Below are 144,179 nucleotides of genomic sequence, written 5' to 3' on the forward strand. Positions count from 1 at the left end.
ATAGGCAAATGAAAAGATGCTCAACGTCACTAATCATCAGAGACATGCAAATTAAAACCACAATGAACTATCACCTCATACCTGTCAGAATGGCCATCATCAATAAATCAACAAACAACCAGTGTTGGTAAGGACGTGGAGAAAAGGGAACCCTTATGTACTGTTGGTGGGAATGCAGGTTAGTGCAGCCACCGTGGAAAGCAGTATGGAGATACCTCAAAAAATTAAAAATGGAACTGCCTTATGATCCAGTGATTCTACTTCTGGGAAAAAACTCAAAATACTGATTCAAAAGTATATATGTGCCCCTATGTTCATTGCAGCATTATTTACAATAGCCAAGATTTGGAAGTAGCCCTGGTGTCTATCATTAGATGAGTGGGTAAAAAGCAAAGCTTTGGTACCTTTACACAGTGAAATATTACTCAAATGTAATATATATATATTACAACAGCATGGATGGACTTGCAGAGCATTATGCTAAGTGAAATAAGCCAGTCAGAGAAAGACAAGTACCATATGATTTCACTTATATGTGGCATCTAATGAACAAATTGAACTACCAAGCAAAATAGTGCCAAGGCTCATAGAGAGCAGGCTGACAACTTTGGAGGAGGAGGGAGGTGTTGTGAGGATGGAGGGACTCAGCACAAAAAGAGAAAAAGAGTAAGAACTCAAGGACATGGACAAAAGTGTGGTATTGTGGGGGTAGGGGGTGAGAGGAAGGGGAGGAGGGTATAGGAGGGATATATGATGATGGAGGAAATAAAATAATATAAAGGAAAATAACTTAAATCATCATCATATTATTATCTTCTTACCTAGGTATTGTACTTAATATAAGTTTTTTCTAGATGAGTACTATTTGAGACCCACATTGTATGTTTGGGAATAGAAAGAAGTGAAAACTGAATACCTACTTATTGTGTACCTAGCAAAGTAACTGAGGATGTTTTTCCGGATCCTGTGCTGAAGATCAGACATTGAGCATAACCTACTGGTTGCCTGTTCATGTCACTAAAGGAAAGTGACAAATCAACATCTACAACTGTGAAACCTACCAATTCAGAGTTCACTTTCTAGTATAGGAAATTACTCCATTAAGTAGGAGAAAAGAAGAATTTGATGTGCCTACTCAAATTAGCATATGGTTATTTGTGGTCTCCTATACAGGTAGTTTTTAGTGCAGTGTTTCCATGAAATTAGGTCATGGATAAAATCACCTTCACGTCGAATTCAGCTTGTATGGACAGCAGTTCAAAATAAGCATAAACTGTCCAATGAGGGCAAGAAGGCAATGAAGAACGGAAACAGGTCCTTAAAGAGATATCTTTCAAGGGGATGAACAACAGAATTTTTAAAGTGGATTAGTGATGAGAACTGCTCTCTTTCAGATTCTAGAATCTGTTTTATTCATATTAGCTGCTAAAAATAAAATAAAGTTTAAACATTTAAAAAATATATGATTGCTCAATGTATTGTGTTCCCCACATCATTTTAGGGCTATAGTTAATTGTCCCCCTTCTTAAAGGAAACTTCAAACAATCCTAAAGTCAATTTACAGTTGTCTTTGAAATACATTTTATTTGTTTAATGAGATAAATTTTCAGACTGTGCATTAATTAAACTAATGTTAGTTGATGTCATCTGAACCTAAATAGGAGCCCCAATGTGGAATAAAAAACTTGCAATTAGCCGCTGAGGACCCAGGCACCTATAAAAATAATTGATAATAAACCAGTAACCAGTTTTCAAAACAAAATCAACATGCATCTAGATCTAGAAGCAAATGCACAAGTCTGGATGCCTCCATCAAAAAAATAAATAAATAAAGTAGTCAGTGAGCTTTCACTCTTAGAAATATCAAAAAGCATGGGTATTTACTTTTCTTGTTTCTCCTGATGTCTTCTACAAGCCTACGTGTACAAGGAGTTAAGACCGAGCTTGACATAGAAAGCACACAACAAACGCTAATTATCCTTATTATTTCTTCCCAGCGCACATGAATCAAAAATTCAGACTCTGCAAGTACAGGAATTGAGGGAGGCAAAAAGAGAAAGGGGTGGGCAGACATTTAACAATATAGTTATTTGAATACTGGCATGTTATGTTAGCTTTCCAGAAAGTTCAAGGAGAATATTTCATGCTCCTTGATACAAAGAAACACAAGATTTGATTATTCTTATTTTCTTCTCCAATTATAACTATTTCAATAAATGATAGAAAAGAAATACCCTCATAGACACTGCAAGCTTGTGCATTTTTGTTGCTGTTAATGAGAAACACTTTCTTTGGGATAAATTGTTATTTAAAAGAAAAGAACTTGAATTTCACCACAGGTGAACTTCAGCAGCTGAAAAATATTTGCACAATGCATGTAGGTTGCTAAGAAGGAAGCAGCAGACAATTAAATTCTTGACCACTTTCATATTTGCTTGGTTAGTCCCTTTTCTCTCCTAAGGTGGCTATAAAATCCATGCTAATTACTTATCTACCTCACAGGGATGAAACTAGGAGTAAATGGCAAGGAAGCAGCTGGAAACCCCTGAGTACTGCATATTCATGGGGACAGGAGATTGTCTCACTTGATCTGTCAAGGCTGAGCCAAAGCCCTTGACCCATCCTCAAGAGACTGCTAACAGGAGCCCTACAAGGCAGTTTAGAACAAGAGCCCTCCTGGACCAACATGCACAGCAGCAAACAGTAACATCCAGTCTAGTGGGAGGTGCACTCATCCGGGGTCCTCTGCAGACGGCTAAGAGGTAACAAACTTCTTGTGAAAACAGGTAGTTCAGCCACAAATATCTGTCATGTATGGTATTATTTGAGCTTTCTTCCTCCATGTCAGTCATCACAGCTGACATATTGAATGGTTATCATGTAGTAGTCACTTTGCATTCGGTATCTGATTTAATTATCATAACTGAATAACAGTTCTGTGAGATAGCTATTTTTATTATTCCTGTTTATGGATGAAGTAACAGACTGAGAAGCTTAAGTAACTTGTCCAGAGACTTGCAAGGTAGAAAGTAAGTGGAAGAGTCAGAATTAGAATCTTGCAATTCTAGAACTTGCTTTCAATCACAATAGCTCTTACATTTTTCTATGACCTCCTTTTATTTTTTTAAAGTATATTTTATTGGTTTTTTACAGAGAAGAAGAGAGAGGGATAGAGAGTTAGAAACATCGATGAGAGAGAAACATCGATCAGCTGCCTCCTGCACACACCCTACTGGGGATGTGCTGGAAACCAAGGTACATGCCCTTGACCAGAATCAAACCTGGGACCCTTCAGTCCACAGGCCGACACTCTATCCACTGAGCAAAACCGGTTAGGGCTGTGACCTCCTTTTAAATTCCCAATATTTAATATTGTCTTCTTGTCCTTCCTTTTAAGCTACTACCTGCTGGCTGACTGCTATAAGGGTGGACACACACAGCATATGCACGCGCACACAGACACACAGCCTGTGCAACTATTCGCCAGTTCCCACTCCCGGGCTCTGTGGATGCGAGGCAAACATCACAGGAGGACAAGCATTTGCTGTATCTGAACTCGGCAAGGAAAGATGTGAGCCACAGATCTCTCTACCTAACAGTAACCTGAAGAGACATTTCAAGATAAGCTCACTGGAAAAAGAGAGTCTTTTTGAATTTTTCTGAAGGATTTACCGAAATTCCAAATACTTGAATTTATTTGATGATTCTGTTCCAAGAGTATGAAATGCTTTTAAGTCTCTGCTGAATTTTACTCTAATGTAGAACTTGAAAAGCTCCACCTCCTGGAATCACTTGAAAAGCTCACTCAAGCTGTTTACCATGAAGTGAGTTTAAGAAACTAACCTGAAAAGCTCAAGTCCAGCCTGTCTCCCTTCGGAGGTACTGCTGATAGAGCAGGCAGCAGCCCACACAACTTCACAGCAGCTTCTCAAATGGCTTTTACATTTACTTTGCGAACAGAGAGAAAGAGGAAAGGCCACAAAGAATTAAATGGCCTTTACCTGATCTCTCTCATTTCTTTTTTAGCACAGATTTTCATTAGCTTGTTCAGATATCAAAGCAGACAATGTGTGCTAGGTTATACCTTAAAGGATAAAACAAAATAATATGTTGGGGGAGGGGGGGAATCTTTCAGCATATCTATCTCTCCCCTAGTGCTTTTAGCTCTGTTGAAATGCTAGCGTCTTTATAGGCTCACCAAAGAAACATAAAGAAAAATATGTATTCACAGGAATAATAATTTAAGTTCATCTCTATTCAGTCTTTCTTTAAAAAAAGAAGAGAAAAACTTAGGGGGGCTCATAACAGTTGTCAGTCGACGATTACATTAATTGTAGTTTGGACACACAAACCACTCTAGCTGAATGAATTCTTCTTTTTGATACTAATTAAGCCCCCTGCTTCTCTTTCAATCCCCAGTGAAGATGGAAGATAATTGAACACAATCCTTTTCATAATTCCTTTTCAAATGCTTGAAAGCAGTTATGAATCTTCCCCATCCTAATTTTAAAAACCTTCAATATATTGACTCTTTTGGAATCTCTTTTAAAAATGTGCATTACTATATTTCATCTTCTTGACTCTCACTTCTCTAGAAATTTACTAAAACCTAAGGCTGAAAACTACAATTCCCTAATAAAAGTTTGAATAATAATAAATATCCTAGAATAGTTTCTTATAGTTCTCTAATGTCAACTATTTATGATAGCTTTCAAAATCAATATTGTTAATTACTCATTTTGAACTTGATTCTGGTTAAGTGACTTCTTGTTCTATCCAGGCTTTTTTTTTTTTTTTTTACATTTTATATCAGCATAGAAATATCTCTGATATATTAAATCACACTGCTCCTTTAAAAATGAATCTCAATTTGGTGAAACATTTCTTCAATTTGCCATGTAGCACATGGGATTCTATACCTCTTTTCCAAGATATTGTAACCTAATCAAAATAGTGCCACCTATAACTTAATAGGAACAATATTAATCCCATCATTTGTCAAATTATAAAAGCTGAGAGGTGAAATAGCCCTTTAGAGGCAGCCAGGCCCGAATCACCCACTCTGCAAATGCATCAATGGGAGGACAGGAGATGAAATGTCTTGCTCTACTCTTGATAATCCAGGCCTGCACTCCAGGCTCAGTTCTTCCCATGTAGTGTCCCCTCTGCTACACAGCCATTCTCTTTCAGAACACCATGGTAAAGATTCTATGCATGGCCTGTTCTACAGCTCTTTCATGGTATTTCAGATGCAGAAACACCAGGTCTCTTCCCCTGCCTCTCTGTCTTCACCTAGGTTGAAGCATAGTAACCTCAATCTTAGGTAAAAACTGATGTTTAAATTTTAACCCTGCTATTCTGGCTTCTTTAAACATTTTCTTGCTTAAACAATAGGGTAGTTAGCCTAAGTGACTCCATTTTGACCTCCGTTTCCAGCACGAGACCTGGAAACTCACATAAATCACCCCGTTTTGTTGCCAGCCCCATTGTGGTTTTACAACGGCTATTCTTCAGTGCCTGCGAACCAGAACTGCAAAAATTGCTTCCCGTTGACTCAATGGCTCCAGGAATTAAAACTGTAGATGACCTTTAGAGATTATTAACTATGCTCAATTTTGCTTCTGTACAAACTGCTTTTGCAAGATAGTTCCACATTCCAATGTCTAGCAGGTTGTGGTTTTTGCCTTTATAAGCTTGCTACTGTACTCACTCGGGGCTGCAAGATTTGAAGAGCTAATGCCCCCTCATAGTCGCCAGCTTTTGAATAAAGACTCCTTAATTCGACTTCTTGACTGAGGCATCCTCTGTGTGATTTGCAAGGTACATTACAACAAGGTAACCTCGGTTTATTAATTAATTCAGCAACTATTTATTGTCGCTCAATCAATACCAAGAGTATTGTCAAGCCAAAGAATAATACAGTAAATCAATACTGGTATAATTATATGCTAAGGAGTAATCAGACCTTCCCACACTCTTAACAGTGGGATACATTCAGACCCTGACAATCAAGACATACCAGATTCTGATAGGTGGAGCAAGAGGAGAGAAGAGACACAGCCTGAGCAAGATGGGGCTGCTATTAGGGATGAGTGAACACAAGATGCCTGGAGGAAGGCAAGTCAAAGTACAGGAGAGAACTGTAGAGTTTGGTGATGTGGCATGAGAGAGAAGTCTAGACCATTTCATAGTTTCTTATTGCTTCTGTATTTAAAAAAATTTTTTTCAATCTCCCTTCTATTATTTATGTCACATTATAGATCAATTAATACCAAAAATACATGTACATAATAATATAGCTATGAAATAACAATATGGCACACCTGAGGAGCTATCCTTTATTGTATTTTTAATTAAATTTAATTAATTTAATTTTTAATTAAATTAACATTAGTTAATAAAATTATATAGGTTTCAAGTGTACATTTCTATGATACATGATCTGTATGTTGCATTGTGTATCCACCACCCAAAGTCAAATAATCTTCTGTTACTATAACATTGGCCCCCTTTACCCTGTATTACTCACCCACCCCCTTCCCTCTGGTAACCACCATATTTTTCTGTGTGTCAATTAGTTTTTGTTTGTATCTTCATTTGCTATTTTCAGTTTTATATCCCACATATAAGTGAAACTATGGAAAGATGGTTCTTAGCTGTTTTCTGACTGCTTTATTTCATTTAGCATGATATTCTCAAGGTGCATTCATGTTATCACAAATGGCAGTATTTCACCTTTTCTTATGACTGAGTAGCATTCCATTGCACATATGTACTACATATTCTTTATCCAATCAATTATCTATCAAAGGACATTTTGGCTATTTTCATTCTTGGCCACCGTGAATAATGCTACAATGAACATAGGGGTACATATATCTTTGCACATAAATGTTTTCAAAATTTTCAGGTAGATACTCAGAAGTGGGACTGCTGGGTCATATAATAACTCTATTCTTATGAGCAGTCTCCACACTGTTTTCCATAGTGGCTGTACCGGTTTATATTCCAACCAGCAGTCAATGAGGGTTCCTTTTTCTCCACAAGCTCTCCAACACTGCTGTTACTTGTCTTGTTGATAATTGCCATTCTAACAGGTGTGAGGTGGTATCTCATTGTAGTTTTGATTTGCATTTCCCTAATAGCTAATGAAGTTGAGCATCTTTCCATATGTCTTGGGAGAAGTGTCTGATCAGGTCCTCTGCCCATTTTTTAATTGGATTGTTTGTTTGGTGTTGAGTTGTATGATTTCTTTATATATTTTGTATATTGACCCCTTGTCAGAGCTGTTGTGTGCACATATTTTCTCTCAAGGAGTAGCCTATGATCCACCACAGAATTATTAATTTAATAAATATTTATTCAGTGTCTATTTCCTGTGCTAATTTTGTTTCCTTTCAGTATCACATGTGATCATTATGATGATCCAGTACTTTTATTACATCTGTCTCCACATGTGATATTTCCTAACACTGGATTCTTTCTTTCTATGTGTGTAATTTACTCATAGCCACTAACCACCTTACTAAAATCAACAGTCATTAAGGAAAACATTGACTGTCCTTTATTTTATATATATATATATATACATATATATATATATATTATATATATGTATACATATATATACATATATAATATATATATATGCATCTAGAAATACATCAGACAGCTATATGTTCAAGCATCTGAATAATACAGTCATGAAAAACTCAATAAGGTAATTTATTTCTGTTTCTAATGCTATATGACTGAGTTTTATTTCTAATTGTTGTCACTGCTTGGACTAATTCCAATATATTCTTATTTTTCAAATATTATCACATATTTTATCAATCATTACCCAATAGAGGCCATCCTGTCATTTTTATATATTGCTGAAATCTTTTTGTGGTTGCAAGCAACTATGAAACCTGCATTTTCAATTTATCTCTTTGCAAATAATTTTCTGTGTTCGCCTTTTAAATCATGTCAAGAATGAACTGGAATAATGACAGAAAGAGTATACTAAGGAGCCCTCACTCTGTGTCTCTCTATTACAGCTGCTTGATTGAGTGTAGACTCTCCTACAAATAAAATCCTTTAATTACAGATGTAGCCAATACCCACTGTCATTGCCCAGAACCACCACCTGGGTGCCAAATGGGAAATGAGCAGTAATTGGACATTAAAGAGTGGTTAATGATCATGATGTCACTGGCTACAATTCAGTATGCAGTGGCCACCTACTGCATCTCAGGGGCTATGAAAAGTGCCTACAGATATGCATTACCGCAGTTCATCCTTTAACAGACTCCAAAAAGCAAGTGCAAAACAGAAGATTGGCCCATGCTGGTATCCTGATTTCAGCACCACCTGCAAACATGGGACACTCAGGAAAACATCCGTGCTGACCTTAGGCCCAAGTTCTGGCAACCTTGAGTGTAGTGAAATAACATAAACTTTGCTAATTTTCATTCTTCAGAGAAAGAGCTTCCAAGCTCTTTCTATGAAGCTGGCATTACCCTAATTCCAAAACCTGATAAAGACACCACAAAACAGAGAACTACAGGCCAATATTCTTGATGAACACAGATGCTAAAATCCTCAACAAAATTCTAGCAAATTGGAGTCAGCATTACATTAGAAAGATCATACACCATGACCAAGTGGGATTTATTCGGTGGATGCAAGGATTGTAAAATATCCACAAATCAATAAATGTGATACATTACATCAACAAATTGAGAGACAAAAATCACATAATCATATCAATTGATGCAGAAAAAGCATTTGGCAAAATCCAACACCCTTTCTTGATAAAAACTCTCAACAAAGTGGGAATAGAGGGATCATACCTCAACATAATAAAAGCCTTATATGACAAACTTACAGCCAACATCATACTCAATGCGCAAAAACTAAATTCATTTCCCCTGAGAACAGGAACAAGACAGGGATGCCCACTTTCACCACTCCTGTTTGATATAGTACTGGAAGTGATAGCCATAGAGATCAGACATAAAGAAGAAACAAAAGGCATCCAAACTGGAAAAGAAGAAGTAAAACTGTCCTTTATTTGCAGATGACATGATATCATACATAGAAAACCCCAAAGACTCCATCAAAAAACTACTAGACCTAATAAATGAATTTGGCAATGTAGCAGGATACAAAATTGACACCCAGAAATCTATGGCCTTTGTATACACCAATAATGAACTCACAGAAAGTGAAATGAAAAAAAAACTGCCATTTACCATTGCACCCCAAAAAAATTAAGATACCCAGGAATAAACTTAACTAAGGACGTAAAAGACCTGTACTGGGAAAACTTCAGGACATTGAAAAAAGAGAGGACATCCTAAAAAAGGAAGACATAAACAAATGGAATAACATACCATGTTCATGGATTGGTAGAACCCACATCCTTAAAATGTCCATACTACCCAAAGTAATCTATAGATTCAATGTACTCCCCATTAAAATACCAACAGCATATTTCAAAGATCTAGAACAAACTCTCCAAAAATTCATATGGAATAAAAAAAGACCTTGAATAGACACAGAAATTCTGAGAAAAAGAACGAAGTTGGAGGGATCACAATACCAGATATCAATCTATATTACCAAGTCACAGTTCTCAAAACTGCCTCATACTGGCACAAGAACAGACATATAGACCAATGAAAGAGAACAGAGAACCCAGAAATCAACCCAAGCCATTATGCTCAAAAAGAGTAAACAGGCTTCTAAATAGAAGAAATTAATTTCTACCAAACCTAGTTACCACTTAACCAAGGGGAAAGGACTAATCTTTAAAGCTGATCCATTATCCTGGTTTTCTTTTTTGGATTAAGGTGCTAAGCAGATCATTGTACCTGACTGTAATGATCACTTATCACTGCCATTCCCAGCAAACTTGCAGAATGCTTCCAATTGTCCCCTAGAACATCTTCCCGCCCCTTACCCTTCTTTTTTTTTTTTTTTTTTTTTTTTTTTTTTTTTTTTTAAAAAGAAAGAAACCTGGCAGGTTTGGGTGATACCACTATTATGTGAACTCCCAAAGGGATTATGTGAATTCTGGAGAATATTAGGAGAATGTTACCAAGATTCATGATGAAGAGATGGGATGAAGGACAGCATAGCAGCATCTCTGAAGTACTAATTGGTAAAAAGCCTCTTTTTAGTCCCATTATTCCCTGTCCTGCTACACTGCATTTTGCCCTTTGTATTTCTTTAAAGTCTGGACTTTTGACTTGACTTATTTGTATTAAAACATCTCTGGAATATGTGGATTGGGTCAAAGAATCTAGGTTTAACAGCAGAATGCTATTGCTTTATCTTATCACAAGATATTTAGTACTTTCAGGTAAAAACAAACAACCCTCAGTCCTTTTGTGTGTGGTGTTAATTATCTAAATTAATCTAAATATCTCTGACAAAAATAAATACACGAGTCAGTACATTTTAACTTATAGTGGTAGCAGGCAACAAAAGAAGAAAAAGACAGATGTACCTATTAATAGTTTTGTCATAAAAAACCTGAAACTTCAGAATTTTCAAGTTGAATGGGGAGTTTTTGTAATAAAATATGAATATCATGCACATTATTATATTATAAAGATTTGCAGTTATCCTTGATTGCAGCTAAGGGATTACATGTTTTTAATGAAGTGCACATTGTCAGTGTGCAAAGCAATAAAATGAAAAAGTTACAGAACTGAAAATGTAATATATATGATAATAAACATAAATGTATTAGAGGAAAAGAGGCAGAATTAATTATAATTTAGTACCCAGAGGGTGAATAAAAATGGGAAAGAATTACAAAATAAAAAATTAATTTTAATTAGTTTAGCACAATAAAATTAGACAATACATTTTTAAAGGCCCTGATAATATAAAGTATTTCATAAATGGGGAACAAGAAAATTGTTAATTATAAGCAGTACCTAAAATGGGAATTTATCCAATCTAGAAATAATAATTAAATTTATAATTAATTTGTGGTTCCATTTTGAAAACTAATCACAACGATATTTCAAATATTCTAAATATTCAAGTGAAATGCAAAGATATGCTTAAAGTATTTGTGAACTTCAAGGGCTTTTGAATACCAATAATGCTCTCCAAGTCTTTTCTGTGAAAGAAGCATGAAGTCAGACATTTTACTTTTCTCTTTGAGGTCTTTTTACATAATTTTTGGTGTTTGTGATGGGCTACTTGTCTGTGTATGGACTTGGTTCCTTTTAATATATCAGGAAATACACTTAAATTTTTTTTTTACTTATTGTCTAAAGTTTTACATATGCCTCCTTTCCCCCCATTGATCCCCTCTCCCTGCAAGCCATTCCCACCCCAGGCAAGCTTACACTGCCCCAGTGTCTGTGTCCATTGGTTATGCTAATATGCATGTATACAAGTCCTTTGGTTGCTCTCTAAACCCCCCCGCCCCCCCGCATTTGTCTCTGGATCTATTCTTATTCATCAAATTATATTGATCATTATATCCCACACATGAGTGAGATCATGTGATATTTATCTTTCTCCGACTGGCTTATTTCACATAACATAATGCTCTCCAGTTCCATCCATGACGTTGCAAATGGTAAGAGTTCCTTCCTTTTTAGAGCAGCATAGTATTCCATCGTGTAGATGTACCACAGTTTTCTAATCCATTCATCTACTGATGGGCACTTAGGCTGTTTCCAGATCTTAGCTATGGTGAATTGTGCTGCTATGAACATAGGGGTGCATATATCCTGTCTGATTGGTGTTTCTGATTTCTTGGAATATAGTCCTAGAAGTGGGATCACAGGGTCAAATGGGAGTTCCATTTTTAACTTTTTGAGGAAACTCCATACTATTCTCCACAATGGCTGCACCAGTCTGCATTCCCACCAGCAGTGCACAAAGGTTCATTTTTCTCCGCATTCTCCCCAGCACTTGTAGTTTGTTGATTTGTTGATGATAGCCATTCTGACAGGTGTGAGGTGGCATCTCATTGTTTTGATTTGCATCTCTCTGATGATTAGTGACTTTGAGCATGTTTTCATGTGTCTCTTGGCCTTCTGTATATCCTTTTTCAAAAAGTGTTCATTTAGGTCCTTTGCCCATTTTTTTATTGGATCATTTATCTATTCCTTTTGTTAAGTTGTATGAGTTTTCTGTAAATTTTGGAGATTAAACCCTTATTGGAAATACCATTGACAAATATGTTCTCCCATGCAGTGGGCTTTCTTGTTGTTTTGTTGATGGTTTCTTTTGCTGTGCAGAAGCTTTTTATTTTGATGTAGTCCCATTTGTTTATTTTCTCCTTAGTCTCCATTGCCCTAGGAGCTGTGTCTGTAAAGATATTGCTACAACATATGTCTGCTATTTTGCTGTCTATGGAGTCTTGTAGGATATTTATAGTTTCCCATCTTACATTTAAGTCCTTTAGCCATTTTGAGTTTGTTTTTGTGTATAGTGTAAGTTGGTGATCTAGTTTTAATTTTTTGCATGTATCTGACCAAATTTCTCAGCACCATTTTTTGAAGAGACTGTCTTGACTCCATTGTATGCTCTTGCCTCCTTTGTCAACTGTTAAAAGGTCAACTAAAGGGTAAAAAACATTCAAAATTATCAACAACAGAATATTTTCCCTGAGATTAAAAATCAAAATCGCTCCCTAAGAGGTAAACTTTCTCAAGGTCAGAACACCTTTCCTCTCTTAAATATTCTCATCTAAAAGTAAGGCTTTCAAGTAGACACTTCTAACACCATCTTGGGTTTTGACTGCCAACCCTCTTAACCACTTTAGCTCTTTACCACTCTTTCTCTGAACTTACTTGTCTTATCTTTGATGTATAAAAATGTTCTCACTCTTGCTAAGTACAGTACATTAGGACATTAAACTCCTTGGATCTTGAACTATCTATTTATTAAGCTCCACGAAGGCAGAAATCTTGTCTGTTTTTTTGTACCCCCATTGCCTCAGGAATGTAAAATAAATAAACATGTAATGGCCCTATAACCTCCACAATTCCACACATAGTTCTTTTTCACTAAGGATTTTTAACGGCCGTGGGTCGGCAGCTGACACAGCAGGTCCCTGGCTGGAGTGGCTGTAGGATCCCTGTGGTGTCTGAGAGCAGCCTGGGTGGAGGTGAGGCTGGACTCCCAGTCACAACAGCTCTCCCCTTCCTGTGAGGCGGAGCCGGCGCTTTGGGAGAGATTACAGCAGTAGGTAGCAGAGGCTGCCAGTCCCTGAAGGTCCTGCAAAATCTAGCAGTCCCTCACTCAGACACACACACACAGCACACGTCCACACACTCCCCTTTCACTCCCTCACTCACTGACTCGATCCTTCACTGCCGTCCTCCCATCCACCATCTTGGAATCTCCCCCATGGCATCTTAGAACCTCATGTGATTATCTTTTATTCCACCAAGAAATCCTGAGAACAGAACCTCTGTCTTTCACATTTATTTCCTCAATATTTAGTATAGTGCCTGGAGCACAATATAAATTCTATATTTTCCAAATTCGTGAAAAAAAAATACACAGAAGATCTTATGGTATGGTGACAGTGCCCCAGCAAAAATAGTATATAGGAACTTGCTGCAAAAATGAGATTATATATGGAACTGGATCTGCATCTCTGCTTTGCCAGAGAATGCAAAGTGAGAAAGTATGGCAGGAAGAATAATGGTCATGAAACATATTCACACCCCAACCCCCAGAAATTTTGAACATGTTACTTTACATGGCAAAGGAGAAGAATGGAATGTTGCTCTGCTGGTGTGGCTTAATAGTTAAGCGTCCACCTATGAACCAGGAGGTCAGGATTCCATTCCCAGTCTGGGCACATGCCCAAGTTGGGGAATGGATCTTCAGTAGGGGTCATGCAGGAGGCAGCTAATCAATGATTCTCTCATCATTGATGTTTCTCTCTCTCCCTCTCCTTTCTCTCTGAAATCAATAATATATTTATTTATTTTTATTTTTTCTTTAAAGAATGGGATATTAGCCTGAATTATCCAGGTTGGTCCAATCTAATTACATTGTCTTTAAAAATAGAGAATTTTGACCAGCCTGTGTTGCTCAGTAAGGTTGAACATCAACCCATGAATGAGGAGGTCAGGGCTTGGTCCCCAGTAGGGAGCGTGCAGGAGGAAGTCGATTGGTGATTCTCTCTCATCATTGGTGTTTCGAACTCCCTCTACCTCTCCCTTCCTCTCTCTGAAATCAATAAAAACAGATTTTTAAAAAATAGAGACTCCTGTGACAAAGAGATGGAGAAATAGAAGCAGGATCCTAGGGATGCTACATGAGGGCTTTAAAGTTGGAGAAATTTGGGCAGCCTGGAGAAGATGCGAAATGGAATGAAGAAAGGAATGAAGCCCCAAAGATACCAAGGTTTTTGCCCAGTGAGACCATGTAGGACTCTATGGAACTGTAAGATAATAAAGCTGTGCTATTTTAAGCTTCTAAATTTGAAATATGTTGTTATGACAGCAATAGGAAACTAATGCAGAACCTGAGGCTACTCTCTCAGAGGCTACATCCCCAGACACGTCTGGTGTCGCCTATAATAAAATAACTTCAAAAGTTTCTTAATAAAATAACCAAATAAGCACATCAATATAGGTACTGATTCTTTATTTTGGTAAATATCTTGGTACATTAAACAACAAATTCAAATAATGACTAAAGACTTTCCCTCAAAAAAGATATCTTTACCTATATCTGCCCATCCTACTTAATTTATAAAGAGATTTACTCAGCCTGAAAAAAAAATAATTAAATTGTTTTAGCTTGCTCAGAGATTTGTTAGAATACAAAGTATATTGAGCTATTACCTTTCTTTTATAAATGACATGATATTTCTGCAGTTTTTAGTGTGGATAATACATATCATTAATATGCATAAAGAAATATGACTTCTCTACTACCCTATTTCAAATAGGAATTTCTCAGTTTCTCCTCAGCTTGCCTGCTGGATGTGTGCTGATTTAAATAGAGTGTCAATATGGTTTGCAATCTCACCCTACTCATGAAAATTCTGTACTATTATGTCAACTTTATGAATTCATGTAAAAACAATTGTTCTGGTGTCCCAGTAACATCAAGTTTGCAAATAATTTTCTAACATTTTGTTTCATGAGAATAATATTCCATAGAAGTTTGCCTACTAATTACATTCTTCTAATAACTGTCATAAGAAAAACTTGAGCCATATATCCCAAGTTCAATAGAAAAGTGTCAAGTGTTATGTAATTATCTACTCAAATCAAATTAAAAACATTTCTGCTGAAGGAGTTACATGGACAACTGTATGGTGATAGCCAGAGGGAAAGAGGGGTGAAGGAAGGTGGAAGTAGGCAAAGGGGGGAGAAATGGGGATGGAAAGAGACATGATACAGTGTGCAGATGATGTTTTTTCAGTTGACACTTAAACCTGTATAGTTTTATTAACCAGTGTAACCCCAATAAATTTAATTTTTAAAAAATGATACTAGATACTGGGTATCATCATTAGGAAAAAAGTATTTATTTAAAATACTCCCTCATTTATTTCAGAGACTTATGTTAATACGCATGTCACTAATATGATTTCATTTATGTGAAATCTAATGAATTAAAGAAACTAACAAACAAAATAGAAACAAACTCAGAGATATAAAAAACAGACTGACAGCTGTGAGAGGGGAGGGGTGTCAGGGGACTGGGTGGAAATGGTGAAGGGATTAAGCAAAATATTAAAAAAAACACCCACTCATAGACAACAGTATCATTACCAGAGGGAAAGTGGGGAAGAGGTAAAGGAAGGTAGAAACGGATAAAGGGGGAATAATGGTGATGGAAGGAGACTTGACATGGGATGGTGAACACACAATACAATATACAGATGATGTATTATAGAATTGTACACCCGAAACCTATACAATTTTATTAACCAATGTAACCCCAATAAATTCAATTAAAAATACATGACAGCATGGGAGAACATATTTGCCAGTGTTATCTCCTATAAGGGTTTAACCTCCAAAGTTTACAGGGAACTCATACAACTTAACAAAAGGAAGATAATCCAATCAAAAAATGGGCAAAGGACCTAAATAGACACTTTTTGAAAGAGGACATACAGAAGGCCAAGAGACACATGAAAACATGCTCAAAGTCACTAATCATTTGAGAGATGCAAATTAAAATGACAAAGAGGTACCATTTCACACATGTCAGACTGGCTATCATCAACAAATCAACAAACTACAAGTGCTGGCGAGGACCGGGAGAAAAAGGAACCCTTGTGCACTGCCGGTGGGAAGGCAGACTGGTACAGCCACTGTGGAAAACAGTGTGGCATTTCCTCAAAAAATTAAAAATGGAACTGCCATTTGACCCAGGAATATCACTTCTAGGAATATATTTCAAGAAACTAGAAACACCAATCAGATAGGATATATGCACCCCTATGTTCATAGCAGCACAATTTACTATAGCTAAGATTTGGAAACAGCCTAAGTGCCCATCAGCAGATGAATGGATTAGAAAACTGTGGTACATCTACACAATGGAATATTATGCTGCTGTAAAAAAGAAGGAATTCTTACCATTTGCAACAGCATGGATGGAACTGGAGAGCATTATGCTAAGTGAAATAAGCCACTCAGTAAAAGGAAAATACCACATGATCTCACTCATTTGTGGAATACAAAGAACATTATAAACTGATGAAAAAAAATATATACAGAGGCAAAGAAGCATCGAACAGACTGTCAAACTGCAGCAGGAAGGCTGAGGAGGGTTGGCGGGAACGTAAGAGATCAACCGAAGCATATAAGCATAACCAATGGACGCAAGACACTGGAAGGGGGTGGGGGTGCATGTGCCTGGTGGTAGGGGAGGCCGGGGGAAGGTCAATGGGGAAAAAAAGGAGACACATGTACTACTATTTGCAATCCTTTAAACAATAAAATAAAAATTAAAAAATACATGACAAAGGGAACACTTTAGCTAATTTTTTTTCATTTTTGTTTATATGTTAGCCCATATTTGTTACACCATGTAAAACAATTTTCAAATTGTTAAGTGCACAAAATATGATTATTCAGATAAATTGGGAGGGGTACTCCTTATCTTATTCCACTCATGAAGCATTAGAAGGTGAGGATGGAGCCAGGGGATAAGGTCAGTTCCAAAGCTCTGCCTCCCCACACAGCCCAGCAACCACCCCAGAGTCAGAATGTCCAACTCTACCTCAGAGATGGGTAGTTTTCCCTAAATAAATTGGAAGGATCTAAACTTGGGACCTCAAGAACATTTGGCTTGGAGAGGAGTTGAGACTCAAGTTGGAAATCTTGGGATTTAAGAGAAATCTGCATGCTGAGATCTGGGACTCCGACCCCCTTCCCTTGGTCCAACTACAAGAGGCTGGTGTACAGAATTACCCTCTTTAGGCAGGAACCCAAATGACTTCACAAGGGAAACATTCTCCGGATAGTGATACTGAGGGTTGCCAAAGTGAAAATTCCAGCTTGCCAGATGCAATCACCCTATGGTTAAACTCATTTGTCGAAAGGACTTGCTTCCCCACACAAAGCTCCCAGCCAACATTTTTGTCACTCTCTCTTAACAAAAACAAAAGACAAGAGTCACCAGACATTTGTGAAAATCTTCCAAAATAAAAGTAGAGACCAAAACAAATAATTTTTAGTAGTGGCTACCTGCAAAAAAAATCAGAAGGAGGATAAAGAACCTTGCTTTATTCTTCGATATGTAATGCTGTATTCTTTGGCTATATTCTCCGTAAGCATGTTTGTTTAGTTTAATTTTTAAGAAGTGTATAATTGCCTAAAAGAAATCTGATTTTGCTCACTTGTTTGGATGACCACAATCAGATCAAACTTCAGGAAAGAAGTTCTTTCCATATTTCTGTACCCTCTAGCATCTGTCAGAATTTGAGATCTCACAGAAATCCGCTGACTCCAACACCAGCACCATTCAGTCCCTCAGCTATTTCATAACACACCAATTAGTACACCATATTTTCTTTCTTTGCAGCAGATGGTGTCAGAGACAGTTTGCAAGACTTCTGCCTTCCAGAAAGATTTGACTCAGCTTGATTGGCTTCATGAATTGGTTATCTAGGGACAAAATGAAGACAAAAATGATATTATGACTAGACTTTCCAGTTGGTGAACATACAGTAATCAAATTATTCCAGCCAATCATATAATATTTTCTTACATGCACACGGAATATTCCACAGTAGAATAGCCAGATTCCCCATCCCCATGGAGACAGGCAGCCTAGGTTCAATTTATTTATTATGACTTTGAGTTGATTTTTATTAACAACATTGTAATTATAAAGCAAATCATGAATTATTAGAATATCATGCCTGATTTGATTCAGTAAGACTTTTAAAATAATTTATAATTGGAAAGTCAAATTATGTTTCCATCAGTTAAAAATAAGCATCTCTATTTCCTAATTTATATATTCTAAATATTTACAATTCTACCTTTAGATTCCTGTGTTAGTAAAAATAGGCTAATTGTTATAATAAACATATTAAAAATGTATAATATCTCAAGCACAAAATATATTTTTTTCTTGCTCAAACTCCAAGTGGTGACACAAGGATTCAGGGTCTTTCCCTCTTGTGGCTACACAACCTATAATGTGCAGCTTCCAGAGTCACAGGGCTTTTCTGCAATGTGCTGAGGAGGAGATAAGGCCTGAATGTTACACATAGCTATTGCGTCTATAAAATTTGTCAAAACTGGCATAGTTTAGAGAGTAAAAGCGCCAGTAACCAGACTTGACAAGTGTAACCCATGCCTGCCCTAAACACACTAAGATGATGATAATCCTATGCATGAGAGGGTTTATGGACCAGGCCTGCGAGTAGTATACTTCACTCCTCCTCACATCCCAATGTATCACATGACCACCGCCAACTGCAAGGTAGACTGGAGTGTCAGATTGATCAAAGCTTATCAGCCAGCCTGTCTTCTCTGCTCTTGTTTTTACCACACTTAAGTGTTATAGCAAATATTTTACGTAAAAAACATTCATTCATTCTATAATATTGATACAAAGTCTCTGTTCTTATGGAGTTTATATTCTAGTGTGGGAAATAGCTATACACAAATAAACCAATGTATAAAGAGACTTCTGCCTTCCAGAAAGATTTGACTCAGCTTGATTGGCTTCATGAATTGGTTATCTAGGGACAAACTGTCAGGTATCTACACATTCTCTGAGGTAAAAAGTCAGGAGGAGGCTAAAAGTAAGTAGAGTACTTTTTAGATAGAAGGATCAGGGAGAGCCACACTGTGATATAGAGCAGGAACTTGAATGAAGCATGAGAGGGAGCTGTTTGAGGATCTGAAGGATGGACTTTCCAAGCAGAAAAAATGAAAGCAGTAGACAGGGTGGGGCAAAAATAGGTTTATAGTTGTGAGTGTGTGAAACACAGCTTATTCTTGGATTATTATTTATTAACTAGAGGCCCGGTGCATGAAATTCGTGCATGGCGGGGGGGGGGTGTCCCTCAACCCAGCTGCACCCTCTCCAATCTGGGACCCCTCGGGGATGTCCAACTGCCAGTTTAGGCCCAACATCCCTCTCACAATCCAGGACCACTGGCTCCTAACCACTCACCTGCCTGCCTGCCTGATTGCCCCCTAACTGTTCCCCTGTTGGCCTGATTGACACCTAACTGCTCCCCTGCTGGCCTGATCGCCCCCAACTTCCCTCCCCTGCCAGCCTAATCACCCCAAACTTCCTTCCCTTGCCGTGACCCACCTCCTCTTCCAGAACCTGCCTTCTCTGCATGAGACGAAGCGGTGGAGACTCCAGTACCAGCCCCCTCCATGCCACGCAGAGCCGCAGGACCCCCAGGCCTCACCACGCAGAGTGGCCACGGGGCCCTGCCTACACTGTGTGCACGGCAATCTTGTGGCATCCATCTTGTGGCAAACATTTTGTGAGGGCATCGCGCGAGGGTGTCACACGAGGGCATGATACAACCTAGGCTTTTATTATAGGACTAGAGGCCTGTTGCACAAAGAGATTTGTGCAATAGGCCTTCCTTTCCCCTGGCTGCTGGCACCAGTTTTCCTCCGGCACCCGGCACCCGGCACCCAGGCCTTTGCTCTGGCGGGCTCCAGTTGGAGCCGGCCCCGTGGCCATGAGGCTTTCGCTGTCCCACCAGCCCCAGGGCTGTCAGGCTTCGCTCCACCACTTGGAGCCTATGTATGCAAATTAACCGCCATCTTTGTTAGGTTAATTTGCATACTCTCCTGATTGACTGGTTAGCGTAGCGAAGGTACAGTCAATTTTGATGTTTGTCTATTATTAGGTAAGATGATTCTATTATTTTCTATACAAACAACTGTAAGCCTACTTTTTGCCCACCTTGTATTGTTATAAAAGTGACAAAGTACTCAGTCAAGCCTGACCAGTGTTGCTCAGTGGTTTAGCATCGACCTATTAACTGGAAGATCATGGATCAATTACTGGTCATGGCATATGCCCAGATTGTGCGCTCAATCCCCAATAGAGGGCATGCAGGAGGCATCTGATCAATGATTCTCTCTCATCTCTCCATCTCTCTCCCTCTCCCTTCCTCTCTGAAATCAGTAAAAATATATATTTTTTTAAATTATTCAGTCAAAAAATGTTTTCCCTTTATTTTAGATAAGTCTAATAAATACTGAGTAATGACTAGCACTACCTGCTATCATATTTTCAAGAAAACTAAAATAAAAAATACTTTTCAGCCTCTCTGGGAAATTATAACTAAAATTTTTCATACAGTTATTTTTCCCTTCGAGCACAAAATTATTTTATTTTAAAGTCTTATAGTAGAAGCTCATTACAAAAGAGGACACTTTTTTCTGAATTTCTAAAAGAAATAACTGATGACATTTTATGCTCTCTTTATTACTTTAAATTGCAAGTAACAGAAATACAACTTAAACTAGTTCATACAAATGAGGGAGAAGTATTAGCTCACTGGACTATACAAAATTTTGATTCAAAAGATTTTTCTATCTTCAAGACTTCTTCTTCACTCCTCACATTATCAATTATTCAGTTACTAGAGGCCCAGTGCACGAAATTTGTGCACTGGGGGGGGGGGTGTCCTTCAACCCAGCCTACACCCTCTCCAATCTGGGAACCCTTGAGGGATATTCGACTGCCGGTTTAGGCCCAATCCCAGTTTAAGCAGGATCGGGCCTAAACCAGCATTTGGACATCCCTCTCACAATCCAGGCCTGCTGGCTCCCAACCGCTTGCCTGCCTGCCTGCCTGATTACCCCTAACCACTCCCCTGCCAGCCTTATCAATGCCTAACTGCTACCCTGCTGGCCCAGTAACCCACAACTGTCCTCCCCTGGCAGCCTGGTCCCCCCCAACTGCCCTCCCTCTCCTGCTGGCCTGGTTACCCCCAACTGCCCTCCCCTGCTGGCCTGATCACCCACAACTACCCTCCCCTGTCGATGTCTTATGGTGGCCATCTTTGACCACATGGGGGTGGCCATCTTGTGCAAGGATATGATAGTCAATTTGCATATTGCCTCTTTATTATATAGGATTTTTTAGCTTTCAGCTTCCAGCTTCCAGTTTGCATTATCCTACTATGGTAATCCTAAAGGAACTAAAAAACTTCTCACTCCCTTGTACTTAGCAAAAGAAAGATTCCAAATGTCCTTACTTGACTTACCCTTCCCTTGTACTAATCCCTGTGGCTGGGTGGCAACAGTTTCATTAATTGAAGTGGCTGAAAACTCATTTCTCAAGGGGAAAAAAAGTGCTGTTAACAGAAAAATGGGGAAAGTATTTCTGGACAGACCAAAACAACAGATGTCCACTCTAGTCATCATTACAAATGCATATCTTTATAGGAGAGGTACCAAGTATTAAGTACTATGTACTACATATCACAAACATTAGAATCATGTAGACTTGTGTATGAACCAGGGTTCCACAGGTTACTAGTGTGTGACTTTGGGGATGTTGGTAAACTTCTTTAAGCTTAGTTTCTTTTTTTTTAAATATATATTTTATTGATTTTTTACAGAGAGGAAGGGAGAGGGAGAGGGATAGAGAGTTAGAAACATCAATGAGAGAGAAACATCGATTCAGCTGCCTCTTGCATGCCCCCTACTGGGGATGTGCCTGCAACCCAGGTACGTGCCCTTGACCGGAATCGAACCTGGGACCCTTCAGTCCGCCAGCCGATGCTCTATCCGCTGAGCCAAACCAGCTAGGGCTAAGCTTAGTTTCTTTATCTGTTAAATGCTAGTAACAATGGTACTTGTCCCACAGTCGTTGGTATAAATTAAGGGAACATTTGGTTATTGTTCAATAAATTATTGTTTGCATTTTAATTTCATGTGCTTTTCAATGAACTCTCACACTAGTTCTATAAAACAGATATTAATAGTTCTAGTTATAAAGAAATTGAAGCTCGAAGAGGTTCAATGACTCTCCCCAAAGTCACACAGCTGGTAAGTGGCAGGTCTGGAATTGGGTTCAAATCCCATGTCTGCAAGATTTTAAAGCCTATCCTCTTTCCACCATGCTACATTGCCTTACAACTCCTTGTAATTTTCTTCAGAGACACTGAAGTACAGAGTTATTTTCCCCTAAATTAAGTGACATCTCCCTTGTCCTTTTTTATTAGATTCTCATGCCTTCAACCCAGTAATCTGCTAACCCATGAATTGTAATCATGGAGAAAATGAAATAGTTAACAGAGAAACTTTTCTCACTGTAGACAACAAGTGACACCACAAATTCTAATCGAAGGCTCATTAGCTTCAGATTTTTATCTCTGCAAATGTGTCAGATTCTCATAAAACAGCTATTACTGTGGAAAGTCAGAGTTTAGAGACCTGAACTCAATGCCTAGTTTTAGTATGTCTTGGTTTCATCATTCATAAAGTCGAGATGCTGTTTTCTTTACAAGGTTGTAGTGGTGATTAAATGATATGGGGTATGTAAAAGTGTTTGGCAAAGTATAAAATGTTAAATAAATAGCAGGCATATTATTAACAGTAAAGTTAAGAATAAAACATTTTTATCAGTTTTTAAAATCCTGGTGTAAACAATTTTTAGATCCTGCCCTAAGAGTAACTTTTAAAAGAAGAAAGAGCAGAGGTTCTAAAACACTTCAGGCAAGAAAAAGGAAAGTAAACTCTTCAGTAAAAAAAAAAAGGGGGGGGGGAAGCTTGAAGATACCAGAAGACAAGCCATTCTTCATAATTTTGCTATGACCCTGGTGGTACCTACTTCCCTATATACAAAACACAAAACAAAATTATTCAATTTTGCAGGGTTAAGAGAGAAAATTCCACCCCACCACTCTCACACAAGTTTAACTAAACTACAGATACTTTTTAAAATGTGCAAGTTCAGAAATAATTTATAGTTTATATTAAAACATCCATTTTAACAGGTGAACTTTGTGCATTTGCAAATGAAGAAATTAACACCAATAAATTACTTTGGATACAGTACTGTCACTTGTGTGCTATATTAATTTATTGCACTAATTAACTTACTGTCTCACACCAAATCAACATGACCTCTCTGGGATGAACTCATATTAACATGGACCAGATATGACCTGACTTACCTCTTTATAAATGTTCCTCAATATACATACCAGATACTTCCAAGAGTTTATCTACAGTGCAAACATTTTCTTTATTTAAACCATTATTCCAGTGCATATGATAACATTTTGCTTTAATTTTATCGTTTCTAATTTAAATGCCATCAGTTCTGTCCTTGGAACCTTTCTTTGTGTGTGTGTGTGTGTGTGTGTGTGTGTGTGTGTGTGTGTGTGTGTGTGTGTTTGTTGTTTTCTTCTTGGTTACAAGAAACAAAGACATAGTGACCTACTACACAGGTCAAGGAAAGCATAGTAGAAAAACAGAGATCTCACAGAATTGAAGAATCCATACTAACAAAAGCCTAGGTGGTGTCATGCCCTCGTGCATGATGTTGTCGCAAGACAGCCACCACAAAGTTGGCCGCCACAAGATGGCTACATGCACAGCAGAGGCAGGGCCTGGCAGCCGCTCTGCACAGTAAGGCCTGGGGGTCCCACGGCTCCACATGGCATGGAGGAGGCTGGTCCTGGTGTCTCCACTGCCTCGCGCAGAGGAGGTAGGTCCCAGCGGAGGAGGCAGGTCATGGCAGGGGAGGGCAGTTGTGGGTGATTGGGCCAGCAGGCGAGGGCAGTTGGGGAAGATCAGGCTGGCAGGCAGAAGCAGTTAGGGGCAAACAGGCAGGCAGGCTGGCTAGTGGTTAGGAGCCAGCAGTCTTGGATTGTGAGAGGGATGCCTGACTGATGGTTGCAGGATCGGGCCTAAAACAGCAGTTGGACATCCCCCAAGGGGTCCCAGATTGGAGAGGGTGCAGGCCGGACTGAGGGACACCTGCCCACCCCCACCCCCCATGCACGAATTTCGTGCACCAGTGCCTCTATTAAGTAAGACATATTATACCCATGCCTCAGGGGAACGGAAAAGGGACTAGAGATAGGATACTTTTTCTACCTTTTAGAAATCATGGGGTTTCTTTGCTCTCTGCTTCTCTTTTTCATTGCTTCTCCAGTTTTCTCTACACCAGAGATTTTCAACTGCTGTGCCACAAAAATTTTTAAAACATGTAATACCTGACTAGTTAGTTGGGCACTAACCTCTTTTCTCTTAGATTGTCAAATTAAAAAAATGACAGCAGCCAGCACAACAATAGCCATCTGGTGTAAATGAATCAAAATTATACCTAATGAAGACTGGTGCAGACACTGTAGGAAACAGTATGGAGTTTCCTCAAAAAATTAAAAATGGAACTGCCTTTTGACCTAGTGTTCCCACTTCTGGGACTATGTTCTAAGAATCCCGGAACACCAATCAGAAATAATATATGCACCCCTATGTTCATAGCAGTGTTACTTAAAATAGCCAAGATCTGAAAACAGTCCAAGTACCTATCAGTAGATGAATGGATAAAAAAGCTGTGGTACATTTACACAATGGAATACTGCCTGGCAGTGAAAAAGAAGGAACTTTACTTTTTGTGACAGCATGGATGGACCAGAGATTATTATGTTAAGTGAAATATGCCAGTCAGAGAAAGACAAATAACAAATGACCTAATTTGTATTTGGAATCTAATGAACAAAATAAACTGACAAACAAAATAGAACCCGAGGCACGGATACATGGAACAGACTGACAGCTGTCAGAGGGGAGGGTACAGCGAGAACTGGACGAAAGAAGGTAAAGGGATTAGCAAAAATAAAGTATCTATATATAATACATATATATGTATATGTATACATATGTAAGTACACACATATTGCATAGACATAGACAACAGTGTGGTGATAGCCAAAGGGGAAAGGTGGAGGTAGGCAAAGGGAGGAAATGAGGAGGGAAAGAGACTTTGCTTGGAACGATAGGTGCATGACACAGTGTGCAGATGAGTTGTACACTTGAAAACTGTATGGTTTTGTGAACCAATGTCACCCCAATAAATTCATTTAAAAATTATACCTATTTTTTGTCAGATTGGCTAAAAATATAATATATATTTTGATATGCTGCAGAGTTTTAGTAGTTAGTTTATGTGTGCCATGAGATGAAAAACGTTGAAAATCACTGCTCTACACTTACGTTCCATCCTTCTCTTCTCTGAATTTATTTATCTGAATCATAGCCCAGTATGGCTACCTCAGCTGAATCTCTATGATCTTTCAATTTGAACCAAAAAGTCATTGTTCAAATTCTTGGGAAAATCTGATTGGCTCATCTCATTTTTTTAAAATCCTCACCCAAGGATATTTTTTCCATTGATTTTTAGAGGGAATGGAATGGAGCGAGGGAGAAGGGGAAAGAGAGAGACAGACAAACAGACAGAGAGATAGAGAGAAATATCTATTGGTTGCCTCTCACCAGCACCCTGACCCAGCCAGGGATAGAACCTGCAACCATGTACATGCCCTTGACAGGGAATGGAACCTGTGACCCTTCGGTTGGCTGGCCAATGTTGTGACCATTGAGTTACACTGCCCAGAGTAACTCACCTCATTTTAATTGGTTAGTTTGCCTTGGGAAAGGTGTTTGTTCCAGATCCAGCAGTTATGGGCAGGGGAAACCTGGGTTTCCCCTTCATCAGTGGCTGTAAATAATGCCAGTTCACTCATAAGGGACATGAGATCTTTCCAATTTCAAAAGACGGAGTAAATTTAGAACTTCTCTCTTCACCTTGTAGAAGTCACTTAAATGAACAAAAAGAATAGGAAATATAGATGCATATTTATATTGCACAACTAAAATCACAAATCAAAATAGATGAAATCATTATTAAAAGGATTAAAGATCAAATAGGAGTTCCTAAAAATGTGGAGGGAGAATGCATGTTACTGTTGATCTCACAAGAACAAGAAGATTAAAGGCACCTCTTGTCAGATAAAATCTAAAATTCCCTATTTCTAACAGTGGAAAGGGCTGAACAGACTGGCAGTATGAGCTTTTAAGGAACCCATTTGGTTTTGAGAACAAGGAGAGACAGTTCTGGAGAAATCATTTTGTAGCAATTGATCTGTTGCTGAGTCACAAAAGTAAAAAGAAACAGCATTAACAGCCCCACAGCTTCATCTCCTTTGGTTGGGAAGGAGTCAAGGCTAAAAGAACCCACATACAAATCGCTAGGCAACAGAGAAAATTCCTGCTCTCCAGAAACCCAGCTCTGGCTCCTCCCTACAGAAAGAAATATCCTGCAGATATCTGGTCCAGGAAGAACTCTTTTTATTCAATGATGAGCATTAAAAAGGATTCAGAATAATGTATATGCAATGAGAGTACCTGAGAAAAAGAATGGGAGGTGTGCAAAAAATTAATCATGAGGAAAATATTTCCATGGAGCAATTAAAACTATGACCAAACATAGCACTAATATACAAAATCAATAACAACAGCAAACTATGTTTAAGAAACAGGAAAATAAAGAATCACAGAAATGAAGATGATATTACAAGTAACACACACACATACACACAGAAACCATAATCATGCTAAATAACAATGAAGGATATAGATTACCAGTATAACAAAAATATATCTAGATGAAAGGGAGTAGCCATGCATACTGCTGGATACAGCTTGCCAACCAGGAAACCATATGTTCATTGCAGCATTGTCCACAATAGTCAAGATATGAAAGCAACCTAGGTGGTATCCATTTGATAGATGAGTGCATAAAAAAGATGGGATATATATATATTATTCAGATTTAAATAAAATAAAATCTTGCCATTTGCAACAACAGGATGGACCTAGATAGTATTAAGCTAAGTTAAAGAAGTCCAGACAGAGAAAGTCAAATACCATATGATTTCATTTATATGTGAAATCAAAAACAAGACAGAAACAGACTCAAATACAGAGGAAAAAAAGCTGATAGTTGCCAGAGGGAGCGGGAAGAAGAAATGGTAGGAAAATGTGAAGAGGAATAAGAAGTATCAAACTTCCATTTATAGCCCTGGCCATTTGCTCAGTGGTTACAGCGTCTGCTGTGGACTGAAGGCTTGCGGGTTCAATTCCCAGGCAAGGGTATGTACCTAAAATATATAAATGTCAACTCATGTGAAAATAACATTATACATCAACTACACTTTAATAAAAAATAAATTTAAAAAGTAATCTTTGTGCAGTAGTTCTGTTGCCATTTTTAACTTAATTATTTCCTTAGATGTTGGATTTCTTCCTGAACACACAAGTGCAACACTCATTGCTTTGGAAATATCTAAGTCATGTCATCGCTGATGGTCATCTTATATGTACCACACACAAAATAAATCAACAAATTCTTTTACAAAATGTAAAAGTTCATGTGATACGTGAGAAAGGGCAATATAAAATTGAAACTCAATACAGGATTAAAACTCAGAAGCAGTTACAGTAGGGATTAGATATGGCCACATTAATATGAATGTAGCTCTTATCTGAGAGACAAGGCATAATTTAAATGAAAACTCTTCTAGAACTGGGATATAGATAGCTATTTTTATAGTTTAAAAAGGTCTTTTTAAAGGTTTCCTAAATATAAGTGATATTTGTTGAACATAACCTTACTTGCCTAGAATTGTGCAAGTACTTCACAAACATTATCTTTTAAACTTCACAACAATCTAAAAATGATGACAATTATCTCTATTTTACAGATATGAGAGGTAAAGTTCAGGAATATTGCCTGAGAGATTGCATGGTTTATGAATCATAAAGATCGAATTTGAACCTATACATTTAACTCCAAAGTCTGCACTTTCTCCTGTAAACCATGTCAAATTCATGGTTTGTATAATTCAAATATAAAACACAGTTGAGGAAAATAAATCAAATAAAAACAAAGCACACAGAATGTCAAATAAATAATGAACTGCACACCCGTCTTTTCAACCATTTTATCTCCTTGTTCAAAGCCTGGCTCATGGCAGGCATTTGATAATTATTTTTTAATTTATTATACAGGAAGTTGATTTGACTAATTGCTGAGAAAAAAATAAACGTGAACAGGTATAAACGAAGCATACTGAAATATTTAGACAACTTTTTCCATTGGGTAAACTCTTATTTTCCTCATCAAATAATATACATGATCATAATAAAAGTTCTCTCATTAGCATATATATCTAACTGTCTTCCCTCATCATAGCTCTTGAGAAGAAAAATATGAGACACCATTCAGATTCTATTTAAATTTGTTGAGACTATTTTACATCAAGTAATCTTATTGAATCCTCATTACAAAGGAGAAGAGTAAACTGTGCAGGTAATAAGTAAATGTCCTTGAATTACTGCCAGCAATTGTAGATCCAACATTGGAGCCAGGTCCTGAGTGGTCTCCATTACCCCAGTGGCCTCCAAAGTGGGGTCTATGTACCCAAAGAGTACACAAGATCACCTGCTAGCATGGAAAAATATTAACACTATGTATATAAGTTGTACCTATAAATTTATAGTATAAATCCTATACTGTATATAATTTTTAATTATTTTGTTTTATAACATAAAATAGATTAGTATGGTAGAAAAAGCATTACCTTACACATAAATATATATTTGAGGGCATATAAGCAAAAATAATGTACTAATGGCGTCACAATAAAAAATTCTACACTATACCACACTGTCTTTCCATGACATGTTATTCTTTCCTAAACATGCAATACACACACATACACATAGAGAACTAAGAGAAGAAACATTTTAAGATCCTTGTCTATAACTAGTAAATGTTAAAACTTAACATAGACAGTCCTTGATATGCCCCTTCATAAGAGTAAACTAAAAAATTCTCTGCCTGGAAGCTCTAACTCTATTCCTTTCCTCTAGGAACTTTTGGTCATAAACACCTTTAGTCCAGGCCTGACATTCCTTCAACTTAGATTTCTAATTTCTCTATTGATAAGTCAAAGATGGTCCAAAAAGGGCTAGCTGGAACTCCAATATACATGAAATATGATAATAGAATAAAATAAAGTTTAAAGAAATCTAAAGAAACAGGACACTCACCTCATGTATCTTAGAAGTATTTTCAATAAAACTAATTTAACCAAATTCCAAACTAAAAAAAAAAAAAAAAAAGTAGTGAGAGTGACATCAGAGAAATGGCAGTGTGAGAGATCCCCTTGATCTCTCCCCCTGAAATTTCAACAATTTGAACAGCTATAATGCAGCAAAGTATATCCTGCTCAATACACAGGCGTGCCTGAGAGATCAGTGCATTGAAGCATCTAAATATGGGAAGCAGGAACATAGAGGAGGGAAGGGAGGGGGCTCAGACTAGCCACTGACAGAGCCCTGCAGCCTGGGTCTCACAGCAAGGCTCAGCCCAGAGAGGAGCAGAGAGACTCAGGCATGCTTGCAGGAGTGAGCGGTGTGAGCTGCAGCTGAGCGGAGAAACATCTGCAAAGTTGAAATCCATAATAAACATTCCTTCAAATCTGAAATAGCTGAAGAAAGGAGTTACTAACTGATCGGTTTTTACTTGCAAGCCCATGTCAAAGAGTTACCTTGATAATCAGCACTCATTCATTCATCCATCCACCTTCAATAACTACATGTTAATGCATACCATACATCAATTACCTGCAGGTGAAAAAAAAAAAAAGACTGTCCTGGTATTAATTAAGAGATCAAGAGCACCTTTAAAAAGACGTGCTTTTTAAAATCTTTATTACCTATAGAACACAAAACTGGGATGTGAACATAGTTACTACTCAATAAATATCTGTGGGTTTACTATAATTTAATATTTCAACAACAGAAAAATGATCTTGGATCCAAAAATCCTTTCCCTGAATTCCAGATGTGCCACTTTATAGTTATGTGATTTTAGGATAGCCATTCGATAGTCATGTGTCTCTAGTTCTCTAATTACAAAATGGGATGATATTTCCCTACCTACCTAATAAAATTTTTGTGAAATTGTGAGACTGAACTATGTGAGCAAATGCTGGGGTAAGGGTGTCGTAGTGTTGACAATATACACTGACCCTCCTTAAAATGTGGAAGGAAAGATGAAAATGCATGATAATTTCCATGATGGAGGATTCTGTATAGTACAGTGAAACAAAGTGTCTACATCCGCTTTTGGAGTCTGTGAGGGTTCAGAGAAGAAGTACCTTTGAAGTGAAACTTGTAGTAAGAATTTAGCAGATCAAAAGAAAAAGGAGGGTGTTCAGGCAGAGGAATAAAGGAGAGGAAATGTGGTCCAGATCATCTAAAATTGTGATCATGTAAATATCCACATTGATTTAGGAGAATACAATTTTCTCTGTATTGATTTAGATCTCACTGGTTCCAAACTCAATATTTGGGTATGTTTACAAAGTTTTACAAATCAAGATAAAAGCAAGAAATGAGAAAAACAGAACAAAACAAAACAAAAAAACAGCATTTTTTTTTTCTCAGCAGATTTGGATCCCTAGTTATCCCTTGTTTAGTTTAGTATGAAAATGAATTTGCAGTCTGTAAGAACATATAAAATGCAGTCGGCATAATTCTAAGATGCTCACCCCATGACCCCCACCCAGGGTGTACACACCCTGCATAATCTCCTCTTCTTGATTTGGGCTGGACCATGAATGTGATGAATTCTATTCCCTTGATTAAATGACCTACTACCATAAAGATGGAGAGGGTTGTGAAGATGTAATTAAAAACCCAAATTAGGTCATTTGGAGCTAAATAAAAAGGAAATTATCTTAGATGGGCCCGGCCTAATCAGGTGAGCTCCTTTAAGGGACCAAGCCTTCCAGAAGGAAGACATTTACAGAATAAGAAATTCTTTTGCTGGCTTTGAAGTGATAAACTATCAGGTTGTTAAAGGACAATGTGACTAGGACCTAAGAGTATCCTTTCAGTATTAAAAATAATCGCTGGCTAACAACAAGTTAGAAAGTGCGGACTCCATATTACAGCTACAAGGAACTGAATTCAGCCAAGAACCATGTGAGCTTGGAAAAGGGTACATAGAAAAATATACATCTCTAAACTGACATCATCTGAGATTTTAACTGTTTTTCATGTTCATCAATGCAATAAAAAGACAATGCTCAAGATTGAAATTATATGACGCATCAATAGAGGTTAAATATAAACAACTTCAATATTCTTATGGCAAACATTATATCCAGTCACTGTAAGTATTGCTTTTGTTTCTTTCTTGACACTCTAACCCTCAGATTTCTTAGGGAGTAGGTCTCTGTCTTGAGAACTACATGAAGACTAGAACTCAAACCTGCATATTTTTCTTTCCCCTTTTGTACCAAGACTTTATTCACCCTGACTTGTCACAAGTTTGCAAGGACCTGTTTTCTCTGATTTTCTCATACTGCAATGTCTTAGTTTTGGGAATGGGGAAATTTCATGATGATTGGGTAATACGGCCAGAAAAAAAATAGATCCTATTCAGCTTTATATCCCTGGAGCCCATATCTCCCTAAAAACCATGTTTTTTATGTTAAAAAAATATATGAGTAAGAGGTGTTGAGAAATAGCATGTTTTTTTCTACCCTCATTTTTCTTTCCCCCAAGTCCTTTCCCCCTGACATACACACACTCTCATTTAGAATTTTTAAAAACCAGACTGAAGAAATGAATGCAAAATTTTCTAGTAGTATGAGAAACAGATGTATGGTCTGAATTCTGGCCAATACAAAATATTCTATAACTAAAATTTTAAAAGGAGGTAGTTATTCAGCTATAAGCAATCTACTTGTCATTTCAGAAGCTGAAATAGTGAAACTCACCAGATTACAAATGTGAATTGCTGGTGTGAGCACATATAACAAAGAACATCTTGAAGCTATATCATTCACTGAATAAGATTGATCACTAAAAACTAGGATTATTAACAAGTCTAGATTTTACTGGACAATTGATTAGGAAAGCACATAAAAATTGTAGTAGCTCTCTAATTTTTCATTAATAGGTTGGTATATACATCTACGAAAGAATGATTGGGATCAGTATCAAAACAACCTGGAATACTTATTCTAGTACCACAAAGATGAGTGTGTGTGTAACCAAAAAACAGATTTGTCACACTTCAAGAACATTGTAGGGAAGTTCATATACATAAATATATACAGGAGGTCAAAGGTATACATATTTCTTTCCCATATAAAATGTGATTTTTAGCAATGAAGTAATGTGAAAAGCAAACCCGAATTACATCTAAACACCAGATCAAATTTTAAAACATGAACACCAAAAAAATAGGCTAAAAGCACTGTTTTATTTTTTTAATGAGACTATTCATTTTGAAAGGCCTAGTGGGGAAGATGGAAGGAAGGAAGAAAAGGAAGGAAGGGAGGGAGGGAGGGAGGGAGGGAGGGAGGGAGGGAGGGAGGGAGGGAGGGAGGGAGGGAGGGAGGAAAGAAAGACTTCTTACTAGTATATCATGTCAAAATGTCAATTATCAAAAAGTCCACAAGTAACAGGGATGTGGAGAAAAGAGAACCTTCATGCACTGTTGGTATGATTGCAAATTGGTGCAGTCACTACAGAAAACTCTATGGAGACTCCTTAAAAAATTAAAAATAGAACTACCATATGATCCAGCATTTATACTTCTGGGTTTATATCCAAAGAAAACAAAAACAGTAATTCAAAAAACAGTATCCACTCCTATGTTTATTGCAGCATTATTTACAATAGCCAAAATGTAAAAGCAGCCTAAGTGTTCATCAATAGATGAAGATTGACTTTGTGTGGTGAACACACAATACAGTGTACAGGATAATGTGTTATAGAACTGTGCACCTGAAACCTGTATCATTTTGTTAACCAGTGTCACCCCAATAAATTCAATAAAAATGAAATAAGATCTGTATGCTGAAAGCTACAAAACATTGTTGAGAAATACTAAAGAAAACAAGTAAATGGAGATATATGACATCTTAATATAAAAAAATGTCAATTATCTCCAAAATGATCTATAGGTTTATTGCAATCCCAATAAAAATCTGAGCAGGATTTTTTGGTAGAAATTGATAAAAATTGTAGCAAGCAGTTAGTTAGACAGGAGCAGAGCAGGAATAATGGGCCAGGTGCAAAGAGCCCCAGGGCAGAGAGCCCCAGGAGCCTAGCAACGGGCAAAACTACAAGCCCTTGTAGGACCACTGTCTTAAGCATTAACCCATGAAGATGACATGTAGGCCTTAGCTCCAGGCCCAGAAAAGCAGCAAAACCAGGCAGAGTGAGCCCATGACTGCCATCAAGACCAGATGCAATAACTAGTAACCCCCTGGTGTCGACCAATCAATGGAGACCTTAAGGGGGCACACCTGGAAAACTAACCTATTGATGAATAATCTATTGAGATCCTCCCCTGGGACCTCCAGATAAAAGTCCTCTGGTTGGAGAACCCAACACTGCTCTCTCTAGGGAGCAAGCTAGTGCCTTTCCCCACCCCTTCCTTTACCCAGGGTGCTCTCCCCTCCCCCCCTCCTCACCCCCCACACACACTTTCTCTCTCTGGCTCTTGTACTGTAACTTTTTTCCTGAACCCATTTCTTCTACAGCCCACTTCTACCTCTGTGACTTTCTAAATAAACTTTCTCTTACTCATAAACTGAGTCTAGTACGCTCTGAATTCTTCTCTTAGCCAGAACTCAAGACCTGGAGTTGCTGAATCAAGGCTAGTGCCGGTGCTGTTTTTCCCCGCTATCAAGATGGTTTTAAAATATGAAAAAGCAAAGAACTTAGAAGAGCAAAAATAATTTTTAAAGGAAGAACAATGTTAGAAGACTTATACTACCTGATTTTGAAACTTACTACAAAGGTAGTGAATTTCCTATAAAGCTAGTAAATCAAGACAGTATGGTATTGGTAATAGAGACTCCAGAAGTTAACCCACACTTATATAACCAACTGATGTTCCACAGTGTTAGAGTAATTCAATGTGGTAAGATCATGTTTTCAGCGAATAGTACTGGAATAACTGAATACTCATATGGGGGGAAAAAACAAAACTTGACCTTTATGTCACTGATTCACAAAATATAATTCAAAGTAGATTTAAATATAAGAGCTAAACTTTAAAACTTCTAGAAGAAAATATTTTGCTAAGAGAAAATCTTTTTATCTTGGATTAGGTAAAATTTCTTAGGACCAAAAAAACACAAAACACAAGAAAAATAGTATATTTGTCTTCATCATAATTAAGAACTTTTGCTCTTCAAAAGACACTGTTTTGAAAATGAAAAGACAAGCCACAGCTTGGGAGAAAATTTTGCAAACTACATGTTAGAAAACGACTTGTTTCCAGAATAAAGAGCTCACCCTCAAAGATAAGACAAACAACCTAATAAAAAAATGGGCAAAAGAAGATATACAGATAGTAAACAAGCTTAAGATGCTCAACATCATTGTCACTAGAGAAAATGCTCAAGTCACTAGTCATCAGATAGATGCAACTTAAAACTACAAAGAGGTATCACCTCACACCTGCCAGAATGGCTATCATTAATAAATCAACTAACAACAAATGCTGGTGAAGATGTGGGCAAAAAAGAACCCTAGTACACTGTAGGTGGGAATGCAGACTGGTACAACCTCTATGGAAAACAGTGTGGAGTTTCCTCAAAAACTTAAAAATGGAACTTCCATTCGACTCAGTAATACTAGTTTTAGGAATATATGCTAAGTAACCCAAAACACCATTAAGAAAGAATAAAGGCACCCCTATGTTAAAACCAGCACAATTTACAATAGCTAAGGTCTGAAAATAGCCCAAGTGCCCATCAGTAGATAAGTGGTTAAAAATCTGAGGTACATTTATACCATGGAATACTACGCAGCAGTAAAAAAGAAGAATCAGTTATCCTTTGAGACAGCATGGAGGGACCAGGAAAATATTATGCTAAGTGAAATAAGCCAGTCAGAGAAAGAAAAGTATCACATGATCTCACTTATATGTGGAATCTAATGAACAAAATAAACTGATGAGTAAATTAGAATCAGAGACATCGAAGCATGCAACAGACTGATGTATTTCAGAGGGACACAGACAATAGAGTGATGAAGGACTGGGGAAGGGGTTAAAGTGGGGGGAGGGGGGTCAATGGGAGAAAAAGAAGCGGGACATCTGTTATACTTTCAACAGTAAAGACCATTTTTAAAAAAATAAATGAATAAATAAAGTAAAGAAAAAAATCAAGTAAGTAAAAAATTCATAGATCTTGATGATTTTACTTCCTTCATGTTTAGGACTAAAGACTTAATTAACCCCCAAACTTTCAGGGACTTAACGATGTGCTGTGACTACAAGGGTCTATATTTTTAATGCATGGAGGAGTTCACCACAGTTCTTTTTTTAGATCAGAGATCTGTAATAAATTTTTGTGATCACATCAGGCAAGTTGTTTTCTCCAACTTATATATTTGTCAAGACTTTTCATAGACATAAAAAACTATGATGATTATAAAGTTGATCATTATACATAATGACCAAATCTTTAGGTTGAATGGGATAAGTAATAAATTTAACTGGAAAATGTAGAGTCTTGAGAAGAGTAGGAAAGTCATGGTGGAAGTGGGTGTCTCAGTAGGTTGCAATGCAATTGCTGTTATAATTCTGTTATTCCACTATTCTTTTTTTTTTTTTTTTAAATATATTTTATTGATTTTTTACAGAGAAGAAGGGAGAGAGATAGAGAGCCAGAAACATCGATGAGAGAGAAACATCGATCAGCTGCCTCCCGCACATCTCCTACTGGGGATATGCCCGCAACCCAGGTACATGCCCTTGACCGGAATCAAACCTGGGACCTTTCAGTCCGCAGGCCGATGCTCTATCCACTGAGCCAAACCGGTTTTGGCTATTCCACTATTCTGAGTGGATTTAAGATCAAAGGAATTAAATGCCACTACAATGCTTTTCTCATATATTTTCTGTTTGAACAAAAATGCTAGAAGACTCCCAAGAAAGCCAGATATTCAAGATTTATAACTCAATTCCTTTAACTAGAAATGTTTGTGTAAATTGTCAAACTTGTATTTGTTTCTTTGAGACTTTATAATGAAGAACTGTACTGCTTCAGATCAAACATGGTAATAAGCCAATTAAATGATATCACTTCAGATAATTTCCCCAAACTTCTTCCCTATTCAAATAGCCATAATGTAAGTTCATACTCAATTGCAAAAAAGTTTTTGACCATAGTGAATACTGCGAGTAAATATAGCCAGGCAAGGTTGAAAAAATTCTGAGTTGTCATCTTATAGCAATCAATGATAAACAATAAGTGATAATTCCCCTCTTAGAACTAGGACTAAAAAAATTTCTGCTGGTTGCTTATTGATCTTTTTTTATTTTGTTAATTATCTTTAAGTTGTTTTGATTACTGCTAGTGTGGCAACTCATCAGGAGAAGTCTGATATTGTAGTCTGTTGCTTCTGTGTTTCACTAATAGCTCCCTAAATCCATATGGATAAAGTGAAGTAAATAAAGGATAAAAGCAAGTTTTTTCCTAATTTACAGCCCTCTGCTAGCTGAGGCAGAGCTCCATCGATCTTTAATCGCTTGGGAAGAATGCTCAATAAAGGCTTACCCCCTCTTTACTTAAGTAATATCAATTGCTTTAATTAGCAAACATTGTAAATACTCTTGCATTTATTAACCAGATACTCATACCCTCTCTGATTCCCACAAACTTGGCATTGATGAGTAACCTGTGCAATGTTTAAAGATCTTAGTTACTCAAGTAAAAAGGGTCAAATACAAACTCTTCTGCATCTTAATATTTTAAATTTAACAAATATTGTACTAAGAAATACAATTACAGTGTTCTCTACTCTATGTCCCAAACTCCCACTCTGAAAGTGATAACTATTACAAACATTTCCTATCTCTTCTTTAAAGAAATCATGTTTGTTTGTTTTAAAGGCAAAAAAAAATAATTGGGCATTTAAAAAATACTCCAATGAGATGCATTATGTTCTGTGAAAGCTAATATGATATTGTGGGGAAAACACTATCTCATTGACAACTACTCCATCTATGTGCCAATGTACAAGTCACTTATATTCTGTGGGTCTCGTTTCCTGCATTTAATTATCTGCTTAAAGGCAGCAGGGTAGACTAAATGGCATCTTGAGGTGCCATCCTACTCTGGAAGTCCCGGTACGTAAGCCCTGACATTTTATTTCAGGGCCAAGAGAATAGTAAAGTGAACTGTAGACTTGGAGAGTCATTCTTACAGCAGTTATCATTTTCTCTTTATCTCCTTTGAGCCTCACAACCTCCTATATGAAAATGGACTTGTATTATTAGCTACTTCTACCAGGTAACAAAACTGAGTCTCAAAGTGGTTAATGCCTTCACCAAGATCACAGACCTAATAAATTGAGCCAATATGATCAACTCCTGGGTCTTCTGCTCCATGTCTAATGTTCTTTCCACTGTACCACATTATATTTCACACAGGTCTGCTATCCAAATTTCTGAAATTGCATTTTCAAATGCATTCTGTTAGCTTTTGAGAAGGTATACCTTCCGATTTTTCATTTACAAACCTTAACATGAAATTGTACAGTGCAAGAATATGTCCTGAGTTTTTGAGACACATCAAAGTAAAATTTTCTCAGCCTTCATAGATCTCTAAAGACAATCCACAGCACAGATGGTCCTTGTGCAGATAAGTGGAAGTCAGCTGCATGTAGTTGAAATATAAAGTCATGGCTTACAGATCATCTTCTCTTTACTGCCTTTGCTCTTGGTCATCTGGAGAGATGCTTCATGGACATGGCAATTAGTATAAGAAGAGCCAACTGGCAGATTTCAAACCATTTAAGACCAGTGGTTCTCAACCTTGGCTACACATTAGAATCACCTGGGTATCTTTTTAAAATCCTGATTTCTGGGCCTCATCCTCCGGAAATTCTGTCTCTTTGTTACTAATGTTGTGGCCCCACCCCATAACAAAGAAAAAACCTTCCAACCCACCTTCCCCAAATATCCTCTTCCAGGCTTCCCCCTCATCTCATCCACCCCACCTCTTCCAAGGCAGGTCAAGGGCCTGCATGAAGACTCCCCATACACTCCCTCCAGGAGCCCAATCAACATGTGTTGAAATTCTTGCCTCCCCCTCTCAGGTAGGACATGTCTTAGGTTGGTCTCATAGCCTAGGAGCAGCAGGTGACACTAAGGGGGAGAAATCGTGGAGCCACAAGCTGTCCAGAGGATGCTGTGGGTTAGCCCTTCAGCCAGCATCACGTAGGGGCCCACTCCCTCTGATCCCCGTAATGGTGGTGGAGTGGGGGTGAGAGGTTGTGAGAGGACAAGCTTCTGAGACAATGTGCTGTCTCTGAGACAAAACTTTAATAGTGTGTACTCTCTCTAAGACCTTATTACTCTCAGATTGCCTGCCCTAATTGTGAACAACTGGCTTTGGAAACCACCTTCACATTCAAATGTCCACAGCTCCAGTTTGCAAGGTTCTCATTTATCTCCCAGCTACCAGAGACGTCTCCCAATCCTGGTGCTACATGAGGAAGATGTGTTTCTACTATCCCACTTAAAATTTAGAATTATCTTCTCCTGGCAACTTTTAAGTTCTTTACCACCATTAATCCAATTAATTATAAGCATAACTAGCTTTTCCACACTTGATTATTATTGCCACACAATATTTTTTCTGTGAGGAGAAAGCATTTTTATTTTAAAATAATTTTATTTCAAATAATCTTTTTTTAAATATATTTTATTGATTTTTTTACAGAGAGGAAGGGAGAGAGATAGAGAGTTAGAAACATCAATGAGAGAGAAACATCGATCAGCTGCCTCCTGCACACCTCCTACTGGGGATGTGCCCGCAACCCAGGTACATGCCCTTGACCGGAATCGAACCTGGGACCTTTCAGTCCGCAAGCCGATGCTCTATCCACTGAGCCAAACCGGTTTCGGCTCAAATAATCTTAAAATATATCCTATTTATAAATTGGGAGCAATCCATGTTCTGATTTGTACTTTTCATTACATTCAATCTTTCCTAATTACACTGTAACCATTCACTTGGGTGTGAGAGCTACTGCTTTATTTTACTAACTTTCCACAATTCTTATCAAAGTCCTGAGTCTACAGTACATGTCCAAAAAGTGCTCTTGACTTATCAAAAAGCAAAGAAAATCTGCAAATAGAAATAAGGTCACAGGAAAACATAAATTACTAGCCAAAACCATTATTCCAGCATATGTTGAAATTCAAGCTACATAAATATATCAGAGTGTTCTCGTATATATGCTGAGGTCTTGGAGTTATTGTTTTAAGAAAGCAAGCAGAATGACAAAAATGGCACCAAAAGTGGGAAGAGGAGAAAGGAAGATGAGATAGAGAAAAACAAAGGGAGATAGAAAGAGAGAATGAGGCAGAGAATGACACATGTTGGGAAGAGAGAGAGAGTGAAGGAGAAAGAGGGGAGTGCAATCAGAGATCCAGGGACCAAGAAAGAAACAGAAGGAGACGGACAATAAAATAAATGCTATGAATAAAAATTACCCAAAGGTAGACGGTTATTTATTATCTAAGAGAAAATAATAATTTTTCCAGGTTTGTGTTTCTAGACTTTCTAATTTTAGCTTCCACATCAAAGGGAAAGGAAAGGAGAACAAGAAACACAAAACTGATTAAGTCTGTTTAAAGTAGATTTCTGAAAAGAATTGCTATGGGAAAAAACTGAAATAAATTAAGTTGGTGTCTATTTCCTCAACCTTTTAATTAAGTATCCTTTTCACCTTCTTAAATCTGTGCCTGCGTCTGATCTAATCTGATTATTTAATTAAAAATCTACTTTTAGGAAAGGTTCTAAATTGCATTTATGCTAAAATATAACAGACAGTCTAGTGTTCAAGGCAAATTATTAGCAATAATGTGTCCAAATAATTTCTTGTCAAAAAAGAACATTTTTGTCCTGGCCAGTGTGGCTCAGTTGGTTGGAGTGACATCCCATACACTAAAAAGTGAAGGGTTCGATTCCCAGTCAGGGCACATACCCAGGTTGTGGAGAGTTTGATTCCTGATCTGGTCTTTCTCTCTCTGTCTCTCCCTATTCTCTCTAAGATCAATTTTTTTAAAAAGACAAAGATTCAGTTATTTTTATTAAAAAAATAGGAATACTTTTGAGAGAAAGGAGCTACTGTTAATAATTATATCAGAGGATGTATGGTCATTCCTAAGTAGGAGACATAGATCTGGGGGAAAGAGCCCTTTCGTGAGTCTCTGAAGCATGTGGTAAAGTCAGTCTATACCAGAGTCTGCTGCGAATCAAATTACTACACCAAACAATTTTGTCTATTCTTAGGATGTTATAGAACAAGACATACATATATCATTTCAAATTATGATCCTAACACATAGTCATTGTAATATGTTCTGCCTTTCTGAATACCTAATGCAATAATTTACAAGTTTTGGCTTCTAGAGCTACAAATACCTGCCAATTAATTAGCAGTGCAAACGAAAATGCTAACAATGCCTGGTTTGCATTCATATGTGATTTTAGATAATCCAGGTCAAGACCTCCTGTGTTTTTCCCAATTATAGAAAATTCATGTTAGAACTCAAATCACATAGTCTTAAAATAAACCAGACATGTTTCTTGCAAGTAGGATTTATACAATAACATGTATACACACAATAAATTATATATTTGAAGGTTAGATTCATAAACCACAAATCAGCTCGCCAGAACATTTAGTCTGTTGATACTAAAAATTTACAAAACTATATGTGAGAATTAATAATACGATTTTATTGCAAAATGCCTTTTTCATTTAGTGCATGTTTTTCTAAAATTGTCCCACCCCCCATTTCTTTAATGTCCTTCTGACCAGAATCAGCCACACAAAAAAACTGAGGGGTCATAAAACACCCTTTTATTTCTAGTCATTCATAACTGGTGTTTTCTTAATTTATGGAATAGACTGATCTATTTATTGTAGGCTTCCTACAAGCTGTCTCTAAAACAAAACATGAAGGCAATGAATTAAAAATTTGCTAGAAAATATCCTGTTTAATTTTCAATTATTCTGTGGATGTCCCAACTAGATCTAGTCTAAGTGTGAAAAATCAGCAAATTTTATATTTATTAAAAATTTAATAGTGATATAATTAAAACTATTAATTCATTATTTATTCAAAAGTATATGTTGAAAATATACTCAATGCAGATACACTGTTATAAGATCTGGGCATATTAGAATTAACCAGACAAGATCCTTGTCTCATTAGAGTTTACATTGCAACAGAGGAACAGTAAAATGAATCAAGGTTATCATAGTACTGTTTAGATTTCTCTGCTATGCCAATAGAGGAGAATTTATGCCATTCTCAATCTATTTCAATTAAGTGATATCAAATTATTAGCATGCAACACATGCTTATATGGGTAAGTGAAGTTGGACAACTGCTGTGCTACTATTACTACAAAGCCATCTGCTTAGACTCACAAGTGTTAAGAGGGCTCTTCTCCTTCAGATATAAAGAGAAGCCTAGCCTTTTAACACTGAGATCTCAGAACACACCATGATGCAGTTAGAAATATAGTAGTTTTGCCAAGCTTTTCACAAATAATCAAAGCAATATAAACTGTAGAGCATAAATATTTATCAAATAGCATAAAGATGATATCATATGCTATACACATGTCACTCATTGATAAACACATTGTTTAATGCTCTTCACTTTCCCACAATTTCCATTCACACCTATTCCAAAGAATTTATGAAGTAGCACTAAGATGCTCTCTCAAGACATATACTAGTAGTTCTCTTAAGCATTACATGAAAGAGCTGTGTACCGAAATGAGTCTTGAAACGTCATTAGCAGAGTAGATTTTAAGTAGAGAAATAGGATCAGCATTCTCTTTAAGGTTAAAAACTAAGTGGATATCATTATAGAGTTATAATTAAATTTTACTTCATCTCTGAGAGCCAGGACTATGGCCAACAGTTGTGCATTTTGTCTAAAGCACAAAGGGATCTGGCAGAGGGTATAAATGAAACTAAAATTCAATCCATGTTTTCTGCTCACTAAACCCTGCACTCTGGTGTAGGACTCCATCAGCCTTTAAGAAAAGAGTGCCTCTTCCTAATTCATCTTCCTAAAATAGCTTCCTTTTTAATAATTTCCCCAAAGATTATGTGTAGGCTAGCAACCTTGGACAAGTGCTACTAGCACAATAGCAACTAAAGTCAGCAGCAACTACACAGAGAAGTTTCTACAAACCAATCCTTTTTTTCCTGTCAAACATCCAGGGTCAATTTATAAATAAGAGTTGAAATTCAACCAGTTAGTTTTTATAACTATAAGCCTAAAAGAACAACAGCAACAAAAAACTTAAAGGTGAAAATGTTCTTTGTAAGAGGAGATAATGCCACTGAACCCTTTGGTCACATGTTTTAGAGGAGTTTTCCCCAAAGCAGTAATGACTGCACACAGATTCACATGGTGTATCATCAAGTCCCTCTTGTGACCAGTAACATAGGCCTGAAAGTCTATAGAGAATAGTGTTTGACTAAATGGACTGAAAGAATTACGAGTTACCTTGACCTGAGCAAAACTGTGATCTAAACTTTGAACTAATCTAGCACCCATTCCAGCTAGCAATATCCTGTTATTGGGACCCTCTTGAGGGCCTGGGCTCTTAATGACTCCTCTCTGTCCCCAGATCCCAGCACAATACTGGGCATATAGATTCAATAAATGTTGGTTAATAAATAAGAGACATTTAGAAATTGCCATTTAGTGGTTCCTATTATCCTTGTTGTAAAACGAACAGTGAAGGGAATTAAAATCCTATCTTCTGTGATATGTAAGCTCATTTCCTCTTATTAGGCTCTCAGTTCAATTCCATAAATATTTGTTAATTACCTAACAAATGTAAGGTACTACACACCTAAAGCTGTGAGGAATGAAATGACAAATTCATAGAGAGTTGCTGCTTTTAAGGTGATTGTTGTTTCATGAAAGTGATAGAGGTACAAAGTCAGAGTGTATCAACCAGCATGTTGTCATTCTTCACTAATAAGTTGAGAAACCCATAAACAGTGGAATTCATTTTAGAGTCACCTTAGACATTTGGGCTGAGCTGCCATACCATGAACCAAATAAATCAATAGCAAACGTTTTGGCATTAGCCAGGGGGGCAGGGCGGGATTTGTTGAACATTTTCACGTCAGATTTCCCAAGATATCAATGTTCAGTTGTTCTCCCAGAGAAGACAGTAAATGTTGTCTTGGTGCACAAGAGGGGAGTGACAATCCTATCTAATAAAAGAGAAACATGCAAATTAACCATCACTCTGCTACAGCCACAAGCCATGCCCACCAGCCAATCAGGAGTGAGTATGCAAATTAACCCAACCAAGATGGTGGTGGCCACGGAGCTGGAGCAAGAAGGAGGCTTGGGTTGCCCCTGGCAATGGAGGAAACCAAGCTTCCCACCCACCCTGGCAGGCCCTGGCCTCCGCTCAAGGCTACAAAGTTTCAATTATAGAAGATAAATAAATCCCAGATACCTATTTCCAGCCAGCCTCCACTGGGAACTTGGGTGGCTGGGGACCATGGCTAGCCTGCAAACAGCCATCAGATCCTCACCCAGGCTGGCCAGGCACCCCAATGGGGACCCCCACACTGAAGGGGCTGTGGCCAGCCTGAAAACGGCCCTCAGCCCCTTACCCAAGCTGGCCACCCTGATTCCCTCATATATCCCAGGACTATTGCACCCCCATGAGGATTTACAAGTACCTTATGCCCAATAATTTACACTTAACATTCTAAAACTCAAAAGTATGATCCTTGTATATCTTATACATTTTATATCCATTTTAAAAAATTATATAACTACCCAATGGCTTGTCAATCCTATGGCATGTTTTGAGAAAAAAAATGCAATGATTTATTTTGAGTAGGGTTGTTTTTAATTTGCTTCTTGTCCAATTTGAATAATGTCCAATTTGAATACTGTTCATTTAATGAGAACAGTTAATATATATTAGCATATCTAACTATGATCTTGTTTTAATGAGAACATTTTATTGTAAGATTGATGTTGCCTTTGAATTATAGGTTCTTAGTATTCTGCATTTGGGTTATCTAACTCTTTGAACCACAAGTCAGAATGCTGCATAGTCAAACTGTATGAAGCAGTTGTCCAACAATATAGTGTAGACACACACACACAAAAAAACCACAAAATGTTATTGCACTCGACCATCATTCATAAAATGTAATAGGCATTACACAGTCTTGTAGTCTCATTGCAGAAAATGTAATGAAAAAGAAAATATCACATGATTAATCATTTCTCCTGACAAAAGTTTAATAGGAAAGGGAGAATGTTGTATTACCAATGTAAATTAGTCATTATGCCCTTAATGCTATATTTCCATGGTGATCTCACACCACTGTGTTCAAGAAAGCCTGACTCTCCCTTCACCATAGGCATCTGACTGGCTTTGAGATAGCCTTGATAATGTGACAAAGCTCAAGAAACAGCAAAAAGATTTAGAAAAATGACTATTGCAATAAAAAAACACTTTGTTTTTGATGATATCTTCTTTTGTAAAAACAGCCTTTAATAGATTGAAGCACAGCCCAGCTGGCGTGGCTCAGTGGTGAGCATCTACCTATGAACAGGAGGTCACGGGTTTGATTCCTGGTCAGGGATGTGCCTGTGTTGTTGGCTTGATCCCCAGTGGGGGGTGTGCAAGAGGCAGCCGATCAATGATTCTCTCTCATCATTGATGATTCTCTCTCTCTCTCTCTCTCTCTCTCTCTCTCTCTCTCTCTCTCTCTCCCTTCCTCTCTAAAATCAATAAAAGTTATATTTTAAAAAAATAAATTGAAACACAGATGCAAAAATTAACTTTCAAATACCAAGGACAGAGAACACATTTTTTTTCTTTAAAATATGCAATTCTTAGGATTATGCAAATAAATAAAATTTGAAACAACGGGGAGAGAAAAAAAAGGTTCACTATTAAATAAATGGCCCCACTATAGGGTGTGCTCTAAATCCAATAAGCAGAAGATAGTTCTTTCTCACTAATAGGAATTTCCTCTTGAAAGAAAACGATCAGAAAGCTTTGTCAATTTCAGACCCCAAAGTTAATATATCCAGTTTGCATCTAACTGGAAGCAGGATAAAGTTAAAGTGGTGAGCAATTATAAAAAATAATAAAATAGCAGAAAAGATCAAAAATCAAAAAGAGACACTGAGCAAATTTAGGGTGAAAATAAAATTGATTAGAAATTAAAATAAAATTCTAAAAATATACTCCAAAATGTAATCCTATAAATTACTTGGGAATTCCAAAATGCTTCTCAAAAACTGAAAAAGTAAACTGTAATTAATTTGGCTTTCTTCCATTCCACAAATCCAAGAGCGAACATGTGCCTAAGAACCACAAAGGCAAAACACAACTGCTCTTCCCAAAGAGATTCATCCTTGACTTGAAGGAAAAGCTGCAATGGCAGCGAAGGGAGCAGATCTGGTACACAGGTGGGTAGAAATGAGCAGCACTGGGAGGAACAGCCATAAAAAATACTCTCAGAACATTCCAATTGTTTTGACTCCTGAACCAGTCACTTGATTATTTTTTTTAAATGATGATAATCCATACATTTGGGGCCGAAAAGTAAAAATATTATAGAAAATGGAAATCTGTATCCTTAAAAAAGGAAGTTATTGAAAGATTTTAATGACATAAAACTTAACATGTTTGGGAATCAATTAAATAACTGGAAATACTAAACCCATAGAAACAAAAATACCATAAACTATAGGAAGAGAACAGAGAGTTACCCGCCAGGGATTTGCAGCAGCTGAGAGCTGTGTGCTGCGATGTGCGGCAGGGCTGTGGGATTAGACACAGCTCCTAGAGGGCTGCTGTAAATTATAAACCAGCATATGTGCAAGGGGAAGAAGCAGCCCATTAGTAAATCTTTCAAATATAGATGGTCTCCCAAGAGGTTAGTTTGTACATTATTCACAGGAATAACTTTGGCTGCACAAAGATTTGTGGAGCATTTCAATTGCCCTGAGATAATTAAGAATTTGTTCAGTGAACAAAAATGGAAACCTTAAAATCACAGTAGCTGAACAAATTATTCCAAAATGGCATCATTTATTTGATAGTAAAGTTTGGACAAAAATTAATGGAAGATTCTATTGTGGTCACTTCAACTGTCTGAAGGAATACAAAACAAAGAACAGAGGACTACTGAGTTGTTAAGTCCCCTTTCAAAGAAGGATATCGAGCCTCCATTAATAATTATAACTCAACATGTACCATACCTAACTGAAATTCAATATATTTCTTGGCCTGTAACTTATAAAACTTCTCATAATTGATTCCCTATAATCATCGCATTGGTACAATCTGCTAAAATGTTCAATAAGGCAGTTGCCCTTGGGCTCTAAGCGGCATACAATTTTCATTTCTGCCCTGTGATTGAGTGGCTACCTCTGGCAAAAATTTTTCTAATTAAATGTGGCTTTGAATAATAAATTCACTATCCTTTAGAAGAAGAGTGCTGGATGTATGAAATGAAGAGTGGCCTTCACTTAAACCTACTTCCATCTTAACTGTATTACTCCTCCTGTTCTTGTGCGGGAAATATTCTTGATGTAGCTTAGAGAGAAGCTACTTTCATCATATATTTAAAGGAGACATATCAAACTCACACAGCAGAGTATTCTATTATACAAAAGAACAGCTATTCCTTTTGTCAAGAAAAATAATAATTTAAGGAGTGAGGGCAAACATAAAACTAAAAATTAAATGGGATCAGAAAAGGCAGAAAGCAAAGGGTCAGGAGGGAAGTATTTGTGTTCTAATTTTCTAACCACTTTCTTAATTTTTACCTAATATTTTTATCAGTTTTTATTTTTCTTATAGAAGAGGTTTTTAATAATGAATATGCTAACACTATCTAATCAAACCCAAACTTATATTATGCTTACTGGTTATATTAGCAGGTCATTCTTCCTTCCTCACAAGGTTTTTTTCCTAACCAGGTTATATTTAAGGACCCAAATCAAATGTCAGTGGGGAAAATTCCCAGGGTCAGAGAGTTCAGATCATTATTCTTCTTCTGATTCTTTTAGTCTTTTAGTGCCAAGAGTGAATTACTTGATCATTTATAGGAACAGCATAAGAATGGAGAATAACACTGAAACTCAATATCTAAGCCTACACCCATATCTTCTGCTCATTCCTTGATTCTAATAATAAATCATCCATGATATTGATTTTTAAAAGAGCAACTTGATTACATTTCAAAAATTCCAAAAGTCATTTGTTCACTCAAATCTAAGGCTAGAGGTCATTTTGTTAGCATGGTAGGTCATGAGCTTAGCAAAATCATTATGGCTACATTTCAAAAGCTTCTTGTATAATTAGTAAGTTCTTAGAAGGAAAATAGTTAAACAGATCCAGGCTTTTTCTAAAAAGTGCCAATCACAATGATGGAAAAGCAGACTTTCTCCACTTCCTTTCAGCTTATGTTGCCTAAATATTCTGTTTTAAATACTGATAAGACTTAGATCAGTTCAAAAGACCCACATTGATTTCACATAGCTGCAAACATCATCTCTGCTCTTACTACTAAAAAATACACCTGTGTAACCAACCCTGATCTCTCAACTATATTCAAGTCCTATATTTCTGGTTGCCAATTTGACATCACTACTGGCTGTTCCATCTCCTCTAACTCTAGATTCTCTTCCCCAATATTTTAACTTCCCTCTTTGAATTGCATCCACTTCTAAATTAAATAACTATGAAAGTGAATAGAACAGTTTTTGGAAGATTAGCCTGTGCTTTCTCAGGGTTAGCTCCTTTTCTCAAACTCCCTATTTCTATTAGTCCCAAGCTTAATAGTAAACCATTCCATCTGCTCTATTGTCTTTACTAAGTCACTGTCAAGTTATTTTTCTATTCCCACTTCTCTATTCTAGACTATGTTTATTCATATCTGTATTGCATTAGCATTCTATAATTTACCTCTATCTAACTGTATTCACTTATAGTTAATAAGTGGGTGGGTGGGAAAAGATCAATCAAAGAACTCGTGTGCATATATGCCTAACCCATGGAATAGACAATAGGGTGGTGAAGGGCTGAGGTGGGGGCAGGAGAGGCCTAGAAGGGGTCAATGGAGGATAAAGGAGGACATATGTAATATTTTCCTGTTCCCTACTACCTATAACCTGACATTTATAAGTTCTCAAGATTAATCTTTCTAAAGACCTACATTTAGCATATTGGTCCCCTTCACAAAATCTACAGTAGACTCTTATAGCATGGAAAAAGTATTATAATTCTTCTGCAAAAATTAAAGTTTAACAACATAGAAGTATTACCAGTGAGAAAGAATCACTGATATCACGTTGAAAGCAAGACATAACACGCTGACACATGGGGTCCAAGATTAAAGTTTATATTTGCAGGGACTGAGATAAGATCTATGAGGAGAAAAATGTTCATAACCTGTTCAGTCAGTAAGTCTTGTCACTGTTGCCTTGTTGTAAGTGTGTATTCATGGCCTTGTCTACTGGTAATGGTCAATCATTTTTCAATTAAAATAAATATTAATATGTTTACATTCATTACTGTAAACAAAGCCTATGAATGAAATTTCAAGAAATAACAGGTAATGGAAGGAAACGAAGTCCTTAAATTAGCCATTTTGACGTGATTCCCTATAGTGCTCTTAATATTGCTTAGAGATCTAAATGGCACATTATTTGAACACTACTGAATAATGTAGGTTGGCGTTTCCAGTGTTTGAATATTTGCTATAGGCTTTTTTTGGGTAAATACTCTTAAACTAATATTTCCTATTTAATGCACAACTTTAAAAGAAATACATGATATAAAAAATATGAAGTGCTTTAAGAATATCTTAGAAGGAACTCATACAACTTAAAAAAAACAAGACACACAATCCAATTAAAAAATGGGCAAAGGACCTAACTATACACTTCTCCAAAGGGGAAATACAGATGGCCAAGAGATATATGAAGAAATGCTCAAAGTCACTGATCATCAGAGAGATGCAAATTAAAATGGCAATGAGGAATTGTCATTATGAGGAATTTAATTATCATACTGTTATGGAAAACAGTGTGGCGTTTCCTAAAAATATTAAATATGGAACTGCCATTTGACCCAGTGATTCCACTTCTAGGAATATCTAAGAAACCCAAAACACCAATCAGAAAGAATGTATGCACCCCTATGTTCATAGTGGCATAATTACAATAGATAAGATCTGGAAACAGCCCAAGTGTCCATTAGTAAATGAGTGGATAAAAAGAAGCTGTGGTACATTTACACCATGAAATACTATGCAGCAGTAAAAAAGAAGGACCTCTTACCCTTTGAGACAGCAGGGAAGGCTCTGGAAAGTATTATGCTAAGCAAAATAAGTCAGAGAAAGACAAGTATCACATGATCTCATTCATATGTGGAACAAAATAGATCCAGAGACATAGAAACATGAAACAGACTGTTGAATCTCAGAGGGAAGGTGGGAAGGGTGGAAAGAAATCAACCAAAGACCTTGTATGCATATATGCATAACCCATGGACACAGACAATAGAATGGTGAAGGCCTGGGGCAAGAGGCAGGGGTGAACTACAAGGGGTCAATGGGGGAAAAAGGGGACATAAATAATAATAATAATAATAATAATAATAATAATAATAATAATAATAATAATAATAGAGATTTTAAAAACAAAAAATAACAATAATTTAGGACTTTAGGCATTCCCAAGAATTCCTGGGAATTCCAATTTCTCATTCCTGAATCCCAAATATTAACATCTGTCAGGAATTTTGAAACACTAAGAATTACACAGACAGAATTCTAATAAATTGAAATGAAGAAAAAAATAACAAAAATAGGAAAAAAACAACAAGAAGATGGCATTAGAAATTGGTTATAAATACTAAAGTAGAAAAGAGTTCTCTCAATAAAGGGGAATGAGATAGATACAGAAAGAGAGCACACACGATACCACAGCAGCGTAAATACACAGCTTATTTGGAGAGCAGTAAGTCGTCTGGTTTGGTTACTGTTGAGAGTACAAAAAGAGACCAGGATAGACAAGACCAGGGTTGAAAAAATGTTGAGGCTACATTTGTAGGGTGTCGAATGCTTAAAAACCAAGTGTGCCTATTTGAAACTGGTTCAACAAATAGTTGTTGAATATTTCCAATTTTCTCCACACAGACTTGCCCAGTGATTTTTGCACCTCCTTCTTTGAATTTCTATAGAATTTAACACTTTTACTAGACAATTTAACAGCTGTGAGCTTGCAAGATCTCAGAGACAGGTTCAGTGCTACTTGATGGCATTACCACTTGAGACCAAGAACTGCCTGCTTCCTGTCATATCAAACACCTTCTTCCCTGTGGAGTTCCTGGGGGAGCCCTATACATGAAGAAGAGCAGAGTGGAAATCCAAGGACCACTACATTTACAGCTGAGTGCAGAGCACAGAGCCTTCATGTTTAATCGAATCTAACATATATCGTGGGATCTGGAGACAAGTTCAGGATCATTTCAAGAGAGAACAGGAGTGGGCAATAAATTCAGAAGTGGTCCTAGAAAAAAAAATATAGGAAAAATAAAGGAAGATAGTTTTATTTACCCCCAAAGAAATAGGTCCTGCCTCCATCTTTAGTATTGTGACAAAAAAACAAACAAAACAAAAAAAAAACCTACAAGATGGTACATAGAATAGAGTCATGCCTTTAAAGGCATGAAGTTCTACTCACTAGCAAATGTTGGTCCAATGATGATTCTGAACTCTGATTAATTTTGACTCTTCTTTGTGGGGACCAGGAAGCATCTAGTAGAAGATGGCAGGTGGTGGGTGTATCAGTTTGCTATTACCTTCAAATAGGATTTCTTTACAGCAGCACCATTGACAATTTAAGGCCAGACAATTCTTTTTAGTGGGGGGGCTATCCTGTACATTGTAAGATGTCTATCAGCATCCCTGACTTTCACCCACTAGATGCCAGTACCATCCTTCACAGTGTGACAACAAAAAATGTTTTTGAGATATCACCAGATGTCCCTGAAGGAGTGAAATCGCACAATGTTCAGAACCATCAGTTTCTCTCTCACTGTCTCACTCTCCCCCCCTCCTTCTTCCCTTCTACTCTCTCTAAAATTCAATGGAAAAATATCCTCAGGTGAGGAAAATAAATAAATAAATAAATAGCATTACTGTCATATAGCTACCATTTATCCTCACTCATGTGACTGCTGGTCATATGTTGGGAGGTCAGCTGCATCTACTTCAACTTGCAGATTCCACTGGGTTTATTTATTCTGCATAGGTTGGACTCAGATCTGCATCAAGTATGTTCATTCCTGTGCCCATGCTGACAGTACAGCAGCTATCTAAGGGAAATACTTCCTATGACAGTGGCAAAGACACATGAGGTGATGCCCAACCATGCTAGCTCATTTGGAGTCTGCTTGTTTCATGTCTGCTGACATCCTATTAACCAAAGGAAAGCAAAAGGTCAACTCCAAGTTAGGGATGGAAAGCACACTTGGCCAGCAGTGGAACAATTTTTGTTTATGTAGCAAAGGGCATGAATACAGGGAAAGATGAATACAGGGAGAGATCTTTATAACCTCAGGTATGTTAGCAGTTGAAAGTGTCTAAATAAACACATACATGTTTGCATGCTTTCATCCTCAATCTATGTCTCCAAGGGTTATGTCTGATCAGATGTGAAATGATTCAAAAGTAAAACCATGAGCCATTTTAGCTAGTAAGGATACTGAACTGTACAGAGCAGCCAGTGTGGCCCTTTGTTACAACTCAAGTTCTGCTTTGCCTCAGACCCCATTTAGGAAATAACTCTCCTCATCAATAGGAGAGAACACAACCTCTCCAATCACCATAACAGGTATAATTTAGGGCGCAACCTGAAAAGCTCAGAGCATGCAGATATCAAAGAAAGATGAAGAGTTGCAGGGCCACAAACAGAAAAGTTATCTAAGAGCATTTGTACCAATTCTATTAGAGGATCAAACTTCCTTTGGAATATAATCAATTAAGAATCTTTTGGTAAAGACAGATTTTTCTGCAAAAAAGTAAAATTGTAAGAGTTCTCTTGAAAAAAAGAAAAAATAGTAAGAGTTCTCATATAAACAACATCTTAGTTCAGTTCAACACAGGACCTAGAAGACTTGAAACAACAAAATAAAAAGGGAGTTCATACACAGCAAGAACCAACTATTCTCTTCTCCTTTAGAATTTTCTCCATATCTTTAGTGAAAAAAAATTATCAGGCTTTACTCAAGAGCTTTCCACATCACTTATAGTTGACTAGATATAATACCACTTAACTATAGAGCAAATTGCTTCTCAACCCCCCATGCAGTGGATTAAGTTATTCTACATCCATTCTTCTATAATCTTTAAGATCACATTTTATTCAAGACGAATAGCCAGATTAGTCAAGCCCCACATGACTATTTAGGTCAATTGCCCAGTGGTGACTTCTGAATGTCCTACACATTTTAGCTATTCAACATCTCTTCCACAGAAGCCTCTTGCTCCATTCCCTAAAATTATCTGATCCCTGTTCTTATCTATGGAACAAAGAGGTGCTTGAGCACAAAGCGCACAATTGCCAAGATCCATTCAGGCATTTCTGCTTTCACTACAATATTTATGGAGCACCTATTATAAACTAGACACTCCGCTAGATGAAAAGTAGATAGCTCTAACCAGTTTAGCTCAGTGGATAGAGCATCGCCCCCCAGATTAAAGGGCCCCAGGTTCAATTCTGGTCAAGGGCATGTACCTTGGTTGCGGGCTCAATCCCCAGTAGGGGGCGTGCAGGAAGCAGGTGATCAATGTGTGTAGCTCTCTATCCCTCTCCCTTCCTCTCTGTAAAAAATCAATAAAAATATTTTTTTTAAAAGAAAAGTAAATAGTTCCTAGCCTTTAGACAATAGATCTAGAAAGGGATAGTGATAAGTAAACAAATAAATTACAGAGAATGTAAAGAGGTCATCAACAGAGAGAAGCTCCTGTGCCATCTGGGTAAGGAACGATACAGACGAGGGAATGGGTAACATCTTTCCAGCGCAGTGGTTCTCAACCTTCCTAATGCCGCGACCCTTTAATACAGTTCCTCATGTTGTGGTGACCCCCAACCATAAAATTATTTTCATAGCTACTTCATAACTGTAATTTTGCTTCTGTTATGAATCGTAATGTAAATATCTGATATGTAGGATGTATTTTCATTGTTACAAATTGAACATAATTAAAGCATAGTGATTAATCACAAAAAACAATATGTAATTATATATGTGTTTTCCGATGGTCTTTGGCGACCCCTGTGAAAGGGTCATTCGACCCCCAAAGGGGTCACGATCCACAGGTTGAGAACCGCTGTTCTAGAGGCATCAGGAACAACTTCCACAAGATGTAATGAAGTAGACCACATTTCTCCCATCAGGAACCTAAAGAATCAAGGTGACAATATATCTTTATATTTAAGCATGCTTTTCTAGCTCTGCATTTTCCAGTTAGTGAGAAATATATTACAAATGGAAGTATTAAAGTGTTCATGAGTTGTTCTTAACCTTCAAAAAACTCCAAGGATGTGCTGTAGCTAAAACTATAATATCCAAGGATCTCCATCTCCTCACCATATTTTCCAAGTGTTTTTATAAACTATAGATTCTAGAGCAAATGTTACCTATGATTACACTGCATTCCATATTATTGATCTTTGTGACCTCCTGCTTCCTTTGCTAGAGTACTATAATTACCTTATAAAAAGAGAGAGAGAGAGAGAGAGAGAGAGAGAGAGAGAGAGAGAGAGAGAGAAGTAATAGATGATAAAAACATTCACTGAATTTAGCTCTCACCCAGGCTATCATCTGGAATCTGAGTCTCTCAACCTTTTTCTAAAGCTATTAATATTATTGCTGTGTTGACCTTTGCTGCTGTTTGCCATTTTGAAATTTACAGATCAGCAAGCACCAGTAAATCTTGTCAGAATTAATGCAAATGTAAGACACAGTCATTACCAGCTCCTCACAGTAAAGAATAGCTTGCTACAATGTTATTACTGAGACACAATTTATCCTGATTGCCAGAAAGATGAGACACCCTGAATATAAGCAGTAAACTCACTTGGAGAAATAAATCTCACTGGCATTGCCCACACAGAGATTTGCTCACGCAATGAATGCTGTAATTTCAATGAGTGGCAGAGTGATTGATTCACTCCAAGTATCTCCCATCTCCTCCTGCTGGAAAATGAAAGTTAATTTGCTCTCATTCATTCTCTTCACCACACAAGACATTTTTAGGGGTTGAACTCAGCAAGTGAAGACAGGTATATCATGGTCCAAATAAGTCCTTCCCCCCCCCGGGAATGTGCCTTTATATTTTAGCCCTGCACATTTCTTTCATAGGACTTCCTAGGACTAATATACCAATGAATTCCAAGCCTAATAGAAAGTGTTCTTTGCTCTATTGGATGTGCTTATGTTTCTGATATATAAATAAATTGTACCATAAAAGAGTTGGCAATATAGGTAGCAGAATTCCTATTCATGACAATTTCATCTCCAAAATGCATTTTTAAATCTATGAAGAATTCTTGAGATGATGTTTATTGAACAAAGAATTTGAATGTAGTCGTCTTCTTAGAGAAGAAGTGTGAATAAATGAGTAAACCCTGAAAAATAAAGCTAAGGAAGAAATACTTTTATGTTCCAGAAAATAACTAGCTAAAATGTTATCAATCCTTGGAGAAAGAAGGAAATTTTAAAAGAAATCTATTTTAAATACATCGGGGAGGGGGGGCAACTTGGATATATGAACAAAAAGAAACCTGGGCATGAAATGGACTCATCTTCTTTTCCGCTTCCAGACTCAACTGAGGACCTCACACTTCAGAGAACATGAGAAATCACATGTCACAAAATGCTCCAAAATGATTGTGGGAACCACGCCAGAGGCGCCTGATAATCAAGGCCAATCAAAGCACAGAGGCCTTGTCAGTACACCAGGCTGTCCAAGGCCACTCTGTGCCTCGGTTAAGATACCATAAGCAGGTGCAAGGCCATAGTGACCTCATGGTATGCTGTGCCCTTCTGTAGCCAATATGACTGACGTCACTGTTGGCAGCTAGCTTTCTTTGTCTCGGAGTAATATACAGGTGACTGACCAGCTAGTGTGAGAAGCAGAGGCGGTAGACACAGAGAAGGTAGCTCCTGTGTGTGAAGAAGAGAGGCTAGAGAGCTCAGACAGAGCTGAGAGCTGCTGCTGCGATGTAAGACTAAGAGCTCATAGAGAGCTCAGAGGTAGTTACTACGTGAGGCTACAGAGACCAGCCAGAGTGCTGGGCAGGGAAGACAGGAGGAGCTGCTGAGGCAGAGAGCTCAGGTACTACTATGACGTGAGGCGGTGAGTCTAGGGGGCGGCGTGCGGCTGCTCAGATAATAGCTGTGGGTACAGAGACTGATGCTGCTCTGTGGGAAAGATGTATCTGCTCACCAGCTGGTGTTCGGCTGCCTGCCTGTATGGACTTTGCTGTGAAGAGCTGTCTTGTCGGATGGCTACGTGGCCACAGGCTTCTGCAATAAAAACGCATTCTTTTTTTTTAATATACTTTATTGATTCTTTACAAAGAGGAAAGGAGAGGGATAGAGAATTAGAAACATCGATGAGAGAGAAACATCGATCAGCTGCCTCCTGCACACCCGCTACTTGGTATGTGCTCACAACCAAGGTACATGCCCTTGGCCGGAATCGAACCTGGGACCCTTGAGTCCGCAGGCCGACGCTCTGTCCACTGAGCCAAACCGGTTAGGGCAAGACTCATTCTTATACACCCACAACCTCTCATGGCTTCTTCTTCTAAGATCCTGGCTCCTAACTGGTTTGGCTCAGTGGATAGAGTGTCGGCCTGTGGACTGAAGGGTCCCAGGTTTGATTCCAGTCAAGGGCACATGCCTGGGTTGTGGGCTCCATCCCCAGTAGAGGGTGTGCAGGAGGCTGCCAATCAATGATTCTCTCTCATCATTGATGTTTCTATCTCTCTCTCCCCCTCTTCCTTCCTCTCTAAAATCAATAAAAATACATATATGTAAAACAACAGGTATAAATCCTATATTTATAAACAAAAGCACCTATATGGTTTAGAAACTTTAAGACCGATCTTTTGATCCTCTAAATATTTCTGCGCTGCCCATCTATCAAACATTATTCTAAGTGCTGAGGATAAATACAGCCCCCCTTTAAGATCCTTACAATCTAAGAAGGGACACAAATAGTATAGTTGTTAACTTGTGATGAACTGCATATGGTGGAGAAAATATTAAGTGAATCTCCTTTTTAAACAAAAGTCCAGGAAAATGGACGCTACATGCAGATTTACTTTTCTGATAAGAAGGAAACTGAGTCATAAGAAAATTGTTTTCATTAAATTTTTTCAGCTGTCAGAAAAGCTAAAAATCAAATATTAGTTGCCAATGTTAATAATAACCAATCAATCAAAATGAGTATTTACACTGGAGTAAAACCTTCCTAAATTTAACTTTAAAAAATTAAGAGCAGCCCTGGCCACATGGCTCAGCTGGTTAGAGCATCATTCCATACACCAAAAGGTTGCAGGTTTGATTCTCAGTCAGGGCACAAACTTGGTTATGAGTTCGATGCCGAGTTTCGCTCTCTATCTCTCTATCTCTTTCCCTCTTCTCTCTCTAAAATGGAAACATATCCTCAGGTGAGGATTTAAAAAAATTGAAAGCAGAATTTAATTGCTCTTGACCAATAAAGATTATAAAACTTACAATTTAAGAAATGACTTTGTTCCTCCTAATAAGAGCAACTAGTAACTATTGATGGAGGAGACACCACTGAGAAAATTTTAGAGCAAGGGGATGAGGACAAAGCACCTCTCTGTACCACAGAGACCAAGACAGACCACATTTGATGGGGTAAGAGGAGCAGCACACGCTAACTTCATTGTCCCTTCCTTAAGCCAGGCAGCACCTATGGAGAGGTCTCCCCTGAGCCTACATTCTAACATTGGGAGAACAGAGCCCATGGTGGACACCAGCGAGCCCAACATTGTGGGTCACTTCTTGGGAGTTCCCACTGTTTCATCTCATAAGGATTGTGAGGGAATCTGTGAGGCTTGACCATTGGGAATCTGATTTTGGCAGAGAAAGGGTTTGCAATAAAACAACACTAATATCTGAGCAGACCAACTGTTTACCTGCAGCACCCAAGTAGTAACCTGTCTCTCCCCACACCTGCCACATCCCCCCACCATGGTGGTGGTGCCCTGAGATCCAGGAGGCTCAGGCACAGTGGAGGCACCCACCATTCTGGTCATCCAGTCAGCAGCTCTCACAACCACAGCAATGCTAACCTCCACACTGCTCCCCACCTCCCCCCACCCTCCCCCCGCTCCACAGAAACACAGACAGAGGTGGGCACCAGCAATCCTGGAGGTGCAAGTAGCAGGCAAATAAAACAAAAACTTGCACTATACCACCATCTACTGAAAAACAAAAAGAAACGTCTAATTATCAACCTGCTGAATTGTTAAAACCAAAAATGTGCCTAAATGAAAAAAGCATTCATTACTTCAAATGTGCTAAGCAGAACAACACACCCAATGCCATGAATGAGCAAGGTAACATGGTATCACAAAAAGAAAATGACAATTCTCCAGAAATCAAATTCAGAGTCATGGAATATTGTGACCTAAATAATAAACAATTCAAAATAACGATCAAGAAGAAACTTAACTAGATACAAGAAAACTCAGAAGGGCTGTTCTACAAGCTCAGGAATAAAATTAATGAACGGAGGAGTACAATACCAAAAAGATTAAAATTCTAAAAAAAGAACCAAACTAAAATTCTGGAGCTAAAGAACTCAATAAATGAGAAAAAGAATGCATTAAGAAGCATTAAAAATAAAGCAGAGCATATGGAAAAGAGAATTAGCAAACCCAAAGACACAAACCTAGAAATGATTGAAATGGTCTGAAGTACTTCTTCCAGCAGATGGTAGCGCCTTACAAACACAGGAGGTGAAATAAAAGTGTGTTAATTTTAAAACACAGGTGAGTACTGGCAAAAGTTTTCTAAAAGTATATATAGTATATCTTCATTTTCCTTATCTCTAAATAATTACCATAAGAGTATATTCAATTTATTGTTGGAATTTGCCATTCTGCTACAAAAGCAACCCACAAAAGCTTTTCTGACTTGCTGACTTAAAATTTTTTATCTTTTAAAAATATAGTTAATTTCAAGGAAATTCAGAGTAAATCCACTCTTTTCAGGTTCATTTCTTTCCCTCACACAGTATTTTCCAATCTTGTTATGATCATAGACATTTTTGTTAATTGAATGAACATTGCTGTGGATTCTCTCTTCAGAATATATGAACATATGCTTGTATACATAAAATTTTGCAAGTAATTTCCAAGGGTCCATGAACTCATGATTAAGAAACCCTGTTCTAATAAAATCATGCTTAAAACTCACAGTAATTCTTTTAATGACCAATTTATTATTCAACATATTGATACAGAAGTGGTTCACAACCAGGACTATGAGATTTATATGTAAAACATTCATTTGATACGGGTGATACTTTGAGAACCTGTTAAGAAAGTTCATAATCAAAAAGAATTGTCATGATTTTATTTCAGTTTTAAATAAATTAAGTCACACCTTCTGCTATATTTAAATATATTTCTTATTGATTTTGGAGAGAGGAAGGGAGAGGGAGAGAAAGTCAGAAACATCAATGATGAGAGAGAATTATCGATTGGCTGCCTCTGCACTGGGGATTGAGCTCGCAACCTGGGCATGTGCCCTGACCAGGAATCGAACCGTGACCTCCTGGTTAATGGGTGGACACTCAACCACTGAGCAACACCAGCTTGGACTTTCTGCTATATTTAAAAACAATGGTCCAAGAGTGGGAAAAACACGTTATTCAGTGTAGTAACATTAGTTAGTGTACAGATGGATTTGTAGACCCTGAGGAATAACTCCGAGACACATAAACCCCACTCCCAGCACAGTTCCGGAGGCATGAAGCCTGACTGGGAAAATATTTTTAAAGTTTCTAAGAGAAAGTTTTTTATTTAAATACAGAAGGATATCATCTGACAGACTATTAACAAAAATAAGTTTATTATAATATAACCCCTGTAATTATATTGCACTGCTCTTTTAAAATAGCCCTCATTTGTTTCAATAAGCTATTTGCATTTTGTTTCAAAAAGATTTCTTCCCAGCAAATTGTTTCCATTTTCATTTATAACCTGGTGTGACACAAAATGAACCTGATTCTATAAATTACCATGGAAAGTAGTGGGCCAACAATTTGACAGAACAAAGCCTCACGGATATAACAAGCCAGAGGGGAATATGGTGTTTGCAATTGCAGACTAAAATTGAAGAAGAAAAACATTTGAATTGCAAATAGCATAGCAAAAATGGACACTACTCATGACTGCTTTATACAATAGCTTTTTAGGCCTGAGGTGAGAAATGAAAAGTTGGTCACTCTGTTTAGTACCACTGAATACTCAGACTACTCTAGTATTCTCAAGGTCACTGGTGTTGAGTTCTGCACTAGAAGTGAGCCTGAGGTCATTGACCCTTGATTGCTTTAAGGCTAGCAAACAACTGAAGGAGCTTTAAAGCTTTGCTTCACCGAGTCATGACCAGGTAGCTTGATAAAGCCACTTTGTGTGGGACCAGAACCAAGTTTTGCTGTGTTTATGGACATTTTGTCACAGAATTAAAGTTAACATTTTAAAAAATTCTCTTTGCAACAGAGGAACCCAGACATGCTCTATTTGCAAACTGACTGCATGAAACGAAAAGCACGGTAATTCTGAAGCTGTTGGCTTGGATAAAATGAGAATGTGATTAAAAAGAAAAGGGATAGTAAAAGATCGTGCTGGGAATTGAAAATAAAAATCTGAAACGACGCCCCAGCTCGCCCATAAGGTCTTTTCACAGCAGAAAGCTCTACTGTCCCAAGGCCCATGTGCTTTCCCTCCCATTGCCTACTCATAGGCTTTGTATTAACAATCTCCACAAGCAAACAAAATTATTTACATTCAGAATATGCGCTGCATTACTCTAATGCTAATAACCACCTAAAATGATTGGTTTATTTTTATATTGAAGAGAAAAAAAGACTTTTAAAACTCTGTATTTCTTTTCTTTCCAAACTCTGTTGTCACTAGCTCCTTTTCCAACACCAAGCACATTGCCAATCTTTTCAGGAAAATTCCAGACCCATACTTTAAGCTAAATTGTGATTCTTGAGAGTATAAATACACTTGGGGAAAAAGGAATCTTTTTGGCTTTGTTTCTCTATACAGCAATAGTATATAAAACACAGAGGCTTTTTCAAACACGTTTCACAGGATCACTGACTCAGAACAGAAGGGCGGTTTGGGAATCATGTAGTGAATGCTCTCATTTTACACATAAAGAAGCTTCGACTCATATGATTTATGAAGGGTGACCCAGTCAGTGGCAAAACTGGTGCCAGATAGTCCCCAGGTCCATAAGCCACAAGCCCTGGTGATGCTCAGTGTGTATACGGAGGTCAAAATCCTCTCAATTGATAGTAACTTCATTCTTCCATTTCCTATTTCCACTATGACTACCCTGGTTTAGGTTTTAATCTCTATTTTATATGACTTCAAACTCTCATTTTGTCAAGTTAATTGTCTAATACTCCAATGCTACACTAATTTTCCTGAGTCTCCTTTTGTCTACTTTGACAAAGATGGCCATATTTTTCTCTAGGTCTCCCTAGAAAAATATGGCAACCAAAATTCACATCCAATCTGAAGTCTAGGTCCACAATTTTCACCTTTGGGATGAGGTAAAGTCAGCTGCAGTGACTGAGCAATGGAAGACACAAGAGGGAAAGCAGGTTCCACATGGGAAACAAGACAAGTTTGATTTCCGATGCACTTTATCACAGCAATCAAACTTTCAGAAGTAGGATAGACCAGGACATTAGCTTGCCCAAGATTTCCCAAAGAGTGCTCCTAGGAACTCTAGAGGCACAAAACAGTGGTGTTAATAATGTTGTGGCCAGGCAGATTTAGGAAACTGTGCAGTTATTATACAAACTTAAATGGATTTCTTTTCTGTAAAATTCTCAGAACCTTGTAATTGTTAACAAGCCTAGTAACAAACCAAGGCAGGAAAATTTTAGGTAGTATGTCCCAAACCAACTTGACCAAGAAACCCTTTTACAGAGTTTCCCATAGAATGACTGTCAGTGAGGAATACCGCTTGGGGAAATGCTGATCTAGACCAATATGACAAATTGTAACTTAGTGGCAGAGTCAGAACAAGCACCAAATCTCTTTCTTTTCAATCTAATGTTTACTGACAGGACTATTTCTGTTTATCTTAGGCTTTTTTGGCTGTAGAAAACTCCGCCAACCTTTATCAAATAAGAAGAAAATGGTGAGAGGAGCAGAGACAACAGGGAGCTTCATCCGGGTGAGCTGATCACAGGCCTGAAGAGAAGCATGGAGAATGCCGTCTCTGCACAAGACTCAAATTGAAAGGCATAATTTTTAGTTGAATAATAATAAGCAGTAAAAAAAAGTGTGTGCAAAGATAAAGCATTAAAATCATTTAAATTAAACTTGAAACAAACAGAAACTCTCAGGACATATATTAAAGGTACTTTTTAAAAAATGCATTGAAAATTTTCTCAACTCCCACTCTCCAAAAATAAAACATTTTAAGCAATAACAAAAATAGTAACTGCAATTGATTGAAAACTTCATATTATGTTTAAATCAATTGTTTATATGTACATATAAATATGGCATACACAAATATATATTTTTTCAGGACACATTTAGATAATTCTAGGTAAAAGAATCATATATATAATATGTTTCCTATACAAACTAAACCTTAGGTAACCAAATAGTTGATGTGGGGAACCTTCTCTTTACAGAAATTTTCCAAGTAATAAATGAAGAAGAAATGATAGACTTACAGAAATAATGGATCTGAGCAATGATCATTAAGGCCTTTAAATCACAAAAAAAGAGACTTATGGAAAATTTTTCTGCCTCTTGGTGGATCTCCTATAAGGTATTCTTGTCCTAAAATTAAACATGATTTTGATCAATCCTCTATTTGCAAGTACCTTTTGTAGTAAATACAGGATGCAGAAGAGCATATTAAAAGACACCAGTATAGTGCAATGAGCAAAAATTAACAATGTAGGAAAATCTATAGAGCAAACACCTTGGTTTCTTCAACAAATCATGCATGAGGGGAAAAGAGGGCAGGAAAATTATAAATTTGAGATATAGCAGCTAATTTCAAATGCATGTCCTTTATTTGAATCCTGACTTAATTTTTGTGTGTGTGATACTGTTGTTATTTTTTTAAGTAATTAACTTTCAGAGATACATGCAGATACTATAGAAAAGTGGTTCAAAATATTTCATTGTTGGGTGAGATCTTTTTAAAAATGAAACAAGATTGTCTCTAAGATTATAATTGTTGATGATGGGTAATGACTGTATAAAGGGATTATACTATTTTCTCTACTTTTGTATATGTTTGAAGTTATCCTTAATATTCATTGTGAAATCACAATACAATTTTTCATACCACATCATATTAAGTCAAAAGGAGATAATCGATGCTTAATTATGAAATGGTCAAAGTTTATAAAATTAGTCACTTACTCATCCAATATTTTTTCTACCTATAGAATTGTCACTCCATCGCTTTTTCCACTGAAAAACATCATATAATAATGATAACTACCATTTATGAAATACCATTTATTCAGAACTTAGTATAAAAAGCAAGATGTAAAGCTGATTATATAGTTGAAATAATAGTATCCATTTTATATTATTTTGTCATTTATATGTTATTGTGAATCTTTATGACAAAAGTTAAAATCACACATCACAAAATTTAGAAGAAAAATACTTCTCTTTAACTCTTTCCCAGGTTTAACCACATTTCATGATACTTTCCTTTTTGCTGTATTCACTGCACATGAGCGTGCAAAATCTGTAGCTCAATATCACAAACTTAATCTATATTTCACCAACTACTTTATTGAGTGTACTTATTCCCTAATCTATTATATTGTAAATAATCCAATAATTAGGTCCTTATTAATTACTGGGAAAAATCTCTGGGTCTCAATAAATCCAACTAAAACATTAAAAAGTATTGTGTGTTTTTAAAATAACAGTTTTTTTTCAAACAAACGAATCACACATTGATACAGACAACATATTCATGCACTGGTGGGGCCCTTCAGCCTGGCCTGCACCCTCTCGCAATCTGGGACTCCTCAGGGAATGTCAGAGAGCCGGTTTCAGCCCAATCCCCACCGGTGCACGAATCTGTGTGCCAGGCCTCTAGTATATTATAAATCATAACACAGACAAATGGCATTCCCTACAGAGAAGGCTTCAGACCAGAGGTCAGCAAGCTCTTCCTGTAAAAGGGTGGATGGTAAATATTTTATCCTTTGCCAACCATGCAATCTCTGTGCAACTACTCAACCCTGTTGCTGCAGCATGAGAGCAACCTGCACATGTGAATAAATGAGAGTGGCTGTGTCCTAAAAAAACTTTATGACACTGGAATTTTAATTTTATATAATTTTCATGTATTAGGAAATGTTATTTTTATTTTGGTTCTTTTCAACCATTTAAAAATTTAAAAACCGTTCTTAGGTGGCAAACCTTAAGAAACAGACAGTGGGCCAGATTTGGCTGATGAGCTATAATTTTCCAACCCTGTATGCATACTCTTTCCCAAGTCAGTCAATAACCAGAGTTGGTTTTCTTGTTAATAGCAAATAGTATTCTATTTCTTAGACCACTGCAGAAGTAGGCATCTTTATGTATACAGTTTGCACTTAGTGGAAGCATGGTATGTAATTGCAACATCAGATGCAAATGACTACCATGTAAAGGATCTTCAGTATATTTCTGCTTGAAATTTTTGTATAATGCATTCTAAATATTTAAATGAAAAGAACCCTGACACCCTTAAAAGTCTCTGGCAAGATCCAAGTTATAAAACAGTTGGGCAAATGAAAGGTTATTTAAAAGGTAATCTTAAGTGACCTTGTATAATTACTACTTATACCAATGCGGGTGAAGACAGCCAGGGAGAGTAAGTTTAACTTAGGGACTCTAATTGCAAAGGAGGGCTTGGTTAGAAAGAGACTATGAAGGAGAAAAGTTGACAGTCTACTGTGTCAGTGGGATGGGGGTGGTGTATATATTTTTATATTGGGTTCTGGGGTTCAGAATGAAGAAAAGTCAGTAACTTTTCTTGCAATATCTGCAACAGTGCAGAGAAAATCAAAGTGCAACAAAATGCAGTTCTTCCTTCTCAGATGACACACAACCAGTGCACAGATTCTCATCTTCATAATGAGGGTTGAAGAAATAAGTGACTAGGCTCACAGGACTAGAATGAGGCCAGGCAGAAATTTAAACTCAAGCCCTTTCCCTTTTTATAGTGAGCAGTATAAGGCTTGCTTTGGCATCCCAGAGCTGCCCTTCCATGCTCCTGAGTGTGCAAAGTGGCAGTGTACTATAAACAAGCCCACAGCTCTACAGGGACACACACACTGGAGGAGAGCTAGCGCCAGTCTTGAGTCCCAGCTGCCTGCAGATGCCATTGCAAGCCCCTGAGTTCATAGCGGATAATAAGGAGAAATTATACAAATGGCAGTAAAAATCTAGTTAAAAGTTGGGCTTCTGTCCATGATGCATTTCAACACTTTGAATCTCCAAACCATTTCCCTAGAGCAAGTAAAAGAGTAGAGGGATAGATAGTCCAAATCTACATTTTGAGATCTGTGATTTTTATTTACTAATATAGTAAGAGATTTGATTGCTAAGATTTAATTTTCCTTAATGAAAAGAGTGCAAATTCTAAGTCACAAAGGAAAAGCTTGAATTGGACCCTTGATTCCCAAAGACATGAAAAGAAAACTATTTTCCCTGGAGAGCTGCAAACAATTCTCCCAACACCTTTCAACTATTCGTTTAATTAACAGGGATGAAAGACTGCCATTTCTCCTCTCTGTGTTTCCTTACACAACCGGATACCCTGGGGCTCAGGACTCTGAAGTAGGGCAGTGTTAATAGCCTCCTAGGCGGCTGGCTAGGTGAGCAGAGAAATGCTGTCACAAGAACATCTCTACAGGGCCAGGCAGATGGGAGGAACCACCAATGTTCAGAAAATGTGGAAGAAAGTCTGTGCTAAGGGCTCTAACATCCCAGGAAAGTTTTTCTGTCAGAAAAATGACTTAGCATATTAATGAATTGTGGAAAATGACCATGGAAGCTTTACTTAATGTGAGGATAAGTAGGATATTTATTTATCCACCTTCTCTATTTCTTTTTCAGTTTTTTTCTCTATTTCTCTTTCTTTAATTAATCCTATTCCTGCATCCTCTTACTAGTTTTCTACAGAAATATTATAATTTCCTTTTTTAAGAATTTTTCATTCCTGGTTTCCACAGATCCTGCCTTGTACTGCTGCTTTGCTAGAACACTTATTTGAACTTTTGGGGTTTTTTTAATCTTCTGTCTTTCTTGCCTATCATAATGGGAGCTAGAGACTAAATAGACAGGAAAAATGTATTCCCTGAGATAAAAAGTAGCAGACAGGCCCTACTCTCCATTATCTTCCTGCCACCTCACCCCACCCCAGCAAAGTGATTTCTGTTCCCAAGTTCTTCCTAAAATTCTCTCAGGCACTTCGAGACCAGAACAAAGTGCCTGGATTAGAACACATCACCAGGATTAGAACACATCACAACAAAAGCATTTAGGCAGGCTAATTTGCCTGGGGATATTTTAATAGCTGGTAAACTAAGGATCTGGAACTTTAGAGACCCCTGCATACAGCCTGACCAGGTAGCTGGGCCACATCCAACTATACTGAACACAGGTTTTGTCCCCTCAGTTAGTCTTCCTCTCTGCCCAAATGCACTGCCCTGTTATTTATTCAAAAGTTATTGCTCAAAGTAGACGGGCTAAATAACATTGCACAAATGATTCTTATTTTTTTAATATTAAATTCTTTGATTGTTTGAGAATATGGTACACACATGCACAGAGACAGACAGACAGACACCACACACACACACACACACACACACACACACACACACACACACCAAAGAATGCCAGAAAAGAACTGTGAGTGAAATGGTGTTTATTGGATTATGTGGGTTTTGTCTAACTTGGAGATGAGTGGAGCACTAATTCATCAATTTTTTTAAAAAATCTAGTTTTAGATTTAATATCTTCTGAAACTCAAATGAAATCTGGGTAACATGAAAACATTAGAGCATACATGAGAATTTAACAGAAAAGAAATATTTCATTTTTTTGACAAAAGACCAAGTATGTAAAACTGAATAACTTACATCTAATATATGATAAGTGTAGGGAAAGACATTTCTGTAAACTATTTTCTGAGAAACTTTTATTCTGGTTCATTTTCTCTCTCCTTTTCTGGTGTGATTGCTTTAAGAACACAGGGAAACTCACTCCATCACCACCTTCTTGCACTGAGGATAAGATTTGGGGAGAGTAAAAACATTAGTGTGGACTAAAATCTATGCTTCTATTGAATTCTAGTGCACTTCAAATCTCTCTGATACAGTTTCATATAGTTGAAGCTTTGTGTTGTTATCTTAATGTTGTTGAAACTGAATATGTATTGATCAATTTGAGTGGTGGGTTTAAATGTTAGTCATGTAACATCCTCAGTTATTAAAAAGTTATTTAAGCTCAGCTGCTGTGGCTCAGTGGTTGAATGTCGACCTATGAACCAGGAGATCATGGTTCAATTCCAGATCAGGCCACATGCCCAGGTAATGGGCTCAATCCCCAGTAAGGGGCATGCAGGAGGCAGCATCAATGATTCTCATCACTGATGTTTCTATCTCTTCCTCTTCCTTCCTCTCTGAAATCAATAAAATATATACATATATATTTCAAAAGATGCTGATGCCTGCATCCCATGCTCAGAGGTTGTGATATATAGGGCTGGAGTGTAGCCTGGATACTGGCATTTTAAGTAAAAAAATTAAGATAATACAGCTCTTTAGAGATAGACTCCATTCAGTTTCACAGTTTCAGTATTGAACTTCTGAAATTCATATCAAAAATGGAATGGGCCACATACTATAAAGTAGATGATGTCACTATGCCAACTTTGATTGAATAAACTATAACCTAATTAATATTCCCATAGCAATGAGTTTCTCATATAATTTCTAACATACTTTGATTTTAATTCTAAATATGTCCATTATTTTAAAATATCTACTTTATTTTTAAAATTCAGTTAAAATTCCAGATGAATTGTACCCTATGTATTTATATTACTTTTAGAATTCCCATTGAATTGCAAAAGAGTTATGTAAATTACACATTAATTCATTCTATAAAATGATAAAAATCTCATCTTTTTTTTAAAGTTCTTTCCATACAGAAAACAATAATATACTTCTGTGTTTCTATATTTTGTTCTCTCTGTCATGATTTTACTATGAATTATTAAAGAGTAATTTAAATTACAAATATAGTCCACATATTCAGACACAAACTGATTTTTTTTTTTAAAAAGCGAAAAGAATGGGCCATTGAAATAGTTTAATTTGCAAATTGAGTTAATATATTATTAAAAAAAAAACACTACTGGTGCAATGCTCTTTTCCAAGGAATTAAAAAAAAATGTGAACCTTTTTCATTTTCAAAAATTTGATAAGAAATTTTGATTTTTCCAATAATTATCTTTTAATTTCACCTAAATTTATCCCCTACCTTTCAAGGCAAACAGGTTAACCCACTGCTGCATGTCTAGTTCTGTTGAAAAAGTGAAAAGAATTTTATTTAGGGAATGTCATGTTCCCATGTTCTAAAGAATGAATTTATTTTCTATGAAATTAAATAGGGGAGGGAGACTTAACCCTATATGCTAGTATACAATAGTTCACTCCCCATCTCACTTAGAATAAAACACAAAATCCTTATCATGGTCTACAAGGCCTTATGCGATCTGCCCTCACTCCTATCTCAGTACCCAACCTTGTCTCCAACAATCTCCCGGCTTGCTCCTCTTTTCCTGCCAATCATCCTCTGTTTAATTCCTTCTATTCCAAAGAACCTTAGGGCCTTTATACTTGCTATACCCTCTGTGTGAAACGTTCTTGTCGCAGTGAACCACACAGTTCAATTCATCAGTCCATTCAGCTCTCTGCTCAACGTTACTTCAGAGAAATCAGTCATCCTACCTAAAATCGTTCATCTTTTACCCCATCACTCCCTATTCTCTTCTCCTCCACATAGTAGGTGCTAACATATTTTAAATGTTTGAATGAGTGCTGCAATAAAACACTAGTGGCAAAGATTAAACAACGCTTCCCAAGTATCATGGATGCCTGCAGGGCAGCCCTTAGTCTGGGTCTGGGAGGTAAATAGAAACCCACGAGGCATGAAAGAGCACACACTGTGCAAAATGGCCAATGGTTAAAGAAACGGAGTAAAAGGGGGCGAGCAATTGGAGATGTGACTGTCTGACTTGCAAAGGCTCTTAGTCACTGGGGAATAATTGAGGGTTTTTAACCCTGCAGAAAAGCAGAACTTTCAGAAAGATCTTGCAGATAAAAGTATGGAGGACAGATTTGGGTCAGGTAAGAATGGAGTTTAGGAGACAATTTAGTAGCCTAATAGTCTAAGTGAGAGATGATGGGGGTTTGAACTTAGGCTATGTAATATGAGATGTTAAGAAGAGCATAGCTTTTGCTCATAAAAAAAAAAAATCAGCAGTGATGACACTATATAAATAGCACAGTCAAAATAATTTTAGAATAATCTTTCTTTACCTTATGTAATTTGTTGAGCAGATGCAATATGAAAACAGAGAAATAAATACAGAAAAAATATCTAGATCATTGGATAATTTACTACTTTCCCTAAGAGACAGCAGATGAATCATGATGGTCTCAACAGATGCTGCTGCACCTTGAAATGGCAACCACTGAAATACCCACTAATCAATGTTTCCAGAGCTTGTGGGTTCCTATGGGACAAATGCATTTGAAAAGGCTTGTGGTTATACACAGAAAAAAATGTAAGTAGTGTATAGGGAATCTGATGAGTTGGAAAGATTGTTCACAGCAAGATTAATACATGGTATTAAATTAAATCAATAAATTTCTCTCTCGACTCAAGCACTATCTGGTCTTCACTTAGGTGGTAAAACTGAGTGATAAAACAAACCATTCCATCACTTTCTCTGATAATGATACAGAATTATAATCCAAAGATGGAATTTTTTAAATAATCTTGGAAACTTCCGTGCTCAAAATAGCTTCAGATAAAAAAGTATTTTATCCAAATACACTATTTTGTATAGAGAAAAGCAAAAGGATCCATTTTGCCTTATTTTCTAACTAGAGGCTCAGTGCAAAGATTCATGCACTGGTGGGGTCCCTCAGCCTGGCCTGTGGGGATCGGGTCAAAACTGGCTCACCAACATCCCCCGAGGGGTCCTGGATTGTGAGAGGGTGCAGGCGAGGCCAAAGGACCCCACCGGTGCATGATCAGGGCCAGGGAAGGACCGCTGGAGGGCTCCAGGGCACGTCTGGCCCATCTTGTCCAGTCCCAATTAGCCGGACCCCAGCAGCAAGCTAACCTACCAGTCGGAGCATCTGTCCCCTGGTGGTCAGTGTGTGTCACAGTGCCTGGTCAAGCAGTCGAACAAACGGTCAGACACTTATCATATTAGGCTTTTATTATATAGGATACATTAAAACTATAGGTGGTCTCAAACTTATAATGGTCTCATTTAAAGTTTTTTGACTTTACTATGTTGGGAAAGCAATGCATATTTGGTAGAAACTGAACTTCTGGCAATATGCTGTATGATGCTCTATGCTCAGCTCCCAGCCTTGGAGGCCATCACAAGGGTAAACAGCCAATATTTTACAGGGCACTCATTGTTGATGATTCTGCCCAACTGTAGGCAAATGGAAGTGTTCTGAGCACATTTGAGGTAGGCTAGGCTAAGCTGTGTTGTTCAGTTGGTTAAGTCTATTAAATGCATTTTCAACTTACTATATGTTTGTCAGGACATAACTGCATCATAAATCGAGGTCATCTGTATTCTGTTTATGGTTTTAAAGAATACACTGACCCCATTTGCAGGTATTAATATGTTGCCTCCCAAGTCTAAACCCACCTTATTTTCTCTGAACAGACTACATTTCTCCTTTGCCAGTTGGTTTATTGTGAGGCACAGCCATTGAGGAATCCTGGGAGGACATTACCAGGCTAAGGAAGAAAGAAGGGCCTTGCTGGGACGCAGCAGCCATAAAAATCCTGGAAGTTCAGCAGGAGGAACCCATCAGCAAGAGTCGCCACAAGAACAATGGCTCTCAAGTTTCAAGGCACGCAGACCCCACAAGCACTGCAGTCACCGCAGTGGTGAACACCCCTGGGCAACCACCTCTCAGAAGTCTGAATCCGCCTTGCAGGACCTTCTCAGTTCATTCCTTACTGACTTTTTCCTTAGCTCTCAGGGGAGCAGCCACTCCCTGTTGATGCTACCTTGTAGATTTTGGTGTTCTCTTTTATCCTTTTCAGTTGTTTACCATATTTTATCTCATAAAAAATTATATCAAACTTTTCCTGTCAAATGAATGGTGTGGTTTCTGGCTCCTCCCTAGACCCTGTCTGATATGCTATGTGTTTAGCAATATGACACATGAATATTTATCATCTCCCTCAATATTACCAAGAGTTAGGAAACTAAAACACAAATTCGGCTAAAGGTATCTGAAAATATTAATATGCATACTTGTTAATCTAGTAATCTACTTATAGAAAATCATTCTACAAAAATAATGGGTAAATGCCAAAAATTAATGCATAAGAATATTTTTATCAAAGTTGAAAAAGAACAAAAAAAGATTCAAACTTATTTAAATAATATTTTAAAATATATAGTCACCTTTATCATAATTCACAAATACATTAGAAAAGGATTTTAAAAGTAACATTTAGACTTGCATGGGCTTCTGCTTTCTGTTCATTCATCTTTACAGTTAGAAAACCAACTTTGAGGATGAAAAAGCAAAGTATTGCTGGAACCGGTTTGGCTCAGTGGATAGAGCGTCGGCCTGCCGTCTGAAAGGTCCCAGGTTCAATTCCGGTCAAGGGCATGTACTTGGGTTGCAGGCACATCCCCAGTAGGAGATGTGCAGGAGGCAGCTGATCAATGTTTCTCTCTCATCGATGTTTCTAACTCTCTATCTCTCTCCCTTCCTCTCTGTAAAAAAATCAATAAAATATATTTGGGAAAAAAAAGCAAAGTATTATTTTAATTTCAATTTTTTGCATCACACATTCTGAAAAGTTTTCTAGGCCTTTTAGGTCCAAGGACCAATACTATCTTAATAAAACTGCCCGGCCCTAGCCGGTTTGGCTCAGAGTAGAGCGTAGGCCTGAAGACTGAAGGGTCCCGAGTTTGATTTTGGTCAAGAGCATGTATCTCAGTTGCAGGCTCCTCCCAGGCCCAGACCCTGGTTGAGGAGCCTGCAAAAGGCAACCAATAGATGTGTTTCACATTGTCGTTTGTCTTTCCCTCCCCCACGCTCTCTAAAAAATATTGGAAAAATATCCTCAGGTGAGGAGTAAAAAAAAAAAAGCTGCCCATGCTCAGTGCCTTCTGTAATTACTGATAAATTTCAATGGGCCATGTGGCTAATGGAACATTCTATTAGTCTACCAGTTAATACAGATCTGGGGATGACAGAATTGCATTCCCGTCTTTTCCCTTTTACACCAAAGGTCAGCTACTTATTTTCCAAAAACAGCCATCACTTTAGAGGAACCCAAAAACCATTGTCAACTGTGAAAAAGGTGAGGTGGCTCCTTTTCTTTCCCAAGTCAAGTTATTTAGAATCTTGACTGAAGGCAAATACCAGGAAGGCTGAGCAAAGGTCTCTCCCTAAAAGCTATTTTAATAATATTTTTAAAAGACTTATTAAAGGATACCTAAATGTCACAAAACCAAGCACTATAAATGAATACGACTGGGCAGAACTCATGCAAACTGGAACTAGTAACTAGGACATTGTCAGAACCAAGACAGTGCCTTTCTCTTTGTGTCATAAGAGCCATAGCATCCATCCCCATAACCTGGGTTTCTATCTCCCTCATTCCATTCTATTTTTTCTTCTTTCCATAGCACTCCAATATGCTATATTGCCTATTTAAAATATTGATTATCTCTCTCCTCTAGGATATACACTTGACGAAAGCAGAGATCTTTGCTCTATTCACTGATGTGGCCCAAGAAGCTAGAACAGTGATTGGCACAGAGTAGGTGCTTTGTCCATATGTTCCATTTATTCTCTTTCTATAGACCCATTATTTCTTTGTAACCTTCTGCCTGCAGATGATTAAATGTGGCTGCTAAATCCCCCACCTTAAGCTATTCGTTACTTGCAGAGTTTATTAGTTTACAATTCCAAATAATTGAGCAAGAATTCCGATTGCTACTACTCATCTTACCACTTTAAGCTAAACCACAAGCAATGGAAGCCCATAGTAAACCTCAGTTGTCGGGGAGGAGAGGCAGATGCAATGTCTTGTGTTCCACTGCCCATTCAGAAATTTCTACGTTGATAGTTAGGTCAGAAAATGTCCTGCATATTTAATACAAAGGTATTTATTATAGCATTATTTTTATTTTTATAGCATTATTTTTGGTGAAAAAATAGAGACTATCTAAATATCCATTAATTTATATCCATTCATTAAAAGTGATTATTCAGTCTATATTTATTCACATGGAATTACATTCATCATACATAGGTTTTTAAAAGGATATCATGAAATAAAATAAAGAGCAAGATTTTATTTCTATAAATTATGCATAGAAAATTCTGAAAGGGTTTTTACTAAAGTGTTACAGTGGTTAATTTTGGTGGAGGGAATACATTAGTTTTCTCTTTTAATTTTTTGTGTTTTCTTATTTTTCTACAATAGAATAAAACCACTTATATTCTTAGGAGAAAATAGAAGAGGAAAGAAGAGTGAAACACATATTTAAAAAAAAAAAAAAGACTCAGTTATGGAAGAAGTCATCCTTAGTAAAAAAAAATTGACTCTAGTAACATAAGGATTAAATTAAAATTAACTATATAGTGTGTGAGCTTCAGCAATGATACAAATTGAATGAATTGAAACCTACCAAGTATGTCCAAATTCATGAGTTCATCTAGCTTTTCCTGGTAATCCGCAAGGTAGTCAAATGGGAGATGAAAGCAAATTTCTCTTTATAAATTTACTAGAGGCCTGGTGCACGAATTCATGCATGGGTGGGGACTGGCCAGCACCGGTCCTGACCGGGGCCAATCAGGGCCAGGCTGGCTGGGGTGAGGGGCCGTAGGAGGTTGTCCAGTTGGCCCCACTCATCCCATCAGGGCCAAGCGGGTGGGGGGGGGGGCACCTGCGGGAGGTCAGCCAGCCCCACCCCCAATCAGGGAGGTTGGCCAGCTGCAGTGCATGTCATAGTGATCAGTCATTCTGGTTGTTTGGTTCGCTTGGCTTTTATATATATAATTCCAATTAATAAGTGAAAAAAGAAATGATAAAATTAAAAAATTCTATTTATAACTGCCAATGAATAATTGATATAGGCATTAAACATCAATGGTTGCTAAATTACAAAAGAAAAAGAAAAACTGGACATGTACCTCCCAAAACTATAACAAAGACTAAGTATAGCCTTGTCAAAGGAATCAAGGTGAGTCAGGTCAACCCTCTGAATTTAATTGCCAATGTGTAAGAAATATCCATGACAAAGAAACATGTTGAACTGCACCAAAAGGATAGCATCATCAACATCCAGACTGTGGGAAATTTTACATATCAAACTTCCCAGGGTGTTTAACAGATACCTCATCCTAGCTAATAACACAAACATGGTAATTGACCGTACCTTCGCTACACCTCCCATTGGCAAATCAGCATGATATGCAAATTAACCACCAACAAAGATGGTGGTTAATTTGCATACGTGGGCTCCAAGTGGTGGAGCGAAGCCTGACAGCCCTGGGGAGACAGAGCAGCGAGGCCTGACATTTCCAGGATCGCTGGAGCAGCGAGGCCACACGTGTCGAGTAAGAATCCTTCCACGTTCTGCGTGGAGTAGGGTTCGGTATCTGAAAGAGGAGCCGCACAACAAATGAGAGAAAAAGACATGAGATAATTTTGCAATATTGGGGGACCAGGCAGCAACTCCCAAAGGACTTCCTCTGTGCTCAGGCCTCACCAAGCTTTTATTGATCTGGGATGTACCCATAGCATAGCCCTTAGGCAGGTGACACCCTGCAACAGGCAGACTAGCCCATCAGCAAGGATTTACATAATAATAAATGGGGGAGCAGTTTCAGCTGCCACTGTCTGGACAAACAGAGGTGGCACCTAGCTCTGACCTTTGCTAGGGCTTCAAAGGCACCCAGCCTTCGGGGGGGTTCTCTGTCTATGCTTATCAGATAGTGAAGGCAATAAACAGTTTCCCACAACACAGCCCCAGGATTGACAGAGCAGCAAGGCCTCATGGCCCCAGGATCAGCGGAGCAGCTAGGCCACACGCCCCCCCCCGCCAGTGGTCAGCGAGGCCACACGGCCCCAGCACCAGGCGGAGCAGCGAGGCCTCACGGCCGAGGTCCAGGTCTGACAGAGCAGCAAGGCCACAGGGCCCCGGCGCCAGGCGGAGCAGCGAGGCATCATGGCCCTGGGGCCGGCCGAGCAGCGAAGCCTGAGGGCTCCAGGGCAGCTCTGGCCAGAGCCCAGCCAGGGCAAAGGCCTGGGTCCCGGATGCCGGAGGAAAACTGGTGCCAGCAGCCAAGGGAAGGGAAGGCCTATTGCACGAATCTCTTCGTGCAACAGGCCTCTAGTAAAGAAATAAAAGAGATGGAAGAGAAAGATAGAGATTTTTTAAAAGACTTAAAAGCATATCAAACATTTTAAGAATATACTGTGTTCATGGACTGAAAGAATCAACATCATCAAAATGTCCATATTACCCAAAGCAATCTATAGATTCAATTCAATTCCCATTAAGATACCAATGGCATATTTCACAGACCTAGAACAAACTCTCCAAAAATTCATCAGGAATAAAAAAAAAAGACCCCAAATAGCCACAGCAATCCTGAGAAAGAAGAACAAAGTAAGAGAGATCTCAATATCAGATATCAAGCTATACAAAAACCCATTGTTCTCAAAACTGCCTGGTACTGGGACAAGAACAGACATATGGACCAATGGAACAGAACAGAGATCCCAGAAATTGACCCAAGCCAATATGCTCAATTAATATTTGACAAAGGAGACAAGAGTATACAATGGAGTCTATATAGTCTCTTCAATCAATGGTGTTGGGAAAACTGGACAGATACATGCAAAAAAATGAAATTTGAACACCAACTTACACCATACACAAAAATAAACTCAAAATGGATAAAGGACTTAAATGTAGGATGGAAAACCATAAAAACCTTAGCGCAAACCCCAGGCAACAAGATATCAAGCATTTGTCATAACAATATCTTTACTGATATAGCTTCTAGGGCAGTGATGGCTAACCTATGACACGCATGTCAGAGGTGACACGCGAACTCATTTTTTGGGTTGATTTTTCTTTGTTAAATGGCATTTAAATGTATAAAATAAATATCAAAAATATAAGTCTTTGTTTTACTATGGTTGCGAATATCAAAAAATTTCTATATGTGACATGGCACCAGAGTTTAGTTAGGGTTTTTCAAAATGCTGACACGCCGAGCTCAAAAGGTTCTCCATCACTGTTCTAGGGCAATGGAACTTAAGGAGAAAATAAACAAATGGGACTTCATCAAAATATAAAGCTTCTGCACAGCAGGAAAAAACCATCAACAAAACAACAAGAAAGTCCACTGCATGGGAGAACATATTTTCCAATGTTATCTCTGATAAGGGTTTAATCTCCAAAATTTACAAGGAACTCATACAACTTAACAAAAGGAAGATAAACAACCCAATCAAAAAATAAGCAAAGGACCTAAATAGACACTAATTGAAAGAGGATATACAGAAGGGCAAGAATCATATGAAAACATGCTTAAAGTCACCAATCTTCCAAGAGATGCAAATCAAAACAACAATGAGGTATCACCTCACACTTGTCAGAATGGCTAACATCAACAAATCAACAAACAACAAGTACTGGCGAAGATGTGGAGAAAAAGGAACCCTCGTGCACTGCTGGTGGGAATGCAGACTGGTGCAGCCACTGTGGAAAACAGTATGGAGATTCCTCAAAAAATTAAAAATGGAACTCCCATTTGACCCAGTAATACCACTTCTAGGAATATATCCCAAGAAACCAGAAACACCAGTCAGAAAGGATATATGCATCCCTGTATTCAAGGCAGCACAATTTACAATAGCTAAGATTTGGAAACAGCAAAAGTGCCCATCAGCAGATGAGTGGATTAAAAAACAGTGGTACATCTACACAATGGAATACTACACTGCGGTAAAAAAGAAGGAATTCTTACCATTTGCAACAGCATGTATGGAACTGGAGAGCATTATGCTAAGCAAAATAAGCCAATCAGTGAAAGATAAATATCACATGATCTCACTCATTTGTGGAATATAGTGAACAACATAAACCGATGAACAAAAATAGATCCAGAGACAGAGAAGCATCGAAACTGTCAAACCTCAGAGGGAAGGCAGGGGAGGGAGGGGTAAGAAATCAGCCAAAGAACTTGTATGCTTGCATATAAGCATTACCAATGGGCACTATAGGGGTGAGGGGATAGTTTCTGACTACCTTTATTTTCTAGATATCAAAATAATTATGCATAAATGAAAATAAAAATGTCAATAATATTGAAACACATTTTAACTGAATCATCTTCCATTGTTTTCCAAAGAAGCAAAATAATCCATAATTTTTTAAGAAAGGAAATCAGTCCAGTTCATACTGTAAACTAAAAGAAACCATTTTGAGATTCTTAAGACAGTATTTCCAAGTTGCAGCATACAACAAACTAACTGAATTAGAAATAATTTGTCTTGAATGTCCAAGTACTCAAATTTATCTCTTTGAATTGTTTCATCCCTTCGTCTCCCTTTTTTTTTTCCTCTGTTACTCTTTTCTGTGCTCCACTGACCACTATTCCAAACTTGGATGGTAACAGAAAAGAGATGGGAGGAGAGAAGAACACATAGCAGGTTCAAGAGCAGAAGTGTGGCTCAAATGAAAATATATTTTAGAAATAGTTGTAAAGGATGTATTGAAGAAGGAGGGAGGGAAGGAGGCAGATGCATAGAGAGACCAATGTAAAGGATAATCCAAACTGGGCCAAAGACCTGGTTTCTTAGAACTAGGCATCATTGTTGTGGTTTTAATTTGCATTTATCTGATGATTAGTGACGTTACGCCTCTTTCCATGTGTCTACAGGCCATCTGCATGAACTATTTGGAGAAGTGTCTATTCAAGTCCTTTGTCCATTTTTAATTGAATGGCTTGGTGTGTGGTTTTTTGTTTGTTTTGTTTTTTGCTGTTGAGGTTCTTTTTGTTTCTTTTTTAAATTTATCTTTATTGTTGAAAGTATTACAGATGTCCCCCTTTTTTCTCCCCATTGACACCCTCCCCCCACTCTGGCCCCCTCCTCAGGCCTTCACAGCACTATTGGCTGTGTCCATGGGTTATGTATATAAGTTTTTTGGTTAGTCTCTTCCTGCCCCCCCCCACTCCCACCTTCCCTCTGAGATTCGTCAATCTGTTACTTCCATGTCTATGGATCTATTTTATAAGTTCTTTATAAATTTTAGATATTAACTCCTTAACAGGCGTATTGTTGAATATGTTCTCCCACTCATTTTGTTGATGGTTTCCTTTCCTGTGCAAAAACTTTTTAGTTCGATGTAGTCCCATTTGTTTATCTTTTGTTCTGTTTCCCTTACCTGAAGAGACATATCTAAAAAATATATTTCTACAATAAATGTTCAAGATTTTATTGCCTATGTTTTCTTCTAAGACCATTGTGGTTTAGAGTCTAACATTTTTAAGTCTTTAATTCATTTTTAGTTTATTCTTGCATACAGTGTAAAAAGATGGTTGGTTTAGCTTCATTTTTTTGCACATATCTGATGAGGTATTATAGAATTACTAGAGGCTCAATGCATGAAATTCATGCAAGGGGCTTGGCCATCACAGCCACGGCAGCTGCCTTGGCCTTCGCAGCCCCAACTTCATCCAGAAGGTCATCTGGAAGGATGTCCAGAAGGTCATTTGGCCATCTGGTCTAATTAGCATATTACACTTTTATTATTACAGATACCCCTGAAATCTATATAATTTTGTTAACCAATGTCACCCTAATAAACTCAATAAATAAATAAGTAATAAAGTTACTCACCAATTGTATAACTAAAATCAAGACCTAGACAAGATCAGAATAGACTCAGCCAGTATCCAGACCCATGTTTCCAAAATATTATGACCCAGATGAAGCCATTAGAGAGAACGAAGAGGGTCCCTTTCAATCTAGCATGAGCTAAGTTTAGGGATGTTTAACCAGCCCTTTCCAGCTTTCTCAGACGTAAGAGAATTTGAAAGGCATCTTTGTGAATGATATAAACTAAAAGGAGAAATTGTGTTAAACACATAACTAATCTAATTGTAATATTTCTTTAATGATTAAGAGGCTCTTTGATATGTAGCAATAACTAAAACTCATCATTATAATCAATTACCACTGCATTTGTGATTTACAGAAATACTATTTGAAACTCTAACAAAGAGAACTCTGAGAAAACAACTGTACACTGAAAAGACTTCAGTACGCTTCCTTTATTCATCTTTCCTATCTTTTTTCAGACAAAATTAAAATACTGAGAACATGTCTTCCAAAGCCAGTAAAATGATACTTAAAAAGCCTAACAACATTTTTGAAATCTAGAACATATGCTGTTTATAAAATATATTTGGTCATGCATAAATATATTGAGCACATTAATAATTGCCCCTTTTGAAAGCTCTTCACTCACAAGGACTTTAAGTCATTTTTCAAAAAATAAAAGACTACCAGGAATTTTAAAAATAAGCATAATTCAGCCTTCTCCAAGTTATTTTGACCTGCTTCAAGGTTAGTTGTTCTTATAAAACATATAAATATGCATATCTTGTCTCTGAGTCAGGTTCATTTCAATGTCCTGAAGCAAAAGGGAATAAGAAAGTCATAAGAGACTTTCAGGTATGTGTCCAAATGAAACAAATACCTTCTATAAATGTGTGCCATCAAGTGTTTTAATATTTTTCAATGCCCAGACTGCATTTCTATCTGGCTACAAGATATCTATATTGGCTGCAAGGCTTGACAGCAGCCTGTGCAAGCTGTTTTCACCAGCCATTGTGTTTAATCCATCTACGTGCAAAAGCTGAACCCTATTGGCTCCACAGTGTTTGCAAAAACAAAGAGTCTTTATGTGGAAGCCCAAACAAATATAATTCTATTCTACACACTTTACTAATAGGACAGAATTCAACTGGCTGACTATTATCTGGGACAATTTTTTCTTTAAATATCGAGTTCATGACAATATTCAGTTTCCCCATCAAAGCATAACATGGAAATAAAGGAGCAGGAAGTTACTTTTAAAAATTAAAAAGAAAAAAAACTTACACAGCCAATTACCATATTTAGAAGGCTCATCCTATTCAGGAGAGAAGTGGGTTCATTAATTTAACTTTCTCCTCTAATTTCAGTATATTTTTAGCATTGATTTACTAGCCACTGAGATTAAAATTGAAAAGTTCCCTTTTCTCATATCTTAATAAACTAAATAATTTTATTATTTTAAGCTACATTTCCAAAGCTACTGAGAAGGAAAAAAAATGAAAGAAGGAGGGAGAAAGAAAGAGAGAGAGAGAGAACCATGAAAACCTTTCTTACAGTGACATGGAAAATTCATCAAATTCAACAGCCTTATCAAATAGGATAAAGCAAAGATATTATTTGCCACGCTGAATATCATAAGTGCTCAAACACCAAGTCCAATCTTTGTTTAAAGTACTGTTGTTTAGTTTTCTCACATTCCACATTGAAAAATGCTATAATATCCAAGAGATGTATGCTGCACACAGGCTGGTAAACGGGATAATTATCCAACTGCATGTAAGTCATTTCAGCTGCAATTTCCGAGCCAGTGAGCACAATAAAAAATGGGCTTCTGGTGATTTGATATATTATCAGACTACTCTCAGGCCTTGCCCCTACACTAATGTGGCAGAAACACTAGTGCAACCCAGAACAACATACATCCAAAATATGTATTGCTTCCTTTTTTCACAAAACACCAGGTGATTTCCCATATTATAGCCAATATGTAATATTGGATGAAGTACCTTCAACTGTTCACTTCAAATAAGAAGCTGAATGGCTAGTCTGGAATAGCCAAGTATGCTGATCCAAGTTGAGCCCATTGTTCTCCTCTAAATATATCCATTATAAAAAAAAGTAACAATAATTTTAGCTGAACATAATTTTTTCACACTAATTCAATTCAACAATATGTATTCTATATGCAATGTCCTGTGCTGGGCACAATAAGAAATTCAAAATAAAACACAATCTTTAAAAGCTAGAGTGGAAGACCAGAGTGTACTATTCCAGAAGGCAAATGATAAAGGATCCAGCTTAAATTATTTTCAGTGAACAACGACATAGCAAATTAAAGAATCCATAACCTCACGAATTCTAAAATCTCATCACTTATTTATTATATTTTCTATTTATAAATAAAAAAGTATTCTGTAAATGAAAAGTGAAAAAGTAGTATGTACAAAATTGAAGTTTTAAAAAACATTATTAATTAGAAGTACAATGCAGATTTATTTCATAAAATGTATAAACCAGTTGGTAAGTCACTAGGTCAATTCGATGGAGATTTTTAAGTCCAAACAAAATAACTCCAGAAATTTTATCTTAAGATTCAACAATACAAGGTGGGGCACTGTATGGTTGAAATTCTGAGGCCAGTCTTTCCACAAGCACATCATTAAAATAGCCTCCAGGGAATTCAATCACCTAAGAGTATTATTGGGATAAGAAAATTCTTCCAACAAAAAATGTCATTCCATAGCTATGGACTTGGTATCTGCCTAGATCTCTAATCACCCTTACTCATGCTTAATTCACCCTTAAGCATGCTTAATTTTAAAATTTAAATAATTCTTATAATTTTTAAGCACTCCACTTTCAGCAAGGGAACAAAAAAAGAGGTTACTCAAAGCTATGAGTACGTTGTTTAGCAACTACACTAAACCTGAGCATTTCTTCCTCCTTAGAAACAAACCTAATGTCTGGCAAGAAAAGGAAATGCAATCTAGGAAACAAATCATGATAAATTGCTTCCATTCTTTAAGCAAGAGGATTAATCTTGGAAAATTAATTTGACTAATTTTATCTTGCAGAGGAACTTTTATGTTTGTCAAAGAGAGAAAATCATTTCATCTGAAGGAGCAAAACAGTTATCTTTTCTAATGTTAAAAAGACATCCAACTGATCTCCCCCAGGATGGATAGTGTAAACTGGTGAGTCTATTTCCTGGTGTAGACAAGTACATTAGCCATTAAATTACTTTTTGTATGAATTCAAGGTATATGTACACTTGTTCAGTCCTCCAGTGAAGACAATCTGAGTGCACTTAATGTCATTTACGTCAGTAACAGGCATTGGGGCAGAAGCATCCTCTTGTAAAGACAATATCGGGCTTAACAATTATAATTGAACAATCATGAAAAATTTTCGGTTTCAACATGATGCTGAAGTAGCATCTCAATAACTAAATTTTCTTCACTGAACCAAAGAAAAGGAAAATACGGATTATTGTCAAGGTTATTCATCAGCCTTCCTGGTGTGTTGCTTCAGGGTCTTGATCTCCACTGATTGGTCAGTACCAGGGGAGTGGGTCATTAGTCAATGCAGCTGACCTTGATGTCAGCCATAGCATCATTTCTCCAGATTTTGCTGCTTTTCTGGTCCTGGAGCTGAAAGAAACACAGCTTAGGCCTAGATCAGTGATGGTGAACCTATGACACACGTGTCAGAGGTGACACGCGAACTCATTTTTTTGGTTGATTTTTCTTTGTTAAATGGCATTTAAATATATAAAATAAATATCAAAAATATAAGTCTTTGTTTTACTATGGTTGCAAATATCAAAAAATTTCTATATGTGACATGGCACCAGAGTTAAGTTAGGGTTTTTCAAAATGCTGACATGCCGAGCTCAAAAGGTTCGCCATCACTGGCCCTAGATGCTGTCTCCTTAATGTTTAAGGGCGTGCTGGTGGGAGGACTTCTAGTTTTGGCCATTGATAAGCACCTGGGACTCTTGCCCTGGTAACCTATGTACCTGGCCCATCTTTCCTGCTCTGCTTATGCCTGTTTAGCTGCCTGCTAAAGGATTGTTGATTTTAGAAAATGAAAATTAGAAACACACTGACAATGTCTTTTCATGTAAAAATTTGTTTAAAAAACAGATTCTATGAAGCAAAAAATTCATCTAATTTGGTATTTCCATAATTATTTTTAAATAAAGAAATCAAACTCATATAAAGAAAATATCTGAATAGAAAATGGGTTTACTATTAACCACAAAACAACCAAACTTTGACAATTCCAATCATGTGTGGCTTTTTATAATTATAACTAGAGGCCCGGTGCACAGAAATTTGTGCACTCAGGGGAGAAGGGGGGGGTCCCTCAGCCCAGCCTGTGCCCTCTCGCAATCTGGGACCCCTCGGGAGATAACGCCCTGCTGGCTTAGGCCTGCTCCCGGGTGGCAGAGGGCAGGCCCAATCCCTAAGTGCAACCCCAGGCCAGGCTCAGAACAGGGCCGATTGGGGAGTTGGGGTGCCACCCCCTGTCATGCACAGAGCAGGACAGATTGGGAGGTTGCGATGCCACCCTCAGTCACGCTCAGGGTAGGGCCGATTGGGGGGTTGGGGCACCACCCCCTGTCACACTCAAGGCAGGGTCAATGGAGAGGTTGTGGTGACACCCCCTGTCATGCACAGAGCAGGGCCAATCAGGGGGTTGGGGCACTGCCCCCTGTCACGCACAGAGCAGGGCCCATCAGGGGGGTTGGGGCTCCATACCCTGTCACGCACAGAGCAGGGTCAATCAGGGGGTTGGGGAGCTCCCCCGTCACACACAGAGCAGGGTGGATCAGGGGGTTGGGGCCCCGCCACTCTCACACTCAGGACAGGGCCAATGGGGAGGTTATGGCTCTACCCCATCACTCACAGAGCAGGGCCCCTGTGGGGGGGGGGGGGGGTTGGGGTGCCACACGCTGTCACACACAGAGCCACAGGGCGATCAGGGGGTTGGGGAGCTCCCCCCTATCAGGCACAGAACAGGGCTGATCAGGGGGTTGGGGCGCCTTCCCCTGTCACAAACAGAGCAGGGCCGATAGGGAGGTTGTGGCCCTGCCCCCGTCACACACAGAGCCACAGGGCGATCAGGGGGTTTGGGCGCTGCCCCCGTCATGCTGATCCCAGTGCCAGGAGGCCTCTTGGCTCCGCTGATCCTGGTGCTGGGAGGCATATTACCCTTTTACTATATAGAATAGAGGCCTGGTGCATGGGTGGGGGCCGGCTAGTTTTCCCTGAAGGGTGTCCTGGATCAGGGTGGGGGTCCCCACTGGGGTGCCTGGCCAGCCTGGGTGAGGGGATGATGGCTGTTTGCAGCTGGTCACACACCCTTCAGGGTGGGGGTCCCCACTGGGGTGCCTGGCAATCTGGGTGAGGGGCTGAGGGCTGTTTTCAGGCTGGTGGGTGACTGAAGCTCCCAACTGCTCCTTTTTTTCTTATTTTTTCTTTTTTATTCTGGGCCAGCTTTAGCTCTGGCTCCAGCTCTTAGGCCTCGCTGCTGAAAGCAGGTATCTGGTTTGTTTGTGTTCTACAATCGAAACACAGTATCAACTCCAGTTCTGAGATCCGGGCAGGCTGAAAGCTGGTTTCTGGGGTTTTGTTTAGCGTCTATATTTGTAACAATGTTTCAAACTGCAAGCTCAGAGGCCGGCAAGGCTGGAGGGGAACGTAGGAGTCCTCCGTCACTGAATCAAGCAAGCCTCATGTTAGCTTTCAGCTGCCTGGCTGCCGGCCACCATCTTGGCTGGCAGTTAATTTGCATATCTTGCTGATTAGCCAATGGGAAGGGTAGCAGTCGTATGCTAATTACCATGTTTCTCTTTTATTAGATAGTATTAGCAAATATTTGAACATAACTAATCTGTGATAGAATAATAATTACATTGTCCAAGAGCTTACTTTTAAAAATTAACAAAAAACACTAATGTGATCCTATTGACGGTGATCAAAAACAAGCTTTCATACCTCGGACTTTGTGAATGTAACATGGTTGGGAATTACTCTGATAAAAATCAAATTTGCCCAAAGGCATGCTTAATCTAAACATGAAATGTCTCAAAGCTGAACAACTATGAGTTAAGCCAAAAATAAAGTAACTCAAGTAGAGAGTAGCCTACTTCTTCCTTAAAGAAACTTAGAAAAATCTAATTACTGATCTGTTTCAACTCTGAGGTTTTATCTTTAATCCACTAAAAGTTAAAAGGCAATGCATCAAAACTGTAAGCCTGTGGGGGAAACGTTGCCATGGAAAACCACCTGGTTTCACATCCATATATTTAAAGCTTTGCTTTTATTCCTGTTTCTCTATTTTTATCCTCTAAGACTTGCTACACTGGAGACTTATGCGTACTATATTATTGCAGTGACTTTTGAAAAATCACAAATAATAGACACTTGGATAAAACACATTTAATGACCTTACTACTAAAGAATGTGATTGTTTGGAAGACAGATTTTTCCCTGTAAGTATGAGGAGGGGAAAGGATAAGATAAAAAATAATAATAACAAGATAAGTAAAAATAAGAGAAAAGAAAGACATAAATAAGAAAGGTCTGTAATCTTTGGCCATACAATCTTTCTAGCTTTATCAGCCATTTCTCGTCAAAGTATGCCCTGCATTCTCTGATATGGGTATGGGCCATTTCCTCATGCTTTCCCACCTCTGCACCTCTGCAGTCTCTGCTGATTTAAATGTCATCCATCTTAGACTCAGCAGAAATCCCATTTCACTAATCTCAATTGTGCCCTAAAGCCCCAAACACATATTCAACCAGATGTTCTCTCTTTTCCTGAGTCTTTTGACCTTCTATTTTTATCATTGTCACAGAAACCTTCAACCTGTTATGGTGTGTACTACAGGTATATATACTTGCCATACTCCCACACCCAGAGACCACCACCTCCTAAGGCAGCGGTCAACAGTCATGGTCATTTTTGTATCCCTGAAGTGATTAGAACAGTGCCTTTCCCAAAGTGATTAAAGAACAAATAGTTGTTAATTACTAAACTTCAGTTTTGTTTCCACTCTCTCTTTACTTTCATTTTTACAATCTGTAAAAATGGTTTGTTGTGTGTATTTTGTGCTTCTTTATAGCTTTCTCCACTTAGACCCATTACAAAGAACTGGCAGAATCTTAGCCATGTCCTTTACAATTTGGAACTCTTTTTCCTTCTCAGCTTTCAGGAATCACCAGCATCATGACAATAGTCCACCATTAACATAAATGTAATTCTACTTTTTTAGAGATAAGTTCTGTGAAAGCTTTTTTTCAAACATTTTCTCCATAACAATAGTAATTTTGTTGTTGAGCAGGGGGAATGGGAAGGATGTCTAGCCTACTGTTCCCACCACTGCTCCCATTACACTATGAAACCTGTTCTTACATTAAAGCAAGTGGTGTAAATGAATAGTGAAGAATTGGGGAGAGTATGTAAACTTCAAGAACTCATGCCAAAACCTACTTTCCTCCAGTGAAAGCACACTAGAAATTTTTAAACTTTACCATGGTTGTATTTGTACACTAGTGCATTGTACATTAGCACACTGGCTAACAAAGGCCTATTGAGAAGGTATGTAGGCCACATGTTTAAAGCCAAGAACTGGCAGTCCCAGTACCACATACTAATAAGTAGCCCTTTTTGTGTACACAAAAATCTCAAGGAATAAAATCATTGTTCACCTAAATCACAAGGTCCTAGAGGACTAGGACTGTCTTTAATCTGCTTGTCTCTTCCAAGGCCCAGTAGAATATCTGGTACTTTTAAAGACCAGTGAATAATTAATGGAATATATATATATGACCAGTCTACCGTTCAACCAGTTAACTGTTTGACCGGTTGCTATGATGCTCACTGACCACCAGGGGGCAGACACTCAATGCAGGAGCTGCCCCCTGGTGGTCAGTGCACTCCCACAGCAGGAGTGCCACTCAACTGACTGTCAGGTGCCAGACGCCAGGCTCATGACTGGGGAGTGCAGCTGCGGCAGCACGAGCCTCTCCCACTACTGTGGGCAGCACTACCAAGCAGGCACAGCGGGACCGGGATGAGTGGGAGTTGTGCGGTGCCCAGCCCAGGCTCGGGCTCCTCCCCAGCTGCCTGCTGCTTCGTACACTACTACATCCCTCAGGGGATGTCAGACTGCCGGTTTCAGCCAGATCCCCACAGGCCTGTGGGGATGGGGCCAAAACCAGCAGGCCAACATCCCCCAAAGGATCCCAGATTGTGAGAGGGCACAGGTCAGGATGAGGGACCCCACCAGTGCATGATTCCATGCACTGGGCCTTTAATAAATTAATAAATGAATGAATGAATGAATGAATGAATGAATGAATGATTCGTGTTATTTTACTACATTATATGCTTCATAATCCCTTAGCACTATTAACAAATATCGAGGGTCAGCTTTTTATTTTGTCTCATGCCTCAGTCCATTCATGATGCTACAACAAAATACAATAAACTGGATGGCTTATGGGAACAAACTATTATGTCTCACGGTCCTAGAAGCTGGGAAGTCTGAGATCAGAGCGCTAGCAGGGTGACATTTTGGTGAGGGTCTCTTTCTGGTTTAGCTGGTGACTTCAACTGCATCCTCTAAACTGGAAGAGCTAGGGATTTCTCTGGAGACTCTTTCATACGGCACTAAATCTCATTTGTGAGGTCTCTGCCAAAGGCCCCACCTCATCTTTGGGGGTTAAGATTTCAATATATGAATTTGGGGTGCGGGGAACAAGCATTCAGACAACACCGGGGATACTTTCAGGCACTGACTTTTGTCATGGTTACAGGCTTTTAGCCAACATATGGAAGTAGAAAAGTTGATACTTAGTGAAAACTCTTGGACGAGATCATAATATTTCATTAAGTCAGCATCTCTACCTACAGCTTGGCTGGCCTCTAGGTAACCTGGGCCAGAGTATATCCAACAGGGAAACTAAATTGTTTAGGTTTCCATCTTCCCAACTTGTACACAGGCCTAACAAGCTTGAGTCACTAGAATTAGCCTAAACATGAAAGATTCAGACAGAGCAACCCTTTTTCCAGTCCTCCCTCCATTGTGACCCTAGTAAGCACCACCTGGAATTACACCTGGCTGCACGGGTCCCTCTGTACAGTGCTGGACCATCTGGTATTCCTCTCAGGCTGCTCATTTTATTTTCTCTTCTGAAACCTATATCCTTGTAACAGCAAGATTTTTAAACTGAAGGACATTTCTTTAGAATGAGTCTTTCAGCATAACGTCTAGTTTAATAGCTTACTTCTAAGGAAAATAAAAGTCATAGAAAATAAAATGTCAGATTAACTAGATCCATAAGGCATCAACAAAATTAAATTTTTATGAAGAACAATGTGAAAATGTGTCACTCGTTATCTGGGAAAAGGTCTCTATAATCTAGAACACTTTTACTTAGCAATTTATTTTAATGACCTTATTTCTAAATGGACCACTTTATAATGTATATGGAAAATACTTCCAAAAGCATCCCGGTAGTTACTAAGTTACTTTGTTTGTTCTTATTTTTAATTATTGCTATGACTATCTTCAACCAATTTAAAGTTTCACTATAAAATTACATGGTTAGCATTAGTAGTAGACATAACATATATGGCTCAAAAACAAAATATAGGTAATCTATTTTTCTGATTATATATTTGAAAGTAAAATGTTGAAAAGCTGAACATACATGACTTCAAACTTGTTTCATCCTCATAAGAATAAAAAATAATAAATAGCTATATAGCTATTTAGCTATTATATATAGCTACTAGTATATTATAATAATAATAGTTCTGGTACTACTGCCCTTCCAGGTCCAAGCATCATGGTGAAAAAAATCCTTGCAGGCATGTGGGAATGTCAGGCATTAATGACAGGTGAAAGAAATGCCATATGTCCCAAGAAACTATAGAAGTTCAGACTTGTCCCCTTTCCATCCCCTACCTATGGGTGTTGAAGCTCTCTCTAGTCCTTAAACCTCTGCCTGCAGGGCTCAATATGCACTGGGCGCCAGATAAAAGGAGGCTGTCCTACTCTGCATCAGCACTTATGTAGCCTCCACAACCCTAAGCCTCCAGTTAAGATTGAGTAGAGGAAGAAGTGGGATGCAGAGAGTAGTAAATGAAAAGGTAAGTTAGGCTGGTTGAAAAATCACTATGTGAATGTACAAGGTCCAAGCCACTGGTAGCATAAGAGGCCCCTTAGTTCAGAGAGTAAGATTTGGGTACACTGAGGAAGATTTGGAGCTGGCTAAAAAACCTCCCTCTACTGCCACACTAAAATCAGGTCCTTTTCCCAAGGGCCAGAATCAAATTACATTGCAGCTGAAATTATATTTCATCAGAACCATATGAAAGACCCAATTCAGTGAATAAGTAACTGTCTATATATAGACTGTATGTTGTGTGAATGTGGGGGTTGTGTAAAAGATAAATGTTAAAGACAAGTAGTACAAACCATGCACACCTCCAACCATCATTTACTGATTGTGTTTTTATGAGTTTCTAACATGGGCAAGGCATTTTTCAAAGAACTGAAGATTGAGCAGTGAATAAAACAGATGAGAAAAATGCCTATATGGTTGCCATTAAAGAGTATCTTTTAATGTTTACTTTTAAAATCAGAGAGAATATAAAGAGTGATGGAACTCATTGTTCTCCCCCTTCTCTAAGAACAATTTTCCTTTCTCCATTTTATCCATGAATCCTTCCTGACCACAGCTAGCCAGAAATGTCCAAACTTTTCTGGGATCCAATAAACTTATACTCTGTTCTTCTCATTTCACTCTTAGCATATGCTTCTTCATTTTTGTTTTTCACTTTCTTATGCATGGGTCTTATAAGCACTGTGAGGTCAAGACTTCTAATTTGTTGTTTAACCCACACCCCCAAGTCCCAGTTGGCACAGAGTAGGAGATTCATAAATGTTGTTGACTAGTGAGAATAAATTAAAAGTAAAATAATAATATATTCCAAAGACTAATTTCCTGTAATTCAGGATTTGCTGGCACAAATTTGTTGGTCCTTGACTAAGTCTTACCATAAATTAAATAATTAAGGGTCAATAGATTTGATCCTAATGCTAATCTATCAATCAGAAGAAAATATTAAACATTTTTTAGAGAGCTGGTTCTAGTCTTAACTCTGATACCAACTTTTGGAAGTTCAAGCATGTCTCCACATTCATGCTAGGTATGCCAAAAATGAAAGGCCCTAATGGCCCAGGTTGGGTCATTTATCGGGGTCATCATTGCAGTAAGCAGCCTTGAAAAATGAGGTAATGCCTTTCTCCAGTAGTGAATTCCCCCAGTCCCGAGCTCAGTGTTTTCCGGTAACACAACTCACTGTGTGTGCAAGTGCTCATCTGGGCCCACCTGCACAGGTCTCAGGGAACATAGAGAAACAACTCACATGAACATGAAATGCAGGCTATTTTTTTTTTTTTTTTGAGTAATGAAGTACTTTGTCTCTGATGCAGCAGTATCATGTCTTCTACCAACATCTGTGAAGTGGTGGGACATAAGCTTGTTAGCCTGAGAGTTGGGTAACATTTTAGACTGTTCACAGTTCCTGACGATAACTAGTGGGGTAACTTTTAGTAAGTCAGTCTCTCTCTCTCTTCTTACCTTTTAAAATAAGGAATTTGAATGAGATTACCTCTCAAATTGCTTCTAAAAGTTTATCCTTCCTTTGACTGGAGGAGGAAATAGCTTAGAAGAGGATGTAGTCTTCCTTCTACTTATCTCCACGACCTCTAACTTTAAAGATAAAAATGGAAATATTTTATAAAATTCTGTTTGCTATTATTTAATCCCAAGGAAGTTGGGGTGGGTGGGGAGGGAGAGCATGTATGATGCTAAATATGGAGAACTTTTTCTGTATTACTATTGATATAAGAATATACTCTTAGAAAAGGAGAAATAAAATCACTGATCATATAGTATTTGTCAGTAATGTTTTTAATCCCTAGATATCTTCTGTCTCCTATGTTAGTCTAATATTAAGTAAGAGCCCTTCTGTATTCCACAGAGATATTTACTACTAAGCAAATACCTCTCTGTTTTTTTGTATTTCCCACCTCCCTGACCTTTAAGAGCCAGTAGATAGCTTCCTCTTCCCCTTCTGAAACAGCTATAAGGTCATAGGCTGAAATAGTGACATTATAAGATGAAAGAGCCTAGGTCAGCCTGGGTCTGTTAATAACTACATTGTACAGGGCCTTATGCTTTTTGGACATCTAGTATTGGCAAGTAATAAATCAGTGCTGTGTTAAGCCACTGATATCTCAGAGTAAATTTATTAACACAGTGAAATCTATCTAATTAATGCAGAATTCCTTCCAGGTTATGTTATGTTACTGTGTTGCCATAATAAAAACTTAACATATGTCACTGGCCTAGTGGTCACATAGCAGAAAGCAAGGAAACTGATATCAGAGGCTAAAAATATGGTCATCCTTATTCTTCATTGGCACAATATTTGGTAAGTAGTTACATGAAGTAATTTGGAAAACAAACAACTGAGTACTGCACAGGGAGCTCTACGAGAAGAGGTTGGGGAAAAATTGTGTGTATGTTGGTTATTTTTCATCGAGTCTGGCATGTAAATACCAGGAAAAAAAGATAATATCAGGAAAGAATTTACTGATTATAAGAAGATATGAAAGAGAAAATAGAATGTCCCAAAATTCAGGGCCCTATCTATAATAATAAAAGCGTAATATGTTAATTAGCCAGGGCTTCGAGGGAAGCTTGGGTCCTGGGTGCCAGAGGGAAGCCGGTGCTGGCAGCCGGGGGAAGGAAGGCCTACTCTTGCATAAATTTTGTGCATCAGGCCTCTAGTTGGTTATATAAGCCAATTGCTTTTAAAACCTAAACTGTAAAAGATTAAAAACTGAGCAAATAAAGCTCAATAAAACCTATGGATGGATTGAAATGCTTCAGGGGAATAGCAGATTAAAAGTATCAAAGCACTTATTGTTCTAGATGGATTCAATGTATTTACCAACATTAATTCAAGTAAAAGAGAGTTTGTGATGAATATGTGAGGAAAGAAAAGCAAAGAAATATAGCAGAAAAGTCCCAAACATAACTGTCTGTTCAATTACCAGATTGTATCACTGACTCCATTTAAATACAAGTTTATTAAGTGTTCAAGAGAGTTTTACCAAGCAGCTTTTTGTCTCCTCAAATCTCTGCTTGGTTTGGCCCCCTTGCCTCCATTCCAACCTCCACCATAAGGGAGACCCAGAAAACCTACGGGTGTCTATCCCTGGCCCCCAGGCCTTCAGCAGCTACTCCTACTCAAGTGGGCCCTGCACCTGCATCAGCTCCTTGGCCTTTTTCTGGGTGGGCATGGCTCCCGGATCGCCTGGGCACCAACATGAATCGGAACAGGGGCTATGGCGGGGCTGGGAGCATGGGGAGCATCACAGTTGTCCAAGTGAAACAAAGCATGCTGAGTCCCCTGAAGCTGGAGGTGGACCCCAGTCTATGTGCAACCAGGAGAAGGAGCAGATCAAGAGCCTCAACAAGTTTGCCTCCTTTGTTGATAAGGTGCGGAGCCTGGAGCAGAAGGATAAGATTCTGAAGACCAAGTGGAGAAGGAGAAGATGACTCACAGTAACATGGACAACATATTCAGAGCTACATCAACAACCTTCCATGGCAGCTGAGAAACTGAGGCTCGAGGCAGAGTTTGGCAATATGCAGGGGCTGGTGGAGTACTTGAAGAATAAGGATGAGGATGAGATCAACAAGAGCACAGAGATTGACAATGAATTTGTCCTCATCAAGACGGATGTGGATGAAGTTTACATGAACAAGGTAGAGCTGGATCCCACCTGGAAGGACTGACCGTTGAGATCAACTTCTACAGGCAGCTGTATGAAGAGGAGATTTGTGAGCTGCAGGTCCAAATCTCTGACATGTCTGTGGTGCTGTCCATGGACAACAACCACACCCTGGACCTGGAGGCATCATTGCTGAGGTCAAGGTCCAGTCAAGATCGCCAACTGCAGCCAGGCCAAGGCCGAGACCATGTACCAGGTCAAATATAAGAAGCTGCAAACGTTGGCTGGGCAGCACTTGGATGACCTGCATCACAGGAAGACTGAGATTTCTGAAAGGAACTGAAACATCAGCCCACTCCAAGCCGAGATTGAGGGCCTCAAAGGCCAGAGGGCTTTCCTGAAGGCCACCGTTGCTGATGCCAAGTGTGGGGAGCTCAGGCCAAAGTGGTTGAGCTGGAAGCCACTCTGAGGGCTGCCAAGCAGGACATGGACCAGCAGCTATGTGAGTATCAGGAACTTATGAATCTCAAGCTGACCTTAGACATGGAGATTGCCACCTACTACAGGCTGCTGGAGGGCGAGGAGAACCGGATAGAGTTGGAGTCTGGGACGCAGAACATGAGTATCCATACCAAGACCACCAGCGGCTACTCAGGAGTGCTGAGCCTAACTTATGGGAACCTCAACTATGGACTGGGCTTCCAGGCCAACTTAGGTTCTGACAGGGGTATGACTCCTTCAGCTACACCAGCACCAGCTCCTCCAAGACAGTGGTTGTGAAGGAGATTGAGACCTTCCAAGGGAAGCTGGTTTCTGAGTCTGATGTCTTATTCACATGAAAGACTACTGCAGACCCTCCTGTCCTCGAGCCTGTGGGAAAGGAGCCTTGCAGAGGAGCAGTGGACACAGGAGACCTGCCTGAGGCTCAGCCCCAATCTTCAACTCACCCTTGGGGTGAAGGAGTTTACTGTCTGGGGACTGCCTCTTACCCATGCCCCCAACTAAAAGCCAAATCAAGTGTTTTTTTCCAAAATAAAGTCTCAACTGGCTCTACCAACCCTAGAGAAAGAGAGAGAGAGTTGTACCAAGAAAACTGCAAACTTGTGACTATTAGTGATATAAACTGACTCAGGCTTCCAAACTTCAAGGGATAGGAATTAGTCTTCAAAAGCCACACACTCTCTAAAAAGTTAATATTATTCAATGTCTGCTTCAGAATTGGACAAAGAAGATAAAGAAAAAGATGAACCCCACAAGGGGCACAGTCAGGGCCAGTGGAACAATGAACAAAAAAGCAAAGAAGCTTTGCAGAGGAGCTAAGACTAGTCACTGAACGTTCTGATCCAGGGTAGGGATAGAGGGCCCTCCCAGTGTCTGCCAGTGGGGATTTCAGAATCACTACAGACCAGTGACTGCTATGTCTTCCATTTTCCTATTTCTGAATAGTTATCCTGTCCATTTCACACTACTTCAAATTATATTTATCTTTTAGTTCAGAGGATTCTAATGCATTCAGACCTAATAGAGACCAATATGTATTATTTTGAGCTTAATGCAATAACTGGATGAAACTTTGTGTCCGTTGAGGAAATACTCTACATATGTAAAGAGAGAAGAAACTAATAATGACTGAAAGGGAATATCACACTGGAGACATTTATTGTTCACCAAATATCCATATGCCCCTCCATATGGACAGCTCCTGATGGTTACATATGAAGGTTGGTGGGACTATTTCTGACCAATGGGCAGTGAGCAGAAGAATGTGTGTCACTCATAAGTCAAAGCATTAAAAGCCAACACACAACCCTCCAGTTTGTTCTTCCACTGCTGAAACAGTCATGCAACCAACCAAATTTTGAAATGGAAGTATTACAAGGTGATGGTGGCTCAGCCAGAGTGGGTCTCTGAGCAACTATGTGGATCAGAATCCCACACCATCACTATTGACCTTCACTGAACTTGAATTGTGAGGAAAAAAAAATCTTTATTTTATTAAACTACTAATGTTAGGGGCTTAATTTGTTACTTCAGCTTACCTTAATATGTCCTAACTAATATATTCTCCCATGGGGTAGAGGGATCAGTGAGAAGAATGAGTGGTTACAGACAAGGACTATAGGGATGGATTTATTTGTCCCCCTGTGAGGAACAGATCCAGAGAACCAACCCTGTTAATTTGGTCCCGGTGGCATAGAAAGCTGAACAATTAGCCAAGGGAAACCATTAACATTGCATCCATCATAAAACACATAATCCCTCCTAAAAGAGGAAATACTGAGAAATGAGAGAGTAACACCACAGAAGCCACGGTGGGAGGAAAGAGCGAGAACCTCATTTCCTTCTTTATTGACTTCAACCAGAAAATAAGACTATTTCTTTTTTTTAGTGTCTGTTTTTAAAATGCCATCAGTTGTGAGGATTTTTCAGATACGATTTGACAAAACTAGTCCAAAAGCTTGTCTTCAGGAAAAGTCCCAAAGGAACAATTTGAAGCTCATATTTAATAGGTCATTTTAAAAAAGTGTTTTAGCAAAGAAGGAAAGTTAATAGGAAAAAATAAATTCCCAAAATAGTATTCATGTCTTTTGGTATCTAAATACTTCCTTCTGTAGAGATAGGGAAATGTCATTAGAGAAAATAATTCTAAAAATTATGAGAAAAGGTGTTTGTTCATAGTTAAACTAAACTAAACCAATGTATTTAAAATGAAGTTGAAAATTTTTAATGCCTTTTTTGTTATTATTGAAATAAGAAAGCTTCTGCTTGCTATTCTTTTGATGAATTAGTGCAATTTCCCCCACATTTGGCCTTTTGTATAACACATTGGAGAAAATTATATGTTGTGGAACAATTGTCAGGGAAGGCTGAACAGATAATGCTAAAATTCTATCTTTCTTATTTTCTCTAAACATTGTTTTATAATTTTCCTAGAAGCTGTAAAATCAATTACTAATGCACCAACTCTTCCTCATAGAAAACAAAGAAAATAAAACAATTCTGAATTTTGGTATACATTTTTTAAAAAAATCTGACAGATGACAATATTTTTTTGAATTTTTATTGATTGATTTGAGAGAGAGAGAAATTGATCATTGTTCCACTTATCTATGCATTCATTAGTTGCTTCTTGTATGTGCCCTAACTGGAGATCAAACCCACAACCTTGGGCCATGGAGAAGACATTCCAATTAACTGAGCACCCAGTCAGGGCTGACAAGTGGCAATTTTTGAAAGAACTTTGTTAGTTTATATAATTTTGTCAAAAGATAAACTTTTATAATTCTTTTATGTCTCTCTTTTGTTGAAGGCCTTTGTTTTTGTTTGATGTTTATGAAAATGACCAGAGTCCAAGATAGTAAACTTATTTACATCATTGATTAAACTGAAAGAGTTGTATAAATCCCAGCAGCAAATAGTATTTGATAAAACATTTTGATCTAGTAAATAATATATATATATATATATATATGAGCTTAAGCGGCTGTTATGACTGGAATGACCAGTAGACCAGTCACTATGATGTGCACTGACCACCAAAGGGCAGACGTTCAATCCAGGAGCTGCCCCTGGTGGTCTGTGTGCTCCCACAGCCAACCTCCCATGGCCCCTCCCCCTGCCTGGCCAGCCCCCTAATAGGCCCCAATTAGCGGGCCGGCTAGTTAACCTCCTGGAGTCCCTCCCCCCAGCTGGCCAGTCCCCGATAGGCCTCAATCACTGGCCAGGCTGAGGTACCCCACCGTGCACAAATTTGTGCATGGGGGCCTCTAGTCTATCATAATAGCTATGTTCAAATTAGACCTTGAAACTTTAGCTATAATTTTGAAATTGCAGTGGATAATATTTGTTGGGAGTTTAAGTTAGTTTAAGTTATACTCATATTTACATGTTTCCCAAGCAAACTTTACAAATAGAATGGGGAAGTATGATGAGCTTTGTAGATTCTGACTGACCCTAAAGTAGTAGATGGAAAGTCTAAATAGAATAGTTTCTTCTGTTCATTGCCAGCTAAATTTTCACCCCCATAAAATTATTTCAGATAATTTTTCTCTCAAAATTCTGATCACTTTGACCATTCAATTTTTATAGTGCTATTATCAAATACCTCTATGCACAGGGTTTCCCTGGTCATGGTGGAGAACAAAACAGGAAGAAAAGAAGGGGAAGGGAAAGGAAGGGAAGGGAAGGGAAGGGAAGGGAAGGGAAGGGAAGGGAAGGGAAGGGAAGGGAAGGGAAGGGAAGGGAAGGGAAGGGAAGGGAAGGGAAGGGAAGGGAAGGGAAGGGAAGGGAAGGGAAGGGAGAAAGGAAAAAGGGTGTGAATCCAATCTTTGAGCTCACCATCTAAGACTACACTGTCTGACAAAAATTTAATTTGAGCCACAAATGTGAGCCACATGTATAATTTAAGCTTTCTAAAGGCTACATTTAAAAAGTAAAAAGCAGGAGAAATTAATTTTAATATTTTTATATTTTATTTAGACTAATTAACAAAAATATATTAACATGTAATCAATATAAAAATTATTGATATATTTTACATTTTTGTACTAAAGTTTTTGAATTTCTATGTGTTTCATACTTCCAGCTAATTTCAAGTTGAATTTTTCACATTTCAAGTAGTTAATAGCTACAGTGGCTATTAGCCAATATATTGAACAACATATGCCTAAAAAGAGAGACTGGGGAAGAGGGGGGAGAAAGAAAGATAAAGACATATCCAAATTATATAAGAACATACTCACAGAGATACATTAAATATTTGAGATACATGAACATGAGTGGTCAAGAAACACATGTAGGCAATAGTGGAACTTCAAGTATAGCCTATTTCTTCAGAGTATTGCCTTTGGCATTTTAATTATTGTGTCTTGCTTTGGGCCTGTTTTAGTTCATCTTCTTTGAAACTTTCTGTGCTTCTGAGACTTGTATGTCTATTTTCTTTACCAAGATACAGAAGTTCTCTGTCATTTTTTCAAATAGACTTTTAATTCTTGCTCTCTCTCTCTTTGCAGCACCCCCATGATGCACATGTTAGAACTCCTGAAGTTGTCCCAGAGGTTCCTTACACTATCCTCATATTTTTGGATACTTTATTCTTTTTGCTGTTATAATTGGGTGTTTATTGCTTCCTTACTTTCCAATTCACTGATTTAATTCTCAGCTTCATCTACTCTACTATTGATGCCCTATAAATTCTTCTTCATTTCAGTTAATGTATCCTTCATTTCTGACTGCTTCTTTCTTATGGTTTCCATGTCCTTTTTCATGATGTTAAAGTTCACACTACATTCACTGAGCATCCTTATAACCAGTGTTTTGAACTCTACATCTAGTAGATTGCTTGTCTCCATTTTGTTTAGTTCTTTTTCTGGAGTTTTATTCTGTTCTTTTATTTAGGACATGTTTTTTTGTCTCCTCAATTTGGCAGCCTCCCTGTGCTTATTTCTATGTATTAGGTAGAGCTGTTACAGCTCCTGTGCCTGGTAGAGTGGCATGTAGTAGATGTTCTATAGGGTCCAATGGCACAGGCTCCCCATTCACCCAAGCTGGGCACTCCTAGTGCACCGCTCTCACCTTCATGTGGTCTGTGTACACCCACCTGTTGTAGTTAATCCTTGATTGCTCTTGGTAAATCAATGAGAGGGATTTATCCCCTGGCCATTGGCTGCAAGAACTAGCTGCTACTACCAACCATTGTGGAGGATCAGCTGTGCAGGGACCCACCTCAGCTGTGCTGAGTCCACCCCTTGAGTATGTTTCTGGTGGAGGTGGTTGATCTGAAGATGTCCATTAGGTGCTCTGGCTCTAAGGTGACTAGGAGGTGCAGGCCAAGGTCAGCAGGCGTCTGTGTTCTGCCCATGGATACTGGGCATGAGCTACAAAGTGATCTGCAGATGGCTGCTACCTGTGCTTGGCTTGGAGGTGCTCAGGTGAGGCCAAGCTGTGAAACAAGACGGTTGCTACTAGTGGCTGGCCAGGGGCCACTAACAAGAAGTATAGAGCATGCTGAGGCCAGATGCTGCTTTTTTTAGAGTAGGAAAATCTGAAGCATGAGCCAAGATAAGATATTCATATGGAAATATCACTGGAAATTTGAGTGGGCCCAAAAGTTGGGTGGGGAAGGGTGGGACAAACAGTAATAACCAGATTAATGGAATCTCAGATATGGCATCTGCCTGCAGGCTCTATGCAGGAGAGGGTTCATTAAAGGAGCAATGGCCTCTAGCAGCACTTCTGTCTGGGAGAAAGTTAACCCCCACTCCCAACTCTCACCTGGATGCAAGACAATTCAGGTCTTCCCATATGTCGCTGGTGCCTTCCAACTGCTGACCCAGCACTGGAACTCAGAAGGAGTGAGTTCTAGTAAGTCCGTGCATGAGCCCTTTTAAAGGAACTTCCTGGGACTCCAACAACCTTCTGTCTTCCTCAGCCTCACTCCCTGCTGGTTTTTACAGCCAGAAGTTATGGGGACTTTTTTTCTGGCACTGGAACCCACAGCTGGCGAACCTGGTGTGGAACTGGGACCCCTTATTCCTCAGGGGGGACCTTGGAAACCAAGATATCCCTCCAAATTTTTATCTGGCACATGTGGGTGTGGGGCCAGCCCATTCTGTATCTCTGCCACCTACCAGTTTCAATGTGGCCTCTTTAAACCTCTAGTTGTAGGACTTCCATTCAGCTAAATTTCAAGTGGTTCTGAATGACATTTGTTCTGTAATTTAGTTTTAATTTTATGTGGTTGTAGGAGGATGCAAGTACCATGTTTACCTATGCTGCCATCTTGACGGGAAGCCCATCTCTGATTTTAGAAGTTGGGAAGAATGGATCTTTGTGAACCGATGGAAAAGTGCTAAAATAAATTTATCAAAGGTCATTTTTACAGTGAACATTTTTGGGAAAGGGAAACCCCAGGAAAAATGAAGCAAAGACATATTGGAGGAAAGATGGTAAAGAAGACAGAAGCTGTGCATGTTCAAGCAGACAAATCTAAGCAGATCAATAGGCTTCTTAAGAATCTGTTAAACCAGTTTCATAGATCTGGCAACTTAAGCAAGATGGCAATCCTCCAAGAAAACTCCTGTTTGGATCGGGCTGTTGAATTTGTGGGAGAAACAATGAAAAATTTGTCCATAAGAGAATCAGGCTGCATTAGTGTGTGCATGATAATTAATAATTTACATATGGAGCAAAACATTCTTATAAAGTTGAAAGACTCACGTGGTAATTCGATTTACTCAAAAGCATTTGCTATTAAAACAGTGATCTTTTTTAGCCTTTTTCAATGTCAATCTCAGTCTCTATAATTTTTAGGGAGGAGTAGATTTTTTCTCTTTTATTCTCTTTTCTGGAACAACATAGATATCTATCTTTTACATTTTTTACATTTATTTGTTATTGAATTTATTAGGGTGACATTGGTTAATGAAGGTATATAGGTTTCAGGTATATAATTCTACAGTATATTGTATTGTGTGTTTAACACCACAAGTCAAGTCACCGTCCATCAATACTTACTCCTCCTTTCCTCTCTTCTACCTCCCACAGACCCCCTTCCCTTTGGCAGTCACCATACTGTTGTCTATGCCCATGAGTCTTTCTTTCTTCCTTCCTTTTTTTTTTTTTTTTTTTGGCTTAATTCCTTTACCCTTCTTACCCAGACCCCAACACCCTTCTCTCTGACAGCTATCAGTCTATCCTCTGCATCCATGAGTCTGTCTCCACTTTGTTAGTTTGTTTTGTTCATTAGATTCCACGTATAAGTGAAATCATATAGTCCTTGTCTTTCTCTGTCTTAATCTCCATAATTAACCACATGCTTGCAGAGCTGAAAAGACTTCTTGAGTGATGTCTGATTGGGTGACCTCTGAAGTACCGGGTGGACAAGAGCATTAAGTGGTGACTTTCTGACTCTATTCATATTTTGCTATGCAACACAATTGTCCTTTGTGCCCACTTTACATTCAGAGAAGTAGCATTCTGCTGTGGGAGTATGAGAGCCTTGTGTTTACTGTTCTATTTTAACCACACTTAAATGGTCTGAATCTCATCAGATTCTTTGTTGGAATTGGCAACATCTGACCAGTTTGATACACTTGGACAATACCCCTTGAATTTAATGGAGGAGCCATGAAAGCAGTTTTTGATTCTGATATAAAGTTCAATGCATAAATATCAGTGCTACTTCTACCAAAGCAAATATAGTACTAAAACTTGGGGATAATGTTTACCTTTTTCTCATTATTATTTTATGTCCACTTGTATCTCTATAAAGGGATTTAGCACTATTTTTGTCAGTTTTTTCCCTTACAATTCTGAGTACGTTAGTATCATCCACATTTAAATAGATAAATGGAAATCATTATTTTTTTAAGCCAAGTACTATAGAAATGTGTCCTTATAATTATGTGGAAAAAATATCCTAAGTCCACACAACTGTATTACAAAGTCATATCCCTTCCAAGAACCATCTACTGTAATAAAATGAATAAAATCATCAGGCTCTTATTAGAATGAAGATAATTATTTCCTAGGTGGGAAAGGAAACCATTATTTCTAAGGCTTTGGGGACTGGCATTTTAAGTGTTTGTACTGTAAATCTTGCAATATAAGAACTATGACCCTCAGAGAGTAGTGGGTTCAGTAAAATGTGTTCAAAGCCATGTCTAGGATGAGAATGATTGGATAGCTGTCTCTCTCGGTGCTTTTGTTTTGTTACAGAACAGAACTAGATCAAGGTCTGGGTGCAAGGCCTTCACGATAATGCTTCTCTCCTATGTCAAAGGTTGCCTTAGAAAATCAGCTAACTGGTTTTCTATGTTCTTGGCCTTAAAAGTGATAACGAAATGAATATGTGTGCTTTAATGCAAAAAAATTAATTGATCTTTGAAAATAAATGTAAACAGTGAATATCACTGATAATAGAGTATGCAAAGAATATGTTTAAGTGTTTTATAAATTATTTTAAAATAAACCTAGTTTTTCTTTATTTTTTAAATACATTTTTATTGCTTTCAGAGAAGAAAGGAGAGAGAGAGATAGAAACATCAATGATGTAAGAGAATCATTGATTGGCTGCTTCCTGCATGCCCCCCTACTGGGCATTGAGCCTACAACCTGGGCATGTGCCCTTGACCAGAATCAAACCTGGGACCTTTCAGTCCAAAGGCCGACACTCTATCCACTGAGCCAAACTGGCTAGGGCTAAACCTAGTTTTCCTTAAAATATATAGTATTTGACAATCAAGTTTGATCCCACCCTGTTCCCATATTTTCTAAGAGACATAAGCAATATTTTTAGCTAAGATTCCTGGCTCAAAATTGAAAGAACCGAAGTTCTCCTCCATTTGTAAAACTAAGTAAACTACTATGAGAGTATTCTCTTTATAACATTATCCTTTCCAGTGCCATCTAAGGTGGGTGCTAGAGCTTATTTTGTAGTAAATATACAAACCTGAGGAACAACAGAATCTGCTTTAATTATATCTTTGCTGTCTCTTCAGTGTGTCCAAACATTTTGCATTTTGTTGCCTCCTTTTTACTTCTTTTTTTCATACCTTGTCCCTTTTGTGTGAGTGATTCTCCACCCCAAAACTAAATTGTATGGGATCCCCAACTGTGTTCTTAGATAGACACTTACTCCCATCAGATAAACTCATCCTGTGATTGCTTTACGTAATCCTTCTTCCTGATTAAAATTCACCATTCATGGGTTCCATCCCTTAAATATCCTACTAAAGGCAAATTGATGTTAATACATGGTCCTCCTACATTGTATATTTGCATTTTTGTAAATTTAGCTCTAAAACACTATCTCTAAGGTTGAGTACTGCATATGTAGTAGGTAAGGAGGGAAGATATTTGGATCAAGCTCACCCTTTGATTCTGTCAAAGAAAAATTGCACCAAGTACAGTTAATTTAAACAGGCAAGGGAGAATTTATTCAGGACTATTGCAATAGGTAAGAGAGACTATTGCAACAGGAGATAAACCCTGAACTCAACTCGGAATACAACAGGTGCAGCTGGGACTTATAGCCGATGAGCAGGGTCAGGAAGTCATTGAATAGAAAAATACTGAGAGGAACTTGATTAGATCAAGGGTGGGGGAACTCCTTCTAAACTGGCTTCGTGGGATTTTCACAGAAGCTGAGCTCACCCTGATTCTTTCCTAAAATTTGACTCAGCCAGCCAAAGACAGGGCCTAATCAAAAAGAGGGCTCAAATGAGCCTAACTAAAGTTTGGTCAAGAGGGAAGTCCTGTGAGGTTGTAAGTATTAAAGTGCCTTCTCAGCTGTATGAGGCCACATCTTATCAGACAATTGTGTGATTATCCCAATTGCTCATCTAAGAGAACTTTAGTCAGAACCTCCTATTTTTCAAATATGATTTTGTCTATTTTACTTTTATAGTTTCTGTATTCTTCCCTGTTGCCTTTACCTTGAGGTAGAAAAATCTAAGAATACTTTCTGAAATAAGTTATCCAGATGAGTAACATGTTTTTCTTAATGTATGTTTGGTCTCCTCCCTAACTATACGAAAAGTGGTACTGACAGGGATTTAATTTTACTTTCTTGCTACAATTAAAATTCAAGTTGGGGTAGGGGAGGGGGAGAGATCAACCGAAGGACTTGTATGCATGCATACAAGCCTAACCAATGGACACAGACACCAGGGGAGTGAGGGCATGAGTGGGGGGAAGGGGGGACGGGCAATGGGGGGGATAAGGATACATATGTAATACCTTAATCAATAAGGAAAAATTTATATAAAAAATTCAAGTTGGAACTGGATACTAATAATAGTGTTAACTTAAATTTTGAGAGATAACAGAATATTAGAGAGGCTGGTGCACTGTTGATGTTGCTGATTGCAAAAATATATCTGAAGTTGGCATTTGACGACTGAAACTCGGGACAGGAAATGAGAAGAACAGATGTAAAAGCCAGGCTTGACTCTAGATGTGCTGTGAGGCCTTTGAGCTTTTACGTAGGCTTTGGCTTGGTAACATAAAAGTAATGATTATTGTATCTAACATTTGTAAGTGTCTGTCTTACAAGGAATGCACAATAAGTATTTATTGAATGAATAATGCTTTGTATGTTTCAAAGTTCTCAATGTTTCAAAGAGAATTAGTTTAGAATATCTGAATAGTGATTATTATGCATTATATAGGCATTAATGAAAAGCTAAAATTCATTATACATATTCAATTTTTAGAGGAGGTTGAAAGGTAGGGAAAGGAAAAAATGAAACACTAATACAAAGAGGACTGGTAGGAAGGCTAAGAAACTATGAATATGTTTCTCTGAAATTTAGAGATATTAATGGTGGTGTGAAAGGCTACAGTGGTTCTCAATCTTCTGGCCCTTTAAATACAGTTCCTCATGTTGTAACCCAACCATAAAATTATTTTCATTGCTACTTCATAACTGTAATGTTGCTACTGTTATGAATCGTAATGTAAATATCTGATATGCAGGATGGTCTTAGGCGACCCCTGTGAAAGGGTCGTTCGACTGCCAAAGGGGTCGCGACCCACAGGTTGAGAACCGCTGGGCTAGAAGCATAAAGGAAGTAGAGGATAATACTGTGATTAGTTTTCTCACCTTACCTCTTCTGAATAATAGATTTCAGAAAAATTCTTGTTACTTTTGTTTCCCTCAACTTTAAAATCATAAGTGACTTGAGAACAACAACAAAACCCTATCTTTCATGTATTTCTCAGTTCAAGGAAGGGGTTTGATACATGTATAAGTGAAGTACCCTGTGCTTTCCATGTAAAGTGCTTTATGTTTCAACTATATTATGTCATACTACCTGGAATGAATACCAACAGCATGAATATGTTTTCTTATGCAGGTAACATGCACATTTTAAAAAAGAATCATAAAACCCTAACCGGTTTGGCTCAGTGGATAGAGCGTCGGCCTGCGGACTGAAAGGTCCCAGGTTTGATTCCGGTCAAGGGCATGTACCTTGGTTGCGGGCGCATCCCCAGTGGGGAGTGTGCAGGAGGCAGCTGATCGATGTTTCTCTCTTATCTATGATTCTAACTCTCTATCCCTCTCCCTTCCTCTCTGTAAAAAAATTAATAAAATATATTTTTAAAAAATAAAAAAGAATCATAAAACTGTTATTAAAGAATTAAATTTCTCCATCGCTTGTGGGAGTGAGGTGGAGGTCTTGGGGTGCTGGTGAAATAAGCATTTTCAGAAGCCGCCAGGGAGAATGAGACGTGGAAAAAGGCTTTATTTGTGTTGTTACATTTCTCTGGTTCCAAAGTCCCCTGCCCCGTAAGCCCGTCCTGGAAAAGAGGCCGCTGGGCTTCCAGGGCCAGTGTCCAGAACTTCCAGGCATGGTACAGCCAGGCACGCTGCAGCGTCCAAGCTAAAGTCCGTGAGTCCATGTGTGGGGTCCCACATGGCCATGAGCCACATGGGCGCAGGGGAGCGTGCCCCTGCAACAGGAGTCACAGGAGTCAGGGCCCTGGGGCCAAGAAAAAGTGGCTCCTTTGTCTAGAAGTTTATATATTTAGATTTGACATGATTTCAGTGGCCATGCCCATCCTGGCCACTAATTTGTTCCCAGGCATGACTGGCAGACAGGCAGGCACCTTCCCACATCACTCAGACCTACTGGGCATGCGCCTAAGCTGCCTTTGTCCAGTCTCTTCCTCCATGGACCAGTGGGGAATAGACTTGGAGAATGTTAAATGCAGCTTTGTGGCAAAACTATATAAATGACATGTCTATATTATTTGGTCTTTTCTTTTCTCCTTTTTTGTTAAATAATGACCAGGTCATTACAGCAGCATCAAGACCAGGCTATTTTTTAAAACCAGACGGATATGTAGTACATCAACCTCTAGGTTTGTAAGATACCACAATGAAAAAATCCAAAAGGAATTCTAAAATTTATGAGAGTTTCAGTAATCAGATGTGTTTAGTACTACATCACTTTAATATAGTGTCATTCATTTCAATCACTTATTTATACCAAAAATACTTTCCTGCGTTACTTCATCCAGTCAGGTACAGGGAGAAGGGCAGGGGTGGGTGGGTGGGTCGGGGGGGGGGGGGGGGGGAGGCTGTTGGCCAGCATTGCAAAGTAGAACTGAGAACAATGTGTGTCAAAAAGAGACTATTTAGAATTCAAACTGTTGGTGAAATTTGAGTTGGCAGTTATAATTGTAGGTGGAATTTCTGTGAAAATAATGTAATTATCCAAACTGCATTTTAACCAGCACACCTGAACACTTCAAAAAATATATTTTAATAGCATAAGTAAATACCTCCTTTGTCCCATTTCTGACTGGAAAGATACCTGTTCTGGGATGGGTTGAATTCCTGGGATTTTGCTTTAGTTCTGCTCAGTGGGAAAAGTGCCACCTACTGAATTGCCAGTCTCCTGCCTGTGGAGATATTTGATCATGCAAAGGAAATCATTACTAGGTGTTTGATGGTTATTAGTGTTTGATATCTTAGAAATCTGCGTTCAAATACTTTTCATTTTTAGGTAAGTCAAAAGTTTTAAATTCAAACTCTATCAGGGACACTATGAAGGGGACTGATGTCAATTGGCCTGGTTAGGGGAGCCTGAGAATCAGTTTTCTTTTTGGATCTCAATTAAGAAAATATCCCACCAATTACAAGAAACAGTTTAAGAGTCCTTTCCAGCCCAGCATATCTGAAATAAATCTCAGTTGGTCATTGTTAGGGTCGCCAAAGGAGGAATGCATGAAGCCAAAAGGGGTAAAGAATTAGGCATTTATTAGGTCATCTGAAAACCCAGATGGGCTGAGCCCCAAAATGGCTCCAGCCCCGAAGACAGGCAGGCAGAGGTTTTAAAGGACTTCTAGGTGGGCGTTTTTTGGGCAGAGAATTATCTGGGAGGGTCCTAAGGGAAAGATAATGGTCTTAGCAAGTAGAATGTGGTCTTAGCAAGTGCTAAGCGAAAGGGAATGTCTATAGTGAAGTGGTCTAAGTCAGTTCCCAGGGGAGGGGGTGTCCATTCAAATATTTGATTAGACCTAACAGTCATGTTATATGATTTCTTTGGTACATTGTTGAATTTGATTTACTAATATATTGTTGAAGATTTTCTGTCTACATTCATGAGAGATATTGATTTGTACTTTGCAGTATTTTACAAATAAACTTCAAGACTTTTCTTTGAGTACATTATTCAAGTAATTATCTTATACAAAGCTTAAGTTATGATCTTTCAAGAGAAGAATCCAATGGGCTATGTATAGAATGGAAGGCAGAGCAATTTGATTTGTGTTACTTAGGAAATAGTCAAACCCATATATTTTATTCTTTGAATTAGCATTATGATAAAAAAAATCAAAGTTAATACTGAAAGATTCTTCCTTATATAAAAGTCTACTGTACTTTTATTTCAGTTTAATTCTCTAAACAATAAAAAATAAAATTTATTGATCCAATAGTGAAGACATTTTAAAACCTCTTTTATTCAGTAAAAAATGTGTTTAGCTCTTTGAATATTTTTATAAGGGAATAGTGATAATTTATGGCACGTATTTTAAATTGTGTATACATTCCTTTTGAGATAATATTGGGAACATTTGAATAAGGGAAAGAAGCACAAATCAAATAAAATCTTCAAATTGAAGTTTGACGAGACATTTCATTTTAATACTAAATTTTGTTTGCCTAATATATGTATATGTGTATGTAGTTAATAGATATAGATACAAATATAGATTATATCAATATGGATGTTAGATATATTACATAATATATTAGTAATAATAATATGTAGTATAATATTAATATACTAAATATAAATATTTCAAAGTTTACTTATATTTGATTTTCTAAAGATAAGTAAACCGATAGACAAGTTTTAAGTTTTTGTGTGAGATTAGTTCAATGTGCTAAAATTTTATGTATTTTACTTTGTTTCAAAACTGATGAGCTCATGATTAATATTCCTAGAAAAAATATTTGAGAGATGATTGCTACGTTAGTGAATTTTATTATATTTAGAAGAATCATACATTTTAAAAGACTGTAAAGAAAATATTGATTGGAAAGTCATTCATTTCCAAGAAACTCTCATTATTGTCCAGGTAACAATAGTAGAAATTCTCATATTTTTATGATATATATTGCTATTTTAGAGACTTGAAATGGACTTGGAAGGAAATGTTTTAGAGCTAACTAGTTCCATATTAATGGATTTTCCTATCCGGGAGAGAAAAGTATATAAAAACTGGATAAATATGATGACTCTTGGCCGTCATTTTAGTTCCCTTGAGTACAATAAAGCTAAAAACATCATGCAACACATACTGCATATTTTTTACCATAGCATTTCTAGTTGACAGTTAATGTAATAATGCCAGATTCAAGGAAACATGAGAATCACAGAAACAAACTTGGCAATGGAGTCTCTTGATGATTTTTTGGTATGTGTTTACAACTTATTCATTCATATTGCATCTTTAAACAATAATTTGTTCTAACTATTGGTGAAGCACTCAAAAGTCTACTTAAATCTCCATCTATCCATCTAATATTAAATCAAGTTCAATTGTGCTGATTATGTGTTTGAGAGGGAATAAACCCTAGACAAGTACATTACATCAATCTCTCTGCAAAACACCTTCTGGGAAAAAGTTGAAATTCGTGTCTCCATTCTAATGGAATGGAAGTGTGCAGTTGAGAGATGCTATTGGTGCCAAAACTAAGGAAATAATAGCTTACTTGCACTGTTCAACATTTTACAATTATTGAGGTTTGGGTATTTTGTGTTTAGAGGAATGTCTTAGTAGTTAAAAAACTGTGAAACTTTGTTGTCACCACTGTAAATGAATTTACAATTCCTATGGGAGAAAACCCACTTTTACAATCCTCAGTCCATTTTATCAGACATCTTTTTCAAAGATATAAGAGAATATTGAAACATAAAGTGTGCAAGACATTTGATTTCAAATTATTATTTGACAACAATACTATCAACACTGCCTACAACTCAGAGCAAGGATAAATAAGCAACTAGGAAAGTAGTAATATTCCTAAAATGCTTTTTCCAATAATGTCAATGCTTTATTCCATTTCTATAAAAATTGCCTTCTACCCTCTTTTTTAGCCTCATGGTTTTCTTTTATATCTATGCAGAAAGACTGAATGCCAAGAATAGAATTGACATCACAGCTCATGTTTTTCATAACAAATGAGAATATCCTACTATTAAAAAAAAAATGACTGCACTCCCAAATACATTTTTAGAGTTGTATTGCCTGCCACTTCAGATATGTTCAGTTTTGGAATGATCCTGTCTGCAATCTGTTCACTTTTCTTTTACTTCTTTTTTCCTTCTGTACTGTATCCCTATCTTTTCAACATTCCTGCTGGTTTCATTTTAGCATTTTCCTTTGAGTTCTCACCTTTACCCTCTTTTCCATTCTCAGTTTTAGTTTAATAGTGTGTTTTTTTATCTTGGCTTGCTGGGATTCTACCAAGTCACTCTGGCTTTATGTATGCAATGGGCAGACTAAATCTGACAAAAACCTGTGAACTGTTCATCCAGTCACCTTTTCAACACATACCAAGTGATGTGGGAGCTAAGGAACAGAGGTTTTACTTGCATGTTAGTAGGGAGGATTGGGGATGTTTTATGTGAGGGTTAATGTTCTACCTTTTTCATTTTAGCATTTGTCTCTGATATCTACTTAAGGCAAATTCTGTAAACATCAAATAAAATCCCTAGATATTATGTGCTAAAAGCAGCTAGAAACAAGGAAGAAATAGTTTTATTCATTTGAAGTTTGAAGGATAATATATACTAGGGGCCCAGTGCACGAATTCGTGCACCTTGAAAGGAACTGTGGGCCACAAGGCTGTGGTGGGCATAGGGGCAGATCTTGGCCCATCCTCCGTGCCCATGACTGGCCCCTCACACCATGGCCCTCAGTCCAATGTCTGCCTGCATCCCTGCTCCTGCTGCCACTGCTCCCATGCGCTGACAGCGCGGCGAAATTGGGGCCGGTGCCAGCAGCAGGTGCAAGTGGCGGCTGCTGCCCCAATTGCCCCTCAGGAACAGGGGGAGGGTGGAGAAGCCCTCAGGGATGATCAGGGCTGACAGCCACCACTCACACCTGCTGACGGCGCCAAGAGACTGGGACCAGTGCCAGGTGCCAGCAGCAGGTGTGAGTGCTGGGCGGGGCCGTGGCCCACAGGAGTAAAGAATTTTCAGTAACCACCAGAGACTCACCCAGATGACAGCAACCAGCACCCCGCCTTGGTCTGGTGCCCCCGCTCACCTGCTCCACCATCCTGCCGCAGCCAACGCTCACCACATTCTGAACTCTGCTGCCTGTTGCCGACACCCACCATGTTCCACATGTCCCCCCACCCCCAGGTGGTCAGCGCACATCATAGCGACTGGTTGTTTGGTTGTTCTGCCATTCAGTCTATTTGTATATTAGCCTTTTATTATATCAGATTGGTAGACATAAACACATACCACATATACAGTGATGGGTGATGAATTATAAGAAGTTGTACTTATGAAAATAGTATACGAGAGATTAGGAATATAAGTATAGTTATCCAAACTAGATAAAGTATAGCAGAAAATAACTATCCATATTCATAAATCCTGGAAGAAGTGGTGAATTGAGACATAATTTGAATGGGATTTTTAACCATACATATCAATATTAAGTTAAAATTGTATATTTGAGCTACTTAAAACAACAGAAAATTTCTTCTTGCAGCTAAAACCTCTTAGTCTTTAAAATAAATCTATTTTACTAGTCATGTCATGGGACTCCAAGTGCAAAGTGTACCAAAGCAAGATGAAAACACTGATTAATACATAAATGTGACTTTTCTGATGTCTTGATCTCTGAAAGTGTATGTCTTCAGAATGCATAGCATTTGGCAATCTATTCTGGTGTCTACTACCTATTTTAACAAGTTAAACAGGTAGGGAAATAGGTGAGCAGAAAAGGATCAGAAAAATACATTGAAAACTAAAATTTAAATAGCTTCACTTTGTAAAGTACAGGGTAGGGCAAAAATAGGTTTACAGTTGTTTGTATGAAAAATAATACAATAACTGCTAAATAATAATATAAAAATAAACTCTGTGTTTTACATACTCACAGTTGTAAACCCACTTATGCCCCACCCTCTGCATAAAACAGCCCATAAAATTATGAGAATAGTTTTTAATGTATTAACCTCCCATTAGTGTGGGGTTACTACTGACAGCCCAACTAAACTAAACATGTATTGGGTTTTAAAGTAACTGAATTAGAGGAGTTATATCTCAGGATTGCTTTAAAAATACCAAAGATGCCTTTTTAATGAGTAAAATATTGTCAGTATTCTTACTAATATTACATTCATTATTAGTGGAAAAAAATCAGTGTGTCCTGGTCAAGATGTAAATAGGCACCATGACACTCACACTAGAGAATCTATTCTTTATGTCTAAGCAGGCACCTTCCAGTTAGTAACATAATGTATTAAGCCAGTGGTTCTCAACCTTCCTAATGCCGCGACCCTTTAATAAGTTCCTCATGTTGTGGTGACCCCCAACCATAAAATTATTTTCGTTGCTACTTCATAACTGTAATTTTGCTACTGTTATGAATCGTAATGTAAATATCTGATATGCAGGATGTATTTTCATTGTTACAAATTGAACATAATTAAGGCATAGTGATTAATCACAAAAACATGTAAATATATATGTGTTTTCCAATGGTCTTAGGCGACCCCTGTTGTTCGACCCCCAAAGGGGTCATGACCCACATGTTGAGAACCACTGTATTAGGCATTGTTTCTTAATTCACTGAAGTGGTGCCATCTTTGCTATAACTGACTAAGATTTTTGGATGTTTTAGAACAACTATTCTCAGTCTACATGAGCCTAGTGTCACCTTGAATATTCACCATTCACAGGATAGCACTTTTGCCATGGGAACTCCCACATGTGATTCATTTCCATGGCAACCCGTAAATTACAGAACCAAAGTCAGCTGCAAGGAAATGAAAATAATAAGGATCCTTGCCCTAGTTCTTTTAGAGTTATCCTGGACATCTTTGAAATCTTTTCGGTTTTGTTTCAAAACCAACTCTATCATAAGGTAGACAGGAAAGTTGTGCTTTCTACCACTGTATATGTGGTATGTGCTTATGTTTACCAATATATAATATTATCCTTCAAACTGCAAATGAATAAAACTATTTCTTCATTGTTTCTAACTGCCTTTATCACAGAATATCTAGAGATTGGCGATTTGAACCAAGCTATCCTATCTAATAAAAGAGAAACATGGTAATTGGCATGTGACCGCTACCCTTCCCATTGGCTAATCAGCGAGATATGCAAATTAACTGCCAGCCAAGATGGCAGCCGGCAGCCAGGCAGATTAAAACTAACATGAGGCTTGCTTGCTTCAGTGACAGAGGACTCCAATGTTCCCCGCCTGCCTTGCCGGCCTCTGAGCCTGCAGTTTAAGAAACATTGTAGGAGGGAGAAAATGGCGGAGGTATAAACGGACGTGTCCTGTGCCTTGTCCTGGAGCAGATAAGGGTGAGCAGCTGAAACGGGTAACATACAGCCAGAATAGGCTGAGGATTTTCAGCTGAGAGACTATCTGAAGCTGGGAAAGACCGAGAACCCCCAGAAAAAAAAGGACGGTTGGAGACTGCGGCTGAAACCTCTCTCGGTGCGCCAGCTCAGCAGTGGAGACTGCGCCATCTTGGGTTGCTGTTGCTGGCATCCAGAGACCAGCTACTAACCTGGAAACAAGGGATGTCAAGCAGCGTGACTGCGTGAACTCAGACGAGCACTGCTTCTTCTCACGGAAAGCAGAGAGAGAACTACATAACCAAACACCTGGAGAAGAGAGATCATGGTGAAACAAAGAACCAACCCACATATGAAAGAAAAACAGGCATCATCAGAAAAGGAAGTAAACCAAATGGAGGCAATGGAGGCAAGCAACATGTCAGAGAAAGAATTCAGAGTAATGGCCATAAGGTGGATGAAAAGAATGGAAGACAAATTCAGCAATATATGTAGGAACCAAGAGGAAATGAAGAAGAACCACGAGGAAATGAAGAGAAACCAAGAAGAAATGAAAAATGACATCACTGATATAAAGAACTCAATAGAAAACATCAACAGTAGACTAGAAGAAGCAGAGGACCACATCAGCGAGCTAGAAGACAAGGTAGGAAAAAATACACAAACAGAACAGCTTCTAGAAAAAAAAATTAAAAAGCTGGAGGAGAGCTTAAGAACTCTGGGACATTAAACGAAACAACATCCGAATAATAGGGGTGCCAGAAGAAGAGGAAACTGAGCAAGGAATAGAAAACCTGTTTGAAAAAATAGTAACAGAAAATTTCCCTGATATAGGGAAGAAAAAACTCACACAAATCCAAGAAGCTCACAGAGTCCCAAACAAAATGAACCCGAAAAGATCGACGCCAAGGCACATAATAATTAAATTGGCAAACACCAACGACAAAGCAAGAATCTTAAAAGCAGCCAGAGAGAGACAGAAAGTTACCTACAAAGGATCCCCCATCAGACTAGCGACGGATTTCTCAACAGAAACAAATCAGGCAAGAAGGGAATGGAATGAAATATACAAAGTCATGCAAAGGAAAGGTCTGAATCCAAGAATACTGTACCCAGTGAGGTTATCAATCAAAACTGAGGGTCAAATCAGGAGCTTCACAGACAAAAACGGTCTACGGGAGTTTATTACAACCAAGCCAGCAATGCAAGAATTGCTAAAGGGTCTGCTGTAAATAGAAAAAATAGGAAACAAAGAAGGAACGCAGTGGTAAAGAACAAAAATGGTGACTAACAAGTTACTATCAATAATAACTTTAAATGTAAATGGATTAAATTCCCCAGTCAAAAGGCATAGGGTAAATGAGTGGATAAGAAAACATGACCCATATATCTGCTGTCTACAGGAAACCCACCTCAGAAAAAAAGATGCACACAAACTGACGGTGAAGGGATGGAAAAAGGTTTTTCAGGCCAATGGAAGTGAAAAAAAAGCCGGGGTAGCAATACTTATATCTGACAAATTAGATCTCAAAGTGAAGGACATAAAAAGAGATCAAGAAGGCCACTTCATAATACTAAAGGGAGCAGTCCAACAAGAAGAAAGAACTCTGGTAAATATATATGCACCCAATATAGGAGCACCCAAATACATAAGAAATCTTTTGGAGGAGATCAAGGGAGAGATTGACAGCAATACAATCATAGTAGGGGACCTTAACACCCCATTATCACCACTGGACAAATCCTCTAAACAGAAACTCAGCAAAGAAACATCAATCCTAAATGACTCACTAGATCAGATGGAATTAATTGACATCTTCAGAACATTTCACCCAAAGCCTCAGAATATACATTCTCCTCAAGTGCACATTTGTCATCTTCAAAGATAGATCATATATTGGGTCACAGACAAAGTCTCTTCAAATTCAAGAAAATTGAAATCATACCAAGCATCTTCTCAGACCACAAAGGCATAAAACTGGAAATCAACTACAACAAAAACAATCCAGAAAAATCAAACACATGGGGACTAAATAGCATGCTATTAAACAACGACTGGGTTACCAGTGAGATCAAAGAAGAAATAAAAAACATCATGGCAACAAATGACAATTAAAACACAACAATCCAGCAAAAGCAGTCTTGAGAGGGAAATTCATAGCTCTACAAGCCTACTGCAAGAAACAAGAAACAATGAGAATAAATGACCTAACTCTACAACTCGAAGAGTTAGAAAGAGAGCAACAAAAAAAGCCCACTGTTAGCAGAAGGAAGGAAATAACAAAGATCAGAGCGGAGATAAATGACATAGAGACCAAAAAAACAATACAAAAGATCAACAAAACCAAGAGCTGGTTCTTTGAAAGGATAAACAAGATTGATGCACCTCTAGCCAGGCTCACCAAGAAACAAAGAGAGAGGACCCAAATAAACAAAATCAGAAATGAAAGAGGAGAAATAACAACAGACCCCATAGAAATACAAAGGATTGTTAGAAAATACTATGAACAACTCTACTCCAACACACTAGACAACCTGGAGGAAATGGACATATTCCTAGAAAAATACAACCTTCCAAAACTTAACCAGGAAGAATCTAAAAATCTCAATAGGCCAATAACTATGCAGGAAATCAAAGCAGTAATCAAAAAGCTTCCAGCAAACAAAAGCCCAGTACCGGACGGCTTCACAGGGGAGTTTTACCAAACATTCAAGGAAGAACTAAAACCTATCCTCCTCAGACTATGTCAAAAGATCCAAGAGGAAGGAACACTTCCGAGCTCATTCTATGAAGCCAACATCACCCTAATCCCAAAACCAGATAAAGACAATACAATGAAAGAGAATTATAGGCCAATATCCCTCATGAACATAGATGCCAAAATCCTCAACAAAATCCTAGCAAATCGGATCCAGCAGTACATCAAAAAGATCATACACCATGACCAAGTAGGATTTATCCCAGGGATGCAAGGATGGTACAATATCCGCAAATCAATAAACGTGATACATCACATAAACAAATTGAGAGAAAAAAACCACATAGTCATATCAATTGATGCAGAAAAAACATTTGACAAAATCCAGCACCCTTTATTGATAAAAACTCTCAGCAAGATAGGAATTGAGGTATCATACCTCAACATAATAAAAGCCATATATGACAAACCCACATCCAACATCATACTCAATGGGCAAAAACTAACACCATTCCCCCTAAAAAAAAAGGAACAAGACAGGGATGCCCCCTCTCACCACTCCTGTTCAACATAGTACTGGAAGTACTAGCTGTTGCGATCAGACAAGAAGAAGAAATAAAAGGCATCCAGATTGGAAAAGAAGAAGTAAAACTGTCCTTATTTGCAGATGACATGAAACTGTACATACAGAACCCTAAAGACTACATCAAAAAATTATTAGACTTAATAAATGAATTCGGCAATGTAACAGGATACAAAATTAATGCTAAGAAATCCATGGCATTTCTTTACACCAATAGTGAACTTACAGAAAGTGAAACTACAGAAGCAATCCCATTTACCATTGCACCAAAAAAATTAAAATACCTAGGAATAAACTTAACTAAGGAAGTAAAAGACTTATATGCCAAAAACTACAGGACGCTGAAAAAAGAGATAGAGGAAGACATAAACAGATGGAAGAATATACCGTATTCATGGATTGGTAGAATCAACATCATCAAAATGTCCATACTACCCAAAGCAATTTATAGATTCAATGCAATCCCCATTAAATTACCAACGGCATATTTCACAAATCTAGAACGAACGTTCCAAAAATTCATCTGGAATAAAAAAAGACCCCGAATAGCTGCAGCAATCCTGAGAAAGAACAAAGTAGGTGGGACCTCAATACCAGATATCAAACTGTATTACAAAGCCACTGTTCTTAAAACAGCTTGGTACTGGCACAAGAACAGACATATAGACCAATGGAATAGAATAGAGACCCCAGAAATCGACCCAAACGACTATGCCCAATTAATATTCGACAAAGGAGGCAAGAGCATACAATGGAGTCAAGACAGTCTCTTCAATAAATGGTGTTGGGAAAATTGGACAGATACATGCAAAAAGATGAAACTAGACCACCAACTCACACCATACACAAAAATAAACTCAAAATGGATAAAAGACTTAAACGTAAGACGGGAAACCATAAAAATACTAGAGGAATCCACAGGCAGAGAAATCGCAAACATATGCCGAAGGAATTTCTTCTCTGATAATGCTCCTAGAGCAATGGAAACTAAAGAGAAAATAAACAAATGGGACTACATCAAAATAAAAAGCTTTTGCACAGCAAAGGAAACCATCAACAAAACAACAAGAAGACCCACTGCATGGGAGAACATATTTGCCAACGATACCATCGATAAGGGTTTAATTTCCAACATTTACAGGGATCTCATGAAACTAAGAAAAGGAAGATAAACAATCCAATAAAAAAAATGGGCAACGGACATAGATAGACACTTTTTGAAAGAGGACATACAGAAGGCCGAAAGACATATGAAAACATGCTCAAAGTCACTAATTATATGAGAGATGCAAATCAAAACGACAATGCGTTATCATCTCACACCTGTCAGAATGGCTATCATCAACAAATCAACAAACGACAAGTGCTGGAGAGGATGTGGAGAAAAAGGAACCCTTCTGCACTGCTGGTGGGAATGCAGACTGGTGCAGCCACTGTGGAGAACAGTATGGAGCTACCTCAAAAAACTAAAAATGGAACTCCCATTTGACCCGGTGATCCCACTACTAGGAATATATCCCAAGAAACCAGAAACGCCAATTAGAAAGGATATATGCACCTCTTTGTTCATAGCAGCACAATTCACCATAGCTAAGATTTGGAAACAGCCTAAGTGCCCATCAGCAGATGAGTGGATTAGAAAACTGTGGTACATATACACAGTGGAATACTATGCTGCGGTAAAAAACAAAAAAGGAACTCTTGCCTTTTGCAACAGCATGGATGGAACTGGAGAGCATTATGCTAAGTGAAATAAGCCAGTCAGAGAAAGATAAATACCACATGATCTCACTCATTTGTGGATTATAGAGAACAACATAGACTGATGAAAAGGGACAGACCCAAAGACTGAGAAACAGCAATCAGGCTATCAATCCCCAGAAGGAAAGTAGGGGAGGGCGGGGGTAAGGGGAAGAGATCAACCGAAGGACTTGTATACATGTATATAAGCCAAACCAATGGACATGGACAACGGGGGGATGGGAGCATGAGTTTGTGTGTGTGGGGGAGGTTGGGGGTTAATGGGGGGGGGGGGGGATGAGGACACAGTTGTAATACCTTAACTAATAATAATAAAAAAGAAACATTGTAACATATAGAAGCTAAACAAAACCCCAGAAACCAGCTTTCAGCCGGCTGGGATCTCAGAGCTGGAGTTGATACAGAGTTTTGATTATAGAACCGAAACAAACCAGATACCTGCTTTCAGGAGCGGAGGCCTAAGAGCTGGAGCCTCAGAGCTAAAGCTGGCCCAGAATTAAAAAAAAAGAAAAAGAAAAAAAGGAGCAGTTGGGAGTTTCAGTCCCAGCCTGAAAGCAGCCCTCAGCCCCTCACCCAGACTGGCCAGGCACCCCAGTGGGGACCCCCACCCTGATCCAGGACACCCTTCAGGGAAAATCAGCCAACCCCCACACGTGCACCAGGACTCTACCCTATATAGTAAAAGGGTAATATGCCTCCCAGCACCGGGATCAACGGAGCCGTGAGGCCTCCTGGCACCGGGATCAGCATGACAGGGGGCAGCGCTCAAACCCCCTGATCGCCCTGCAGCTCTGTGTGTGACAGGGGGTGGGGCCACAACCTCCCTATCAGCCCTGCTCTGTTCGTGACAGGGGAAGGCGCCCCAACCCCCTGATCAGCCCTGCTCTGTGCCTGATAGTGGGGAGCTCCCCAACCTCCTGATTGCCCTGCGGCTCTGTGTGTGACAGGGTGCGGCGCCCCAACCCCTCGCTCCCACGGGCCCTGCCCTGAGTGTGACAAGGTGCGGCACCCCAAACCCCTGATCCGCCCTGCTCTGTGTGTGACAGGGGGCGGTGCCCCAACTCCCCTATCGGCCCTACTCTGTGAGTGACAGAGAGGAGCTCCCCAACCCCCCGATCGACCCTACCCTGAGCATGACTGAGGGTGGCATCGCAACCTCCCAATCCGCCCTGCTCTGTGCATGACAGGGGTGACGCCCCAACTAGCCAATTGGCCCTGCTCTGAGCCCGACCAGGGGCTGCACCTAGGGATTGGGCCTGCCCTCTGCCACCTGGGAGCAGGCCTAAGCCAACAGGTTGTTATCTCCCGAGGGGTCCCAGACTGCGAGAGGGCACAGGCCAGGCTGAGGGACCCCCCCCTTCCCCCTGAGTGCAAAAATTTTTGTGCACCGGGCCTCTAGTCTTCTTATAAGCAAGAATCTCCAATCACACCTACAATCATCTTTATTTTTAAACAAATATACTTCTCTGCATGACTGTCTACTTTGACAGCAACCAGATGTTAAAGCCAAAACAATTTACATGTGACCTTCTGTAAGAGCCTCCATGAACCAAGTACCTACCTTTGCACTAGATGTTATTATGTTTAATCTTCATACCAGTTCCAGAGGGAGGGGTTTCATTCCCATTTTTTAATTGAGGAAACTGAGGCTCAAAGCTGGTAAGTAACTTGTTCAGATCATCCACTTATGAAGTAGAAGAATCAAAATTCAAAGCTGGGAGAGGTCAATGGGGGAAAAGGGAGTCTCATGTAATACAATAAAGAATTTAAATTTTTTTAAAAAGTCAAAGAATCACTTGAATGAGTCCATCTTTAAATACAGAATTCAGAGTAAAAAGTACGATTTACTCACTTTTGTATTTTGAAGAACTCCTTTTCAAGTTAATTATTTATTGAGATTTTTTTACATCACACATTTTCAATAAATGATAATATGAGCATCTTAATGCATCCATCTGGCTTATTAATGGCTTCACTCATTTAAAAAAAGGAAGAAAAGAAATGCAGGCATTTGCCACATAACAAGTCATTGTGCCTTTAGTATTAATTGACTTTCTGCACATGTAGTTCTAGGACATCCTAGGGCCTAATATAGAGACTCTTCTTGATGTATATTTTATTACCTATAGAACAATAGATTACAATATGCCTTTTGTTTCCGATAAAATCAGGACATGTAAAGCAGTGAGGTACTGGCCTCCATGTGTTGCTAACAAATTTATACAGATTTTTAATTGATTCCCCACTCTGAAAAGCCTGGATAAAATAGTCATTGTGCCATACTGGGTTTGTTTGAATCCTGTGTTGACATCAACCTTAAATAACTGTGAAAGCAGTGCTTTTACAGATGTATGTGAGCTGGTCTTTTCTTAATTCATTTAAATGTTGATGAGCTGAAAATGCAGTCAGCTAGCTTTATGTGATTTTTTGTCCTTTTCAGGATGCATTCCTAAATTAAATCATATTTTAATTTAATTATATATACATGACTATATTCAATTACCACAGAACAATTTTGTTTTATTTTGTTCCTGCCCAATCATAACTTGAAGCCAATCTTCATCTAATACTAATTACTTTATCTCACTAATGTTAACAAAAGAAATCCTGAAAACACTATTGCTTTCCTCTTTCTACATGATAGACAACTTCTTTCCTCTTGTTTAAAATATTTCTTTGAATTCCCACTGCATATACCTAAAGTTGAAATTCCCATGACAAACAAGGCTCCTCACCAGTAGACTTCCCTTTACTGTCCACTCTTCCAAGAGTCAGAACACAGGCTTTAAAGCCTGTTAGACCTGAATTTAAATCCTGCCTCTACCACTTTCTGCCTATGTAAATTTGATATTTTTTTGTTTTATTTTTACCTTAACTGGGCTTAGATTTCTTTGGGGCATTATCAGACTAATAATACTTGGCTCAGAATTTTTGTGAGGAGTAAATATTGGAGAACATAACATTGAGAACAGTGACTGGTCATTGCTGCCCACATAGCATCCCATCCAACCCTTTCCCACTCCCAGTTCTTCCCTAAATTCCCTTCTACTCACACTGTTCTTTAACCACTGAACAATTTTCCTTTCCTCAAGTAATAACTGCTTGCCTACTTCCTACCTTGACACATAACAGGCACACTGCCTTTACTCCCTTCTTCCCACTGCACTTCTGCTTTGGTCATCTGGGTCGCATCTCCTTTATAATGCCTTATTCCACAGAGTTCTGAGTCTACTTTTTTTCTGAACTCATGAAGAATCTTTAAATACCTCTGTTATGTAACTCAGGATATAATGGCATCCTTACCTCTATTAACCTTGTAATGGGGCGACCCGCAGAGACGAACACCAGGGACTCAGATCAAGATTTAGGAGCCTTTATTAAGCTGGCCAGCGACTACAGTTACAGCACCCTGCCAAAACAGAGGCTGAACTGCAGTGCCGACTACAGGAGTTACAGCGTTTTTATTTGCAAAAACCACAAAGTTAGTTACAAAACCTTGTGTACACAATTAGTTCCCGACACAGTACAGTGTCAGTACAGTGACTACCTTCCTATCTATGTGTTCTAGGAACAGAGAGCACAGCGTGCCCCGTCTGGCCGAAGCGCCAGATATGCAGCCCAGCACAACCTGAGCTCTTTCCAGGCAGAGTTGCACCCTAAAGCATGTTTGTGGCCCTAGTACCTAGTGCTCTTCACTTGTTGAACAAAAGAATCCTATGATCAGGAAATTCATGGCCACTATATTCCATATTCTTTTTAATTGTTTTTATTGTGTATTCTGATCCACAAGGCAAGACTGCTGTCTTGGTCTGGGACTAAATGCTTTTGTCTAATGCATTTAGTAAGCATTAGACAAATATCTGTCCAATTAAATATAGTGTGAGCAATAGGAATTCGTGTTGTTGAAAGTAGGAGATTGATAATGGAGGGAAGGAGAAAAATTAAGAGGACTTGAAAAGAGAAGGGAACATGGGAACACTACCTTCATTTATCACCTCCATTTTAATTTCACTTTTGAAAACTTGACAAGTATGTAGCAGCAAATGTGTGTTGTGTTCTACAAAAGATAGATTTCTTTTTTCCCCTTTTAACTTTTTAAAAATCATGCTCTAGGAAGAATGCAATTGGGAAGTGTGTTTCATTTTTAAAATTATGAGATAGGTAGCCTTTAAAAGTCTTGATGATGAAAAACAGCATAATAGAAGGTAGACGGTTTCCCTGAGCTAAGAACATCAAATTTCCTTCTTAAAATCAGTCAGAGGGGTCTAGGGTTAAAATTAGTATGTATTCTGGAAGGAGAGCTATATCATGAAATGTACTCCCATATGAAAAGTCTCCTTTAGTCTGCTGACCCGGGCAGATGCGCAGGTTGATTGACTCGATCTCTATCACCAGCAGAGGAAAAGGCGGTGGTGACTGATGACTTTCTCACTATCCACATTTTACTTAAAGAAGTCAGGAAGATGTCTTGAAATAGATGCTGAACTAGGTGTCATCTGTCTTTTTAATCTGATATGGTTTCTTTAAGAACCTGAAGATTCATAGTTTCTTAAGAATCTGAAGTCAAGAAAATTGAAAAAAGCAGAACAAGGGTTCTTAATGAACAGATTAAAATTTTTGCTAACTCCTACTAATTTTTACATCTTGAAATTTCCTTAAGCATATACAAAAGATATAAATAGCTAAGATGATAAAATTATACAGACACATTAATGTGTAAGTGTGCTCAAAGATAGGTCTACCACTCAAACACCAGTAGTATATTTATAAGTTGATCTTTGAGATGTAACGAATACTAGATGTTTCTTCTTGAAATTGTCACACACATACACAAGCCTTAACGCTTTTGTCTCTAATCTATCCAATCCATCTGTACAACAGATAAAATTGTAAAATACAGGTCTAATAATCTTATACTTCTGCTTAAAACTTAATCCACAGAATGTAATCCAAACTTAAAACCATACACAAACACTCCCAGTTTAGTTTTTATAGTTTTTTTCTCACTTCTTCAAAATATGACCTGCAGTCAGACAAACCCTGCTAGACATTATGCCCTTATATGTTGGAGAACTCAGTTCCCATAATACTCTCAGCTGCCAATTTTCTTTTCTATTGATTGACTTTTCAAATTTTCTGCAATTGTCTTTATTTAAAACAACTTTAATTATACATTTATTAAATTAATTAATCTTTGCATAGAATTTCAAATAATTTCAGTGACTATAAAGTTCCCCTAGATTTTTATCCAATCCCCTTCTCTTCCCAGAGGAACCATCACTATTATAAAAACACTAGAGGCCCGGTGCACAAAAATCTGTGCACTCAGGGGGGCGGGGGTGTCCCTTAGCCCGGCCTGTGCCCTCTCACAGTCTGGGACCCCTTGGGAGATAACGACCTGCTGGCTTAGGCCTGCTCCCGGGTGGCAGAGGGCAGGCCCAATCCCTAGGTGCAGCCCCTGGTTGGGGTCAGAGCAGGGCCAATTGGGGAGTTGGGACGCCGCCCCTTGTCATGCACAGAGCAGGGCGGATTGGGAGGTTGCGATGCCACCCTCAGTCACGCTCAGGGTAGGGCCGATTGGGGGGTTGAGGTACCTCCCCCTGTCACACTCAAGGCAGAGTTGATGGGGAGGTTGTGGCGCCACCGCCTGTCACACACAGAGCAGGGCTCATCAGGGGGTTGGGAGCTCCCCCCCGTCAGGCACAGAGCAGGGCCCATCAGGGAGTTGAGGAACTCCCCCCTGTCACTCACAGAGTAGGGCCGATAGGGGAGTTGGCACACCAACCCCTGTCACACACAGAGCAGGGCAGATCAGGGGGTTGGGGCGCCTTCACCTGTCACGAACAGAGCAGGATGGATAGGGAGGTTGTGGCTCCGCCCCCTGTCACACACAGAGCCGCAGGGCAATCAGGGGGTTTGGGCGCTGCCCCCTGTCACACTGATCCCAGTGCCGGGAGGCATATTACCCTTTTACTATATAGAATAGAGGCCTGGTGCATGGGTGGGGGGCCGGCTGGTTTGCCCTGAAGGGTGTCCTGGATCAGGGTGGGGGTCCCCACTGGGGTGCCTGGCCAGCCTGGATGAGGGGATGATGGCTGTTTGCAGCTGGTCACACACCCTTCAGGGTGGGGGTCCCCACTGGGGTGCCTGGCCAGTCTGGGTGAGGGGCTGAGGGCTGTTTTCAGGCTGGGACTGAAGCTCCCAACTGCTCCTTTTTTTCTTTTTTTTAAATTTATTCTGGGCCAGCTTTAGCTCTGAGGCTCCAGCTCTTAGGCCTCCGCTCCTGAAAGCAGGTATCTGGTTTGTTTCGGTTCTCGAAACTGTATCAACTCCAGCTCTGAGATCCCAGCCAGCTGAAAGCTGGTTTCTGGGGTTTTGTTTACCGTCTATATTTGTTACAATGTTTGAAACTGCAGGCTCAGAGGCCTGCAGCTGCAGTCGGGGAACGTTGGTTTCCTCCGTCACTGAAGCAAGCAAGCCTCATGTTAGTTTCAAGCTGCCTGGCTGCTGGCTGCCATCTTGGCTGACAGTTAATTTGCATATTGCCCTGATTAGTCAATGGGAAGGGTAGCGGTAGTACGCCAATTACCATGTTTCTCTTTTATTAGTGTAGATTAGAGGCCCAGTGCATGAAATTCCTGCACAGGTAGGGTTCCTAAGCCTGGCTGGTGAACAGGGCCAATCTGTGGCAACAGGCGGGGTGGTCGGGGTGGCGTCCCCTGCTGGCACCCACCTTAGCTGGCCTAGCACCGCCCATTCACCGGGCTGGGGGCAGCTCCTGCATTGAGCATCTGCCCCCTGGTGGTCAGTGAGCATCATAGGGACCAGTCATTCTGCGGTTCAGTCAATTTGCATATTAGGCTCTTATTATATAGGATTGTCTTGTATTTCCTCTCTACTTCTATGCAACTTTTTTCTACTTTATTCATTTTTACTCAATCCCCTTTCTTTGCTTATGATATTTATTATCTGATTAAACAGTAACTGTTAGAACATACATTCATTAATTGATAACATGTAATATCATAGGATGAGTCTTTCTAAAAAATCACATTACAAACACATTGAATTTTTTTTTATTGCTGTAGGACTTAAAATATAATGTGGCTGACTCTTCTTGTGGGCTATTGCCCTTGTGAAGCACATTCAAGCATGAGTGGAACAAAGGTTATGTTTCTATACTGATGTCCATTGATAGTCACAGCAATCTCAAGAAAGGGGCTCTAGGAAGTATGTTTTGAAAGAAAGCACACCATTTCCATTTGTATTCAATTTATTATTTAAAATTAAATTACTCAGTACATTGGGTCCTGGATAAAATATTCTAAATAAGATATAGAGAATGTGAATACCATTATTTCTTTGTGTGTGTGCTAAGTAAAATTCACAGAAGCAAAACCCTAGGATGCAATGTTAAGCAAGGCCTTCAGAAAGCTAGCAATAGCATATGTTTGGAAAATAAAAGGCAAGATGTGTACACCACAGGAGCTAAAACAGAAAAGCCTCCTATGAACGTCCCTTATCATAGCAATATTCTCTGGAGAGGATGGACAGTCATATCTGTCGTTTTTAACCACGTTCCCACTCCTGAGTAGTAGCACTGTCAACATATAATATTAAAGCCATCAATACACGCTGACAGGTGGTGAGAAACTCTGTCATCTGAAGAAGGAAAAACAAATATTAGGAGTAATATCTTGTACTGAGATGAGAAGTATAGCAAACCACAGAAGAACAACAATGGAAATAGGAAGTGATGTAAATAAGAGAGAAAAAATAACTGACCATTTAAGGAACAGAGGCAATACATCCATGTGTATTTAAATAAGAGTAAAAGCATTTGTTTTATTATTTATTATTGGACTTCTCATGCAGATGGTTGTTGGGTATTATACAGAGTAGAGCAAAAGTAGGCCTACAGTTGTGAGTACGCAAAACAGAGTTTCTTGCATTATTATTTATTAATGATTGTATTATTTTCCATATGAATGACTGTAAATCTACTTTTGCTCCACCCTGTATTACCCATGTATAGCCATCCACTGAAAAGACTTTTCCCCTAGTTGAATAATTATTTATATAGTAGTTTTCTCCTGTGAGCAAAAAATATAACCTGTTTAATTCTGAACTATAATTGTGGAAAAGCAGTTAGTGAATGTGGAAATGAAGTCACTTCCCAGAGAGGTAACTAATAACTAAGACACAGGAATGTAAAATGACTTCTCTGAAAAGGCACTCTACCCATAAATAGAACAAAAGTCTACTTGTTTAATAAAATGTACTAGTTATTTTGTTAAGTCTTTATGAAGCATGGTTCTGGAAAGCTTATGTTTAGATTCAGAAATTGAAACAGCCCTGGCTGGGTGGCTCAGTTGGTTGGAGCATCATTCCATACACAAAAAAGGATTGTAAGTTACATTCCCAGTCAGGACACATACTAGGTTGTGGGTTCGATCCCAGGTTTGGGTGTTTGGGTGCATATAGGAAGGCAGCCGATTGATGTTTCTCTCTCACAATGATCTCTCTCTCTCTCTCTCTCTCTCTCTCTCTCTCTCTCTCTCTCTCTCTCTCTCTCTCATAAATATATCCTCTGGTGAGGATTAAAAAAATAAAATTCCAACAAACATTCTGCCCTTGAGAGATTTAACACTGGTTAGTGACCCATGGTCCACACACAAAGTTCAGATACACACATCAAGTCAAACGAGCACAGACCGTATGTACTTAAGAGAGTGATTTAGCCAGTAAAGTATCATTTCCACCAGTTTTAAAATCCAACCTGTCTCTAATTCAGCTTTATAAATTAAAAGTATGGGAATTGGAATAATTTCCAATTGCTATTAAAACTTTTTAAAAAACATGGAAATATTAATTTGGAAAATAAAGAAATTAAATTCAACAAGTATTTATTGAGCAACTACTGAATATTGGGAGCTAGAAATTAAAAAGGTAACTGGAAAATGATTCCTTTCTTAAGAAACTCTCTGTCTTATGACGTCTATTTGAGAGGGTTCTACAGAGCTGAAGAGACAGAGGATCCCAAGAAAGACATTGAATTCTACTTGAACAGCAGTTATTCAAAGAAAGAATTTTCAACAGAGGGAGCATCATATGCATAGACACAGAATATAACTAGCATATGAGTAAAAGCTATAAGTAGTACTGGGTCACATGTGGAGAAGCAGGAGTCACATATGAGAATCAGAAAGTGTTTAATGGCCCCTGGTCACTCTATTTTTCTCTGAGAAGCAAAAAGAAGGATCTCCTTCAACTTCTCAGCCTCTCTCACAACCTTATACCCACATCACTCTTCTCTCTAATCTTCATTGCGTTGGATAAATAATCCCTTTTAGCTCCTAATCAGATTCTCGATCATCACCTCCCTGGCCTTACTTTACCACTTACTTCTCTTTCTCTGGCTTCAGCTTTATTGGCATCTTCCTCAAAGACTGTAAACACACTCCCACCCTTAAAAACAAAACAAAACAAACCACCACCTCCAGGGGCTGCCTCTCTTCTCTCTTCATGACCACATGGCCTCAGAGCTCTTCAAAAGAAGCCTCTCCATCAACTTCTGTTCTCGTTCCTCCATTGACCTCTTATTTGATTTTTTTTCTGCTCTTGACATTACTGATCACTCCTCTGATGTTCTCTTGGTTATTGTGTTCATGCCCGTCCAAAACAATGCCATTACTTTTTCCTTCCCTTCTTCAGGTGTTTCTTTTTAGCCTCCTTCTTTACTGTAGTCCCATGAACTACTACCATGACCCCTTCTCTATACTAATCCTAAAAGAAGCCCTTCCGTGATAATACTTACCCCATAGTAATAGCACTTCCCCTTAAAATTACAATGATGTTTCTGTTATTTATAAACTTTGTTCTTCTCAGACAATCTATACTTGTCCCCGTTTATATTTCTCAATCTGCCTTTACTTTACCCAACAATTTGAAATTCCAACATTAGACTGTTCTCTCAATCACCAAAAGATTTCTTCCGAGCCTTTCCTTTGCTCAATCACTCTATAGCAGTCAAAACTTTGTTCTTTCCTGGAACTTTCCCATTATTTAGATCCATGACACTCAGAATATCTCCTGGTTCTCCCCTAACCGTTCAAATTAACCTTGTTGCTCAACGTCCATCCAAAAATTACCCTCCCATGTTCAGATTTCTTGCCTATCTCCCAGATGGCCCAGCCTGATAGCTTAAGAACATCCCCCTAGCCAAAGGCACCAACCTATGAAGGAATGGTTGGCAGAACATTTAATATTTGAAAAACATTTTCTTCAACCACACCTACTAATTGACTTTATAGATTATCTTTAATTCTTCACCAAGAGAAACAGGCAATGGCCTTGATAGCCCTTAAATTATTTCCCATTGTGTAACAAAGTTTAAACGCTTAGCTAAGCATGAAAAGCCTCCCACTCTGGGCCCATATCATCTTTAAATTTTACTATAGCTACTAGTCACCTAATTGCACAAACTAATTACAACCAACTTAATTATAAAGATATGAATGTTGAAGCAGGAAAAATATAAAGTTTGGCTTGGGTTCAGATATAGCCTGTATCAATGGACATGTTAATTAGCTTGATTACAGTGATTATTTCACAAAATATAGTATATCAAATCATCAAATTCTACATTTTAAATATATATAATTTTTAGCTGTCAATTATACTTCAGCTTTATAAGTGTAGCCTGTACTATCTTTAGGAAGTTAATTAACTTTCCTAAGAATAAATATGTAAAACTGTGAGGATACCTAATTCTTAGTCTCCTGATAGAATTAAATTTCTCCATATGGAATGATTGGCACAAAATACAAATATGCATAATGACAACTAAAACTTGTTTTTATAATTACAATAATATCCATTACTATGGCCAGGTGCTATACATATGTTAGCTCATGTAATGCCCTCAGAAACCCTTTGAGGTAAGTACTCTCACCACACCTATTTTACTGATGAAGGAACAAAGACACAGAGAGACTAAATAACTCAAGAACATAGAATTAAAAACGCTCTATGGACTAAAATTTTGTGTTCCCCCAAAATTCATATAGTAGCCCTTTTAACCTTGGTTTCATTTTCCATGGTTTCAGTTAGCTACATCCAATCACAGTCCAAAAATATTAAATGGGAAATTCCAGAAATAACTCATGTTTTAAATAGTATACTGTTCTGAGTAGTGTAATGAAGTTTTGAGCTGCCCTGCTCTGACACACATGAGATGTGAATCATCCCTTTGTCCAACTGGCCCATTAATCACTTAGTAGCTGTTTTGGTTATAAGACCCACTGTTGTAGTATCACAGTGACTGTGTTCAAGTAACCTTTATTTTAGTGTTATAATTGTTCTATTTTATTATTAGTGTTGTTAATCTCTTAATGTACCTAATTTATAAGTTAAACTTTATCATAGGTATGTCTTTATAGGAAAAAAACATAGTATGTATAGATCTCAGGTATCCACTGAGGTCTGGGAACATATCCCCCATGGATAAGGAGGGACTACTGTGTATTGAAGCTTAATCCCTGATGTAATGGCATTAGGAAGTGGTGCTTTGGGAGGTAATTTGGTTGTGAGGGTAAGCCCTTGTAAATGGGACCCTAATGCCCTTATACAAAGAGATATGAGAGGGCTTGCTTTCTCTTTCTACTGTCTCCACCATGTGGTAGGTACAATGAGAAGACGGCCACCTGGAAACCAGGGAGCAGGTTCTCACCAGACTCTGGTTCTGCAGACACCTTGATCTTGGACTCCACAGCTTCCAACACTGTGAGAAATAAATGTTGTGTAAGCCACACAGACTATTTGTTATATAAGCCCAAGACAAAAGTGGCATGCAGTCAGCACCTATCAGTCCTTGAATGAATTGTTAAATCTAAAATAAAGCAACATTCTCTAGATGCTGCTTTGCTCACATAGTTCCCTTATGGGGAATTCTATTTTGTCTCTTCTCCACTTCATATTCAGCTGAAGGCAGGCTCTCCTTTCATTGTCCATCTCAAACCCAACTCAACACTCGTCCCTTTCTCCAATAACTTCCTACTGGTAATTTGTTCATCGCTTATGGAACTAACTTATATGAGTTCCCATTCACCATATGAAGATACAATTAAAAGTCTGTGACCTGCCCTAGCCTGTTGCTAAGTGGTTAGAGTGTTGGCCTGCACACCGAAGGTTTTAGGGTTCAATTCCTGGTCAAGGGCACATAACTGGGTTACAGGTTCGATCCCGGCCCAAGTTGGAGCATGTTTGGGAGGCAACCAATCGATATGTCTCTCTCACATCTCTCTGTTTCTCTGTCTCTCTTTCTCTTTCCCTCTTCCCCCTCTCTCCCATTCTCTCTCTAAAAAATCAATGGAAAAAATATCCTCAGGTGAAAAAAGTCTGTGACCTAGAAGAGAGCCCTCATTTGTCCTGGCACTATGATCTCAAACTTCCAGCCTCCAAAATTATGAGAAATAAATTTCCATTGTTTAAAAGCTACCCAGTGGTATTTTGTTATAACAACCTGAATGGACTTACATATTTCATGGAGATACATATTTATGTATATATCTACTTTTGCAATTAGCTTGAGAGATCTGAGAAGATGGAGATTATGTTTGTCTTTTGTTTTTAATTTTTGAACCCTCCACAACAGTCTTGTACAATGCATTGCCTCAAATAAGTGTGTTCAATAAGTAGTTGTTGGATTCAGTTTTAAGATTACCAGAATAAATCTCCTAGGAAAAATCACAAAACCTCCCTCCACACTTCTGTGACATTTATGAATTTTCAGACTAAGCTGGGTGTTTCATGCAGACACAATTGAGAGAATGGGCCTCGAGCTTTGTGATGTGATTTTGGTAGCAAGCCTCTTCCTTGGTCAAAGAGTTCTCCATCAGATTTTACTGTCCATGTGAATGCATTAATTGAAAAACAGACCTCCAAAATGACTGGCTGAACCATGCCGGGTTTTAGTCACGCACAGATAAGTAACTACTTACTGCACGACATCTACTTAGTCTCCTAGTATGTATGAGCCTTTCCAAAGTGCACAAAGAACTAAAAGCTGCTGTGTACAAACATGTTCTTTATCTAAGTAACACCAGTGCCACCTGCAGGAAAAGCTCAAGCAGCAGTTGTGGCTTTTGTTTTGTTTTTCACATATTTCTCTTAGTCCCATCAGAAGATTTAGTCATGCTTTTACCAGATGAAAAACAATACAGGGCTCAGCTCCTATCAAAGATTTCCATCCATTCTCCTTAGTGGATGAAGTAAATGCTGTTAAAATATTAGAAACCATAGTACAGCTGAACTAGAGGAATCCTAGTGTTCAAAAGATCACTCGAATATGATTTAAGAAACAAACAAAAGCTTGGATGTAGATGGAAGCCTTTCCTATGCCGGCCTGCAGAGTGAAGTTTCAGAGTAGCTTTCTTAGACTGAAATATTCAAAAGCAAGGCATGTGAGAAAGTGCCATTTGTTTAGAACTATTTTTAAAAGAACTTTTTATTATGTAAGTTTGTATTCTAGCATGCACAACCAAGTTTTCCAGCCTTCTTTCTGTCTATGTTTTCCTTTTCTTTTTTTCTAAGCTTCAGGTACCCAAATTCTGGGTTCTATATAACATTTACCCCACAAAATCCATTAACACTTATTTGGGTAGAACTACTTCTAATCTTAAGTAGTTTGTATAACAGATCACCTCTTGACCTGCCTATAATCCTGTAGAAATCCAGTAGTCCCCCCCTTAATTGCAAGGGCACATTCCAAGACCCCCACAAGGATACATGTAATGGCAGACATTACCAAGCCCTATGCGTACTGTTTTTTCCTATACATACACACTGTGAAGTTTAATTTATAAATTAGGCACAGTAAGAGATTAACAACAATAGCTAATGATAAAATAGAACAATACATTATGATAAACGTTATGAGACTATGACCTCTCTCCTCAAAATGTCTTACTGTTCTGTACTCACCCTTCTTCTTGTGATTCATCGGTGGAACCATTCCGTAAACAAGAAGACTGTCACCCCAGTTTTCTGACCACGTTGCCAGAAGACAAGCTTTTCAGAGAACGTGGGTTCTTCGCTCTGTATACTAAGCTCGGCTTTATCGCAGGCCCAGCAGCACTGCCACACAGTACAAGAGCTCGTCTGCCCTTCCATGTCTTATGCCCTGATGCTTCTTTGCACTTTTATGAACGGGGCATCTTCTTCCACTACAATTGAAGATTTGCTTTCAATGGTATTCTCTCTCCTTAATCAACTTCTTTAACTCTGTCAGAAATGTGGCAGCAGATTCTTCATGGACAGATGCAGCCCCTCCAGTGATTGTTGTATTGCTCAGTCTAAACCTATTCCTGAATCCATGTATAATCTCTTACTTGCAGCAAAAGGTTTGGTGTCGCTTGTTTCAGGGGAACCCTTGCTGAAGTCATTATATAGGCTCAATGCTTTCTGGCACAACATAGCCATCAATCAAAACACGTTTTCTATTCTTGTCTTCTACCCAGAAATGCAGTGCTTTTTTCATCTTCACTAAGCACTTGTCATGCACTGTGGTTATAACTTCTGCAGTTTGGGGTGTGACAGCAAAACTAGCATGGATTTCTTTTTCCTTCTTCACAATTTCACAAAGAGATTTGTTCTTACCATAGATCTTAGTAACTTCAGCATACAGTTTTTTTTTCTTTCCTTACTAAATCAAGAACTTTTACCTTTTTGCTTAAAGAAAGCACTTTACAGCTTCTCTTTGACATATTCAAAATGCCAGCATCAGTATTCTTGCACTTTGGGGGCATTATTTAGTAAAATAAGGATTATTTGAACACAAGCACTGCAATCCCACGACAGCCAATCTGACAACTGAGATGTTACCAAATGATTAACAGGTGAAATATCATACACAGCATGGATATGCTGGAGGACAGGATGGTTCACATCCCGGGTAGGACAGAGTGGACAATTTAAAACTTATGAATTATTTCTGGAATGTTCCATTTAATATTTTCAAACCATGGTTGACTGTGGATAACTGAACCAGCAAAAAGCAAAACCATGGGTAGAGGGTATACATACTATAATTCTCACAGCAAAAGTAGTCATGTTTCAATTCCATCTCCAATAATGTAACATTATCTTTACCGCCCCCCCTAAAATAAGGAAGTCAATATCTCAACTCTGTAATTATAATTACCAAGAAAACATTTTTGAATAAGAAAAGCACAGTTACAGCATGGATGAAAGTGGCCAGGGAAACCACTTCACAACTAAATATTTTGTCACAAGACTTTGTAGGATTACAAACTCTCTTTTTCATTCAGTTCTCATAGCACTGGGAATGAACCAATATTCTAAAACAACAATAAGCAAAAAGACTAAAATCACTGTGTAAAACAAAACCAATCACATCTATAATAATAAAAGCGTAATATGCTAATTAGACTGGACAACCTTCCTGATGAAGTAGAGGGGAAGGGGGGATTGGGGGCCCAAAGCAGAGGCAGCCTCTGCGGCAGCAGGGGCTAAGCCCCTTGCACGAATTTTGTGCATCAGGCCTCAAGTTAAAATAATGAAAGCAAACATTCTGTTCATATGAGCACTAACATTTGAATCATCACAGCAAGATGGAAAGTAGATCCACAGAAAAGAAAAATCTATTGAAATAAAACCTATTTCACAGGTAAACTTGTCATGACCTTTAAAAGCATAAATTAGGATATTAAACTAATGACTTATCATAAATAATTCACTTCACTTGCTTAAATAAATTAGGTTTGCATGCTCTCCATAAATTAAATAACAACAGTCATCTATACTTACAGAGCACTATAATAGGACTGATCTACGATAGCAAAAGTAAATTGTGTACTATCCAGAAATAATCTCATAATACCACCTTTCATTCCTTTTATTTTGCAGTTCTCTCCAAATACATTCATTATGGTCCTTGTTTTGTTTTACAATGGATGAGTACAATTCTGGTCTCAGTCTGATGATGTCCTCAAACTGTGATTTACAGGAAGAAAAATTAATCAATTTTAGTGTGTGCAAAGCTTGCCAAGTCCCCAGCTGGGTACAAGGTTAGCACACTTTCCCACTTTTTCTTCCTCATACTTTCTGCCACTCTTCTTAAAAGAGGGCTCTTGACTGGGTTCATACATTATAAACAGTTACCCCTGAATGTAGAGTAGTAAATTATTTCTGAGTGTTATTGAGAAATGCTAAAAGTTACATTCTGCCCAACAGGCCTCTCCCATCAGCCTGCCAGAAAATCTAACCAGTGAGCAGGTGTCCAACAATTACCATGAGAAAACAATTTTAAAGATCAGAAATACTATTTACAATTACAGATGTTAACATAGACATGTAGCTATGCACAAAACCCTGAAAATCAACAAGACTAAATTGAAATGAACATCAAGCTTACATGGATAATATAGGATAATAACTATGATCATGTAGGTATTAAAGATTCCAATTCTGACAATTTTTTTAAAGTATGTAGTTGTGTAGAACTGATGCTAGAAACTACTAAAATAAGTCAATCCACCAAATGCTGAGCCAACTCTTTTTCATAATGTCTACACTGCTGAGCATATATGTCCTAGCAAGAAAGAAAACTATGCAAAACTGCTTCTGTGTTATTCTGTCATGAGATGAAGTCTGTAATAAGTGAGACTAGTAATAGGTGAATAAACATTAAGCTGTGTGAAAGTTAAAAAGAAGCAATTTCCTAGAGTGTAAAAACTTCATGTTAGCTCTATCTAGCTAAGGTGTAGATAGTAAAGTGACCAAAACTATATAAGAAAGATACCTAACTATTAACCAAGAGAAAATAATGGGAAGAATAAAATGTTTCAGCAAATAGGGAGGAAGAGGAAAAGACAAAAGTTGGAAGTCTGTAAATATAATGTAGTAATTTGTAGTCAACTAAATAGCCTTAGTACATTATGTTTTATTTAGATAAAACAAGGGGAAAATTTTAATATGCATAAGGTGATTTGCTCTAAAAATATGGTGCCAGTTATGACATACATAAAGAACGGTTAATCCAGTGGCATCTAAGTATAAATGAGTGGGTAGCCTGCTTGATCTATTCCCACCACTTAATTAAGCACTTGTCATGCATTGTGTTCAGCCTCTCAACTCCAACATGTATACTCTCACTCACTCTACACCCATAATTCCACGCATCACAGTCACAGCACTCTGGGTTCACAGGAAGCCCGTGACATAGAGCACATCTGTGCGCTAAGGGAAATGATTTTCAAAGTGTAGTCCATCTGCAGCATCTGCCCAGGGACTGGTTGAAAATTAAAGCTCTCAGACATCACCTTAGATCACCCATTTTCAATATTTTCCATCTCATGGCACACATAAGCTAATTACTAAAATTCCCCAGTTGAATATGGCTCCCCTAGACCCATTGAATCAGAAACTCTAGATGTTGGTCTAAAACACGTCCAGGAGATTCTGATGCAGCCCAGAGTTTGAGGGTCATCATTATAGAGTAACTGATTTTGGCCGCTGTATAAAAACTAACCCTCTTTCACGGACCTTTAGCCCTTTGTGTTAGGTCTGCCTGACCAGCCTCTATCTTTCCTCAAGGTCATTTTATTTCTTGAGCTGTTTCCTGTTCTTGCCACTGGATTGACTGAGGCTACCTTGAGAGTCTCTAGTTCCAAGTCTTGGGGAGAAGGGATGAGGAAAGTTCTTAGGGCAAACTGACCTATCTCCTCCCCTGGGACGCTGAGGCCATCCTTCTCAAACCTGTGATTATAAGGAAAAGCATCTTGATGAATCCGAACCCCAAAATATGTTTCAACTGAATCCTATAATAATAGCTGCAAATGTCCTCTAAACTTGAATGACTAAGAAGGCCAGGCAGGTAATACTTCCTCAAACAAAGAAAATCCAGGCAAAATTAAGCCTTCAAACAAGTTCTCCTTTTTCGATGGAAGTGCGTGATTCCTACTTATCCCCTAACTCCAGGAAAGCTATTGAACGGCTGAACACAGACAAGCCCTGGAGTCTGAGTCTGTACATAAACTCTTCTTTTTCTACACTTCCACCCACAGATTCTATAGCAACAAGTTAGTGATAATAAGATTACTTAACCTTGTCAAACACTTTGTAAATGCTTAGGTATTTTCTCTTTCTTATATATATTTCCAAAGAAACAAATGTACTACATATATTGAATAATCAATTTATTGCAAAATTTTCTAATAGTCAGTATTAATTTATAGTCAATATCCAATCCATAAAGGAAACTAAAAAATGCTTAACTGGAATGTAAAGAGAGAAAAATCAAGAATATGGTTATTACTCTCTCCCAAACTCATTAGCTTAAAAGATATACAGAATGGGAATTAAATAACAATATTGATTTGTGGTTCAAAATTTTCACAGAGGATGGCCAAGGGTATATATTTTATAGCTACCACAATAGTCAATGTTGCTTTGCCTTCATCTAAAATTTATCAAGTGACAAATTTCCTTTAAGCAGAAACTTCACAGCACACTGCATGATATTAGGTACTACTGATAGTGATACAATCTTGTGGCTACTGCTGAGGATTTTAAACATCAGCATAGCCAGGTCATCCATCAAGCGAACCAGCACGCCTCAATTGAGACCCCACCACAGGAGCTCGCCCAGAACTGTGACGACTGTTTTGTGGCTGTTGGCTCTCCTCAGAGTAACACATGAAGTGGGTTGCTTTAAGGATTTACTTTATTTCCTCATGAAACCATTAGGGCAATTATGAACCATTATAAGCAAATACAACTTAGTTGTTGTTTTTTTATGTTTAAAAGCAATACTGTATTCACTTGCTATATGAGACCAATTTAGAGATTAAGAAAACTAAATTCAATTCAAGAAATCATTGAAATAAAGTATGGTAATGTACCATTAAATGAAGCTGAAAAAATAATAAACAAAGTTCATTCTAATCAGAAAATTCCATTTCCATTTTCATCAAAAGTTTTGCCGAGGCTGTTAATAATGAACAAAATTAATTAAACTGCATTATTACTTCTAGCATACATGAAATGGCCGAAGGGTAGCAGCAAGAAAGAGAAAAATATGGGATCTGGAAACTTCAAACCAGATGATACTCAATGATTCAGCGTTGTTTACAAGTGGCACTTGAGTTTTCAGCATTGCTGATGTTTTATAAAGCAGACCTCTTTAACATATCCTTTAGCACTGAGCACTTTTTGCCATAGCATAATAAAACTGAAATAGCATGTACTTTGGGACAGATAGATCTACAGTACATAGAAGTTTCCACTGTGTGACCTTAGGCAATTCACTCAGTGTCTCTGAACATCATCGTATTTACAAACTGCTCTCCTTCATAAGGGCTGGTACGAGAATTCATTAAATGAGAGCAGTAAAGCACCTCATGTGGCATCTGCCACCCAATAGCATTTAATAAATGCTAAGTACTCATGTAACTTTAAATAAAATGTCTAAATGATCCTTTCCATTCATTCTGTCATACTCCACCCTGAACCACACACACAAATAAAAAGATGTGAAGCTCTTTCATCTCTGTAATTAGATTAATTGCAAAACAAAAATATCCACATAAATTAATGCATGCAGCTGTGTCTTCCGTAGGGATGGTTGGGATGCCTTTACTAGTCTTACCTTCTTATTTTCCTTACAGTTTTGCTACTAGAATCTTAATGGTTAATTAAAATTTTGAAAAGACAGATATTTTAAATGAACCACTTTCTGTTGAAATAGGCCTAACTGTCTAGAATAATTAATTCTTTGTAGCATCCTAGTAACAGCAGGAGGGCTCTGCCGAGCTGCTTGAAAACCAGCCAGGATGCTAGCAGGTAGGTGCTCCTTTTAGGTCACCAGCTAATACAGGTGGTTTGGGTTTCTGGAAGCTTTGTTCTCAAAAGAAAAACATTTCAGTGAATCTGAGAAAGCATTAGGGCAACCATAATGAGTCTGAGACCAGATGCCAGTCGTAATTTTAGGCCAGCTGCTACTTCCTTTCAATTTTGAACAAAGACCTACCCTCTGAGAGCACAGTGCTCCCCCGCCCCAGGATTGCCATCACAGAGAAATTCATGAAGCAGATTCTGGCAGGACTTAAACATCACACTGGGCTGTAGCATAGCTGCAGTGGAATGAGGTCTTAAGTGGGGTGGGGATTTGTCAAAACTGTGCGTGAAAGAAGCCAGGCCAAAAAGTACAGTTGGTCAATAATAAAGTATGAAGTTTAGAGAAACAGTAGTTCAAACAAGACCCTCGGAACCTCAGTTAAGTTTTATCCCCATCTGACATGCTAGAGTAGCTAATACCCAAGCTTTAAAATCAAACAAATAAGTATAAAGCTACACACTAGCAGGTGATTTGGGGCAATGTATGAACCTTTCTAAAAAATCATTTTCCTTGCCCATTAAATCAGTGGAAATAACAGTACCTATGTCATAGGATTACTGTGATGATTAATTAAGCTAATAATATAAAGTTCTTAGGCACCATGCCTGAAATATAATCGGACTCAATAAATGGTGACTGCATTAGTATATAACAGTTGTATGAACATAAATAGAAAATAAATTAGCCACAGGTTAAATAAGAAAAAATATATATTTTTCTTCCACATAAAAGAAGTCTAGAGATGGGAAGCCCGGGATTCTTCCTATTTTTTGTTTCATCATCCTAACAATTACTGTCCACCCGTAATGGCATTCAATGGTCAAAAATGACTGTTGTATCTCCAGCCATCGTAGTATTTCCAACGTCCTGGAGACAGAAAAGAGGAAGGGGAGACACAAAAAGGACTCATCTCAGCTGTCTGCTCACTTTTAAGACTCCTCATTCTATCAACAACTTCTATCTAACTTTTTCTACTTACATCTCATTGGCCAGAACTGAATCAACTCTGGCTATAGAGGGAGGATAGAAAATATACCAACTTATGTACACAATAAAAACTTGAGTTCTGTAAATGGGAACTAGAAATATTGATTGGGTGGAAAACCAGTAGATTGTTCCACAACATGCACCATTGGTTTCCATCTATCACTTTGATCTTTCATTGCCTTTAACAATCTATCATCTCTTTTTTCTATCTGAAATAATTATTAACTCACAGGCATTTTTTTTCCTCTGGTATTTTCCCTCAAGATTTCCTGTAGTACTCATCATCTCTATAAGCGGTAGCTCAACAATTTAAACTTCTAGCCTTGCCTGAATCAGAAGTCAGCTGGAGGATTCAAACCTCTTGCAACAAGATAAGATGTTCAAATACTACTTTTAAGATCCGAAGCCTTCCCCAAGACTTCTGCCAACTCCTATGGCCTTCATTCTCCTGATTATATTTGTTTTCAAGCTCCTGCTACCATGAGCATCCTCTGTTCTATATGTCAATCCAGTTGTAAACCAGACCCTTTCTTGAACTAAAACAAACAAAAAAAAGATACACACACACACACACACACACACACACACACACACACACACTCCCACAATATATTTGTGAGTGAATGGGCTTGCATGGATGGATATCTGAAGCAGAAACAGAAACATGACAACAATTTCAAAAGTATTCTTTGACATTTACCTTCTTAAAATGTCCCTTATCGCCCTAGCCGGTTTGGCTCAGGTTCGATTCCGGTCAAGGGCATGTACCTGGGTTGTGGGCACATCCCCAGCAGGGGGTGTGCAGGAGGCAGCTGATCGATGTTTCTCGCTCATCGATGTTTCTAACTCTCTATCCCTCTCCCTTCCTCTCTGTAAAAAAATCAATAACATATATATTTAAAATGTCCTTTATCCACTACACAATGGGAAACCTTCATTGGCCAGTTTCCATATGGACTTTCCTTATACTGTCTCTCTACTCTCTCTCATCTCAGACGAAAAATAAATTCATCTCATTTTCTCACCTGGATTATTGCAATAGCCTCCTAACTGGTCTCTCTACTTCCATTTGCCCTCCTGCTGTACATTTTCAACACAGAGCCAAAGGACTCTGAAAATGTGTTAGTTCATGCCACTCCTCAGTTCAGAATATTTCAATAGCTTTCCATCACACTCAGCAGAAAAGCCAATGTCCTTATAATGTTTCCTACATGACCTAAACTCCCTAGTAACTGTCAGACCTTTCTCCTGCCAACTCCTGCCTTGTTTATCAGCTCCCAATACAAAAGCCTCTTTGCTGTTCTGGAACATTCCTGCCTCAAAGCTTTTTTCCCTCTGCTTAGAACACTCTTCCCCTAGTTACCTATGTGGCTTACCCCCTCTGCCTCTTCACACTTCTGCTCAATCGTCAGCTCAGGGAAACTTTTCCAGATGCCATTTTTATAAGAGCTACCTTTCATCTCCTAATTTCCTATCCACCTTCCCTGCTTCATTTCTCTCCATAGTGCGTATCACCTTCTGACAAGCTATATAAACTGTTCATTTATTTGTTTACTATCTTTACCTTCTAAAATGTAAACCTCATGAGGGCAAGGACTCTTGTCTGTTTTGATGGTTGCTCCATCTTCACAATATCTGGCATGCCCTACATGTTTAGTAAATATTTGCTTAAGTAACTCAAAAAGGATTTTTCTACTCAGGGCATCTTATCTCTCATTTGTATTGCCTGGCCTTCTACAGACATCCTTTTTATATCAATTGGTTTTTTTAAATATTCTTTCAAATAAAAATGTTTCCTCCTTAAATGGAATGCTTTGCTGACTATTAAGAAAACAACCTCTCCACATCTTTAAACCAAGCTCTCCTGCCTTTGTGGCTGTCATGGGGGAGTGTGGCTCAGATTCCCTTTAAAAGAAGTGTAGTTGTCTGACAACCTCCACCTTCAGGGTTCACCACAGCATTCACACTCACACTGAGGCCTCATCTTACCAACTGCTCCCTGCCAATAAGCAAATACAAACGGCATATTGGTGCTGGGCTACACCTGCTCAACGCAGGACTCTGAGGGACAGTCTCTGCAGTGGGGTTTCCATTGTCTTGGCCAAGACTTGCTCAAACTTCACTGTAGTCTGAGGCTCTTCCTACCCAACCTTCTCTCTTTTCACAGGTGTCAACACATACATCTCTCTGTAGGTTATCTATGAATTCCTGATCCCTCCTCTCTTATCTTCTACAAGTACTTCCTTAATAATTCTCTTGTACCTCAAATTCTGCTCCTAGGAGGGCCCATCCTGACATTGTCTTCTAGGCACTTTCACTTAGGCATTTTTGTAGTCAGCACAAATTCAATGTGTTCAAAACCAAACTCTAAAGCAGTGGTTCTCAACCTGTGGGTTGAGACCCCTTTGGGGGTCGAATGACCCTTTCACAGGGGTGCCTAAGACCATAGGAAAACACATATATAATTACATATTGTTTTTGTGATTAATCACTATGCTTTAATTATGTTCAATTTGTAACAGTGAAAATACATCCTGCATGTCAGATATTTACATTATGATTCATAACAGTAGCAAAACTACAGTTATGAAGTAGCAACGAAAATAATTTTATGGTTGGGGAACATGAGGAACTGTATTAAAGGGTCGCGGCATTAGGAAGGTTGAGAACCACTGCTCTAGGGGCTGTTGTGAAACTTGGCTCAGAGCATTGTGGATTAAGTCGGAGCCACTTGGGGACTGAGACAAGTTGTGGGAAGAAAATATGGCACTGAAAACCATCTCCTGGGGCAGAGAACAGCAGCACCCCACGCCAAGGTTCTTCTGGTAGGAATGAGTTACTCATATAATTGAACTGTTCATGTCTGAAGAAGTTCTAGGTTTTGCATAAAAGACTCCAGATATTTGAAGTAGCCATTTTTAGAATATAATGGTTTTGAATAATTTTGACCCTAAAGTTTATTAAAATAATAGTCGAAATGAATTTTTAAAGAGCACATTTTAGGTAATTTTAATGAAAATTATTAAAATAAAATGAAATAATAATAAAGTCTTTATTTTTCTAAATCTGAACATTTCTTTCATATTTAAAGGTCCAAAACAAGTTAGATAAATGATAAAGCATTTAAGCTGGTGGAATTTTTACCTTCTTTCCTGTTGTTAGTATTCTTCAGCCAGAGCTGTTAAGATATTTGTAATCTGTGTGTCAAGAATTTAAACAGCTTCAAATTACTGTTTAAATGTTGCTGAAGTTTCATGTTAGACATTTTTACCTTTATTAAAGTTACCAAATTTCTGGCGTTAGCTTGTTCCATGTCACAATAGGACAACTTTTTTAAATGAAGACTTGAAAGGATAAATTTATTTAAGATGTTGTATTTCACAGGAAAATGGTAGTTCAAGGAAAGCCACAAGTCTTCATGATGATTTGGAGAGTTCTTTCTTTCAGATGTGAAATTTCTTTGGGTTTTTGCTTTTTAGCCCCTGAAATATGTTTCAACTGGACAGGATATGTCAACCCTGCTAGTACATGGAACTATATAAAAATAGACATCAGAAGACACTGTAATCTTAAATTTGAGAAACTTGGCCAATTTGGGAGACAGCCACATAAGAATTTTTAACAGATGTACAGGTAACTGACTTGAAATAACTCTGTCAAATAGCTTTATGTTAAGTATCTTGAAAAACAATCTGGACAATATTTCAAAGGAAACAATAATTTAAAAAACAAACTTGAAAACATAAAAATTTCAGAGAAAAAAATCTAACACCTTTTTGTGCAGTCCTATTGAATTTTGGACTTGCCATGAGGTGTTGAAGTCTGTTTTCAGTGAGTCAGAGAGACTTCACCTAAAATAGCATGGCATAACATTGCTCTAGCCTGGGTTAATTATTCTTCTCTACCAAAAAATCACCATTGAATTTTGAGAAACATTGTGAATACTTTTTATGGACAGAAAATTGTTATAATATGAATTATAGATAATAAAATTTTTCTTTTTTAAAAAAATCCTTATTGATGAAAGTATTATATATGCCTCCTTTTTCCTCCATTGTCCTCTCCTAGCCTGCCCCTACCCCCCACCTCAGGCCTTCACCACCCTATTGTCTGTGTCCATGAGTTGTGTATATATGCATACAAGTTCTTTGAATGATCTCTTCCCACCTACCCCTCACCCCTGCCTTTCCTCTGGCTACAAGTTCTATCTTCTACTTACATCTCATTTGGGAATTTAACTGTCCTCCTGGCTCATAGTGGACGTTCAACCACTGAGCCATGGGGGTTAGGAGCACTAACCCCCATGCAGTTGAAAATCTACATATAACTTTGACTCAAAAAAAAAAAAAAACTTAACTGCTAAGCCTCTTATTGACCAGATGCTTTACCAATAACATAAAGTCAATTAACATATTTTGTATGATATATATGTATATATATACTATATTCTTACAATAAAGTAAGCTAGAGAAAAGAAATTCTTAAGAAAATCATAAGAAAGAGAAAATACATTTACAGTATTTATTGAAAAAAAATCTATGTATAAGTGGAACCATGTAGTTCAACCCGATATTGCTGAGGGTCAACTATATCATCACATTGGGAATTATGGTTTCAACATAAGAGTTGGAGGGACACAAACATTCTGTCCATAAAAGATACTGTAAGTTCCTATTCTTATTGGCAGCGCTTTCCATTCTGGAAAAAAAAAACAAGGACTGTAGAGAAATAATGTCCTGGTGTAGGGTTGGGGGGGGGGGCGGGTGGGAGGGGAGATAAGAATACAAACAGTTTGAGGCTGGAGACTTTGTATGTTTAACTCCTGAACATGAAAAGTAACTAAATCAAAATCAGTCTTTAGCTACAGGTAATGGGGCCAAAATGCCCAAACACAGAAATACCCAACCAAAAGTCTCCTAAGCTTCTTCTTAGAATAGCCTCCAAAAACCTATATCTAGAGAAGTAAGAAGCTTGATTATTGAGGAAGATAATATAAAAGACTGGCAGAAATCTGGATTTCAAGGAGTGAACAATGTTTAGTCCAGGGGTGGGCAAACTTTTTGACTCGAGGGCCACAATGGGTTCTTAAACTGGACCGGAGGGCCGGAACAAAAGCATGGATGGAGTGTTTGTGTGAACTAATATAAATTCAAAGTAAACATCATTACATAAAAGGGTACGGTATTTTTTTTTTTTTTAGTTTTATTCATTTCAAACGGGCCAGATCCGGCCCGCGGGCCGTAGTTTGCCCACGGCTGGTTTAGTCACACAGCCAGTTAAGAACAAGACTGTTCCCAGTAGCATAAAGGCTTAGTCCTTCTGTAGAAGCTCAGCATGAAAAAAACCAAAGTAAAGAAATTAAAGTTGGGACTTTTATTCATGAGTCTCCCTATGATATTGGCAATATCAATACTTTTAAATCAACTGCGAATAATGTTAGTGCAAAAAAAATAGTAAAAGAGTATAATTGCTCAAATTCTTCTTCATTTGTTGGCAAAATTAATCAACCACCTCATCTACTCAAACTAATTTGAATGGCACTGATAAAAAATGCAAGTTATTCAAAAAGGGACCGAGTGGAAGAGAAATGTGAAGATGGGAGTCAAGTTGTTTCTGATTTAGCATGATAGCAATAATATTCTCTAGAAAAGGATGTGAACCAAAACTGAGATGAAAATTACAT

General features: G+C 38.3%; 1 pseudogene; it reads left to right on the top strand.

The window, feature by feature from the left end:
- Positions 1-25,219: 25,219 nt before the first annotated feature.
- Positions 25,220-93,816, top strand: LOC132233055 (keratin, type II cytoskeletal 8-like; annotated as a pseudogene).
- Positions 93,817-144,179: the final 50,363 nt, after the last annotated feature.

The sequence above is a fragment of the Myotis daubentonii genome, chromosome 1 (assembly GCF_963259705.1).
Source record: "Myotis daubentonii chromosome 1, mMyoDau2.1, whole genome shotgun sequence".
Taxonomy (NCBI): Eukaryota; Metazoa; Chordata; class Mammalia; order Chiroptera; family Vespertilionidae; genus Myotis; species Myotis daubentonii.